General features: G+C 44.3%; 1 protein-coding gene across 2 annotated transcripts; it reads right to left on the reverse strand.

The window, feature by feature from the left end:
* Window positions 1-22,143: 22,143 nt before the first annotated feature.
* On the reverse strand, window positions 22,144-116,732 carry ABHD3 (abhydrolase domain containing 3, phospholipase). 2 transcript variants are annotated; one of them, XM_069731177.1, is made up of 10 exons: window positions 116,482-116,732; window positions 116,227-116,390; window positions 56,224-56,406; window positions 51,718-51,763; window positions 40,995-41,107; window positions 35,027-35,200; window positions 32,401-32,449; window positions 26,135-26,300; window positions 22,915-23,087; window positions 22,306-22,561 (listed from the first exon to the last, which is right to left on the reverse strand). In XM_069731177.1, exons 1-10 carry the CDS (start codon window positions 116,638-116,640, stop codon window positions 22,439-22,441), a joined length of 1,350 nt encoding a protein of 449 aa, XP_069587278.1. In that variant the 5' UTR covers window positions 116,641-116,732; the 3' UTR covers window positions 22,306-22,438. The 2 variants fall into 2 exon arrangements, with proteins under 2 accessions (XP_069587277.1, XP_069587278.1); XM_069731176.1 differs by having other exon boundaries at window positions 22,144-23,087.
* Window positions 116,733-144,179: the final 27,447 nt, after the last annotated feature.

Raw genomic sequence — 144,179 nt, forward strand, 5'->3', positions numbered from 1 at the left:
GTGGGCCTGCTGTCGGTGTACACTGGTTCTATTAAGGCTTGATAATCTCGTCCCTTAGTACCAATGGCTGCTCTACACCATACCAGCATTTCTGTTTTTGGTGGGATTACAATAGACGTTGGATCACTTACCCTCACACTGCCGATTTCTCCACCTGCAACTTCTACCTGTTGCCTTAACATCAATACTTTTATTTCCCTCCGGAGAACTCTCTGCTGGCTGGATTGGGCAGTTTCAGCAATTTGCTGTAAGACAGAAATGACTTCGGAAAAGCAGTTCTCTAACACATTCATTCCTATCAATACAGTTGGTTCACAGTTCCGCCGGTCAACATCAACAACAATTATACCCTGTTTCTTCAGTTCTACTTTACCAATCTTTATGGTCATCTCCCTGAATCCTAGTTTCGGTACCAACTTACCATTACTGGCCCATATATCTAGTTCAACATCAGAGGGCCCTTTATCAATATCTGCATCAGCCCAGTACCTCTTATAAAGGATATACGGTATAGATGAAATCTGGGAACCTGTGTCCAGCAAAGCGTTGAGGGGAATTCCGTCCAGCACGATAGGGATAATGGGTCGTCCTCCGATGTACCTGTCATGCCAGGGTGTTGGGCCTTGAAAGTTCATTCCTGCGAAGCGGCCCGCATTCCCAGGGGATTCCCGTTTAAATCACAATCTCGTGCAAAGTGGCCCGGCTGCTGGCAACGGCGGCAAATGGGCTGTCCATCCGGTTGGTAGCGGTCGCGGGGTCGTCCTCTCCATGTCGGGTATCTCCGGGGTCTCATCCATGGAACATCCTCTCTACAGTTTGCCAACTCCATCTTGTGTCCTCTCATCTCCTGCATGGTTTTAGCCATTGAAGCAACAACATCAGCTAAAGAGTCAAGCTTTTGTTGAAGAGCCTCATTAGTACTGGGCCCCAGGGGCTTAGCAATGGCCCCAGACATAGCTGATGTCACTGGCACTCCCTGTTGTTGAGGTGCCTCTGCCATGGGTTGCGCAGGATCCTGATCCCGAGGTGCCTCTGCCAGCTGGAGACGTATAGCGCTCTCCTTTAATTGGGCAAATGTCAATTCAGGGTTCTTAAAAACAAGCATGCTCACATGCCCCCGGTGAGAAGGGGTGTAGAGTCCCTCAATAAATTGATCTCTTAGTAGTTTATCCGCTCCGGTGTTAAAAATGGGTTCAGCCAGTGTAAGTGATTTAAGGGCTTCCTGCAGGTTTAAGGCAAAGTCTCTCACGCCCTCATTAGCTTTTTGTTTGCAATTAAAGAATCGTATTTTAGCTTTGCTGCTGGCCGTGGTTTCAAATGTAGCTTTTAATCCAGCAAATATGCGTTCAACAGTGCCTTTTAGATCAGCTGCCCATGCTGTGACTTCTCGCTTAGCATGGCCACTTAACTGCATCATCAGGAGACTAACACGCTGAACTTCACCCACAGGGAACATGTCAAAATGGGCCAGCATCTTTTCTCTGAAATCGTCAAGGGTATTAGGCTCACCTTCATACATTGGAAGCCATGGGCCACCCGGGGTATATGGCATCAGCACCGGCATGATGGGCGCCACTCCTTGCACCGCTGTGCTACCGGACTCTCTATTGACACTCTGTCTTTCAGCTGCATTAGCGTTGCCGGGTGCTGCGGCGTCTCCGTGCTGCGACATACTGTGCCCCCTTAGTTAATCCGGACCCTTCCGGTCCTCCGCTTCCGTCGGGATAGTGTAGATTCGTTCCGCTGTGCAGCAGGATCGATTTTCCCCTTGCTCTGATGTCAGAGCGCTCAGCTTGGTGCTGCCCACAATGACACGCCCCCTGCTGCTCCCGCCCGCCGCGCGCTCAGTAATGGCGGATTCTGAAGTTTTTCAGTTAGACTGGGGCTCAGGTAATGGCGTAGCTCAATTAACAGTCTCGTGCCTAACGTTTATGAAGTGATTACCTCAGGGGATGGCGGCCATCTTTACTCCATTATAACCAATGGGGAAAAGTCACTTTCAATAGTTTTCAATGGGGAATGGATTTTTCTTTAATAAAGTCAATTTTCAAGATTTTTCATCCCAGTTTTCACAGTTTTGGGCTCCAATCACGGCACACAATACCCGGTATACGGGCTGGCTAGATCCTGTTCGTGACGCCAATTGTGACGCCCAGGAGACCGGGATACCCAGCACCGGACCAATGGAGTCTGTCTCTTGAGGGGGATGTCACGGGTGGCTTGACCCGGTGCTGTGGCCTCAGGCAATGCACAGTGTAAGGGGTATCATGAGGGGACAGGCACTTACTTGATCAGCAGCAGGTTCTCCCAGCGGTGACGATCCCGATCCTGGATAGATGGCTATTGTCCAAATGAAAGACTGAGGCACTGAAACGTTTAACCAGTTTACTTTAACATAAAAGGATTTACAACCAGTCCTGTCACCGGAGTCTGTATGGGAACTCTGAGTTACTTTGACCCTGCCGGGGTCTTCGCCTCTTATTGTGCGCAATTTCTGTGTGGCCCTGCTGCTGTATGTGAACTGGCTGCCGGCCCAATCTGTCCCCTCCGGGTCCTGGTTCGACGGGCAACCCGAGTCCTTTTATCGGTTTACCCCCTCTGGGAGTACCGCTGAACTCTGTGTCTGTTGCTGCGTCCGGCCCTAGTGAAGCTGATATCACCTCACGTTTTTCCGGTTGCTGTATTATATGTAATGAATACAGCCACGGATCCGGTATCCGTCTTTGCGCCTGTTCTGGGTAGTGATTAATGCTACCCGGTTCTCACAATGTCCTTTTTCTCTATCCCTCTTCTCCTCAGGCCGGTGATTTAGGCCTGGTAACAGTCACAGGGCTGTTAGAGATTCAACTGTATGACCTCTCACTTTCAGCTCCTTAGCCCAACTGCCATTTCTTCTCTCAGACCAGAATGGATCAAGGGGAGTCTCTGGAGCTCCCCCTTCTGGCCGGAGGTGGTAGTGCAGTCTTGCTATTTTAGTATTTGTACTTACTGTCAGTAACTATTTTTGTGGCAAATACCCCTAGGGGTGCCACAATGACGTCATCCAGCTGGGCTCTCACACAGGGAAGCAGGACGCCGGAATGTGCTGCTGCTGCCAGGAGGTGAACTGCTGTGTGTCTGACTCTGTGTGCGGCTGTGCCTGTGTATGTGGTGCGGACGGTGCTTTTGCGGTGCTGTCTGTATGTGGTGCAGTGGTGGGGCTTTACATGCGGGCAGAGTTAGCCTCACCCTGCGGCTAACGCTGCCCGCTATTAAAGAGAAATGGTATTCACGCTTCTCGACGCCCATAGGGGCATGGGGAAGCGTGAATATTCATTTGGCTTTAGCAGAGGGGAAAGGATTCTGTCTCCAGCTGCTGCTAGGCTGGCACAGAGCGGGCCCCCTTGACTCAGGGGCCCCATAGCCAGTGGCTGGGGCCCCGGGAGCAGTGGGGGCCCTTGAAGCATTCGGGGCCCTAGGCAGCTGCTGGCAAGTATGCCAGCAGGTGTCAGTGCCTGGGCCCACCGGAGAATCCTCCGGTTCTCCGGTGGGCCAGTCCGAGCCTGCAGGAGAGAACAGTATATAGGCTCTTTCCAGTCCATTAATTCACTACAACACCTGTTAATGTGTCTGTGACAGGAGCTGTTTGATGCTCTGGAGGTGAAAACTGGGCCCCCTACCTCCTGGGACCCTGTGATATTACACAGGTTGCACCAATGTTATGTCCACCCTTGGCTGAAATAGGTTAAACGTGGATAAGCAAAACCATTCCCATAATGACAAAAAAAAAAACAAAAACAAAAAAAACAAAGTAAAGTTAGTTATCGCACCACTTCAGCGTTTTTTTTATTGCATCGCTGGAGAGGTGCTACCTTTCTAAGTTATCTGCTCCTAGTCTTATACTTACCAGCCGCTGTCTTCAGCTGTTCCCGGCACCACTACAGTTCTGCGCCACCATCTTGTGACCACAAATTCTGACTGACCGGAAGTCAGTGGTAATGGTCACAAGGTCTCAGTCAAGTCTATGAGATCCCTGCCTTGTTCTGGCTCTCACGGACATTCATTGAATTGTCACTTCCAGCTCACCCAGCAAACATTGGAGCAATCCGACAGGTCAGAAACTGGGGCAGCGCTGATAAAAGATGAAGACGGTGGCTGGTAAGTATAAGACAAGGGGAAAGCAACTTAGAACAGCACCACTCCAGCATTGTAATAAGAAAAAATGTGATGCTTTGAAAAAAAAAATGGAATAATGTATACAGGGCAAATATACAGTCATGGTCAAAAGTATTGACACCCTCAGCCTAATACTTGGTTGCACAACCTTTAGCCAAAATAACTGCGACCAACCACTTCCGGTAACCATCAATGAGTTTCTTACAATGCTCTGCTGGAATTTTAGACCATTCTTCTTTGGCAAACTGCTCCAGGTCCCTGATATTTGAAGGATGCCTTCTCCAAACTGCCATTTTTAGATCTCTCCACAGGTGTTCTATGGGATTCAGGTCTGGACTCATTGCTGGCCACCTTAGAAGTCTCCATTGCTTTCTCTCAAACCATTTTCTAGTGCTTTTTGAAGTGTGTTTTGGGTCATTGTCCTGCTGGAAGACCCATGACCTCTGAGGGAGACCCAGCTTTCTCACACTGGGCCCTACATTATGCTGCAAAATTTGTTGGTAGTCTTCAAACTTCATAATGCCATGCACACAGTCAAGTAGTCCAGTGCCAGAGGCAGCAAAGCAACCCCAAAACATCAGGGAACCTCCGCCATGTTTGACTGTAGGGACCGTGTTCTTTTCTTTGAATGCCTTTTTTTTCTCCTGTAAACTCTATGTTGATGCCTTTGCCCAAAAAGCTCTACTTTTGTCTCATCTGACCAGAGAACATTCTTCCAAAACGTTTTAGGCTTTTTCAGGTAAGTTTTGGCAAACTCCAGTCTGTCTTTTTATGTCTCGGGGTAAGAAGTGGGGTCTTCCTGGGTCTCCTACCATACAGTCCCTTTTCATTCAGACGCCAACGGATAGTACGGGTTGACACTACCCTCGGACTGCAGGGCAGCTTGAACTTGTTTGGATGTTAGTCGAGGTTCTTTATCCAACATCCGCACAATCTTGCGTTGAAATCTCTTGTCAATTTTTCTTTTCCGTCCACATCTAGGGAGGTTAGCCACAGTGCCATGGGTTTTAAACTTCTTGATGACACTGCGCACGGTAGACACAGGAACATTCAGGTCTTTGGAGATGGACTTGTAGCCTTGAGATTGCTCATGCTTCCTCATAATTTGGTTTCTCAAGTCCTCAGACAGTTCTTTGGTCTTCTTTCTTTTCTCCATGTTCAATGTGGTACACACAAGGACACAGGACAGCGGTTGAGTGAACTTTAATCCATGTCAACTGGCTGCAAGTGTGATTTAGTTATTGTCAACACCTGTTAGGTGCCACAGGGAAGTTACAGGTGCTGTTAATTACACAAATTAGAGAAGCATCACATGATTTTTCGAACAGTGCCAATACTTTTGTCCACCCCCTTTTTTATGTTTGGTGTGGAATTATATCCAATTTGGCTTTAGGACAATTCTTTTGTGTTTTTTTCATTTAAGACAAATTAAATGAAGATAATAATACCAAAGAATTTGTGTTTGCAATCATTTTCAGTAAGAAAATGAGTAATATTTGACAGAATTGCAGGGGTGTCAATACTTTTGGGCATGACTGTAATAGTAACTATTAGAACTATTATTACTCAGGAAAAATGGCACAGTGATAAATCAGCCCCTTTGTCTCTTTTTAATAACATACTTAAAAATCTGAACATTGAAACCACAGCAAATAATTTTTTACTTTATATTGTAGACGTGAACCACAAAAATACATATACAGAGTTCTGAAAACAAATTTCTTTACAATATACTGACAGGGGCTTTGCAAACTGGGAATATATGACACTACACCAAGAAATTGGAGAATAAGGCCCTGATTCATCAAAAAAAAATTACACCATCAATCTGGCATAAAATGCTTTGAAAAGTCTAAAACTTTTAGCATTTTTATGTCTGTTTCAGCCAGCTCTGCTAAAATGGATGGAGCTGGGACGGGGCCTGGTGTCCCTTGCTCCTCTAATTCTCGATGAGCTGTGACATCCCTGGTTGGATTGAGATTTGTGCGAAGTGCATGGAAGCACATGTCACTTTTAAGATACACCTGATTAATGAATCAGGGACATCTCACTCCTACACGGAGTGAAAAGTGGCGTAAAAAATAGGAGTCTTAATAAATCAAGGCCAAAATTTTAGAGGGCTGGACAATGGTGTCGTTTTGTATCAGTAAATGCAATCCATCAACAAATATATGGTGGTAGCATAAAGTTGGCACAAAGTCCATGATTCTAATGCTGGGACTCTTCTAGAGTTTTGAAAAAAACCCAAAACAAACACATCCTTATCTACTGTTACTCTCAGAACCATATTTATCACTGGATATCTAAAGCAAGTGCCAAGGGCGGCAAAATATAAGGGCGACAACAGTAGTAAACATTTTTTCCTCTTTTCACAATGCAATCACGTTGCATTTCTTATCATTATTTTGTGACATAGCCGTAACAATGACACATTTTTGCAGCATTTTTTTTTAAATTGATCAAGTTATGATGCAGGCAGTAATATTGCATGTTAAGATTAATGCTGCGAGTATCCCTGCTGCCATCAGGATCCTACTTTCTCTGCCCTCTGTATTCTGGGATCACATAGAAGTCATCATGTTCTGGTATCTGAACTATTGGTGTCAAGAACTCACACAATGTGGCAGAAATGGTATTTGTGACTTTTTTGTGATTTTCTAAAAACTGAGCAGGGCTTAGCAAAAGAAGGCATTGCCAACCATTTTGTGAAAAATGTACCAGTGTAAATTGTGGCTGTAATTTATGCCAGGCCATTGATTTAATTTTCTGGGACATAGAGCAAAGATGTGAACATTTTATTAAAAGGTGTGTGGTTTTTTGTAAAGTTTTTGCATTTTACTTTAGTGGACTTTTGGTTCCAGACTGGTTTGGAACACCAGACATAATATATTTATTTTCATAGCAGTTCATGTACATTACATTTTCATTTTCCCTTACTGCCTCTCACGGCTGAGATACGGATGTATCCTTCTATATTTAGAAATTCTCACTTCTTCACTGCATCCTGCATCATCTCTTTTGATCACATGGTGTCAAGTACAATTGTGAGAGCTATTGCAGTAGGTGATATTTACAGCCACTTACAGGAATGTATGTGAAATGGAGCTTTTAACAGTAGTCTTCTATGGTTATATCTGAAGCCAGGGCCGGCTCCAGGTTTTTGTGGGCCCTTGGCGAAAGAGTCTCAATGGGCCCCTTTAACACATACCACGATTCATGACGCACAGATATGTCAGAGAAATATAGGTATAGTACAATACCAAAGATTTCACTTACTTTTTACATTACGTGAGTGATATCTATTGTAAATTCTACAATATCTCGGAAACCAGACAGTATAGTTTTCTATACAGAATAACGAGCCCCATATATTGCTCCATACAGAATAATGAGCCCCATATATTGCTCCATACAGAATAATGAGCCCCATATATTGCTCCATTCAGTATAATGGACCCAATATATTGCTCCATACAGAATAATGGACCCAATATAATGCTACACACAGTATAATGAACCCCATATATTGCTCCATACAGAATGATGGACCCCACATATTGCTCCATGTATAATGGGACTCATATATTGCTCCGTATATATTGGGCCCCATATAATGTTCCAGTAAATGCTGGGCCCCATATAATGCTCCAGTATATGATGGGCCCCATATAATTTTCCAGTATATGCTGGGCCCCATATAATGCTCCAGTATATGATGGGCCACAAAAAATGCTCCAAACATTGAAAAAAAATGAAATACTCACCTCTGCACGTTTGCTGCTTTTCTGTTCCAGACTCCTTAGCATTGCAGTCTTCCTGCTCTGCACAGTGATTATTCAGAGCAGAGGGCACACAGTAATCACGTCATCACGCACTCTGACCCGAAATGTCACAGAGTCAGGAGATGCAGAAGACGCCACAGCGGAGGAACCGGGAGAGGTAAGTATTGAAAGTACCGGGGACCCGAGCAAGTGGGGGGCCCACTTGCAGGCGCTGGCACTGGGCCCCCATGCTCAGGGCCCTGGCACTTGCCTGGGTGCTGATGCCTGCTCTGTCTGAAGCAGACCTACAGTAATGAAAGTAGGGAAGTGGTGATGAAATTTGGTCTCTTTTTAAAAACATTTTTTTTAACATATTTAATCTATTTGTCGAGGTGTGCCCCAAATATGTTTAATTGCTTTTTTACAACTAATAATTTTCCATATTTTTTTAAAGCTATCTGTGTGAAGTTGGCCTTTATTGAAATTAAAAGAGACAGTAAGAGAAGGTATTCAGATTGCAGCTCCCATGGAAGAACCTTTTAAGGCATACAAACGTGTTGGTACCCCATTATGCTAAAGTACCGTATTTTTCAGACTATAAGGCTACTTTCACACATCAGGTTTTTTGTTTCAGGGTAAATCCGGCTCTTTGGAGAAAAACCGGAACCGGAAAAAATAAAAACCGGAACCGGTTTCCCCCATTGACTTGTATTAGCGCCGGATGGCCCAGCGTTTCTTCCGTTTTTTTTCTGGAACATTCGATTCCGGCGTCTGGAAAAAACGTCTACTGTAACGTTTTTTGTCTCTGGCGAAAAAGCCTGAAGCGCCGAATCCGGCGCTTCCGGCTGTTTGCTAGAATGGAAGCCTATGGGAGTCGGAAGGTGGAAAAAGGCGGATCCGGCGGCCTGATCCATTTTTTTAAACTGAGCATGCTCCAATATTTTTTTTTATCCAATAATCTAGATAGGCTAGCCGGATCCGTCAAAAAAATGGATCCGTCGAATCAGTTTTTCACAATCTGCGCCGGATCCAGTTTTTTTAACATTCGCCGGATTTAGCCTGACACAAAAAACCTGATGTGTGAAAGTAGCCTAAGACACACTGTTTTACCCCACACTTGGGAGAAAAATGGGGGAGCATCTTATAGCCCGAATGGCAAGGCTGTGGAGCGAGGACACAGGCAGCAGCAGGGTCGCCGCTACAGGAATCCGGTGGTGGCAGGAGTGGGATGTTGTTGCGGGCCTCCAGCTAGAAGGAGGGGGTATTTTGATGGTGCAAGGCAGGAGTGGAGTCCCTGCTGCGCACACTGACCTCGCTGTGGGCTTTTTGGGAAAATGGCGTTGGTTGTCAGCCCATGTGCAGATTTAGATCTCGTAGAATGGCAGGAGATCTTTTCTTTTCAATGTTCTTTTTATTAAATTAACCAGTTTGAATATACAATAACAAATCATAACAAGTTATAACACAGGAAAGATGTTGAGTCATAACATGCAGATAGCAGCCAGTCATAGAACAAACATATAGAGTTCTGAGAATGGATATATATTAATAACGCTGGGGTTCTGCCCTTTGATCAGTAACTCCATGGTGTCTAGCAATAGAGTAGTGTTAAAGTCTCAACATAGAACTGTTAAAATTTTGATTAAGTCACAGATCACAACTTGTCTTAGTTACAAACTAGAAGTAATTCTAAAATAATACTTAACAATATAAGAGTATAGTAGGATGGAAAAGAGGGGATAAGCGGGTGAGAGAGAAGAGAAGGTGGGATAGGTTAGGGAGTAAGGGGGGAGGGGAGGAGGGGCAACCTCGGACGACCGTCAAATTAAGTCTTCGGATTCTATAGAACGGTGAGCTTTATAAAGGGCCCAAGGGCGCCACATCTCTGTAAATTTTGCTTGTGAGTGGTGTACTGAAGCAACTAATTTGGCCATACGATATAGTTGATCTTTTTCGGTAATAGCTGAGAGTGTGAGGGCATGTTTGTAGACTTCCAGTATTGCGGGATCAGAAGTTTAGCTGCTGCTATGATATTGCCGATAAGAGTAGATGAACAAGCATGCTCGGGTCCAATAGGGAAATTTAAGAGTGTAATTTCGGGTGTCAGTTTGAGTGTTCTCCTCGTGATTTCTTGTATGGTCTTCTCCACTGATGACCAGAAGATTTTTATAATCGAGCATTACCACCATAGATGCATGTAGTCTCCAATCTCTTTCTCCCATTTCCAACACGTGGTTGGGGTATCTGCCTTCCAGGCCCGAATTTGCGTCTGTGATATATACCACCTTGATACTATTTTGTAAGAGTTTTCTTGAGTTTTCACACATCTTGTAGGACCGTGTGAATGCTTATAGATATGTTGCACTTGCGCCTTGGAAAACAAATAGCCCAGATCCTTTTCCCATTTTGTTATGTAGGCTCTTTTTACACAAAGGTTTTCGGTTAAGAGTGAATGGTGAATGGCAGGAGATCAATGTGCTCAACAGAGACTTCGCTCCTGCCTTGCATTGCCAGGACACCACCTCCTCCTAGCCCGGGGCCCACAGCATCGCCTCACTCCTGCGGTCAAATGACGTAAATGTGACACTATTCCTGCCTCCTGTGACCCCACTCTACTGCCACCACCCCCAGGTAAGCTACATTTGGACTGTGAGACGCACCTGCCTGATCCTGATGATAGGTTAAAAATTATTTTTTTCCTTTATCCCTCGACTACAATTAGGGTGCGTCTTATAGTCTGGAAAATCTGGTAAATCACACAGTAGTCACTGAAATAACTTGAAAGTTGTAACTAATAAAAGTAATTTTCAATTTAAAGTTACTGAATATCCACTAATGAAATCGCATATTGCTTTTACGTTGTGGTTCAACAGAAAAATAGGATAAAAAAAACTAATGAAGATGACCTCAGCAAAAATGATGGTACCCTTATCTTGATAGTTTGTTGGCAATCACTGCAAACAAACAATTTCTTAAACTCTCAAGTAAACTTTGACATGTGTTCACATGTATTTTGACCCACTCCTCATGAGCAAACTGCTCCATGTGTCTCAGGTGTGAAGGCACCTCCAGACGGCATGTTTCAGCTCCTTCCACAGATGTTCAATAGCATTTAGATCAGGACTCATACAAGCCACTTCAGAATAGTTCAATGCTTTGCTCTTAACCAGTCATGGATGTTTTTAGCAGTGTTTTTTCAGTCAATATCCTGTTACAAGACCCATGACCTGCGACTCAGACCAAGCTTTCTGGCACTGTGCAGCATATTTCGCTCCAAAATGCCTTGATAGTCTTGAGATTTCATTGTATCCTGCACGTGCACAGATTAAAGTCACCCTGTGCCAGATGCAGCAAAGGAGCCCCAAAAGATTACTGAGTCTCTTCCATTTTTCACAGTAGGTACAATTTTCTTTTCTTTGTATGCTTCATTTTTACATCAATAAAAAGACCTGACGTGTCTTTCCAAAAACCTCCAGGTTTGTCTTAACTGCCCAAAGGACATGCTCCAGGAAGCTTTGTAGCTTGTCAATATGCATTTTGCCAAATTCCAGTTGCTTTCTATGATTTGCTTTAAACAGTGGTTTCTTCCTTGGTCGCCTTCCATGAATTATACTTTGGCCAAGACAGCGATGGATGGTGCAATCTGACACTGATGTAGATCCTTGACCTTGGAGTTCTACACTGTGTGCAGAATTATTAGGCAAGTTGTATTTTGATCACATGATACTTTTTATACATGTTGTCCTACTCCACGCTGTTCAAGCTTGAGAGCCAACTACCAATTAAGTAAATCAGGTGATGTGCATCTCTGTAATGAGGAGGGGTGTTGTCTAATGACATCAAAACCCTATATAAGGTGGGCTTAATTATTAGGCAACTTCCTTTCCTTCGGCAAAATGGGTCAGAAGAGAGATTTGACGGCCTCTGAAAAGTCCAAAATTGTGAGATGTCTTGCAGAGGGATGCAGCAGTCTTGAAATTGCCAAACCTTTGAAGAGTGATCACTGAACAATCAAGCATTTCATGGCAAATAACCAACAGGGTCGCAAGAAGCGTGTTGGGCAAAAAAAAGGCGCACAATAACTGCCCACTAATTAAGGAAAATCAAGCGTAAAGCTGCCAAGATGCCATTTGCCACCAGCTTTGCCATATTTCAGAGCTGCAACGTTACTGGAGCAACAAAAAGCACAAGGTGTGTGAAACTCATGGACATGGCCAAGGTAAGGAAGGCTGAAAAACGAACACCTTTGAACAAGAAACATAAGATAAAACATCAAGACTGGGCCAAGAAATATCTTAAGACTGACTTTTCAAAGGTTTTATGGACTGATGAAATGAGAGTGACTCTTGATGGGCCAGATGGATGGATCAGGAAAGGGCAGAGAGCTCCACTCCGACTCAGACACCAGCAAGGTGGAAGAGGGGTACTGGTATGGGCTGGTATCATCAAGGATGAACTTGTGGGACCTTTTCAGGTTGAGGATGAAGTGAAGCTCAACTCCAAGACTTACTGCCAGTTTCTGGAAGACAACCTCTTCAAGCAGTGGTACAGGAAGAAGTCGGTATAGTTCAAGAAAAACATGATTTTCATGCAGGACAGTGCTCCATCACATGCATCCAACTACTCCACAGCGTGGCTGGCCAGTAAAAGTCCCAAAGAAGAAAAAATAATGACATGGTCCCCTTGTTCACCTGATCTGAACCCCATAGAGAACCTGTGGTCCCTCATAAAATGTGAGATCTACAGGGAGGGAAAACAGTACAACTCTCGGAACAGTGTCTGGGAGGCTGTGGTGGCTGCTGCACGCAATGTTGATCATGGGCGGGAGCCCACGCCAATTTTTTCCGCCATTTAACCCTTCAATTTAATAGCTAGAACGGCCAAATTTTGCATATACACACTACTAACATTAGTAGTGTGGAATATGCAAAAAAAAGGTGATATGAGATGGTTTACTGTATGTAAACCAGGTCTCATATCATGTCGGGTTTTAGGAAGGAGATAGCAAAAGCCGGCAATTGAATTACCGGCTTTAAAGCTATCTAGCACTGTATGAAGTAATAATATATATACATATATGTGTCTACTGACATATATATATATATATAGACAGTATATATGTTTTTTTTTTTTTTTACACATGGATCCCTTGTATAGCCGTATGTTGGTTTTGCAAGCCTGCGAGAAAAACACGCAGTATGGATGCCATACGGATTACATACAGAGGATGCCATGCGCAAAATACGCTGACACACCCTGCCTACGGAGGAGCTACGGACCACTTTTTTGGGGACTTTTCAGCGTATTACGGCCGTAATATACGGACCGTATTGTCTTACGCTGAGTGTGACTCCAGCCTTAGGAACAGAAAAATAGAAAATAACTTTTTAGTTAAAGTACCCATTCATTTCAGTGGATACTTTAAAAAAATTCAATGTGCCTTTATTCTGTCTCCTGATTTTTATTTAAAGAAAAGAACAGACTATGCAGTACTTTTTTTTTTCTCCATATAGAAAAACAGAAAGCAAAGAAAAGGTTGCTGCCCATTGTTTTTATATTTAAGGTAAGAGCATATCGAATATGCAATGGACCTCTGCATGAATTCTGTTTCTCTATTCCTAGAATGAAACAGAGAAATTCAATCCAAAAACACAGGTGTGAACAAAGCCTAATGTCTACTTACATCTGCACAGTACAAGCGAGTAGAAATTTTTACTTGCATTTTCCATATATTGCCCTATATTTAAATTCCTGGAATGTACAGTGTAAGGTATAATGGTATAAAGCGTCATTACTTATGCGTTTTGTATGTTCATGTTGATGGCACAGTGGCCTTGTTTTTCTCCTAAGGTCTATGTGGAAAGTGTATTCTATGTGACGCTCACATGTGCTATGTTATATTTTTCACCATGAAAGAAAAACTGAAATGCTAGTTGAGTTTGGTCATATGTGTATAGAGTTGTATTAGGTAAACGGATTAGGAACCTTGCTAAGGCCACCGAATTGTTCTTTCTCTTAAAGGGCTATTCCACAATTGATAGTTAACCCCCTGTCCATATAGAATAATTTACAGATTTCTGGGAATCCAACTGCTAGAAACTCCATTTTTCCTGAGAATGGGGATCAGGATTTTTAAGAACTGAGATCTGCAGAGCTTTGTCGAAATGGTGCAGAAGTGTGTATACTTGTCCTCTGCTCAATCTGTTTTCTATCAAACTGCCAGACAAAGCTGAGTATACAGCTCGGATATTTCTACTCCCATACACATTCAATGGAATGGAAATTGTTCATTCAAACCTTTGCTGCACTTCAAAGGGGGTATGTAGAGGGATAAAGAGCTCCATTCTTGGAATTTCTGGGAATCCTAGTAGTCTGACCCAAGTACATTTTCTGCTATCCTATTGATAGCGGATAATTTTCAATTGTAGGGATACCTTTTTTAAAGTTACCATACACATGAAAATCAGCAGGACAAGCCATCCACCGAATGTGTATAGTGTTGACTAGAGATGAGCGAACATTGTCGGCTCCCTCCTTGTTTGACAAGCTATAGCGCTTACCGAAGAAGCTGCATCGGGAATCCGAATACCTGGAGCGCTCCCGATAATCAGCTGTTCGGCGCTGCAGCTGCATGTGTCGCGGCTGTGTGACAGTCACAATACACTCATGGACAACCTCTGTGTAGTGACTGTCACACAGCCGCGACACAGGCAGCGCTTAATTCTGGTGCTTAGCCTCGGCTCTTCCTGATTGCCCTGGTGCAGTGGCAATTGGGTTAATATTTTTTGAGGTTCATGTCATCTGAAATCAAGCCCAGGGGTTAGTAATGGAGAAGCGTCTATCAGAAACCCTCTTTACTAACCCCGTTTTTAAAAAATAAAAAGACACACACACAGGAAAATAAGTTTATTTGAATAAAGACTTCCCACACATCCCCTGGTTCACCCATTTATTATTAAAATAGATCCCGGCAGTTGCAAGGTAATCCTTTGTGGTTCCTGTGGTGAAATATGTATATATATATATATATATGTATATATATATATATATATACATATATATATATATATATACTAGATTGTGGCCCGATTCTAACGCATCGGGTATTGTAGAATATTCATGTCCACGTAGTATATGGACAATGATGATTCCAGAATTCGCGTCAGACTGTGCCCGTCGCTGATTGGTCGAGGCAACCTTTATGACATCATCGTCGCCATGGCAACCATTGACATCTACGTCGATACTGTGCCCGTCGCTGATTGGTCGAGGCAACCTTTATGACATCATCGTCGCCATGCTGTGCCCGTCGCTGATTGGTCGAGGCCTGGCGGCCTCGACCAATCAGAGATTTGGGATTTCCAGGACAGACAGACGGAAAAACCCTTAGACAATTATATATATAGATATATATATACTAGATTGTGGCCCGATTCTAACGCATCGGGTATTCTAGAATAGGCATGTCCCCGTAGTATATGGACAATGATGATTCCAGAATTCGCGGCAGACTGTGCCCATCGCTGATTGGTCGAGGCAACCTTTATGACATCATCACCATGGCAACCATTATGACAACATCGTCGCTGTGCCCGTCTCTGATCAGAGAGGCGGGATTTCCAGGACAGACAGACAGACAGAAAGACAGACAGATGGAAAAACTCTTAGGCAATTATATATATAGATGTGTGCAGTGAACTATGTATAGGTTTATTGTGTGACTAGCAATAATGTAACATCTGTCCTGAAGGCTTCAGGTCTCACCCAGGTGTTAATATGTATTTTCCTGAGACAGCAGACTTCTTTCCCCAAATCTCAACAGGGGGTCGTGCTGGGAACCAAGAAGAAAGGGAACATTTGACACCTCCTAGCTCTTTGGAAGAGAGATGTCACTTACAGTCTGACACTATCTGTGGGAAACTTTACAGTAAGAATCAAGAGAAATAATATACTCATTGGGGGCGCGGGCGTGGTCCAATCAAAAACAAGCAATTAGAATATCAACTTGAGGGGCTGGTCTAGAAATCTGACCTCCAGGTTGACTATAAATTTGGCTTGTATACATTCAAAATTGTTCACATGTGAGGGCAGCCTGGGAAGCTGATGTGTTCCACTATCTCCATATTCACCCCCCTCATGGAGCAGAAGCAGACTACAAGTTAGCTATTTCTGTAAGTTTTCTCCTGTTTATTTTGTACTGTTTTCATTGTTGTATGTCTTTTTATTATCATATTTTTATACCTTTTTCTTACTGTAATCACTGAACCTTTTTGTATTAAAGCATAAAACTTTTAACAAGTTGAACCTTGAATGTTCTAAAGAATCCATAGCCTTAAAATATGTGAGCCTTATGAGTGGTAGACAGTATTAGTAATAGTCCGGGACTCATCGCCCATGTATTCGGTGAGTGGTGGCGTGTATGAGCGGGTGTGTGGCCTGGGTCGATGTGTGATTTATGCTCCCATCACAGCATAGGACAGACGTTGAATGCTGGACTGAGAGTGGGGAGATAGATTAACCCTTGCAGGCACAACCCCAAGTCACGTGCTGACGTCCAGGTTGACTCTATAAATTTGGCTTGTATACATTCAAAATTGTTCACATGTGAGGGCAGCCTGGGAAGCTGATGTGTTCCACCAAATCCATTTTGACCCCCCTCATGGAGCAGAAGCAGACTACAAGTTAGCTATTTCTGTAAATTTTCTCCTGTTTATTTTGTTCTTTTTTTTGCATAGTTGTGTCTTTTTATTATCATATTTTTATACCTTTTTCTTACTGTAATCACTGAACCTTTTTGTATTAAAGCATAAAACTTTTAACAAGTTGAACCTTGAATGTTCTAAAGAATCCATAGCCTTAAACTGTGTGAGCCTTATGAGTGGTAGACAGTATTAGTAATAGTCCGGGACTCATCGCCCGTGTGTTCGGTGAGTGGTGGCAGCATGTATGAGTGGGTGTGTGGCTTGGGTCAGTGTGTGATTTATGCTCTCATCACAGCATAGGACAGAGGGTAAATGCTGGACTGAGAGTGGGGAGATAGATTAACCCTTGCAGGCACAACCCCAAGTCATGTGCTGAGAGCAGGTATATGACGAATTAGTGACACCACGAAGAGGGATCTGTGACAGTTCCCATGACGTTCAATGATTCTTTAGTGCAACCTATGGAGTGTCGTTCTGCGAACAGCGCTGCATAGGTTACTCAAGGTCATGTCTCACAGGCGATGATATCAGTAACGTCATTACCCATGAAACATGACTGCGAGTGCCCTATGCAGCCTCGAGAATGACGTTATATTGGTCACTTACGATCACGTCTCACAAGCAATGACATCAGTAAATGAGTAAACCAGAGAATGTGTGGGAGTCTTTATTCAAATAAACTTTTTTCCTGAGTGTGGGTGTAATACAGGGTTAATAGTGGGGGTGTCTGATAGATGCCTCTTCATTACTAACCCCTGGGTTTGATGCCAACTGACATTACACAGATAACATGAGCCTCAAAAACTAAGTGAGTACACTATATACTAAGGCACTGTGTTACATATAATAAGTGAGTACACTACAGGTGCATCTCACAAAATTAGAATATCATCAAAAAGTTAATTTATTTCAGTTCTTTAATACGAAAAGTGAAACCCATTATATTAGTCATTACAAATAGAGTGATGCATTTCAAGTGTTTATTTCTGTTAATGTTGATGATTATGGTTTACAGCCAATAAAAACCCAAAAGTTAATATCTGAGTAAATTAGAATACTTTATAACACCAGCTTGAAAAAATAATTTTAATATCCGAAATGATCGCCTACTGAAATGCATGTTCAGCCTGTCTTCGATAAAAGCGGAATACTTGCAGTATGTGCTTGACACTGAGATGGGTACTAGGTATATCACAATTACATTAGAGCTTGTAAATCAATTTTATCTCCGTAGGGTTGTGCACTTGTGCTATAAGCCACATGTTGTTGCATTTTCATCCAATATAACAATGGCATGTGGCATGGTGGCTCAGTGGATAGCACTGCAGCTTGCAGAGCTGGAGTCCTGGGTTCTGGGGTTGTCCTGTGTTGTCCTTGGACAACATCTGCAAGGAGTTTGTATGTTCTCCCCGTGTTTGCGTGGGTTTCCTCAGGGCACTCTGGTTTCCTCCTACATTCCAAAGACATACTGATAGGGAATTTAGATTGTGAGCCCCATTGAGGACAGAGATGATAATGTGTGCAAAACTGTAAAGCGCTGTGTAATATGTTAGCGCTATATAAAAAAATAAAGAAGAAAAATAAAGAAGAAGAATGTGAACCCCAGGATTTGAGAACTGTAATAGTTGTTTACTGATAGTAAACACTGTGCTGAAAAAAAAACATTCTTATATTCAGAGATGGCTATAAAACCTCTTAAAAATATAAAACTCAAAAGTATGTCTGATGTTAACATATCCAACATAAATAATCAAAGCAAATCAATCTGTAAGTGTGTAGATTACTTGCATATTCCTTAGTACTCCTTCCAAACTGTCATTTCTAATTAGCTCTCTACCTTGGACATGACCTTCTAAAAATGCAACTTGTGCTTTTTATACATAGATAGCATCAGGCTAAACTTTAAAAAAAAATAAAAAATACAGCTCTGCTTTTGAACAGCTCTTCAATTGTGAACTGTTGTTACAAAAAATCTACATGAAAAATCAGGAATTCGGGGAACACCGTGTATTGAATTATTATAACTACTAGATGGTGGCCCGATTCTAACGCATCGGGTATTCTAGAATATGTATGTAGTTTATTTATGAAGTTTTCAGAATAATGCAATTTATACAGAGGATTCGGCCGGCCGGGCGCGACCAATTAGCGAAGCGTGGTTCAAATTCCGCGCCAATTCGCGGCCGGACTGCGCCAGTCACTGATTGTTTGCTGCCGGCCGGGCGTGACTAATTGGTGAAGCCAGGGCCTGCTCCAGGTTTTTGAGAGCCCCGGACGAAAGAGTCTAAGTGGGCCCCCTTCTTTAACACATACCATGAATCATGATGCACAGCTCCCTGAGGAAGCCCACGCGAAACGCCCGTTGGGGCTGCGTAGTCCGAACTTCTGCAAGGATATATTAGGGTGAGACACTATATAATCCTGGTTTTGATGCATATTGTTCTAAAATCTGGGTGTTTATATGGGGCCATGGTTATGGTATTAATGCGTTTTTAAGTAACCCTAAATATGCCTAGTTTTTTTGTGACAGTGTTGTAACATATATAGTGACTGAATTCCCAGTCCTGTTTACATATAAGCATTTGTGTCGGACTTTTGTGTTTGTGTCCTTCACTACTTAACTGGTTGTCCATATAATTCTTTTACAATTTTGTCTATGGCATTTGCTATTTTATTGATATTTAATAAATATTTGATACAAATTTCTGGGTAGTTTGGTACTCCTTTTTTGTTTGTAACAGCAGAGAAATATAGCAAGTAGCATATAACACAGCCCACGTAGTATATGGCACAGCCACGTAGCATATAGCACAGGCCATGTAGTATATAGCACAGGCCACGTAGTATATAACACAGCCCACGTAGCATATAGCACAGCCTACGTAGCATATAACAGCCACGTAGTATATAACACAGCCCACATAGTATATAGCACAGCCACGTAGTATATAGCACAGCCAGTTAGTATATAGCACAGCCCATGTAGTATATAACACAGCCCACGCAGTGTATAACACAGCCCACGTAGTATATAACAGCCCACGTAGTATATAACACAGGCCACGTAGAATATAACAGCCCATGTAGTATATAAAACAGCCACGTAGTATATTGCCCAGCCACATATATTGCACAGGTACGTAATATATAGCACAGCCCACGTAGTATATAACACAGCCACGTAGTATATAGCACAGCCCACGTAGTTTATAGCTCAGCCACGTAGTATATAGCACAGCCCACAAAGTAAATAGCACAGCTCAAGCAGTATATAACACAGCCACGTAGTATATTGCCCAGCCATGTATATTGTACAGCTATGTAGTATATAGCACAGCCCACGTAGTATATAACACAGCCACGTAGTATATAGCACAACCCACGAAGTAAATAGCACAGCTCACGCAGTATATAACACAGCCACATAGTATATTGCCCAGCCACGTAATATATTGCACAGCCACGTAGTATATAGCACAGAGACGTAGTATATAACAGCCCACGCAGTATACAACACAGCCCATGCAGTATATAACAGCCCACATAATATATAGCACAGCTCACATAGTATATAGCAATGTGGGCACCATATCCTTGTTAAAAAAATAATTAAAATAATGGCCCCCGGATCCAGGCAAGGCGTTTAGCGATGCTCCTCGCGACGCTCCGTTCCCAAGAATGCATTGTGGTCTCGCGAGATGATGATGTAGAGTTCTCGCGAGACCGCAATGCATGGCCCGCAGCGTAGCGAGGATCGGGAAAGGCACCGGAAGGTGAGCATATAATGATTTTTTATTTTTTAAAATTATTTTTAACATTAGATCTTTTTACTATTGATGCTACATAGGCAGCATCAATAGTAAAAAGTTGGTCAATAGCAGCGTTAATGGACTGTGTTACTCTGCGGCATTACGCGGTGTAAAGCAGCCATTAACCCTGTGTGAGCGCTGACTGGAGGGGAGTATAGAGGGGGCACTGATGGAGAGTAGGAAGGGGCGAATTCGTGGCTGGACTGTGCCCGTCGCTGATTGGTCGCGGTCTGCCAGCCGCGATGAAACAGCGACGCAGGATTTCCATTACAGACAGAAAGACAGATAGGCAGACGGAAGTGACCCTTAGACAATTATATAGATAGATTTAACAGCCTTCAGTTCAATCTAGAGCCATGATGACTTGATGGATGAACTCCCTGTAGGAAAATCTTGCGCTAGCCTAGATAGGCCCACCCCAGTCTTCTCAGCCGTTATCTTGATTTTATAAAGCCATCAGGTTCCTGTTCTTCCTCTTCACCTTGTTTTTTCTATTCTTCTGACCATGATGTCCTTTTCCAATGATTGCTCTCTTTGTATGAGGTGTCCAAAGTAAGCAAGTTGTAGCTTGGTGATCCTTGCTTCAAATGACATATCTGGCTTGATTTGTTCCAAATTGATTTGTTTGTTCTTCTTGCCATTTATCGTTCACTTTTGCCCCAAAGAAAAGACTAGAGTATGCACGAGCCATGACTTAGTCGCCAGTGAAATGTTCCTCGATCTGAAGACTTTGTCCAGTGACTTCATTGTTGATTTGCCCATAGCTATTCCCCTATTGACTTCCAATGTTATTGTTTCATTTTGAGCTCATCAATGTAAGTTGAAGTCCTTTACAATTTCTGGTTCGTCACCATCCATTTCAAGTGACTCCTGGTCGTACTTGTCAGTTGTTAACATCTTTGTCTTCTTTATATTAAGTAGCAGTCCCATGTTCGAAGATTCCATAATTCATAATAAGTCCTTCATTCAATCTACGCTTGTTGCAGTCAATGTTTGTAATGATTTGAGGCTCTTAAAAAGGGTTGCATGAGATTTAGAAGAGGGGTGTTTTTTCCATTAGAATACAGCACAAACCTTTTACATACACAATAGCCCAAATTCATTAAGACCTGTTTTTTTTAATGCCAGTCTTGATGAGCGTGGTGAAGTCAGACGCTCTTGATTCATTAAAAGGCGCCTCACCACAAATCTTACTCCAGTCAAGTACTGGAGTAAGATTTGTGGCATAAGGAAGCCCACCGCTGGTCATGTATTTGACAAGTTGGGGTAGCCACACCCTGGTCCAGCTTCGCCCACTTTATCGGAGATGGATGAAAATGGAACGGGAATGCCAAAAATTGTATAATTTCCATGCAAATTTCGTGACTTTTAAAAGCCTTTTATACCAGAATTATGGGGTTAAAGCTCAGATGAATTGGGCCATATATCTGCTTTTGCATCTCTGACTTCTTTAAGTAAATGGTGCAATTCCAGACACAACACATGGAGAGTAATGGTGGTGTTTCTAGAAAACCGTTTTTTTGATCACAAATCTTAAATCTTTTCTTCTCCATTATTAACTTGGGCTACATTTATAATTCAGTCATTTTCCTGCTACAACAAAGCACTGCATTTTCTAAGATAACTGTAGCAGCAAAAACTAGGGTCGCGCTGCATTGCGTTTTGCAATTAAGCTGTATTTCACAGTCATTATATTATAAAACAGAGGCCCAGCACGGTTTCTAAAATTACAATTTTTTATTTGAACAGGATAAACTAAAATATATATTTATTTCAAGTGCATTTGAATCAGTTATAAAATAAATATGGTAAAGGAACATGAAAAATCAAATAAAGTTACACATGGTTTTATAGATGTATGAAATAAGTTATTAAGGGTTCTAGCTAATACTGCCACAATCCATGCTTTATCTCACTCTAATGTCTTTGTGCATTTTGTTATTCATTGATGTAGTTTTAGTATTGTTTTGCGCTGTTTTTTTTCCCAGTGCCCTCATGAGCATGCATTACATTATAACATATCAGGATGTGAATATCCGTCACACTGTATTATGGTAATGCTTGCAGTTCTGGGCAGAGAAACTGGTTTATATGATAGCCCTGAGGAATGTATCTTTGTATATAATACAGTTATGTTAAGTGCAATAGAGTATATGCAGAGCGTAATAATAGTTAAGGTCATTCTTGGTAACATAAAAAAATGAAATATAAAATGCTGACATTCCTGTATGAAAGTACTTGCTAGAAAATAATATATATATATTTTTGCTATATGCCGTGATCAAGCTTGCTTGCTTACCGGCTTGCTATAATTGAATGTTAACCCTTGTGCTTCGTTAGAGGTATAGTTTCATGATTCATCAGCAACTAAAGGGTTAACTTGTGCATAAGCTGAACCTATTTTTTTTTCTAGAACCTTCCATTGTAACATGATGATCTTAGAATAAAACAAAACAAAAAAAAAAGTATCACTTTGGAAATCTACATGCTGGGAAGCTCACTTCCATGCTCAAAAACTGCCTGTACAAACTGCTTGAAAATTCGATCCATGTAGGTCTGCTGCCTTGGCCAGATGCCCTCCAGAAACCCTATATGGCCTCCATAGGCTGTAAGCACCAGTGCAACATTTGGGTTTTGTTTGGCACTTTCCACTGGGATTGCTGAAAAAAAAAGAGAAACTCAATCATAAATAGAAAAGAAATCTAGTTTTTAGCTTATTGTTAAAAGTCATGCTGAAATGTGACTTAAAGAGGTGTTCCCACTAACAAATTTAATTTTAATCAATAGATTAATAATTTTCACACCTGGATGTGTTTTTAACAAAATGTTCATGTGGTGCAATATTCTTATAAGTGTGCTCCTGCTTTGTCTAACCGTGCAGGAAAGGAACATGGTCTGATCATACCACATCTCCAGGGCAGGGGAGGACGCAAAAGAGAGTAAACAGACATTACAGCACGGGATCAGTGTCACAAGGAGGTTTCCTCAAACATCTCCAACTGTCATGACAGCATCGGGGTCTGTGGATTCCACAGATTCAGACAATCTTCCATGTGGCTCCATAGATAGATATGATCAGCACAGTTACTCAGCCATCGACTTGTAAATCTGCAGCTCCTAGGAAGGTTAGAAGGAGTTAAATCTTTGCTGAACTTAGCTTGTTGATTGCCCATGTTCACATGCTGCAGGAGAACCAGTCATGTCTTTTTCCCTATTTAAAGGGAACCTGCCACCGGCATCAGGGGCTTATCTATAGCATTCTGTAATGCTGTAGATAAGCCCCCGATGTATCCTGAAAGATGAGAAAAAGAGGTTAGATTATAGTCACCTGGGCGGTCCCACTGTGGTCCGGTCCGATGGGTGTCGCGGTCCGGTCCAGCACCTCCCATCTTGTTACGATGGCGTCCTCTTCTTGTCTTCATGCTGCGGCTCCGGCGCAGGCGTACTTTGTCTGCCCTGTTGAGGGCAGAGCAAAATACTGCGGTGCGCAGGCACCGGGAAAGGTCAGAGAGATCCGGCGCCTGCGCACTGCAGTACCTTGCTCTGCTGGTGGGCTTAGCTCATCTTTGATTTGGGGGGTGACAGGTTCCCTGTAAGCTGACTCCACTAAGCAAGGGATGCCACACCAGCAATAGTTTTCTGTATTCTGGTTTTGGAGAGGTGGACATATTTTGGTTTACTGGTTATTAACAATGTAGTTGTGAGCAGTGTTTGGTTAACCCTTTCCTTTCCCCCCTGGTGTCTTGATATTACTTTGCTGTCTCTCAGACATAACACTTTATGTACCTAGGTGTATTTACCTGAGAGCTTGTTGTGTGACTGTGTTTCTGTTCTGCCCGGTCTGTCTGTTTTGTATTTCCCCATATATGTATCAGACTAGTGCTGCTTAGGGGCATAGTAAGGAACGAGGCTCCGGCATCTGCACCTTCAGGAGTAATCTCAGGAACAGGGATAGCTAGGAATCTCTAATTTTAGAGTCAGACTAGGAGCACACTTGCTATCCCTCAGTCACACCGTAACACACAACTAATTCTTTCTTTGAGGTAAAACATTGCTTAAAAATAGGCAGTGACATGCTTTGCCTCTTGAAAAGAATCAGCTGTGACCCCGTGCTGTCCTGTCTGTATACTCTTTTGCTTCCTCTCCTGCCCAGGAGCTGTGGTATGATCAGACTATGTTCCTGCACAGTCAGACACAGTCATTACACAGTACATAGCAGGGGCACATTTATAAGATTATCGCAGCACAGGAACATTATTTTTTCACAGATCCAACTGTAGAACTTATTTTTATTCCAAGATCTCTTGATTAAAGTGTACTTTGTGTGAAATCCCTTTACGAAATATCAATATTAATAAAAAATAATGAAGGATTATTCCAAAAAAATCTTCCATAGGATAGGGAATAACTTAGTCATTGCCAGGGTTCTGATTTCTGGGACCGCCAGTGAGAACGGTGCTTTACATCCCAGGAATGGGGCTCTGCAAATTTCTATCTTGAATATTGGAGGTGCCCAGGTTTCACCTCCACTCCATTTACTCTCTATGGTTTTGCCGGAAATAGCTGAGTTCTAGACTCAAGTTTTTGTGGCAATTCCATAAACAATGAATGTAGCGGAGGTTCAGCATAGGTATCTTCATCTCAATCAAGATGGGAATCTCCAGAGCCTGGATTTCGGGATAGTGGGGTCTGAACATTGGGGAAAAAGGATTATTTACAATTTTGGGAATACACCTTTTAATAAATAAAAATATGAATAGTTACATTAATCTGTAAAGTCTCATTTCAGTAGTAAATACACAAGTATCAAAGAGATAGTAGTGACATCATATGGATTGCCATTACAATACTATAGGCTATGGCTTACTCCAACTGTTTATGGGCATATACAGTTTGACACCCTACTCACAGGCATTTCTACTGCCTAATCCTAGACCTTGAATGGTGTGAGAAGGTAGATGCACATCAGGCCATACACATGCATCTGCCTGCTACTACTGTGCATTTTATATTATCAGGCAGTATGAAGGTCTGGATGGCAAAAGTACAACACAGTAGATCTAAAGTCACGAAGACTGGACCTTTGCTCTATTGTAGAGTTAGCATACATTTTTGTGAAGAACTAGATATAGTTCTAAAATGTGTTCCAATATTTTCAGACCAGGTCGATGACCTAAATATTCTATTTAGTACCTTCTATGACAAAATGTCCACATTTAAAAGGTCCAACTTTTAGACAGCGGTCACATTCCATTATGCTGCCCGTTCATGTCTGAAGAGGGCTTACATTTTAATTCCTAAAAAAATGGGATTTATATGTAAACCTAAGAAAAATGTGAAAGTTTGGACTTCATTTTACTTTCTTTGGTCTTGTCTTTAGTTTAGATTTCATTTCTACAATGCAGTTAAGAAAATAAAAGCCAAACTACTAATTACTGAAATGTTTTAACCCATGAAACACTACATAAAGAAATGTCATCTATAAAACAATATTGTACTGCAGATGTAGTGGTAAACGTTTAAAACATGTTACGCCAGTTTACTGGACATGCAGCTTCAGGGAGAAAATGTTTTATTCTCTCTGCAGCCGCTTTCTTCCAGTCATTGGGCTGATGCAGTGAGCAGTTACAGACATCACTACATGGAGACCTTCACCTTTTGGTAATTTTCCATTAATGTGTGTGACTGTGTATGGATATAAACTCACCGTGCCCGGGGGAGAAGACATCATCTACAGCATTCAGACATAACACTGGTATCTCAATAGACTTCACCCTGTGACACGGGCTAGCATCTTTATAGTAGTGATCATTTGTTGGATAACCAAACATTACTGAGGTAAATCTTGTGTCAAACTCTCTTATCGACTTAGCCTATGATGTAAAAAAGATCAGAGAAGAGAGAGAAATCGGATATAGCCAAGTCTAAAGGTACCGTCACACATAACGATATCGTTAACGATATCGTTGCTTTTTGTGACGTAGCAACGATATCGTTAAGGAAATTGTTATGTGTGACAGCGACCAACGATCAGGCCCCTGCTGGGAGATCGTTGGTCGCTGAGGAAAGTCCAGAACTTTATTTCGTCGCTGGATCTCCCGCTGACATCGCTGGATCGGCGTGTGTGACACCGATCCAGCAATGTCTTCACTGGTAACCAAGGTAAACATCGGGTTACTAAGCGCAGGGCCGCGCTTAGTAACCCGATGTTTACCCTGGTTACCAGCGTAAACGTTAAAAAAACAAACAGTACATACTTACCTTCAGCTGTCTGTCCCCGGCGCTCTGCTTCTCTGCACTCCTCCTGCATCCTGTGTCAGCGCCAGCCAGCCGGAAAGCACAGCGGTGACGTCACCGCTCTGCTTTTCGGCTGACCGGTGCTGACAGTGCAGAGGAAAGCAGAGCGCCGGAGGACAGACAGCTGAAGGTAAGTATGTTTGTTTTTTTAACGTTTACGCTGGTAACCAGGGTAAACATCGGGTTACTAAGCGCGGCCCTGCGCTTAGTAACCCGATGTTTACCCTGGTTACCGGGGACCTCGGGATCGCTGGTCGCTGGAGAGCTGTCTGTGTGACAGCTCTCCAGCGACCAAACAGCGACGCTGCAGCGATCGACATCGTTGTCGGTATCGCTGCAGCGTCGCTTAGTGTGACGGTACCTTAAGAAGAATAAATGTAAGGTAAAAACGAGGATTTTTCAGCTGATATTGTGTCTAACATCTAGTAGAGATACTGTTATCAATGTAAACCCAGAAGCTAAATTTAATATTGGGCTGTGCATGGAAATGAATGAATCTAAGGTGCATTTATACTGCACGATTATCGCGACCGCACAATTCTAGAAACTCTTAATTCACGATAATCTAAACAAGCTGCCAATCACTTAACGAATGAGCAAAACACTTGTTCGTCAGGTGAAATGATCTTTTGGTATGCCCAAAACATCATCATTCTCGGCAGCACATCATACAGTGTTAACAGAAACTGTGCTGCCGAGAACAATGTTACTCTATACGCAGTGAAAGCTCTATAAAATGCTGCTGGTTGTTTCACGCAGTACATTGTGTGGTGTAAAAGCTCCCTTAGTCTTGGGCTAATCCACCAGAATACCGGTGGACTCATGGAGGCCCCAAGTTCAGAAAATTAGTCTATTTGAAGCTGACATTAGAGACAGTCACTTGCCGCTAAAGTCTGATTATAGTTACTTTCTCTGTCTATATACATTGTGGAAGATAAAATCTATAACTTTGCAGATATTTTATATTGCAAGTGGGGTAAAACAAAAAAGTAAGTCACCATTACCATAGTCTAAAAAAAAGTTTTCATGACTACAGCACTTAATAAACTGCAAGAACGGTACTGACGTGTAGCCATACAGTGCATTTTACAGGTAAGCTTTTTTATGATTGTTTATTATTTCCAGAAGAGCTAGTAGTTTTCATTTTATACAATTTTTGGGTTCACTGAATTATTGATTAACTATTTATTTTTTTAGGTGGGGGAATGTGTAACAGCAATTTTGTAATTATTTTTATGTTTCTTTTCACAAAGTTCACTGTGTAGGATAAATAATGCATTCATTTCATAGTACACATTATTACTGTTGGTGCAATAAAATTGTGTAGTTTTAAAAATAGTACAATTTTTTTTGGTGGGGGGGGAGAGAGAAAGTATTTTTTCCAGAACAAAATAAAGAAGAAAAAAAATGTCGGACTTGAAAATGCAATAAAATACTTTATTTCTATTCCAGGCCATTAAAACAAACCTGTCAGCAAGATTTTGCTAAGTATACTGCAGAGATTGTCTGGTTAGCAGTGTTAAGCTGATTAAAGTGATACCTGTGGTGAAGAAATCTGTCTTGTGGTTCTTGTGTAATCAGTGTTAGAGAAGTTATCAGTTAATGATATGTCCGTGCTCCGGAGCAGAACTGTAGGCAGAGTCTTATCTTCCTGTTCTACGCCCTGAAGCCCAAACAGTCTGTCTCTATGATGAGGAATATGTTTGTGCTTCGGGGCGGCCTGTGGGAAGGTCTTTTCTTGGTTTCTCTGGCCTAGAGCAGGAAGGTAAGACTCTGCCTAGAGTCCCACCCGGGAGCACGGACATATCATTAATAGAGATAGGTGAACTCGAATGGTAAAGTTTGGTGTCTGTACCGAACACCTACTGTTCGGGCACGGACACGGACTTCACCAGGAAGTATGTGAGGGATATTATTGTTTTTTTATTTTTGTTTTATTACAGGCGACTAGGGATTCAGTGGAATTAGGTGTTAGGTGAGTATAACTGTTTTTGTTATTTTTAAATAAAAAATTAAAAGTGTTTTGTTTTATCTATCTATATAATCGTCTAAGGGTCACTTCCGTCTGTTTGTCTGTCTGTCTGTAACAGAAATCAGTGCGGCCGCGAATTCGCCCCTTCCTACTCTCCGTCAGTGCCCCCTCCCTACTGCCCTCCAGTCAGCGCTCACACAAGGTTAATGGCTGTGTTACACCGCGTTATAACGCAGTCCGTTAACGCTGCTATTAACCCTGTGTGACCAACTTTTACTATTGATGCTGCCTATGCAGCATCAATAGTAAAAAGATCTAATGTTAAAAATAATTAAAAAAATAAAAAATCATTATATACTTACCTTCCGGAACCTTTCGCGACGCTCCGGCCCATGCATTGCGGTCTCGCGAGATGATGACGTAGCAGTCTCGCTCGCGAGACTGCTACGTCATCATCTCGCAAGACCGCAATGCATTCTTGGGACCGGAGCGTCGCGAGGAGCATCGCTAAACGCCTCGCCTGGATCCGGGGGCCGCCGGAAGGTGAGTATATAACAATTTTTTATTTTAATTCTTTTTTTAACAGGGATATGGTGCCCACATTGCTATATACTGCGTGGACTGTGTTATATACTGTGTGGGCTGTGCTATATACTACGTTACTGTGCTGTATACTACGTGGCTGTGCTATATACTACATCGCTGTGCTACATACTACATCGCTGTGCTATATACTACGTGGTTATGTTATATACTACGTGACCTGTGTTATATACTGCGTCTCTGTGCTATATACTGTGTGGGCTGTGCTGTATACTACGTAGCTGTGCAATACATTACGTGGCTGGGCAATATACTTCGTGGCTGTGTTATATACTGCGTGAGCTGTGCTATATACTACGTGGGCTGTGCTATATACTACGTGACTGTGTTATATACTACATGGCTGTGTTATATACTACATGGGCTGTGCTATATACTACGCAGCTGTGCAATATACATGGCTGGGCAATATACTACGTGGCTGTGCTATATACTACGTGGCTGTGTTATATACTACGTGGGCTGTGTTATATTCGTTGCCTGTGTTATATACTACGTGGGCTGTGTTATATATTACGTGGGCTGTGCTATATACTACGTGGGCTGTGCTATATACTACGTGGGCTGTGTTATACACTGCGTGGGCTGTGTTATACACTGCATGGGCTGTGCTATATACTACGTGGCTGTGTTGTATACTAAATGGCTGTGTTATATACTACGTGGGCTATGATATATACTACGTGGCCTGTGTTATATACTACGTGGCCTGTGTTATATACTACGTGGCCTGTCTTATATACTACGTGGCCTTTGTTATATACTACGTGGGCTGTGTTATATACTACGTGGGCTGTGTTATATACTACGTGGGCTGTGTTATACACTGCTTGGGCTGTGCTATATACTACGTGGGCTGTGTTATACACTGCGTGGGCTGTGCTATATAATACGTGGCTGTGTTATATACTACATGGCTGTGCTATATACTACGTGGCTGTGTTATATACTGCGAGAGCTGTGTTATATACTACGTGGCTGTGTTAAATACTACGTGGCTGTGTTATATACTGCGTGAGCTGTGTTATATACTAAGTGGGCTGTGCTATATACTACGTACCTGTGCAATATACATGGCTGGGCAATATACTATGTGGCTGTGCTATATACTATGTGGCTGTGCTATATACTGCGTGGGCTGTGTTATACACTGCGTGGGCTGTGCTATATACTACGTGGGCTGTGCTATATACTACGTGGGCTGTGCTATATACTACTTGGTTGTGTTACATACTGCATGAGCTGTGTTATATACTACGTGACCTGTGTTATATACTGCGTCTCTGTGCTATATACTACGTGGGCTGTGCTATATACTACGTAGCTGTGCAATATACTACGTCACCTGTGCTATATGCTACGTGGGCTGTGTGATATGCTACGTGGGCTGTGTTATATGCTACTTGGCTGTGGTGTATCTCTCTGCTGTATCTGTGCATCATGAATCATGGTATGTGTTAAAGAGGGGGGCCCACTGAGACTCTTTTGCCCGGGGCCCTCAAAAACCTGGAGCCGACCCTGGCTTCACTGATTGGTCACGCCCGGCCGCGAACAATCAGCGACAGGCGCAGTCCGGCCGAGAATTGGCGCAGAATTTGAACCACGCTTCGCTAATTGGTCGCGCCCGGCCGGCGGAATCCTGTGTATAAATTGCATTATTCTGAAAACTTCATAAATAAACTGCATACATATTCTAGAATACCCGATGCGTTAGAATCGGGCCACCATCTAGTTTCTAATAAAGGACTTTATTCTTACTATGTCTTACTATGTCTTTATTTACCATATAACTATAGGATTAGAAATGGATAGGTGTCTTATTGATGTCACCGGACAATACAAAGTCGAAATCAACCCCACAAATATAAACTTCACTTGCTACTGCTACAGAGCAAGTGGGAAGAGCCAGGCAAAGTGCCGAAAGTGACAAATCTAATAGATGTAGCAGCACGGGCAGCACGGTGGAACTGCATTAACCCTCGATGACCAGAAAGGAAAAAAGGTCTAAAACTGAGGCAAACCAGATCTGCCACAAATCCAAAATTGGATCGTGACAACAGCGTGGCAAACACTGGATGTTCGGGCCCCCCATTCAAGTGAATGAGGTCCGGTTTGGGTACTGTTCTGTTACCTGAACTCAAACGTTATTTAACTATTTGGCCGAACCCGAACATCCAGGTGTCCGCACATCTCTAATCATTAACTGAAAACGTCTAACACTGATTACACAAGAAGCACAAGTCGGATTTCTTCACCCCAGGTATCATTTTAATCAGTATAACAGTGGCAAACTGACAATGACTGTAGTTCACTTTGCAAAATCCTGATGACAGGTTTGCTTTAAGTCATGTTCACATGTTATGGATTTTGTCAGTGTTTAGGTGCAGATTTTAAAAATGGATGATACCCACCTAAATTGTCATGCTGATTTTTAGCTTAACATTTCATACATTTCCGGTGAATGTGTATGCTATGTACATCCATCAATATCTTTCTTGTACACTGAAGTTGATAACCTATAACATGTCTTTGTTTGGTCACATAGGTAGTACAATGAAAATAGGGAATAAATCTATTTCCTTTATTTCTTGTGCTACAAGTTGAGAAATTCTATCTCATTTTTTTTAGAAATAAAAATCTATCCCTTATATAGCTGAATGATGACTTGCATATAAAAATGTGTTAAAAGTGACATGGATCATAATGAAAAGATTTTTTTCTGTCTTCATATGAAAAGTGGATTATGCTTCCTTATACTTCCAACATTCACGGTTCGAGTATGGGCCGCCATGTACACGCCGACCACAGGTCCAGTGACCTAAACTCAACAGCTTCATAATGTATGCATATGACGATGTCGAGTTGGGGTTAGGAAACCAGCCTAAGATTTTCTTTACATGCATCGATTTTCAGGTGCTGGTGTTTAGTATGGTGTGTAGACACCTGTAATAGTGCTCTAATATAGTGAATCTTTGAGCAGTTAGTTTGATATGGTCGGTGCTTGCTTGTCTGCTCAGACCTGATCAAGTCACAACTATTATATATGAGATCGGATTGTATGACAGTACCGAGTTCACATATAACAAACATACAGTACCTACCTTCATGACATAATCAATGTCAAATTGTTTTTCCAGTACACTGCGGTGCCTATAAAATAACAAATAAATGGATTTCAATAAAACAATATCTATTAAACTACCTAGCGAATTATTAAAATAATATATTATTTGTCTATTGCAAAGTTATAAAATTTTGGAATATACTTCATTACCTTATTTTGCCACCCAAACCCTATAATGCAATGATGTTTTTATCACAGATTCATTCCCCTTTGGAAGATTCCTGCAACTGATGTTCAGCAAAATGCCATACTATATTCAGAGTACAGGAATTCCCCTGTCTGAGTGCATGGTTGGGGGCAGACAGGCTTAGACAGGGAAAGCCCTGTACACAGACTGAAGATGGTGTATGGATTATTGCTGTGAAGAAGAGATTAAATCAGCTTTTAAAGGGACGTGTCATGTGAAAAAACACTATTATCCCAGATATGGGGTTAATCTGAAGGTTGATAGCATTTTTAAGACGTGTAACGCATGGTTACTAGGAGGAAATTAAATTTAATGCTTCCAGCAGCCTCGAGCTTTCAGTCATAGAGGTGCAACACTGCTTCAGTCACCGCCTAGTACATAGTGAGCGGTGGCTGTAACCACACTCCAGCACTGACTGGCAGCAGGCCCTGTACTGATGCACTGCAGAGCTGGCTGTCAGAATGCTACTAACCTGCAGATTAACCCAATATCTGCAGGTTAATTGAGTTTTTTCACAAGACAGGCCCATTTTAAAGAAGCATTAACTGGGTATTGAAACAGAATGGTAGCATATTGTTTGGGAGAGAAGGAGGAAAAATTAAATAATGAATTATATTACAAAAAATCACACTGTTCCAAAGACATAATAGGTAGGGTTATAGGGAATTTAGATTGTGAGCCCCATTGGGGACAGCGATGATAGTGTGTGCAAACTGTAAAGCGCTGCGGAATATGTTAGAACTATATAAAAACAAAGATTATTACTATTATACTGTTGAATTGCCTGGAGAATAATTAAAAACAGAGAAAAAAGCATATAAAAAAGTTTAGTTACTCCTTTAAGTGATTAATAAACAGGGATTGACATATGCCTCATGTGTTGAGCAACCTGCACTGTACAGACCATCCACAATGTGAGCAATATTAGCTCTGTACATGTATTACTGTTTTATTCACATGTTAACATCTGTCAGCCATCAGCACATGATGTGTATCTTTACTATGTACAGTATTCCACCATGTGTTAAGTTATAAAGATTTATATTCTTACGTATTGTACCCATAAGCGTCAAAAACATAACATGGAAGTTAATTATCAACATGCACTTAACATTCATTACAGGGATAGGAAAAATGATGTGATATTACATAATATATAAGCATCAAAAGGGGGTTGTCCAGCAGAGAAAAATTTTGGTGCAAAGAGGTTGGGCGGAAAAAAAAGAAACCATACTCAAACGCACCTGGGCTACACTACCCCCTTTATAGCATCAGGGGTCCTCTGCAGTAAGTAACTGGTCAGGCATACTGGCATTATCTGTGTCCAGAAGGGATTAGGAAATAGAGACCAGCACTGGAATCGCAATCGGTGAGGGTAAGTATCACTTCTTTTATTCTAAGCTCTTTAAAAAGCACATTTCCTCGTTCAGTGCTCCTCTTCATCTACTTGTTTGCCATCTATATTCGATCTCCTATTTCTTAAAATGGAATCTGTCACCAGGTTTTTGCAACCCCAGTATGATGTAGGGGCAAAGTCCCTGATACCAGTCATGTATCAACCAGGCTGCTTGCTGCAGTTTTGGTACAATCCCTGTTTCATGTTTCATCTAGCGTAGATCTACCCTCTCTCTGAATGCTGATCTCTGTATAACCCGCCCACACCACTGATTGGCAGCTTTCTGTGTACACTGTGCATAGGCAGAAACAATCAGTGGTGAAGGCTGGGGATAAAGGGCTCATGAATATGGAGGACTACATGGTAGCAAGCTACTAGTCCTGTAGTGATGATCTCCTGCTGATGTTGGACCACCCCTTTACAGTTCATGTTCACCCCATATATACTATTTAAAGCAAGGACAGCACAAACTGTAAGGACAGACAAAGATTGTATATGGACCCCCAATATCCTATCATAAGGCACCTAATTATTTCTCACTAATAATCCACCAGAAATTGAGAGCTATGACGCTTATTACTTGAAGCCCTTATGTGCAATTCACATAACAAGTTTTCTAACTTAAATAAATACATTTAGGAGATGTATTACTGGCGCACCCTACACACACCATTGAACAGTCTGCAATAATGGAAAAACAACGGCAGGTGTTGAGTTTTATACCAATTTTACGACCTAAATCCATGCAGATTACACTACAGGAGAAAGACACTTCCCATCATCCAAATGCCAAGTGAAGAGTCTGTATAGACATTAACGATAGTGAAATTTCAGATTTTGAAACCTAAGAGTTGTGAATTCAGTCCTGGACCATAACATCAGCTGAAACAGATAAGTAATATGACAAATGCAATGTATTTATTGAGTTACGCAGTGTACACTACATATATCTGCAAGCAGTAAAATGGTGTTAGGAAGTGAACAAAGGAAAGTGAACATCAATTCAATATGGAGGCTGACCTCATAATTGAAGCTTGAAGGCAAGTGGTTAAGTAGTAATTAAAGAGTATCCAGTTGAGAGTTTTCTCTAGGACCGTTGCAGATTCGAATACTTCCCAACCAGCAGAGAATACGGCAGCTCCCCGCAGCGGGGTCTGACGCCCAGTTTTTCCCAAGTAGTTCAGCAGCAACATTCTAGAAATAAATTCAAAAGGGGCCGATTATTTACAGAATAATAAGAGTCGAGAGACAGTAAAAAAAAGATATAGAAATATTAGGTTTAGTCATTGTCATTATCCATCAACAGCAATTCCATAGTTTGGGAAAGAACGTGAGGAACACGTTCCCAAAAACCTGAAGATCATCATCTTTACTCACTGTCTCTCCAGAGCTTCCTCTCAGCTGCTCCCTGCCGGTCTTTGCTGATATGGCTGTAGGGTGAAGTCACGGTGATAGCTTGTGACTGTCCAGCTAAGGCCTGTGCCGAAATAGATGGTGCTAGACTGCTAAGCCAAGTGACTGGCAGAATTCACGTGCTGTTGTCGTGATGTCACAGCTGTAGCCGTGTTGGCAAAGACCGGCACGGAGCAATGGAGGGCCACCACTGGAGCGGCAAAAGACATATAATGATTTTTGTGTTGATTCTCATATCTTTCCATCCATGCTCATTGTGGCCACTGTTGGGCAGATACCTCATGAGTGATACCTTCTATTTTGATCAATCTAATTGTAGAAGTAATTGCCATTTCTTATCCACAGCAAAGAATCATACTGATCTGGGGTGAATATTCACCATCAGCCAAGCACCAAGAGGTAAAGAATTGGAACAAAAAATTAATAGATAGAAGAGCTTATGTGTCTGCAGTCTGTTCCCAATGGTATAACAAGGGTTGGTACCTCCACTGAGGAGGGGGATGTGGTGGGAGTATGGTTACAAAGACACTGGCCAAACCTCTCTGAGAACCCCAGCAACATGATGATTGCTGCTAAATCACATTTTTAATTTTAAGGAAATAAAAATATATTTTAATCCAATTACTGCAAAAATAGAGATATTTTCTTCTGTATTGTAATTCCTCATTCTGCTACAAAGGCCGAGCTCCTGTCCGCATCTGTCAATTACATGATATAATTGTCAGATAACAGGTAGCCTGTATATTCCTGACTTGGATAAGCTTGTGTTCACACCTCTATTTTCCAATTTCATTTCTCCGGTACCATTCTGGTAACAGATAAACCACTTTAGCCCGGAGTCACACTAGACCGTAATACGGCCGAGGGCAATGCGATAAAAAATCGCATAGCACTCGTCTCAATGTTAATCAATGGGGCAGCTCCTATTATTCGTTGTTTTCTCGGCCGTATTCAGGATCCGAGTGAAATCGCAGCATGCTGCGATTGTCAGCGTATCTCGGCCAAGAATCACCAATGAAAGTCTATGGGGGCGAGAAAAATACGCATTACACACGGACCATCAGTGTGACTTGTGAGAAATACGCACCGATGTTCTATAGAAAAGCCGGCAATTCAGCGCGGTGTACAGTAAAATCACACTGACAGAATAGAATAGAATAGGTAGAATAAATGTGTACACGTAGAATAAGTATATATATATTTCATTCAGCGCTAGATAGCAGAAAAGCTGGTAATTCAGTTGCCGGCTTTTCCTATCTCCTTCCCAAACCCAACAGGATATGAGACATGGTTTACATACAGTAAACCATCTCATATCCCTTCTTTTATTACATATTCCTCTTTAGTAATGTAAGAAGTGTCTTTGTGTCAAATTTGGGGTCTCTAGCTATTAAATTAAAGGGTTAAATCCCGAAAAAAATTGGCATGGGCTCCCGCGCAATTTTCTCCGCCTGAGTGGGAAAGCCAGTGACTGAAGGCAGATATTAATAGCCTAGAGAGGGACCGTGGTTATTGCCCCCCCCCCACCCCCTACCCCCGGCTAAAAACATCTGCCCCCAGCCACCCCAGAAAAGGCACATCTGTAAGATGAGCCTATTCTGGCACTTGGCCACTCTCTTCCCACTCCCGTGTAGAGGTGGGACATGGGGTAATGAAGGGTTAATGTCACCTTGCTATTGTAAGGTGACATTAAGCCAGGTTAATAATGGAGAGGCGTCAATTATGACACCTATCCATTATTAATCCAATAGTACGAAATGGTTAATGAAACACACACACATTATTAAAAAGTATTTTAATGAAATAAAAACACATGGTGTTTTAATATTTTATTATACTCTTAATCCACCTGAAGACCCTTCTCACCTGAAATAAAGTTAAAAAAAAACCAAACAACAATATTCCTTACCTTCCGTCCTTACAGTCTTGTCCCACGCTGTAAATCCATCTGAAGGGGTTAAATCATTTTACACCCAGGAGCTCTGCTAATGCAGCTGTGCTCCTGACTGTAAAACTTGGTGAATGAATGGAATGCAGGGGAATGTACTGTAGTTACCTCGAGTCGCGGTGATGCACCCTCTGCTGGATGAACTCATATGAACTCGAGCGTCCGTTTTGCAAGCCGGCAAGAAAATCTCGCTGTACGGATGCCATACGGATGTCACACGGATAATTTGATGCAAGGAAATCGCATCCTTGCACTGCACAGGGATCACTGTTTTGTAAACATTTGTGCGATTCTCGTCCGTGTAAAACGGACCGTATTTTTATACTTTGTGTGTGTCCCCGGCCTTAATGTGGGGAATGGGCTTGAAAATAAAAAAAACTAAGATTACTCACCCCTTCATTCGTCAGTCACATCAGCCCGCTGCTCTGGGCGATCGTTATTCACTTCCCAACTGATCATGAGTGATATACCTGCAAGACAACTGCAACAAAGCAGTTTACAAAAAAAAAGGTGCACACTACTTCAAATATCAAAAATAATGGTTTTGAAATGCCCGAGCTACTTAAAGAACAGGAGGAGATGGCGCCATGATAAGGTGCCCGATTATGATTTTACGATGCAGTTTTTGAGCCCAGGCGGTAACTGCAGGGAAAGCAAATGAAAAGCCAGCGCTTCATGTGTACTTGCTACAGGTCCCAAACTGCATTGCTAAACCTCATTGTGTACAGGTATCCTATTATGATTCCAAAATATGCACAAACTGCTAAGTAGACAGACCCCCTTAGGGCATATGCACATGGTATCTTTGTGACAGGGTCACTGGTGCCGTACGTGAGGAGAGATATGTGTCACAAAGGTTGCATTCCTGCGTGATGTGAAAGCCATAAGTGTTTCCTCCAGCATGATATGTGCTGAGAACAATCCAGTCGCTATATGGGCATGGCTTTTATGGTGGGTAGGTCAGAGATGACGGGACGCCTACCCACCATATCTCCACCTCCAAGGTGTGGCTGGAGGGAGTTAAATGCCCAGCTAGTTTTTTTCTCTGTCAGTGTGTATGGGGGAAAGGAAGCCTCCTGACTGCTGGCTCCTGCGAGAGCTGCCATACGTGTTGTCCCAGAGGAACTGGGCAGGACTGTATGAACTTTTTATTTTCATTTGAGCTGGACAGGCTGTTTTTCTGTTACCAGTTTGGGTTTTTTGGTTTATGATGCAATAAACCACCCAGAGACTTTACAGTAACTACACGTGTGCCTGTGTCTACCTCGAGGAGCAGCTAAGTGAGCCGACTTTCCACATCTTATAGATGCCAGCATACCCACACATTGTCTGAAGCAGAAGAAGCTTCAAGAAAATGATGGCGGTGTTTTAACTGAAGTGTCTTTGTTGCCTTTTTTTGTCATAGTTGCGGCAACGTTGCCTCCGACGTCTTTTATTTTATATATACAACATATGCACAGCAAATTGTTTTGACATTGCGGTGCATATGTTCATTCTTTTTTCCACTTATTGTGCGCTTTCTCAGATGTTTTCCAGGAGGAATCTACCTAAAAAAGAAGCTGTGCACATATACCCTTAGGGTACCGTCACACAGTGGCATTTTGATCGCTACGACGGCACGATTCGTGACGTTCCAGCAATATAGTTACGATCTCGCAGTGTCTGACACGCTCCTGCGATCAGGGACCCCGCTGAGAATCGTACGTCGTAGCAGATCGTTTGAAACTTTCTTTCGTTGTCTAGTGTCCCGCTGTGGCGGCATGATCACATGGTGTAACAAAGGTGTGCACGATATTGTATACGATGTGCACATAGTAACCAATGGCTTCTACATCGCACGTACGTCATGAAATTATCGCTCCAGCGTCTACATTGCAAAGTGTGACAGCAGTCTACGACGCTGGAGCGATATTGTTACGATGCTGGAGCGTCACGGATCGTGCCGTCGTAGCGATCAAAATGCCACTGTTTGACGGTACCCTTATTCTACGTTCCCACAATCAGTGTTTGCTATGTTTTTGACACTGCATAATTTCTGCAAATTAGTTTGTGTTTTTTCATTGCATTTTTGTGTGTTTTTCAACGTGTTTTTGATGCTGCGTTTTTTTGTTTTTGCCTGTTTGGTGCGTCATGATTCAAATAAAGATGCTTTTTTTAAACTTCCTGGTAGTGACATTCTTAGGTGCGGATTAAATGAGTCTTTTATGTGTATACGCTACGTAAACACACTAAAAACACATGTGCATTTTTTACCTGCTGATTTTTCGCATCTAATGCAAGTCTATTGGGAAATACCACACAGAAAACTCAGCGTACCCGCAAGAGAAATTGACATGCAGCGGATTGTAAAAATGCACCACAGGTCAGTTTAAACAGCATAAAAAAGAAGTACAGTGGGTATGAGAGCTGGTACTGCAAGACTCTGCGTTTTTGCCGCAGCAAGTATACTCAGTGTTAAAAACGCAATAAAAGCTCATTGTGGACATGTAGCCTTGTGTTTTTTCCATCAAAATATCGGTACATGCTGAGCAAGTATGCAATCAAGGTATTAGGGTATGTGTCCACGTTCAGGACTGCATCAGGATTTGGTCAGGATTTTATGCAGGTAAAATCCTGACCAAATCTGCACCTGAGGTCACTGGCAGGCCACCTGCGTTGTCCTTGCATTTTTTCTGCAATGTAAGGACATGCTGCGTTCTTAAAAGACGCGCCGCATGTGCGTTTTTGCGGGTATGCCGCATGCGTCTTTTAATGCATAGTGGAGACGGGATTTCATGAAATCCCCTCCACTATGCTGTAACATCTGGACGCTGCGTTTGTGATGCTGCGGCTCAACGCAGCGTAAAAAACGCAGCGTTTCCTGAACGAGGAAACATACCCAGCAATGTACCACCTGGCAGAGTGTAGACTCTCACAGTCAAACAGAGATTGACTAAGAATAGATGTGACTAGCTTTATGCCGGGTTTTCTTTCTTTTCTGAAATACAGAAAAACATGGTAGCAGCCCCTTTCTATATATTTCTAGATTAGCTTTTGCAGTTTGATAGCAATATAATAAAGTGTTATTAATTAACTAAATTCATAAACTGCTTTTTAAATCAATTATCTTTTTTTTTCCATTTTTGGAAGTATTTTATACTAAACTTTTGCAATAATTTATGTTATTCCATTCCGTGATTCACCCTCTGCACGAGATGACCTTCTCAAAGCTTTGCCCAGAAAAGACTGTAATATCTGTGCCATGCTGCCCAGAATAATCAGTGGGGGTGGGGGGATTTAAAGCGGTTTTTGCTCCAAAATCAGCTTTATAGGACAAGAAGAAACCTGTCCCATTGCTGATGCTATCGGAGGATAGCTCACTGCATAGACAACTGCTTGTCCATAGATGTGGGCTGACATTTAATGTGCTGTAGACCCCAAAACAGTAGGAGAATTTGAATTAAAGTACATGCTCTATAGTTTGAACTGTTCTCATTATTTCCCTAATAAGAATACAAATGTGACAGAGAGCAATAAGTAATACTTTTTCTCTGTAGAACTGCTGATCGTATCCATACATGGTGACAAAGATATGAGATTGCATATCTTACAGCAAACAGATTTAGAAGAAATTGTAATGAGTCTTACCCGCCCATGGAAACCCCAGCCGCCATAATTGGAGCTTCTGGGTATACGGCATGCACATGCTGGATGACTGTCTCTAAATCTTCTGTATTAGCAGCACAATATGTCCTTGGTGTCTAAGAAGAACAGTTAGAAGACACTTCAATAAGTCCCTCTGTGATAAAAGTTCTCATAACGGTCATACCGCCAACATTAATGACATTTTAAGCCATAAGAGAAAATACATATACATTTCCATTGCACAGTTTACAATAGATGCATATGTTACATGGTCAAAAGTAAAAAATGAGTTTGTAATACGCAGAGCACCAGAAGTAACTTAGATGACCCTACCTTAAAGAATCACTCCCCGTAAAATTATTATGGGCTCAACCTGTGTGAAAGAATGTGTGGAGACGGTGTATTAATATACTCACAGATCACCGTCTCCAGTTTCCAGCATTGCGCCAGTCCTCTTCAGAGTCACGTGACGGAAGGTCCAACGTTCTGTCTCACACTGGGTTTTATGCATGAGCCAGAAATGGCTTTTACAATGTAAGTACATGGATCGTCAGAACAAGCCTCCATACACTTACATTGTAAAAGCTACTTCTCATTCACACATAAACCCCAGTGTGAGAAGGTAAGTCGTCAGGGTAGTCACATGATAAGGAAGAGGAGCGAAGCAGCGCTGGAAACCGGGGTAGATGGCGATCAGTGAGTATATTAATACACTTACACTACATATACACTACCGTTCAAAAGTTTAGGGTCACCCAGACAATTTTGGGTTTTCTATGAAAACTCATACTTTTATTAATCAAATGAGTTGCCAAATGAATTGAAAATCTAGTCCAGATATTGACAAGGATCGATAAAAAAGATTTTTATTTGAAATAATAATTTTCTCCTTGAAACTTTGCTTTCGTCAAAGAATGCTCCTTTTGCAGCAATTACAGCATTGCAGGCCTTTGGCATTCTAGCAGTTAATTTGCTGAGGTAATCTGGAAAAATTTCACCCCATGCTTCCAGGAGAACCTCCCACGAGTTGGTTTAGCTTGATGGCCACTTTTTGCGTACTATATGGTCAAGCTGCTCTCACAACAGCTCAATGGGGTTGAGATCTGGTGACTGCGCTGACCACTCCATTACAGGTAGAATACCAGCTCCTGCTTCCTCCCTAAATAGTTCTTGCATAATTTGGAGGTGTGCTTTGGGTCATTGTCCTGTTGTAGGATGAAATTGGCTCCAATCAAGCGCTGTCCACAGGGTATGGCATGGTGTTGCAAAATGGAGTGATAGCCTTCCTTATTCAATATCCCTTTTACCTTGTACAAATCTCCCACTTTACCAGCACCAAAGCAACCCCAGACCATCACATTACCTCCACCATGCTTGACAGATGCCGTCAGACACTCTTCCAGCATCTTTTCAGTTGCTCTGCGTCTCACAAATGTTCTTCTGTGTGATCCAAACACCTCAAACTTGGATTCGTCTGTCCATAACACTTTTTTCCAATCTTCCTCTGTCCAATGTCTGTGTTCTTTTGCCCATATTAATCTTTTCTTTTTATTAGCCAGTCTCAGATATGGCTTTTTCTTTGCCACTCTGCCCTGAAGGCCAGCATCCCGGAGTCACCTCTTCACTGTAGACGTAGACACTGGCGTTTTGCCTGTACTATTTAATGAAGCTGCCAGTTGAGGACCTGTGAGGCGTCCATTTCTCAAACTACAGACTCTAATGTACTTGACTTGTTGCTCAGTTGTGCAGCGGGGCCTTCCACTTCTCTTTCTACTCTGGTTAGAGCCTGTTTGTGCTCTCCTCTGAAGGGAGTAGTACACACCGTTGTAGGAAATCTTCCATTTCTTGGCAATTTCTTGCATGGAATAGCCTTCATTTCTAAGAACACGATTAGACTGTTGAGTTTCACATAAAAGTTCTTTTTTTTCTGGCAATTTTGAGAGTTTAATGGAACCAACAAATCTAATGTTCCAGATTCTCAACTAGCTCAAAGGAAGGTCAGGTTTATAGGTTCTCTAATCAGCCAAACTGTTTCCAGCTGTGCTAACATACTTGCACAAGGGTTTTCAAGGGTATTCTAACCATCCATTAGCCTTCTTACACAGCTAGCAAACACAAAGTGCCATAAGAAGACTGGAGTGATGGTTTTTGGAAATGGGCCTCTATACACCTATGAAGATATTGCATTACAAACCAGACACTGTCAGCTAGAATAGTCATTTACCACATTAACAATGTATAGCGTGTACTTCTGAATCATTTAATGTTAGCTTCATTGGAAAAAACTGTGCTTTTCTTTAAAAAATAAGGACATTTCCAAGTGACCCTTAACTTTTGAACATTAGTGTACGTTCACACAGGTTTAGGCCATACAAATGTTAGTGGAAATGCTTCTTTAAGCACCCCAGTAAGTAACCAACTATCCTTCACATTCTTGCTCCGCACCAGAGACCAGTGAGACTTCCAAATGCGACATCATTTATGTGATGGAAAGAACAATCAGCCTTGTCAGATGTATTGGTACCACAACTTCAGCTTTCATACAACTTCATAATGTAAATAGGATCGGTGTTGGTTACATGCTCCAATCGCATTTTCACTTTTGCATTCAAGCAATGAGCCTCCCCTGTATTCATTCTCTTGTCTATGTTTTTTTTATTATTTCCTCCTGGGACTTCTGTTGGAGTAGAGAATCAAGAAAATCACTTGTGCAGTTATATACATGAATTGGATTTAGCTGCAGTACCAGTCACAGGAAAAGAGTGTTGTTGTATCAAGATACAAGCAGCCATGTTTTGTAATTTCATTTGCGAGAATCTGTCGTTAGGATTTCATACCTCAAAGTAACGGCCTGTATTTACATGTGCTTTCGTGCTGATTATATCCATACCTTGATTGTAGAAATCCGTTTTGCGTTTCCGAGAAATACAGTGTTGAAGTCATATGCATATGTGTTGTGGGACATTGCTCTTGTAGCTTTACTGCCATCTTTCCTTATTCCCGCATATCGCCTGTCTCTGACTGACAGGTCACTCTTGTTTCAGTGACCGGCCAGCCCTGACCTGTCACTCCAATAAAGGACGCAGGCGGTGAGAGGAGATTAGAGAAGGAGGGTAGGAGAGCTGTAAGTGCAATGTCCCACGCCGAGGCACTTGCAGCTAATTTGGATATTGTAACGTCTGACCGAGGCCAAAGATTCAAAAGGCTATCTCAGACAGACTTTGCACAAGCAACTCCGTCTGGCAGACTCCAGAGAAATCCCAATACCCTTTAACCCCTGTACAGGGATCTGGTTTTACAACGGGACCCAAAGGAATGCTCCCATGGAAGGGCTGACGTCAAGTGGTAGGATGGTCACCAAGCAGGATCAGAGCTGAGAGATCCATAAGAATAGTTAGAAACAAGCCGGGGGTCAATGCAGGAATACACTAACTAAACAAAACAATAGCAAAAGAAGAACACCTACCAGGGAAACACAAAACTATATGTGGCAGCTTCCAGCAGCAACCTGGAAGGCATAGTAGGGTGTGGTGTTCTCCAATTGGATTGAGCAGGGAGCTGATAACTTCAGCTGGATAGCACACACACCCATGCTGCCAAACTGGATGTCACTACAGGTCCCAGACACTCTAACCTTAGTGGCTGGACAGGGCACGCCTTGCAGAGCTTGTGGTTCTGACCTCTCTATCACTAGCACCACCCACAGACAGATTACAGCGCTGCCTTGGGACAGAAGCAGACGTCGCAGGAGCAGGTTCTGGCGGAGATGTGACAGATATGATTTCAACCCTAGATTTCTCAGAAACAGATTTCGACAATCAATAAATTTATAAAGCATGAAAGTCCCTGTACATACATGCCAATAGTTTGAGGTATAAAATCCTCATGACCGGTCTCTTTAAATGGATTTTCTGGTTTAAAACTACAAGTCTGCAGATTCTCTATGTGACTGCAGACTTGTGAAAACTAGCGTCGCGCATACTGCATGCTGTGAGGATTTTCTGGTGTCAGACAGCAAGTATGCAAAGTGCATATTCCCAGACACAATCATCAGACAACACTGTTTTTCATCCTAACTCAGTACACTTGTATTTAGCAAGGTTGTGCCCATCTAGTCAGAATGTGTCCAGTAGTATGCATATTGCATGACCGCTATTCCCACCGTTAACACAGGAAAATACTCACAGTGCACAATGCACGCAATGTGAGGATTCACAAGTCCACAGTCACATATAGTGACTGCAGACTTGTGATTTTAGACCAGACAACCCATCCTTTAAAGTAACCACAAAAATAATTTCTAAATGTGGCTTTGCTAAATGCCATGTGTGACAGCAGTATAAAAACGACACATTAATACCCAATGTGAACTGTTTTGTTTTTAAAGAAATATACGGACAATAACAGGTTAAACATAGCCTAGTTTTCCTGTCTAGATGTTGTAATATTAATTACACTGAGGATGCTGGACACCAGTCTTGCCGCATGCAAATCTCCAGAGAGCTCCTTGTACTGTCAGGAAACATTCCATCAGAAAACAGAAGCGTTCTCCAAACAGAATCTGTACAAGTCATGAAATATTTCCTTGTGATCCAACATATATTTCACCTCTATATATTTTATCACTGTAATTCACAGCTCCAGTAACTTCAGAGAGAACATCTAAATTTAATAGGGATTAACACCTTGGGTAACAGAACCTTAAACACAGAGCAGGCGCTTAACATACCAAGATATTTAAAGCTGATTACCATATCTGCCCACACTGTGCGGATATTCAGTGAATGGACTTGAGCTGTAATAAGGCTTTCATACAGCTTGTCACAAATGTGCATTGTGGCCCTTTCTAAAGCAATGCGGACAATTTCTTTTATAAGTAGAACAAAGCTTCAGAAGGTTTATGTTGCTTTGTCAGGGAAAACTTGATGGTTAAATTTATGGACTAGATGACTCAGATCTCCTGATCTGTAAACTACAAGTGCTTCTCGCTAAATTAGAATATCATCAAAAAGTTAATTTATTTTAGTTCTTCAACACAAAAAGTGAAACTCATATTATATAGAGTCATTACAGAGTGATCTATTTCATGTGTTTATTTGTTAATGTTGATGATTGTGGCTTACAGCCAACAAAAACCCAAAAGTCATTATCTCAGTAATTTAGAATACTATAAAACAGTCGCTTGAAAAATTATTTTAAAATCCGAAATGTTGGCCTACTAAAATGTATATTCAGTTAATACACTCAGTACTTGATCGGGGCTCCTTTTGCATCAATTACTGCATCAATGCGGTGCGGCATGTGTCATGATCCCAATGGCAGGGGATCACAAAAGGACAAGCACAAAAAACAAAACAAGCTCTAGGGTGATGGAAACTGAGCTGACCGCGATCCTGAACCTCAACACACAACTAGCTGTAGCCGGGGAACGTACCTACGATGATTCCTAGACGTCTCGCGCCAGCCGAAGAACTAACTTTCCCTATTAGAAGAAACACAGACCTCTCTTGCCTCCAGAGAAACACCCCACAGAAATAGCAGCCCCCCACATGTAATGACGGTGAAATGAGAGGAAAGCACATACGTAGTTATGAAAACAGATTCAGCAAAATGAGGCCCGCTAAAGCTAGATAGCAAAAGTGAACTGCGCGGTCAGCGAAAAACCCTACAAAAAAACCATCCTGAAATTACTTGAACTCATGTTCCAACTCATGGAACATGAGGAGTAATATCAGCCCACTAGAGCAACCAGCAAAAAGGAATCACATATCTGCAAGCTGGACTAAGACAAAAATTAAGCAAAACGTGGAACAGGAAAATCAAAAACTTAGCTTGTCCTGAAGAATACAGAAGCGGGAAGCAGAGGTAACAAGACACACTAATTACATTGATAGCCGGCGAGGAAATGACAAGAAAGCCAGGTTAAATAGGAAACTCCCATATCCTGATAGAACAGGTGGACACCAGAGACCGCAGAGAACACAAGTCACCCAGTACCATCTGTAACCACCAGAGGGAGCCCAAAAACAGAATCCACAACAGGCATGGAGGCGATCAGCCTGTGGCACTGCTGAAGTGTTATGGAAGCCCAGGTTGCTTTGATAGCAGCCTTCAGCTCATCTGCATTGTTGGGTCTGGTGTCTCTCATCTTCCTGTTGACAATACCCTATAGATTCTCTATGGGGTTAAAGTCAGGTGAGTTTTCTGGCCAATCAAGCACAATTATACTGTTGTTTATAAATCAGGTATTGGTACTTTTGGCAGTGTGGACAGGTGCCAATTCCTGCTGGAGAATGACATTTCCATCTCCAAAAACCTTGTCAACAGCGGGAGGCATGAAGTGCTCTAAAATTTCTTGGTAGACAGCTGCACTGACTTTGGTCTTCATAAAACACAGTGGACCTGCACCAGCAGATGACATAGCTCCCCAAACCATCACTGATTGTGGAAACTTCCCACTAGACCTCAAGCAGCTTGGACTGTGTGCCTCTCCACTCTTCCTCTAGACTCTGGGACCTTGAGTTCTAAATGAAATGCAAAATTTACTTTCATCTGAAAACACCTTGGACCACTGAGCAACAGTCCAGTTCTTTTTCTCCTTGGTCCAGGTAAGATGCTTCTGGCGTTGTCTATAGGTCATGAGTGGCTCCACTCAACTTTCCATTAATATGTTTGGATACAGCACTGTGTGAACAGGCAGCTTCTTTAGCAATGACCTTTTGTGGCTTACCCTTCTTGTGGAGTGCGTCAATGACTGGCTTCTGGACACCTGTCAAGTCAGCAGCTTTCCCCATGATTGTGGAGCCTTCTGAAACTGACTAAGGGACCTTTTTAAACGCTTAGGAAGCCTTTGCGTGAGTTTACTGTTAATTACGGTATTCTAATTTACGGAGATAATGACTTTTGGATTTTCATTGGCTGTAAGCCATAATCATCAACATTAACAGAAATAAACACTTGAAATAAATCACTCTGTTTGTAATGACTATATAATATATGAGATTTTTGTATTGAAGAACTGAAATAAATTAACTTTTTGATGATATTCTAATTTTGTGAGAAGCACTTGTAGGTATGAGCATCCATCGCATACATACATTTACATCTGATTCTTACATAGCAAGCATAGTGATGTTTCAGAAAATCTAAAAAATTCTGTAAAGTGAAGCTTTTAAATGGGTATTATTATCATATTATTAAATTGCTTAAGTTAGCTACACAACATGAATATAAGCAAGTTTGCAATTGCTTTTTTATCTGCTGTTATTCTGATGCAATGAGAGCTTTTTTCTCACATAATGTACAGCTGGATTCAAAGGAGCTCAACCACCAGAGCCTGGCTGAGTGTGCATAGTAGTTACATTTACAAGAGTTAACTCTTGACACTCCTTAAAGGAGGTATCCGGGACTTTACAAAATATGTACCTAAGTACTAACAGGCAGGTAACTGCAACTTACCTGCCTGATGTGCACTGCGCCGCTCTTCCCTGGCACAGAGCGATCACAGACCACTCCCGCCAGGAATTCAGCTGCCTCTGCAGACGCGATGGGGCGGGACGTTTGGCATTATTCTTACTGACAGCTGGCTCCCCCAGTTAGGCAACGGGGATCCGGCTGTCAATCAGAATGACTTCGGAAGTCACACCCCGTTACGAGTGGAAAAGAAGCCTCAGCTCTGTAGACGTGATGTCAGCAGAGGCTTCTGAATCCCTGGCAGGAGTGGTCTGTGATCGCTCGGTGCTGGGGAAGAGCGGTGCAGTGCACAAAAGGCAGGTAAGTTGCAAATACCTGCCTGTTAGTGCTTAGGTACATTTTATTTTGTAGTTTAAGAGTTCAGTAGAAGAATTAACTCCTTACATCCCTGTCAGTTCTCTCCAGCCCATTGATTTCTATAGAGTAGTTAGCTGATGACCTACCTTTCAGCTCCTATAAAATCACAGCTGCCACTAGAGAGTGTTTACAAGGTTACACCATATTTGTATTATACTGAACACAATCATCAAACAGTTACCAGTAGGCTCATATGCTTCAACTTGTGCAAGCAGAAATAATTGTATCATTTACCTTTAAGTTTATGCATCAGAAAAACATGAAAAGTTACACTTTGAAATCAGCGTTACAACGTTTTGTCGAGTAAAAAAAATAATGGCTCTGCCCTCTTCTGTGGTACCAGCTCTTAGATGTAATTGATATAGGGATGTAAACTGTCCATTACTTTAGTTTTATTAGAGGCTACTTGAAAAGATTATTCATTCTCATTTCTGAGCTGAATGCACTTTTTCTGACTACTGTAAAATAATTTAGTAAAGCGTTAATTAAAATTACAAGATCGTATTTTCAAGCAATGAACACATATCTGAAAAATTACAAACTAAAGAGCAGTATTTCCACTTTTTGCTAATTTCTTTCAGTCTGCGTTTAGTGAAAAGACTGAAGCAAATGCCTAGTACTGTCTGCATACTAAGCTGCTCTGAATAGACTACAGAGAAAAACAAAAAAAGAGAAGAGGGGTCTGCAGTACGATAAGAGCGGGGGTATCTGGATTATGTTTACACCATTATATTGTGTCTCAAACTTTACAGTGGTGAAGAAATTGTATATTAATTCACTTATCCAAAAAAGAACATATAAAAATACAAAAACTTATATAGCTCATTTTGATGGAAAAATGAAAAAGTAATGGCTGTCAGAATAGGGCAGCGCCGGGACAAAAGTGGCCAGTTTTTGCTCTTATTTTATCCCTATTGCTCCCCTGGGTATTTTTTTTCCTTTTATGATCCACTGTACAGTGGTGGAGATATGAGTCTATTTAGTTTAGTTTTCTGGTCTCTACCAAGGGGGTGTGGCTGATTATGCAGATCAGTCTAAAGACACACCTCTTAAGAATCCTGTGAGCAACGCCCACTTCGTAATAAGCATAAAAATGAGCAAAAAGGCGATTTCTTTGGAACCATATGGCAAATGTTAAAAAAATCAAAAAATAGAATACACAGGGGAGCAGTGGGAAAAAAAACATGAGCAAAAACTGAACAACAAATAAAAAGGCCCACATCTCTGGGGCCGTGTGGTGGAGTTAAACAAAAACTGGAATACTTGGCAGCAGTTGGAATAAAACAGCAAACAGTGCTCACATTTGACCAAGTTACAAGTCTAACTAATTTGTTGTACAGAAATGATAGCTCTCAAAGGAGACCTTATGAAATGATCTAACTTTATTTTCTTGGCTCTGAGACATGGGTTATAGTCATTATTACACATTTTATGCCCTGGCAGAGACTCGATTGGCCATAAATAAGCCATAATGCTTTTTGAACTCTTTTGGAATTTGGTGGTAGTTTGCAATAACTTCAAAAATTATACAACGTATCTTATCTATTTAAAAAAACTAAAATGTTTTATGTAATTATAATATCTTCAATAGCCACTTTTTGCTTTGCAGATCTATATTGTTTATCTTATTCAAAACTGTACAAAGCGAATGGTTTGGCCATCTTTCAATGTACGGAAGAGTCAGAGGTTAATCAGAGTTGATTCAGGCCTGTAAGATTGTCAAGATTGTGGTTTCTGCTAAATAAACCGCTGTAGTTTTTTTAAGAGCTACAAATGGATTGCCTCTGTTCACAATACGTTTTTGGCTTCCCTAGAATGTATACATTGGTCATATTCCTGCGACATATGCCACTGGATTATAATCCAGTGGCATATATTTAGCAAATTGGAAAAATAAATTGTAAAGTAAAAAATCTACACCCAATGCTGTATGTCTCTGGTCCGGAATGTGCAGCAGGTTAAGAATTCCTAAAGCATGAAAAAGAAAAGTTATACCAACATATACTGGTTCATCAAATGCCAAAAGGACATATATGGCTGATGCATAGAATGCTATAGATTGCTATGACTGTATAAATACACTCACACAGGTAAGGTACAAACCAGGAGAGACAAACACCTGAACCCAGCAGGTCCCTGTTCAGACTAAGAAAGTTCCTAAACTACCCCTGATTTGCCTTTGCCCCTGCCTGACTGCGGAGGTTGGCACCCTAGGTATACGCAATGGCGGCGAAACTTAACTTAGACTTACCCTGAATGTCCTTAACTGCATGCTCTCTATAAACAATGTGTGAAATACACAAAAATCTGGGAAAAAGGCATAGGACTATGAACGTGTTCACACAGACACTCAGGAAAGAAAGAAGAAAATAAGAAGAACCACATAACAAACGGAATACGTGGAAAACCTGCCAGACCCCAAAAACAAAAGAAAGGAAACAGTACTGAGGAGGAAGACACACAAACAAACTAGGAAAAGCAACAGAGAAAACCAGGTAAAATAATCTCTAGCTGAGGAGCTAGGGAGCTAGATCTCCAAACACCCTATATCTTGAAATATAGCCACAAAAGATTGCATGTGTCAGGAGAGTATAAAAAGCCACTCCCAAGATGTCATAGGAGAAACCAAAGGAGGAAGTGAAAACACCAGCACCAAAGCATAACAGCAAAGCAAAAGAAAGACAAGAGCATTATCAACAGTAGGACAGAGACAACACAGGCTGTGGTCCAACAAAGAGGGAAACTGACCACACAGCCAGAGGTGAGGTTACCGGATCGAGCCCTGGAGTAGAGCCATGACATAGATATGTACAGTGCATGGTTTGGGAGATTACCTAGCAAATATATTAAATGTAAAGTTATATAAAAAAAGAAGACATGATGAGAAAATACTTACCAAGAGATCTTCCCCAGCAACACCTCGATTATTGAAAACAACACACCTAAAAACAACAGAATGTTATGTTAATATACACTAGATGTGGTATATAAAATACAACTGTATGATCACTATCATAAAATAGTACCTGACGGATCTTACAGCCCCTTATGCCTGCAGTGGGTCCTGCAGTCTCTGAAACATCAATTTACTTCTCTTATGGATATGTCTAAAAACCTACCAAATGGACAGTTGTGGCCAAAGGTTTTGATACTGTCATATTTTGTTTTTCACAAACTTTGATGCGTCAGTTTTTATACTGACAATTTGCATTAACTCTAGATTGTTATGAAGAGTGATCAGATGAATTGTAAAGAATTGCCGTAATTCATTGCCATGAAAATGATTGTAATCCCAAAAATCCAATTTCCACTGATTTTCAGCCCTGTCACAAAATGACCTGCTTACATTATTTCAGTGATCTTCCCATTATCTTAGGAAAAAGTGTTAACAAGGATAAAACCACTGATATCACTGCCATGCTGATTGCATTGTACAAGTAGACTGATTGCTTTAAAAAGAGGTTGGTGCTTGAAATCATTTATTATTCTGTCAACTATGGTTACTTCCAGAGAAACACATGCAGTTATCATTGCTTTGCATGGAAAGGGCTTTACAGGCAAGGACTTTGCTACTTGCAAGATTTCAACTAAATTAACATTCCACTAAATGGTTAAGAACTTCAAAGAGAGAGTTTCAATAGCTCTAAAGAAGGCTTAAGTACAGTGAAGAAAGTCTAACAAGTGCCTGGACCACCTTCTAAAGAAGATTCAGTTATGGGATTTGTTCAACGGCAGTACAGAGCTTGCATAGGAATGGCAGCAGGCAGATGTCAGTCTACACTTACAGTGAGGCAAAGCCTTTTGGAGGTTGGTGTAAAAAAGAAATGCAGCAAAGAAGCCACTTTTTCTTCAGGAAAAACCTTAAGGACAGACTACCATTTTAGAAGAATTAATGAGCTTGGACTGCGGAGGACTACAGTAAGGGTATTTTCTCTGAAGACGCCCTCTTCAGACTGTATTAAGTATCTGAAAGTATCATTGTTTGGGGAACAACAATAAAGCATCCTAAGAACATTTTTATGTGGGATGCTTTTCTTCCAAGGGAATGGGCTCCCTCACAATTTTGCCTAAGAACACTGCCGTGGATAAATATTGATATCTAAACAACCTCCAAAAGCAATTTCTCTCAATTATCAGGGAAAAATTTGGCGTGGAACAATGCTTTTTCCAACATGAAGGAGCACAATGTCGCAAGGCAAACATGATAATTAAGTGGCTTGGGTGACAAAACATTGACATTTTTAGTTCCATGGCCAGAAAATGCCTCAAATCTCAATCTCATTGAGAACCTGTGGGCAATATTCAAAAAGTGGGTGGACAAGCAAAAACACACAGACAGTGTAAACTCCAAGCACTTATTAGACAAGAATGGGTGGTCAGTCAGGATTTGGGCCCAGAAGCTGATATCCAGGTGTCAGGGCAAAATGCAAAAGTCTTGAAAAATAAGGGACAACACAGTAAATATGGAGTCTTTACATAAACTTTATGTATTTGCCAAAAAAATTAAAAACAAAGGAGAAGCTTCTAATTGTACTTCAGTAACCATAGAAACATCTGACTAAAAGATAATAAAACACTGAAGCAACAAGTTTTATGAAAACCAAAATTTGTGTCACTCTCAAAGCTTTTGGCCACGACGGCTCAATACAATCCTACAAGCTTTTTCACATTGTAAACTTACTTATTTTTCATGTATGTAATTCCTATGATTATCCTTTCCACGTGTCTATACTATCCTACAAAAGCTTGCTACATTTGATCACATTCTGACATTTGGCACATTAATATTCATAGTTAATGATCACCCTTGGAGCTTGGTGGATCGTAGACTTCTGTGAGGATTTCATTTGAAATTGGACCTAAAAACAAAAATGGTGCTGAGAGGTGGGCATTCATTTACATCAGAAAAACTCATCCATCTGAGTAGAACAGAACCCTGAAATACCAAATAATGAGGCTAAAGTAATACTAAACCTAGAACTGAGGGACATGAGTTCATAGGAGATAATCTCGTTCCCACACTTGTCAGTCTGCAGGACTCGCTACATGTACCTGAAACCTTCTTGAATAAATCCTGCAGAGAACACAGTGGTTAATCTACTGCTGATCTGTTCCATTTTCCTCCAAAGAATGACTGAGTTGACTGTGCTTAGTCAAGAGAGTGCTAATAATATTTTTGACAGGGCATGTGGGGGAGGCTCCTGCTGCAGCAAGTTCTCTTACAGACAGTCATAGCCCAGTGACTAACTGGAGAAAGGACACAAGGGATCTCCTGAGACCGTAGATAAAATGCTATGTTTACTTGTCAATACTGATTGCAATTTGAGACAAGAGGGTGAAAAGAAAAGATGAAATGAAGGTGGAAGAGCTAAAATATTTTTTTGTGCATATTCTATGTTTTATTACCTTTTAAAGGGAACCAGACATGTCAAAAAAATGCTATTAATCTGAAGAAATGCGGTTAATCTTCAGGTTAATAGTATTCTAAATCTTCACTGCCGCCGTACTGAGAGCCTGGATACTGGGAGGAAATGAACTGTATTCCTCCCAGCAGCCTCCGGCTTTCAGTCATAGAGGCCAGTCACCACTTAGTATACAGTGAGCGGTAACTGTTAACGCCAGATCATTACTGATGCATTGCGGAGCCGGCTGTCAGTCAGTGCTAGAACATCGTTACACCTGCCGCTCACTAAGTACTAAGCGGTGACTGAAGCCACACCTAGAGGACTAAAAACCGGGAGGAATAAAGTTCATTTCCACCTAGTAGCTGTCAGTAAGGTAGCTGCACAACTTTAAAACGCTATTAACCTGCAGGTTAACCCCATAGCTACTGGTTACTAGCATGTTTTGACCATGAGAGGGCCCCTTTAAATACTGTATGTGATATACAATATAACTCACTAATTTTAGTGAATATATTTTTTCATTTAATTGAATTATACTTAGTAATTAGTTTTAGTCTTTATAGATGGAGCTCAGACAGCAGAAGATAAACTCAGGTTCTATTCAAATGCATTTGTCTGATCACTTAACAGAAGCACCAGGTGTTCTAACGCGTTTGTGAGATTTTATAAACTCTGTTACTGGTAATTAAAGAAATTGCTGAATATTTAATCAAATAATGTATTGTGAAAAACGCTCTGCCAAGGGGATTTTAGAAGCATCTCCTCCACTTGGAAAGTAACTGGGATGACTGAGCATTATTTTACTGCCATGATTCAGTGCTTAATCTTGTGATGGCGCCAGAAGAAAGGCAAAGTTGAAAGCATCACTGCACCATCTGCTGCGTGGGAGAAATGTTTGTTACGCCAAATTATATTCCCTGTTTTACCTAATAAAAGGAACCTCTTTTAATATACTCTATACACGGTAAATGTGGACAGAAACAAAACTTTGGTGAACTTCGGGTATGGGAACAAATTCAGACATAAATGTAAAAAAAAAAGGTTTATTTTTCTAATGACGTTGAACTAAACAAAGCAGAAAATGCTGATTATACCATATTATAGTATTAACAATGGCATTAGGTGGACAAAACAGTGATGAAAGGTGATATGGTCCGTTCTGGTGAAGAGACCTGCAGCCGGTCTGGACTCGTACCGTGAATATCAGTCTCATAAAACTAAGCCTATGGCTGGGTCAAGGTGCCATGTGTCACAAATTTTTTTTATATCAACAATTAAAAAATGATAAGGCCAAATACAGTATCATATCTTAATAATTACAATAGATCTGTTAAAATTGGATGCTTTATGGATGGTGTCCACATGGCATCCATTTTCTGTATGTACCCAATGAGTTTAATTGCCGTTTCTGATCAGAGTGGGGCACACTGTGATTTCTGGTCCATGTGTAAAAACATTCATGTTCGCTTGTCTCATTAGCCCTAAGTCTCTTGATTTATGATTTTGAGACCAATGAGCATGTTTGTGTAGATGATCACTTTAAAAACATTGATGCACATTGACCAGACATCGTTTGTAGGTTCATGCGGCTCATTAGTGCCAAAACAAGATGCTGACACACGATGGTTTGTGCAATTTCTTAATTGAAACCCCAGATAATTGGAGCAGAGAAGCATAGCCAGGCTGCAAGTCTTTTTAGAACAGTTCTTTAGCTGGGAATAGAGGTAGATTACTATAGTTCATTGAGACATAAGCAATCTTCTATATGTCAGCCTCTCTTCTGTTCTATCTTGGTTAGCTAGACCTTAGAATGTTAAGGGATTTAGGAAGAAATAGTGAAGAATATTTTATTTGACTCCTTGGAAAGCAGCAAACATAATGGCTGCCATGTGTAAGATAAGAGCCCCAGTCTCATCAGATCGACAATGGTCGTCTAGTTCATCTACCAGGTTATTAGGTTGCAGTCTGCATTTACACTTTGCATTATTGAGCATTACCTGTATCCGAGCGCTTCGCTGTGCTTAATCATATGAAGAATATAGGATTCCCGACTTGTTCCTGTGAGGCCGGGCAGTAAAAGGATTGTAGGTCTTGTGCCAGCATCAGGGTAAAGTGTATTATCATCATTACTAAACCAGTCCAGTGAAATCTGTCCTCCATCTGCTGTTCTAATAAGCTCGCTGTAAGGCACAATAGAAAATGTACACTTTAATTAGATTTCTGCTAAGAAGCTGTAATGATAACTACATAGATTTTAGCACACAAAAGGCTGCTTATGAGTAATCTCAGAAAGAAACGTCAGAGCACGTCCAAAAGGGCAGAGAAACAAGCAAAGTGACCAGAGGAACTGAACAGACTTATTTTGGGCTTGTGACATACAGGGGGAAAATAAGTATTTGATAAACAGCCCCGAAACCAGAAATATCCGGAGAAGATCTGTATGGAGGAGTGGGCCAAAATCCCTGCTGCAGTGTGTGCAAATGCGGACAAGAGGAAATGTCACCTCTGTAATTGCAAACAAAGGTTTCTGTGCCAAATATTAAGTTCTGTTGTTCTATTGTATCAAATACTTATTTCATGCAATAAAATGCAAATTAATTATGTAAAAATCATACAATGTGACATTCTGCATTTTTTGTTTCGATTCTGTCTCACAGTTGGTGTACCTACGATAAAAATTACAGACCTCTCTATTCTTTGTAGGAGGGAAAACTTGCAAAATTCGCAGTGTATCAAACACTGTATCGGATTAAGTTCCTAATATTACACATGTTAAACGTTCAAGATCAGGACTTTTTAAACATTTTTTTTTAGAAATACATAAAGGTAAAGTGTCCCCTTTAAAGAAGCCCTACCATCACAGTTTTTATCCTCTTAATATATTTAAATCATCATATTGTATAGCATTGTGTACTTACAATTGCTCATTTTAACTTTCTACCCAACTAATTCTTCTCTTTTTCTGCTCTATGTAGAAACAGGAAATCTCTTTTCTCAGCATGAGACATCCCACTCTTTAACTCCTGACCCAGCTGCTCCGCTTTTCCGCCAGTCAGGGACTATGCAATGAGATACATTTGTAGTCCTAATGTTGACTCATACAGGGAAAATTGACCTCCTGTTTCTACATAGAGCTTAGAAGGATTCAGCTAGGCTGCTTTTAATCACGTGATGTCATAGAACAAATGGTAAAGAGAATTATTAACTCGGTAGGAAGGAAAAAAGATCAATTGTAAGTACACAGTGTTATACAATATGATGACTACAATATATTAAGAGGATAAAAACTTTGATAAAAGTTCTTTAAAAGTGATTGGTATGGAGAATGCTAAAAAAGGCAATATAGGGGGTGACTCGAAAAAGCAGTTCTATACTGGATTGGATACTTATACTGAACACACATATCCCTACAGGGATAAATTCCAATAGTTATATATAATATCCATTTTTTAATGTTCTTTTTCATACTTCTCTTTTTCTATCTACCTAACAGCATTTACGGTACTTGCATTATTTGTTGCATCGAACTCAAGTAGTTAGAGTGTTGACATATCACCTGTGTTTGTGACGTTATTCCTTTTTGTGCGGAAGCCTACATATAGGGCAATTACATTGCAATGATTAAGGACCCGTAATGGGTTACAAACACATAGGAAAATGTATTCCACGGTTATTGTTCTGTGTATCTTTTTTAAGACGAGGAAATTAGCTATGATTTTTACTCTTACATCAGTGATGGATTACAACACTTTCAGCTTCATCTCCAAATTTATTGTATTCGCATGGGAACTGGCCCAGAAATCCATGCACCATCGGGAACACACTCAACAGTCATAAATCTTTGATTAAGTGTTGAGTTGACAACTCTTCTTTTTGGTGATATGCAGTAAAATTAATGCAACTGCCTATGCACCATCTTTGTACAGTACAAATATTGGCATCACTCATTCTCAGTGAAATTAATGCCATCACTCACCCAGGTATAATTCATTCTGAACACGGTGCCACCAATACAATTCATGCCACTCTCCCCTGTACAATTAATGGCATTTATCACACTCAGTAAAATTGAAGAAGTCACACACAATACAATTAATTAATCCACAAAAGTTTTCATAAACGATCAGTAAAAATCTAACTAGCCCTGTGGGGTCGGAGTCCATTTTGGTGGAGTCAGAGTTGGAGTCGGTATAAAATTGACCAACGCTGATTAAAAAAAACTGCTCAAAAAATAAAGGGAACACTAAAATACCACATCCTAGATATCACTGAATGAAATATTTCAGTTGCACATCTTTATTCATTACATAGTTGAATGTGTTGAGAACAATAAAACATAAAAATGATCAATGTAAATCAAAATTAATATCCCACAGAGGTCTGGATTTGGAATGATACTCAAAATCAAAGTGGAAAATCAAATTACAGGCTGGTCCAACTTCAGTGGAAATGCCTCAAGACAAGGAAATGATGTTCTGTTGTGTAATGCCTCCACGTGCCTGCATGACCTCCCTACAATGCCTGGGCATGCTCCTGATGAGGCGGCGGATGGTCTCCTGAGGGATCTCCTCCCAGACCTGGACTAAAGCATCTGCCAACTCCTGGACAGTTTGTGGTGCAACGTGACGTTGGTGGATGGTGCGAGACATGATGTCCCAGATGTGTTCAATCGGAACGGGCTGGCCAGTCCATAGTTTCAATGCCTTCATCTTGCAGGAACTGGTGACACACTCCAGCCACATGAGGTCTGGCATTGTCCTGAATTAGGAGTAACCCAGGGCCACCGCACCAGCATATGGTCTCACAAGGGGTCTGAGGATCTCATCTCGGTACCTAGTGGCAGTCAGGGTACCTCTGGTGACCACATGGAGGGCTGTGCGGCCCTCCAAAGAAATGCCACCCCACACCATTACTGACCCACTGCCAAACCGGTTGTGCTGAAGGATGTTGCAGGCAGATCGCTCTCCACGGCGTCTCCAGACTCTGTCACATGTGCTCAGTGTGAACCTGCTTTCATCTGTGAAGAGCACATTGCGCCAGTGGCGAATTTGCCAATCCTGGTGTTCTGTGGCAAATGCCAAGCGTCCTGCACAGTGTTGGGCTGTGAGCACAACCCCCATCTGTGGACGTTGGGCACTCAGACCATCCTCATGGAGTCGGTTTCTAACCATTTCTGCAGACACATGCACATTTGTGGCCTGCTGGAGATCATTTTGCCGGGCTCTGGCAGTGCTCCTCCTGTTCCTCCTTGCAGAAAGGCTGAGGTAGCGGTCCTGCTGGGTTGTTGCCCTCTTACAGCCCCCTCCACATCTCCTGGTGTACTGGCCTGTCTCCTGGTGGGGCCTCTGGACATTACGCTGACAGACACAGCAAACCTTCTTGCCACAGCTCGCATTGATGTGCCATCCTGGATGAGCTGCACTACCTGAGCCACTTGTGTGGGTTGTAGAGTCCATCTCATGCTACCACGAGTGTGAAAGCACAACCAACATTTAAAAATGACCAAAACGTCAGCCAGAAAGCATTGGTACTGAGATGTGGTCTGTGGTCCCCACCTGCAGGACCACTCCTTTATTGAGTGTGTCTTGATAATTGCCAATAATTTCCATCTGTTGTCTATTCCATTTGCACAACAGCATGTGAAATTGATTGTCAAGCAGTGTTGCTTCCTAAGTGGACAGTTTGATTTCACAGAAGTTTGATTTACTTGGAGTTATAGTCTGTTGTTTAAGTGTTCCCTTTATTTTGTTGAGCAGCGTATAATACATTGGGTGCAGTAGTTCAGCACAGGATGTGCTGTTAATTTTTACATAATAATTCGGTAAAGTTATGAAATATCCTATAAGTGAATGTTCTATTCCTGATCCGAGGATCTCGGCTTTTAGTTGAGATGAATCTGTGCTGCACTTTATGCACATGCTCAGTAGTGACCAGTGCTGTGGGGTCGGAAGTCAGGAGTCAGGTAAATTGAGGAGTCGGAGGTTTGGCTCACCGACTCCACAGCCATTAGTCTAACACTGGGATGCCTGGTAAAGCATTGTGATTTCCTCTTATCACCTGCATGTACAGGAATTCACAGAAATACTGATGTCTGTGTTAAAGCCTATTCACGCACTGCAGGTTTTTTATGATTTTTATTCTGGTTTTTCAAAAACTGTGAGATCTTAATTATATGTGAATAAGTCCTAGTGATGATTTTTATTAGGTAAAACTGAGAGGACATATGTATACACACCCATACAAACACGCAAATACATGTAGTCATATGAACATAGTTAAAAAGCAGCTGCTTCCCCGGTTCTTCCTTTGCAGGCCAGAGAGTCATTCTCTTTACCTGGCTGTCTAGTCACATTTTGGGAGGGAATGATGGAGCTTTGCAGTATAATGCGGTTGTGCCACCTTCACCTTTTGTGATAAAGCTTCTTACGCTGGGAGACTGCCCTGAAACCACTGCACTGTGGCTCATAACTCATATGGTACATGTACTATGGAATGAGAATCACGGCACCACACTGGTGCCAAGATGGAAAATGATAATGCCAGTGGTAATACAGTGGTAGCATAGTGCCTGGGTACAATATCTTGGCTGGCAGCTCTGGCAGTATTAAACAAACCTGACAGCAGATACATGCTACCTGATCCACTGCAGTATGTATAAGGCACTGGCTGTATGAGTTCAGCTACTTATGTGTAACACTGAAACACTGCAGCGTTCCAGAGAAAAATACACTCTAAGGGTATGTGCACACGTTCAGGATTTCTTGCAGAAAATTCCTGAGAATTCCGGACATTTTCTGCAAGAAATCCGCAAGAAAACCGCATGCGTTTTTGCCGCGATTTTGCAGCGTTTTTGACGCGTTTTTTTCCGGACACTTCCCAATGCATTTTGGAGTGGGAAATCCGCAAAAAAAACGGAAAATTAATGAACATGCTGCGTTTTTTGCCGCGATGCGTTTTTTTCGCGGAAAAAAACGCATCATGTGCACAAAACATGCCGAATTCATTCTAAATGATGGGATGCTTATTGTATGCGGTTTTTTAGCGTTTTTATCGGGAAAAACCGCGGAAAAAACCGCAACGTGTGAACACAGCATAAAAGCTGCACAGTAGACTGGTTGGACAGGCGGTGGTTGGACAGGTGGGTTCCCAGAGACTTTTCCCATCTCGCTGTCCTAGAGTAACAGTCCTCTCCCTATACATGCATGCAAGGAGAGAACTGTCACTCAAAGGGAGCAGGCAGGGAGCAGCTGCTGGGACCCCGCCTGTCCAACTAGTCATCCATGCAGTTTGGTCCCCGGGGGCTTATAAAGTATGTTAGCAATTTAGAGTCATTCACACCTGGTAGAGATCATGTAGCCATTGTCTGGTACACGCTGCCCGTGATTCAGGCAGCATGTATCAGCTGTCAGTTTCCCTTTAATACATCTGTCCTGAATGATGACCACAAGCTTCAGGTTCCAACAGCTTAAAAAACTCTTCCTAGTTATTTCTATGAAAAATCCGCTTTAAGGGCTAATACTCACTTGCGCGAGACTCGGATGAGTCTGGCACGGCAATACCCGGCACTGCACCCCGGCACAGAGGAGCGGAGCGTGCGGCTGCACGTATTCCTATGTGGCCGCACGCTCCGATCTGAGTGCCGGGTATTGCCGTGCAACACTCATCCGAGTCTCGCGCAAGTGAGTGTGAGCCCTAACACTCATATCAGCAGTTATTTGTAGTGATTTTTTGCCTAAAGAGGTTTTGAAAATACCTCTGGAAAAAGTGCATGTTCCTGCTTTGAAGTGTAAAATAAGTAGGTTGTAAAGAACCTAAAAAAATGCATCCAAAAGTCTAAAAACCACTTTGAAGAAAAATTCCTCTGATTGATAACTCTCCAAAAACGAGCGCTTCTTGAAACTGTTTCCACTTGAAAAACTGAGTTTTTGCACCTGTCAAAAATGATGTGTGCACATGGTCTTATTTATACTGTAACCTTTATGCGTTTTAATGCTATACTTAGATCATTTCTTAGTAATAATAATATTTAACCTGAGAGCAGCATGATGTAGGGGCAGAGAGCCTGATCTCAGTGATGTATCACTTACTGGACTGCTTGATGTAGTTTTGGCAAAATCCTTTTTTTCTCTGCTGTAGATGTAGCAGTGCTATGAATGTGGAACTGTGTATAACCCCATCTACATCACTCATTGGCAGCTTCCTGTGTCCACTGTACATTGTCAGCAAGCTGCCAATCAGTGGTGGGGGTGAGGTTGCTTAGATTAGCTGGACTGCCTGGCACCAGACACTTCGTCTTGTAGTGATAATCTGCTGCTGATAAAACACTGATTGAAATGAAACAACAGTAAGCTGCTAAGCAAGAGCCGTATCCCAGGAATCAGGGTCTCTGGATCTAAATCATGCAGGTGTGTAGATAAAAACTGGAATGACAATAAGCGGAATATTGTTTTATCAGGATTACAAAAGAAAGAGGAAAATGCTCACAACCCCTTTGTTTGCTAGTAAGCAAAGACGGCTGCTGCAGATCCACCAAACAGATAGAAAGCAAACTTGGAGATGAAAGTGGATGTAAAACTGTTGAGAATCCAATATACAAGAGACCTGATACGTTTTACTTGTCAACGCGTTTCGAGGTAATACTAGCTCTTCATCGGAAACCACAATGGTTTGTCCCGATGAAGAGATATGATCACTCAGAAACGCGTGGACAAATAAAACAATAAAACTGCATCCATACCGCATCTGGTCTCCTCTTGTATATTGGATTCTCAGCAGTCTTCCATCCACTTTCATCTCCAAGTTTGCTTTCTAAATCGTGCTGCTCTCAGATTACACAGCAGCAAACTTGCTGACAGATTCCTTATAAACTGTGGCATCACGTTTAGCGTTTCCGGGCAGTTTTATGCATTTAGGGTTATCCAGAACGCTGTTACATGCTGCACAAATAATGGGGGCATTTTTTTGTACTTACATAGGAAATTGCCTTTATACGTATTAGAAGCTGATATTATTCCCTATACAGTTGTACATGTCATCTTCTTCTGCATCACACAGCTAATAAATGATTCATGTGGACATTTACCAAGCTTAGTCCTCAGCATGCAGAATATCCATGGAGAGCAGCAGCAACTCTGATTCCGGGCTATTATTTATTCACTATCAGTAATGGATGTGCAGCTGCCATCTTCTGCATCACAAAATGTGTTTGGTCATAATCGCCCACCCCTAAAAGGAATGTACACATGAAACTGCATAAAGTGGTCTTCTCATAACCAAATGGTCATGCTAAAGAATTCCTAAAGAATTTATCACCGATCAGTGAGATCTTCAAATATCGAGGCAACATGTTTGCAAAAAAAATTTTTTGGATCCGATTTTCTTCAGTGTTTGATCCGTGTGTCAGTTTTTACCATCAGTGATTTTCACGTATGAATATAAATAAATGACAAAGCTTCTCCTATACAATCCAATGTTAATCATGGACGGCACACTGATGTTATCCATGTGTTGTACGTCATTTTCTTTGACCCATAGACTTGTATGGGAGATTAAAAAAAAAAGACTTCTCTCTGTGATTTTTTGCAGTCACATGGTAAGCAAAAAAACAAACAAAAAACAGACTTGCAAATAGCCCCATAGACTATAGAGGGTTCTTGTTCTATCCGTTAAAACTACGGCTAGACCATGTATGTGAAAAATGGACATCTTATAAGTGTTGGCAGCCTTGAAATTGTTCCAGAAAATGAAGTATGGTATTTCTCCAAGAAAATGTTTGCAATTACACCTGTTTTGTTATACACATGTTTATTTACTTTGTGTGTATTGGAACAACACAATAAAATACAGAGAAAAAAGGGGAAATTGGACATAATTTCATACGAAAACCCCAAAATGGTCCGGACAAAATTGTTAGCAACTTTCCAAAATTGTGGGTAAAGAACTTTGTTTCTAGGATGTGATGCTCGTTCAAATTCACCAGTGGCAAGTAACAGGTGTGGGCAATAGGAAAATCGCACCTGAAACCAGGGAAAAAGGGGAGAAGTTGACTTAATCTTTGCATTGTGTGTCTGTGTGTGCCACACTAAGCATGGAGAACAGAAAGAGGAGAAGAGAACACTTTTGGCCGTGACTGTATGTATGACCACCTTTAGTTGATGAACTTCCAGAAAGTTTAGAATATCTATAATTTGATGGTTTTGTTTAACAAAAAAGCAAACAAAAACCAACCAACCAAACATAATGCCTATAGAACGCTAGATCTACAAATTGCACAAGTTTTATATTGTAAATGGCGTTTCCGATATCACATCCTGTGCTTAATTATGGAATATTCTCTATGGAGGTTTCAGACATTATTTAGGGATTTTAGTTGCTAAATATAATCAGAAAGCTGCAGAAAAATAAAAAATGCGTAACTACAAGAACACTTCACGCATGATAAACTTTAAATATTGGACGCAGGAAAAAAAAAGATTGTGGATTAAACAGAGGGAGAGGGTAAACCCAAGGACAGCAAGTGATTAACTCTTCATTTAACAGGGTAAAAAAAGAGACCGTTAGCCTGGATGTGGTCACAGAAGTCGTGTAGGGCAATATCTGTCTGTCATCTGTAATTATACCTGCAGTCTAATCAGAGGCTTTAGCTGGACATTAGTCTTAGGACCAGAATAAAATCAGACGATAAACTGTGTGTCCAGTTATTTGTACAAACGTTCTGATAATTTGTACCTACTACAAAAAATGGCATAAAATGGCAACTCACAACAACAGAGCTGGTTGACATCAGTAAATCAAGGGCCCTAATCAGCTGATCAAGCCATATACATCTTGTTATAGATGAAAACACACAAAAATCAAAAATTTCACCAGACAGTACTCTGATGTCAGCCATAAAGAAAGAAATATATATATATATATATATATATATATATATATATATATATATATATATATATATATATATATATATATATATATACACACACACACACATGTATATTTCCACTGAGAAATACTGTATGCTGGGGCTTTAACAAACAGGTGCACAGTTGCAGGTGCAGCTTTTATAGAAGACCTGTCACCAAGTCAAAAATGGACAATTTTTCTTATTTTACTCTTGGGCTGCACCTGCAGCCTGAGTATTCTGTTTCATATTTTCTTAATCTGCCATATGGTTCTAGACATAAGGACATTTATATTTAGCGTCCCAATATGCTAATTTTTATGTCTGTTTGTTTTTTAACAAGGGGGCCTTACTCACCGTGTTATTTTGCCAATCAGTCTAAAAAAATGTCCCCAGAGAATCCCCCGAGCAACGCCTCTGTGTAAACACCATAAAAATGAGCATACTGGGTGTATTAAATATAAAAGCGCATATGATTGAAGCCATATGGCGGAATTATTAACAGAGGAGTATCCAGGGGAGCAGAAACAATAAAATAAGAGCAAAAACTGAATTTTGCCCTTGTGACTAGTGTTGAGCGATACCTTCCGATATCGGAAAGTATCGGTATCGGTTTGGATCGGCCGATATTCAAAAAATATCGGATATCGCCGATACCGATACCCGATCCCAATGCAAGTCAATGGGACCAAAATATCGGAATTAAAATAAACCCTTTCTTTCCTTGTAGGTTCATTCTACCTGAAGGAAAACAACTAAGAATAATGTAGGATGTATGGGGGAGGTGGCGGAGACATTAAAGGCAATGAGGATTAGTCCAATCAAATAGAATAGCATGTTTTTTTTTTTTTTTTAAAGACGTTCGGATTGAAAAAGATATTGAGTATGTAAATTTTTTTTATTTTGTCAGATATTGATGTTTCACTATTCCACGCCCTTCCCCTTCTTTTTTTTCTTTTTTTTTTTTTCTTTTCCCACACTTTCATCTTCATCATCATCAGCATCCTTGACATCAACTTCTTCACCTTATTCATCTTCTTCTTCATCTTCTACCTATTTTTTTTTTTTATTACATTCTTCATATTCATTTTCTTCAACTATTATTATTCTTCCTATTCTACATATTCTTTTTATTCCACTGTTATTATTCTTCCTATTCTACTTCTTCATCATATTCTCATTTGTGACAGGCATTCCCGTAGTTGTTATCTATAAAAGTTGGAAGATTACACCTTCCGTTCTGCCAGTCACAAAAGTTACATTTGTCCGCGTTCAGTTTGGCCTGCAGCATCAGGCTTTATCCAGGGGCACCACGAGGAGGAACGGACTCACCCCCATACACTGCTTAGTCTTCTTCTGCATATAATTTAGATAATATCTTTTGCTCTGATATTAAGTCTTATGCTTAATGTTCTTCTGCTCTTTGTTCTGCAGCCTCTTGTTCTTCTGCTTCTCGGTCTTCCATGTTGTCGTCTCCAGGGTCTTCGTCTCCAGTGTCGTCATCTCCGCCGTCGTCGTCTCAGCCGTCGTCGTCTCCGCCGTCGTCGTCGTCGTCATCGGGGTGGTCTTCCGGGTCGTCGTCATCGGGGTGGTCTTCCGGGTTGTCGACGTTAGGGTCTTCAACTTGGAAATGTAGCAGAAGGTACAAGAAGGCTGAGAAAATGCCAAGAACCAGCTGATGGAACTGGAACTCGGATGGCTACCCGAAGGTTCAAGAGCCTATGGAACTACCGAGGACCAGCTGACGTTACTGGAACCCGGTTACTAAGCAGGAGGTACCCGTGCTAAAAAGCACTACCAAGGACCGCCTGACGTTGGCGGAACTCGGATACCCAGAAGGAGGCACCTAAGCCAAAGGCTCTGCCCGGAACCAGATGACGTTACTGGAACCAGGATGGGGAGCAGAAGGTACAAGAGCAAAAGACACTGCCGAGAACCAGCTGACGGTACTGGAACCCGGATGGGTAGCCGAATGTCCAAGAGCCAATGGAACTACCAAGGACCAGCTGACGTTACTGGAACCCGGTTACTAAGCAGGAGGTACCCGTGCCTGAAAGCACTACCAAGGACCACCTGACATTGGTGGAACTTGGATACCCAGAAGGAGGCACCTAAGCCAAAGGCTCTGCCCGGAACCAGCTGACGGTACTGGAACCAGGATGGGGAGCAGAAGGTACAAGAGCAAAAGACACTGCCGAGAACCAGCTGACGGTGCTGGAACCAGGTGGTGGACCCGAAGGCCCACAGGAGAGGAGAGAACAGCTAGGCCGCGAGGCAGCCGCAGTTACCGAACCCCAACAGTCCTACAGGGGGAGCTGGGCCTACTGGCACTACAGAACCAGCCTTGACTACCAGTTCACGCAGCCCACATAGGAAGCTCCTAAACTGGAGGCACCCTGGAGTTGGCTAACTCGACCGCCCCACGACGGGGCAAGCATAGGCGTCTCAGTGAAGTTGACACAACCCGGAAACAGCTGACGGTGCTGAAACCAGGCTTGGCACGAGGGAGTACCTGTGACAAGAACACTGCCGAGAACCAGCTGGCGGTGCTGGAACCCGGATGCGTTGCCCCAGTGTGCAAGAGCCAATGGCACGACCGAGGACCAGCTGACGGTGCTGGAACCCGGTTGCTAAGCTGTAGGTGCCCGCGCTTAAAAGCACTACCAAGGACCGCCTGGCGTTGGCGGAACTCGGATACCCAGGAGGAGGCACCTAAGCCAAAGGCTCGGCCCGGAACCAGCTGACGGTGCTGGAACCAGGTGGTGGACCCCAAGGCCCACAGGAGAGGAGAGAACAGCTAGGCCGCGAGGCAGCCGCAGTTACCGAACCCCAACAGTCCTACAGGGGGAGCTGGGCCTACTGGCACTACAGAACCAGCCTTGACTACCAGTTCACGCAGCCCACATAGGAAGCTCCTAAACTGGAGGCACCCTGGAGTTGGCTAACTCGACCGCCCCACGACGGGGCAAGCATAGGCGTCTCAGTGAAGTTGACACAACCCGGAAACAGCTGACGGTGCTGAAACCAGGCTTGGCACGAGGGAGTACCTGTGACAAGAACACTGCCGAGAACCAGCTGGCGGTGCTGGAACCCGGATGCGTTGCCCCAGTGTGCAAGAGCCAATGGCACGACCGAGGACCAGCTGACGGTGCTGGAACCCGGTTACTAAGCTGTAGGTGCCCGCGCTTAAAAGCACTACCAAGGACCGCCTGGCGTTGGCGGAACTCGGATACCCAGGAGGAGGCACCTAAGCCAAAGGCTCGGCCCGGAACCAGCTGACGGTGCTGGAACCAGGTGGTGGACCCCAAGGCCCACAGGAGAGGAGAGAACAGCTAGGCCGCGAGGCAGCCGCAGTTACCGAACCCCAACAGTCCTACAGGGGGAGCTGGGCCTACTGGCACTACAGAACCAGCCTTGACTACCAGTTCACGCAGCCCACATAGGAAGCTCCTAAACTGGAGGCACCCTGGAGTTGGCTAACTCGACCGCCCCACGACGGGGCAAGCATAGGCGTCTCAGTGAAGTTGACACAACCCGGAAACAGCTGACGGTGCTGAAACCAGGCTTGGCACGAGGGAGTACCTGTGACAAGAACACTGCCGAGAACCAGCTGGCGGTGCTGGAACCCGGATGCGTTGCCCCAGTGTGCAAGAGCCAATGGCACGACCGAGGACCAGCTGACGGTGCTGGAACCCGGTTACTAAGCTGTAGGTGCCCGCGCTTAAAAGCACTACCAAGGACCGCCTGGCGTTGGCGGAACTCGGATACCCAGGAGGAGGCACCTAAGCCAAAGGCTCGGCCCGGAACCAGCTGACGGTGCTGGAACCAGGTGGTGGACCCCAAGGCCCACAGGAGAGGAGAGAACAGCTAGGCCGCGAGGCAGCCGCAGTTACCGAACCCCAACAGTCCTACAGGGGGAGCTGGGCCTACTGGCACTACAGAACCAGCCTTGACTACCAGTTCACGCAGCCCACATAGGAAGCTCCTAAACTGGAGGCACCCTGGAGTTGGCTAACTCGACCGCCCCACGACGGGGCAAGCATAGGCGTCTCAGTGAAGTTGACACAACCCGGAAACAGCTGACGGTGCTGAAACCAGGCTTGGCACGAGGGAGTACCTGTGACAAGAACACTGCCGAGAACCAGCTGGCGGTGCTGGAACCCGGATGCGTTGCCCCAGTGTGCAAGAGCCAATGGCACGACCGAGGACCAGCTGACGGTGCTGGAACCCGGTTACTAAGCTGTAGGTGCCCGCGCTTAAAAGCACTACCAAGGACCGCCTGGCGTTGGCGGAACTCGGATACCCAGGAGGAGGCACCTAAGCCAAAGGCTCGGCCCGGAACCAGCTGACGGTGCTGGAACCAGGTGGTGGACCCCAAGGCCCACAGGAGAGGAGAGAACAGCTAGGCCGCGAGGCAGCCGCAGTTACCGAACCCCAACAGTCCTACAGGGGGAGCTGGGCCTACTGGCACTACAGAACCAGCCTTGACTACCAGTTCACGCAGCCCACATAGGAAGCTCCTAAACTGGAGGCACCCTGGAGTTGGCTAACTCGACCGCCCCACGACGGGGCAAGCATAGGCGTCTCAGTGAAGTTGACACAACCCGGAAACAGCTGACGGTGCTGAAACCAGGCTTGGCACGAGGGAGTACCTGTGACAAGAACACTGCCGAGAACCAGCTGGCGGTGCTGGAACCCGGATGCGTTGCCCCAGTGTGCAAGAGCCAATGGCACGACCGAGGACCAGCTGACGGTGCTGGAACCCGGTTGCTAAGCTGTAGGTGCCCGCGCTTAAAAGCACTACCAAGGACCGCCTGGCGTTGGCGGAACTCGGATACCCAGGAGGAGGCACCTAAGCCAAAGGCTCGGCCCGGAACCAGCTGACGGTGCTGGAACCAGGTGGTGGACCCCAAGGCCCACAGGAGAGGAGAGAACAGCTAGGCCGCGAGGCAGCCGCAGTTACCGAACCCCAACAGTCCTACAGGGGGAGCTGGGCCTACTGGCACTACAGAACCAGCCTTGACTACCAGTTCACGCAGCCCACATAGGAAGCTCCTAAACTGGAGGCACCCTGGAGTTGGCTAACTCGACCGCCCCACGACGGGGCAAGCATAGGCGTCTCAGTGAAGTTGACACAACCCGGAAACAGCTGACGGTGCTGAAACCAGGCTTGGCACGAGGGAGTACCTGTGACAAGAACACTGCCGAGAACCAGCTGGCGGTGCTGGAACCCGGATGCGTTGCCCCAGTGTGCAAGAGCCAATGGCACGACCGAGGACCAGCTGACGGTGCTGGAACCCGGTTACTAAGCTGTAGGTGCCCGCGCTTAAAAGCACTACCAAGGACCGCCTGGCGTTGGCGGAACTCGGATACCCAGGAGGAGGCACCTAAGCCAAAGGCTCGGCCCGGAACCAGCTGACGGTGCTGGAACCAGGTGGTGGACCCCAAGGCCCACAGGAGAGGAGAGAACAGCTAGGCCGCGAGGCAGCCGCAGTTACCGAACCCCAACAGTCCTACAGGGGGAGCTGGGCCTACTGGCACTACAGAACCAGCCTTGACTACCAGTTCACGCAGCCCACATAGGAAGCTCCTAAACTGGAGGCACCCTGGAGTTGGCTAACTCGACCGCCCCACGACGGGGCAAGCATAGGCGTCTCAGTGAAGTTGACACAACCCGGAAACAGCTGACGGTGCTGAAACCAGGCTTGGCACGAGGGAGTACCTGTGACAAGAACACTGCCGAGAACCAGCTGGCGGTGCTGGAACCCGGATGCGTTGCCCCAGTGTGCAAGAGCCAATGGCACGACCGAGGACCAGCTGACGGTGCTGGAACCCGGTTACTAAGCTGTAGGTGCCCGCGCTTAAAAGCACTACCAAGGACCGCCTGGCGTTGGCGGAACTCGGATACCCAGGAGGAGGCACCTAAGCCAAAGGCTCGGCCCGGAACCAGCTGACGGTGCTGGAACCAGGTGGTGGACCCCAAGGCCCACAGGAGAGGAGAGAACAGCTAGGCCGCGAGGCAGCCGCAGTTACCGAACCCCAACAGTCCTACAGGGGGAGCTGGGCCTACTGGCACTACAGAACCAGCCTTGACTACCAGTTCACGCAGCCCACATAGGAAGCTCCTAAACTGGAGGCACCCTGGAGTTGGCTAACTCGACCGCCCCACGACGGGGCAAGCATAGGCGTCTCAGTGAAGTTGACACAACCCGGAAACAGCTGACGGTGCTGAAACCAGGCTTGGCACGAGGGAGTACCTGTGACAAGAACACTGCCGAGAACCAGCTGGCGGTGCTGGAACCCGGATGCGTTGCCCCAGTGTGCAAGAGCCAATGGCACGACCGAGGACCAGCTGACGGTGCTGGAACCCAGTTACTAAGCTGTAGGTGCCCGCGCTTAAAAGCACTACCAAGGACCGCCTGGCGTTGGCGGAACTCGGATACCCAGGAGGAGGCACCTAAGCCAAAGGCTCGGCCCGGAACCAGCTGACGGTGCTGGAACCAGGTGGTGGACCCCAAGGCCCACAGGAGAGGAGAGAACAGCTAGGCCGCGAGGCAGCCGCAGTTACCGAACCCCAACAGTCCTACAGGGGGAGCTGGGCCTACTGGCACTACAGAACCAGCCTTGACTACCAGTTCACGCAGCCCACATAGGAAGCTCCTAAACTGGAGGCACCCTGGAGTTGGCTAACTCGACCGCCCCACGACGGGGCAAGCATAGGCGTCTCAGTGAAGTTGACACAACCCGGAAACAGCTGACGGTGCTGAAACCAGGCTTGGCACGAGGGAGTACCTGTGACAAGAACACTGCCGAGAACCAGCTGGCGGTGCTGGAACCCGGATGCGTTGCCCCAGTGTGCAAGAGCCAATGGCACGACCGAGGACCAGCTGACGGTGCTGGAACCCGGTTACTAAGCTGTAGGTGCCCGCGCTTAAAAGCACTACCAAGGACCGCCTGGCGTTGGCGGAACTCGGATACCCAGGAGGAGGCACCTAAGCCAAAGGCTCGGCCCGGAACCAGCTGACGGTGCTGGAACCAGGTGGTGGACCCCAAGGCCCACAGGAGAGGAGAGAACAGCTAGGCCGCGAGGCAGCCGCAGTTACCGAACCCCAACAGTCCTACAGGGGGAGCTGGGCCTACTGGCACTACAGAACCAGCCTTGACTACCAGTTCACGCAGCCCACATAGGAAGCTCCTAAACTGGAGGCACCCTGGAGTTGGCTAACTCGACCGCCCCACGACGGGGCAAGCATAGGCGTCTCAGTGAAGTTGACACAACCCGGAAACAGCTGACGGTGCTGAAACCAGGCTTGGCACGAGGGAGTACCTGTGACAAGAACACTGCCGAGAACCAGCTGGCGGTGCTGGAACCCGGATGCGTTGCCTTGCCTATTAAAGATTGTCTTCCTAGAGCCCCAACTAGCGGTGTTGGAGCAAAGGGTAAGCAGGGGGAGATGAGTGTAGGCCGAAGCCTGCACTGGAGGCAGCTTTGTGTCTGCGTTGCGTTTGCAGGACACTTTGCCGGCTACACACTGGGGGAACAGCTGGCGTTGCTGAACCCCACTAACACAATGGCGTGTGTTTTTATCTGTGCAGCTAGCACTTGCGGGCAAAAACTAGCGATGTTAGAGCCCGTGTTGAAGCAGGAGGAGGAGGAGAGGAGCAGAGTGTAGGCCGAAGCCTAGTTGAACCAATTTCAAAGGAAACCTTTAACCCCCCCCTCAGGTGTTACAAAGTACAAGAGACACACCTTGTGCAGTATTAATGCTGCACAAGTGAAAGGTTGCTCTATTAATTTGTCTACTTGCACACGCTGAATGAAAGACATACACAATTTACCCCATTCTACAGTCAAACTGTAGTGGATGCGTGACTTGGTTTTTTGATGAGACGCAGCACAGGTGTCCAAAATAACGCCTTGGTGCTTGGCGCAGCTTCCTGAGCGTTGTTATTTGCTGTACAGGAGTCTGCGCTCTTGTGTTATCCCTTGGCAATGCCCTGTTAGCGCTGCCCATCTTATGACCTCATTTCATGTTGGCCGGTGCGGTTAACGATGGCCATAAATCCCAGACCCACAGTGTCTTTTCATAAAGCCACACTGCGGTGCTGGGATTCGTGGCCTTGAGCAGTAAATATTTTGGCCGCTCACACACGTCCTTACACCTGCTTCAGACTGGGCGGCCTCTGCTGATCCCTTCTCGCATGCCGCGGCCATGAGGCTGCACAGTCTGAAGAAGGCGGAAGGAGATGAGTTAAGACAGGCGAAGATATGCACTGCTCGTGCCCATCAATCACACCCTCGCAGTCAAAATAATTAAGACAACGAGGAGCATTTTATTCAGGCAGGGCGGACGAACAGGCGCAAGTAGCCAACCAATGATGTCAGAAGACGGGAAGCGCTACCAAGGGGGGTGCTGCGTATCATTAGAAAGGAAAGTCACACCTCAGGGACAGTGGAATGGTCTCAAAGAGACACATTTTGTACGTGTTGAGTTCCACGTGGGCAAGGAGAAAACATCAGCCACCTTGTACAAATGCAGCAGTACTGCTGTACAAGGTGGCTGTTATACATAGAAACACCTGGGGGTGGGGGCCAGGCTCCCTTCAATTTCAGTTCATGTGCCTGCGTGGCGTTTGCAGGTCACGTTGCAAGCTGCACAGCAGGGGAACAGCTGGCGGTGCTGAACCCCACTAACACATTGGCTGGTGTTTTTCTCTGTGCAGCTAGCATGTCCGGGCAGAAACTGGCGTTGTTTGAGCCCAGGGTCAGCAGGAGGAGGAGAGGAGCAAAGTGTAGGCCGAAGCCTGCACTGGTGGCAGCTTTTGTTCTGTTGTGCCAGCGTGGCTTGTGCTGGACACGTTGCCGACTACACAGCAGGGGAACAGCTGGCGGTGCTGAACCCCACTAACACATTGGCTGGTGTTTTTCTCTGTGCAGCTAGCATTTCCGGGCAAAAACTAGCGGTGTTTGAGCCCAGGGTCAGCAGGAGGAGTAGAGGAGCAGAGTGTAGGCCGAAGCCTAGTTGAACCAATTTCAAAGGTTACCTTTAACCCCCCCCTCAGGTGTTGCAAGGTACAAGAGCCACACCTTGAACAGCATTAATGATGCACAAGTCAAAGGTTGCTCTATTTAATTTTGCTCCTTGCACACGCTGAATTAAACACGTACACTATTTAGCCCATTATACTGTCAAACAGTAGTGGAGGCGTGACTACTAGTCTTTTTAAGGAGACGCAGCACAGGTGTACAAATTTACACCTAGGTGCTGTGCGCAGATTCCTTACCGTTGTTATTTGCAGTACAGGAAACTGCGCTCTTGTGTTATCCCTTGGCAATACCCTGTTAGTGCAGGCCGTCTCATGACCTCATTTCATGTTGGCCGGTGCGGTTAACGATGGCCATAAATCCCAGACCCACAGTGGCTTTTCCTAAAGTCACACTGCGGTGCTGGGATTCGTGGCCTTGTGCAGTAAATATGTTCGCCGCTCACACATGTCCTTACACCTGCTTCAGACTGGGCGGCCTCAGCTGATCCCTTATCGCATGCCGCGGCCATGAGGCCGCACAGTCAGAAGAAGGCGGAAGGAGGGGAGTGAAAACAGGGGAACATATGCACTGCTCGTGCCCATCAATCACACCCTCGCAGTCAAAATATATGAGACAACGGGGGGCGTTGTGTCGGGCAGGGGGGACGCACAGGCACAGCCAGCCAACCAATGATGTCAGGAGACGGGCAGCGCTAACAATGGGGGTGCTGCGTGTCATTAAAAAGGAAAGTCACACCTCAGGGACATTGTAATGGTCTGTAATGAGACACATTTTGTACTTGTTGAGTTCCACGTGTGCAAGGAGAAAAAGTCAGCCACCTTGTACAAATGCAGCAGTACTGCTGTACAAGGTGGCTGTTATACATAGAAACACCTGGGGGGTGGGGGGCAGGCTCCCTTCAATTTCAGTTCATGTGCCTGCGTGGCGTTTGCAGGTCACGTTGCAAGCTACACAGCAGGGGAACAGCTGGCGTTGCTGAACCCCACTGACACATTGACTGGTGTTTTTCTCTGTGCAGATTGCATGTCCGGGCAAAAACTAGCGGTGTTAGAGCCCAGGGTCAGCAGGAGGAGGAGGAGAGGAGCAAAGTGTAGGACGAAGCCTGCACTGGTGGCAGCTTTTGGTCGGTTGTGCCAGCGTGGCTTGTGCTGGACACGATGCCGGCTACACAGCGGGGGAACAGCTGGCGGTGCTGAACCCCACTAACACATTGGCTGGTGTTTTTCTCTGTGCAGCTAGCATGTCCGGGCAGAAACTGGCGTTGTTTGAGCCCAGGGTCAGCAGGAGGAGGAGAGGAGCAAAGTGTAGGCCGAAGCCTGCACTGGTGGCAGCTTTTGTTCTGTTGTGCCAGCGTGGCTTGTGCTGGACACGTTGCCGACTACACAGCAGGGGAACAGCTGGCGGTGCTGAACCCCACTAACACATTGGCTGGTGTTTTTCTCTGTGCAGCTAGCATTTCCGGGCAAAAACTAGCGGTGTTTGAGCCCAGGGTCAGCAGGAGGAGTAGAGGAGCAGAGTGTAGGCCGAAGCCTAGTTGAACCAATTTCAAAGGTTACCTTTAACCCCCCCCTCAGGTGTTGCAAGGTACAAGAGCCACACCTTGTGCATCATTAATGCTGCACAAGTAAAAGGTTGCTCTATTTGTTTTGCTCCTTGCACACGCTGACTAAAACACGTACACTATTTAGCCCATTATACTGTCAAACAGTTGTGGAGGCGTGACTTGTCTTTTTAACGAGACGCAGCACAGGTGTCAAAATTTGCACCTAGGTACTGGGCGCAGATTCCAGAGCGTTGTTATTTGCTGTACAGGAGTCTGCGCTATTGTGATCCCTTGGCCATGCGCTGTGAGCGCTTCCTGTCTTCTGACCTCATTTCATGTCGGCCGTTGCGGTTAGCGATGGACATGAATCCCAGACCCACAGTGTGTTTTTAAAAAATCACACTGCGGTGCTGGGATTCGTGCCCTGGTGCACTAAATATGTTTGCCGCTCACACATGTCCTTACACCTGCTTCAGACTGGGCGGCCTCATCTGATCCCTTATCGCCTGCCGCGGCCATGAGGACACCCAGTCTGAAGAAGGCGGAAGGAGATGAGTGAACACAGGCAAACATATGCACTGCACATGCCCATCAATCACACCCTCGCTGTCCAAAAAAATAAGACACCGAGGGCCGTTGTTTCGAGCAGGGGAGATGCACAGGCGCAGCCAGCTAACCAATGATGTCAAAAGACGGGCAGCGCTAACAAGGGTGGTGCTGCGTGTCATTACAAAGGAAAGTCACACCTCAGGGACATTGTAATGGTCTCTAATGAGACACATTTTGTACGTGTTGAGTTCCACGTGGGCAAGGAGAAAAAGTCAGCCACCTTGTACAAATGCAGCAGTACTGCTGTACAAGGTGGCTGATATACATAGAAACACCTGTGGGTGGGGGGCAGGCTCCCTTCAATTTCAGTTCATGTGCCTGCGTGGCGTTTGCAGGTCACGTTGCAAGCTACACAGCAGGGGAACAGCTGGCGTTGCTGAACCCCACTGACACATTGACTGGTGTTTTTCTCTGTGCAGATTGCATGTCCGGGCAAAAACTAGCGGTGTTAGAGCCCAGGGTCAGCAGGAGGAGGAGGAGAGGAGCAAAGTGTAGGCCGAAGCCTGCACTGGTGGCAGCTTTTGGTCGGTTGTGCCAGCGTGGCTTGTGCTGGACACGATGCCGGCTACACAGCGGGGGAACAGCAGGCGGTGCTGAACCCCACTAACACATTGGCTGGTGTTTTTCTCTGTGCAGATAGCATGTCCGGGCAGAAACTGGCGTTGTTTGAGCCCAGGGTCAGCAGGAGGAGGAGAGGAGCAAAGTGTAGGCCGAAGCCTGCACTGGTGGCAGCTTTTGTTCTGTTGTGCCAGCGTGGCTTGTGCTGGACACGTTGCCGACTACACAGCAGGGGAACAGCTGGCGGTGCTGAACCCCACTAACACATTGGCTGGTGTTTTTCTCTGTGCAGCTAGCATTTCCGGGCAAAAACTAGCGGTGTTTGAGCCCAGGGTCAGCAGGAGGAGTAGAGGAGCAGAGTGTAGGCCGAAGCCTAGTTGAACCAATTTCAAAGGTTACCTTTAACCCCCCCCTCAGGTGTTGCAAGGTACAAGAGCCACACCTTGTGCAGCATTAATGCTGCACAAGTAAAAGGTTGCTCTATTTGTTTTGCTCCTTGCACACGCTGACTAAAACACGTACACTATTTAGCCCATTATACTGTCAAACAGTTGTGGAGGCGTGACTTGTCTTTTTAACGAGACGCAGCACAGGTGTCAAAATTTGCACCTAGGTACTGGGCGCAGATTCCTGAGCGTTGTTATTTGCTGTACAGGAGTCTGCGCTATTGTGATCCCTTGGCCATGCGCTGTGAGCGCTTCCTGTCTTCTGACCTCATTTCATGTCGGCCGTTGCGGTTAGCGATGGACATGAATCCCAGACCCACAGTGTGTTTTCAAAAAAATCACACTGCGTGGCTGGGATTCGTGGCCTTGTGCAGTAAATAGGTTTGCCGCTTACACATGTCCTTACACCTGCTCCAGACTGGGCGGCCTCAGCTGATCCCTTATCGCCTACCACGGCCAGGAGGCCGCACAGTCTGAAGAAGGCGGAAGGAGATGAGTTAAGACAGGCGAACATATGCACTGCTCGTGCCCATAAACCACACCCTCGCTGACAAAATAAATATGACAACGAGGGGCGTTGTTTCTAGCAGGGCGGATGCACAGGCGCAGCCAGCTAACCATGATGACAAAAGACGGGAAACGCTACCAAGGGGGGTGCTGCGTATCATTACAAAGGAAAGTCACACCTCAGGGACAGTGGAATGGTCTCAATGAGACACATTTTGTACGTGTTGAGTTCCACGTGGGCAAGGAGAAAAAGTCAGCCACCTTGTACAAATGCAGCAGTACTGCTGTACAAGGTGGCTGATATACATAGAAACACCTGTGGGTGGGGGGCAGGCTCCCTTCAATTTCAGTTCATGTGCCTGCGTGGCGTTTGCAGGTCACGTTGCAAGCTACACAGCAGGGGAACAGCTGGCGTTGCTGAACCCCACTGACACATTGACTGGTGTTTTTCTCTGTGCAGATTGCATGTCCGGGCAAAAACTAGCGGTGTTAGAGCCCAGGGTCAGCAGGAGGAGGAGGAGAGGAGCAAAGTGTAGGCCGAAGCCTGCACTGGTGGCAGCTTTTGGTCGGTTGTGCCAGCGTGGCTTGTGCTGGACACGATGCCGGCTACACAGCGGGGGAACAGCAGGCGGTGCTGAACCCCACTAACACATTGGCTGGTGTTTTTCTCTGTGCAGCTAGCATGTCCGGGCAGAAACTGGCGTTGTTTGAGCCCAGGGTCAGCAGGAGGAGGAGAGGAGCAAAGTGTAGGCCGAAACCTGCACTGGTGGCAGCTTTTGTTCTGTTGTGCCAGCGTGGCTTGTGCTGGACACGTTGCCGACTACACAGCAGGGGAACAGCTGGCGGTGCTGAACCCCACTAACACATTGGCTGGTGTTTTTCTCTGTGCAGCTAGCATTTCCGGGCAAAAACTAGCGGTGTTTGAGCCCAGGGTCAGCAGGAGGAGTAGAGGAGCAGAGTGTAGGCCGAAGCCTAGTTGAACCAATTTCAAAGGTTACCTTTAACCCCCCCCTCAGGTGTTGCAAGGTACAAGAGCCACACCTTGTGCAGCATTAATGCTGCACAAGTAAAAGGTTGCTCTATTTGTTTTGCTCCTTGCACACGCTGACTAAAACACGTACACTATTTAGCCCATTATACTGTCAAACAGTTGTGGAGGCGTGACTTGTCTTTTTAACGAGACGCAGCACAGGTGTCAAAATTTGCACCTAGGTACTGGGCGCAGATTCCTGAGCGTTGTTATTTGCTGTACAGGAGTCTGCGCTATTGTGATCCCTTGGCCATGCGCTGTGAGCGCTTCCTGTCTTCTGACCTCATTTCATGTCGGCCGTTGCGGTTAGCGATGGACATGAATCCCAGACCCACAGTGTGTTTTCAAAAAATCACACTGCGTGGCTGGGATTCGTGGCCTTGTGCAGTAAATAGGTTTGCCGCTTACACATGTCCTTACACCTGCTCCAGACTGGGCGGCCTCAGCTGATCCCTTATCGCCTACCACGGCCAGGAGGCCGCACAGTCTGAAGAAGGCGGAAGGAGATGAGTTAAGACAGGCGAACATATGCACTGCTCGTGCCCATAAACCACACCCTCGCTGACAAAATAAATATGACAACGAGGGGCGTTGTTTCTAGCAGGGCGGATGCACAGGCGCAGCCAGCTAACCATGATGACAAAAGACGGGAAACGCTACCAAGGGGGGTGCTGCGTATCATTACAAAGGAAAGTCACACCTCAGGGACAGTGGAATGGTCTCAATGAGACACATTTTGTACGTGTTGAGTTCCACGTGGGCAAGGAGAAAAAGTCAGCCACCTTGTACAAATGCAGCAGTACTGCTGTACTAGGTGGCTGTTATACATAGAAACACCTGGGGGGGTGGGGCCAGGTTCCCTTTTAATTTCAGTTCCTGTGCCTGCATGGCGTTTGCAGGTCACGTTGCCGGCTACACAGCAGGGGAACAGCTGGCGTTGCTGAACCCCACTAACACATTGGCTGGTGTTTTTCTCTGTGCAGCTAGCACTTCCGGGCAAAAACTAGCGGTGTTTGAGCCCAGGGTCAGCAGGAGGAGGAGAGGAGCAGAGTGTAGGCCGAAGCCTGCACTGGTGGCAGCTTTTGTTCTGTTGTGCCAGCGTGGCTTGTGCTGGACACGTTGCCGACTACACAGCAGGGGAACAGCTGGCGGTGCTGAACCCCACTGACACATCACCTAGTGTTTTTTTCTGTGTAGACAACACTTCCAGGTGGCAACTGACAGTGTTGAAACCCAGGGAATCAAAGAGGAGCAGAGTGTAGGCCGAAGCCTGCAGTGGAGCAAGTTGAAAGGGAACCTTTAACCCCCCCCCCCCAGGCATTTGTTGCTGAAAGAGCCATCTTGTACAGCAGTAATACTGCACATGGAAAATGGTGGCTCCGAAAATTATGCTCCTTGCAAACGCTGAAGTACACACTCATATAATGTGTCCCCTCACACCGTCAAACCATCCCGGAAGTGGGACTTTCCTTTGTAATGTGACACAGCACAGCCGTCATTCCAACCCCCTTGGTGCCGGGCACCACCTCCTCAACGTTGTTTGGTTCTGTCACGGAGCCCGCACTGTAATGTTATCCCTTGGCCATGCACAGTTAGCGGTGCCCGTCTTCTGACATCATGTAGGTGTCAGGCTGGCAGTGCCTGTGCGTCCAAGCTGCCCGAGATCCAACCTTGCAGTGTCATCTAATGTAGTCCCACTGCGGGCCAGGGATCCATGGGCATGCGCAGTGCATATCATCGCCTCTCACTCACCTCCTTCCTGCTTCTTCAGACTGTGCGGCGTCACGGCCGTGGCATGCTATTAGGGATCAGCTGACGCCGCCTAGTCTGAAGAAGCGTGAAGAAGGGGAGTGAGAGGCTAGTATATGCACTGCGCATGGCCATGGATACCAGGCCCACTGTGGGATCACATTAGACGACACTGCGAGGTGTGATTTCGGGCAGCGTGGACGCACAGGCGCAGCCAGGACGACAACAAATGATGTCAGAGGACGGGCAGCGCAAACTGTGCATGGCCAAGGGATAACATAACAGCGCAGGGTCCATGACGGAATCAAACAACGCTAAGGAGGCAGCGCACGGTGCCAAGGGGGTAGCAATGACGGCTGTGCTGCGTCACATTACAAAGGAAAGTCCCACCTCCGGGACGGTTGGACGGTGTGAGGGGACACATTACATGAGTGTGTAGTTCAGCGTTTGCAAGGAGCATAATTTCAAGAGCGACCTTTCCCTTGTGCAGTATTAGTGCTGCACATGGTGGCTCTTTCAGTAACAAACGCCTAGGGGGGGCGGGGACAGGTCCCCTTACATTTTAGTTGTGCCAGCGTGGCGGTCGCATGACACGTTGCCGGATACACAGCTGGGGATCAGCTGACGTTACTGAACCCCAATAACAGAGGAGCGACTGTTGACTGTGCACACAGCACTTCCAGGCACCAACTGGCGGTGTTAGAGCCCAGGGACAGCAGGAGGAGCAGATTGGAGGTATTGCCGCACACACAGCTGGGGATCAGCTGACGTTACTGAACCCCAATAACAGAGGAGCGACTGTTGACTGTGCACACAGCACTTCCAGGCACCAACTGGCGGTGTTAGAGCCCAGGGACAGCAGGAGGAGCAGAGGAACAGAGTGTAGGCCGAAGCCTGATTGGAGCAAGTTGAAAGGAAACCTTTAACCCCCCCCCCCCAAGACGTTTGTAGCTGAAAGAGCCATGTTGTGCAGCACTAAGGATGCAAAAGGAAAAGGTTGCTCTTTTAATTATGCTCCTTGCAAACACCGAAGTAAACACTAAAAATGTGTCCCTTTATACCGTTAAACCGTTCCGGAGGTGCGAATTTCCTTCGTAATGGGACACAGCACAGCTGTCATTCCTATCCCCTTGATGCCGTGCGCTGCCTCCTCAGCGTTGTTTTAAGCTGCCACGGAGCCTGCGCTGTTCTGTTAGCCCTTGGCCATGCCCAATTAGCGCTGCCTGTCTTCTGACATAATTTGGTGTCAGGCTGTCAGTGCCTGTGCGTCCACGCTGCTCCAGATCCCACCTCGCAGTCTCATCTAACGTAATCCCACTGCGGGCCTTGGAACCATGGGCATGCACAGTGCATAACCTCGACTCTCACTCCCCTCCTTCCCTCTTCTTCAGACTGTGCGGTGTCACGGCCGTGGCATGCTAGGGATCAGCTGACGGCGCACAGTCTAAAGAAGGCGGAGGGAAATGAGCGAGAGCCCGAGGGGAAGATATGCACTGCGCATGCCCATGGATCCCAGGCCCGCAGTGTGACTCAATCAGAAGACACTGCGAGGCGGGATCTCGGGCACCGCGGCCGCACAGGCGCAGCCAGCCTGACACCAAATTATGTCAGAAGACAGGCAGCGCAAATAGGGCATGCCCAAGGGATAACAGAACAGCGCAGGCTCCGTGACAGCTTAAAACAACGCTGAGGAGGCAGCGCATGGCACCAAGGGGGTAGGAATGACGGCTGTGCTGCGTCACATTACGAAGGAAAGTCCCAGCTCCGGGACGGTATAACGGTATCAGTGAACACATTTTATAAGTGTTAAGTTCTGCGTGTGCAAAGAGCTAAAAAAAAAGAGCTACCTTTTCCTTGCGCAGCATTACTGCTGCACAAGATGGCTCTTTCAGTAACAAACGACGGGGGGGGAGGTTCCCTTACATTTAGGTTGTTGTGCCAGCGTGGCGGTCGCAGGACACATTGCCGGCTACACAGCTGGGGATCAGCTGACGTTACTGAAACCCAATAACACTGGGTCGTATGTTTTTACTGTGCAGCCTGCACTTCTGAGCCGCAACTGGCGGTGTTGGAGCCCAGGAATAGCAGTTCAGGTGGTAGAAAGATGAACACAGCAGGAGACCTGGATGACACCCAATTACTTAATCAGGCAGAGGAGTGGCAAATTCCTGCGAGATCCAGGCCTGGTTCATTTTCAGGAAAGTAAGCCGGTCAACGTTATCGGAGGATAGTCGCATGCGACGGTCTGTTAGTACACCACCTGCGGCACTAAAGACACGTTCCGATAAGACACTAGCCGCAGGGCAAGCCAGCACCTCCAATGCATACTGGCTTAGCTCTGGCCATGTATCCAGCTTAGAGACCCAAAACTTGAACGGGGAAGAGCCGTCTGGGAGTACAGTAAGAGGGCAAGCCATGTAGTCTGTCACCATCTGACGGAACCGTTGCCTCCTGCTGACTGGAGCCGCCGGTGATGGTGTAGACATTTGGGGCGGGCACACAAAAGTGTGCCAGAGTTGTGCCATACTGGGCTTGCCTTGGGCAGAGGCACTGCTTCTGCTCCCTCTTTGGGCAGAGCCTCCCCCACTGCCTCGACGCACTGAGCTGCTTTGTAAAGCACTAGCAGCACTCCTCTCAGTTGGACAGGAGAAGATGATGGAATTCACCAGTGTGTCGTGGTACTCCCGCAATTTACGCTCCCGGGTCAACGCAGGGATGAGGTTTTGGACGTTGTCCCGGTAGCGAGGATCGAGGAGGGTGAACACCCAATAATCAGGCATGTTGAGAATGTGGTCGATGCGGCGGTCGTTTCTCAGGCACTGCAGCATGAAATCCACCATGTGCTGCAGAGTGCCAACCGGCCCAGAAACGCTGTCCCCTGCTTGAGACATGATCTCTGCCCGCTCGTCATCACCCCACCCTCGCTGTACACACTGACCACTGGACAATTGTGTCGCTCCCTCCTCTGGACGGAGCTCTTCCTCCTCCATTGACTCCTCCTCATCCTCCTCACAAATTGGCCCCTGCGTACCCCTTTGTGAGGAACCACGTGGCGCTGACTCTCCAGAAGCTGATGGAAAAGGTGACTCCTCATCCTCCACCTCTTCCACCACATCATCCCTTAACCCTTGCAAAGTTTGCTGAAGCAGGCAGATAAGGGGGACAGTCATGCTGACTAGTGCATCATCTGCACTTGCCATCCGCGTGGAATAATCAAAAGGACGCAAAACCTGGCAGACGTCCTTCATAGTGGCCCACTCTGTGGTTGTGAAGTCTGATCGGCGCTGACTGCGAATTCTTTGCGCCTGATGCAGCTGGTACTCCATAACTGCTTGCTGCTGCTCACACAACCGCTCCAACATATGTAACGTGGAATTCCACCGGGTAGGTAGGTCACATATGATGCGGTGTTCCGGAAGGCGGAATCGGCGCTGCAGAGCAGCAATGCGGGATCTGGCCAAGCTGGAACGCCGCAAGTGAGCACACTCTAGGCGGACCTTGTGCAGCAGGGCATCAAGATCCGGATAGTCCCTCAGAAAACTCTGCACAACCAAATTGAGCACATGTGCCAGACATGGGATGTGAGTGAGGTTGCCAAGGGCCAAAGCTGCCACCAGATTTCGGCCATTGTCACACACTACCATGCCTGGCTGGAGATTCGCTGGCAGTAACCACACATCGCTCTCCTGCTTTATGGCATTCCAGAGCTCCTGCGCTGTGTGGCTTCGATGCCCCAATGAAACTAGTTTCAAGACGGCCTGCTGACGTTTGGCCACGACTGTGCTCATGTCGGTCATAGGTAAACGTTCACGGGTCCATGTGGGGGTGGACTGTGACGGATCCTGCAGAGAGGAATCAGAGGAACTGGTGTAAGAGGAGGAGTCGATGCGTACAGACTGGATTCCTGCAATCCTTGGAGTGGGCAGGACACGTCCTGCGCCACTCGCACGATCTGTACCTGGCTCAACAACATTAACCCAATGGGCAGTGAGGGAAACATATCGCCCCTGTCCATGCTGACTGGTCCACGCATCGGTGGTGAGGTGGACCTTGCTACTGACGGCGTTCAGTAGCGCATGTTTTATGTTTGCCTCAACATGCCTGTGCAGGGCAGGGACAGCCTGCCTGCTGAAGTAAAAGCGGCTGGGCACCTTGTACTGTGGGACTGCCAATGCCATCAAGTCACGGAAGCTGTCAGTCTCCACCAGCCTGAACGAGAGCATTTCCAGGGACAACAGTTTGGCAATGCCTGCATTCAGAGCCTGTGCTCGGGGGTGGTTGGCCGAGAATGCCCGCCTTTTCTCCCATGCCTGGACTACCGATGGCTGTAGAGTAGACTGGGAGTGTGAGGATGACTGGGAAGGTGGTGCTGTGGGTGGAATTACACTAGGTCTCTGGGAGGAAGCCAAACCAGCTGTGCGTGAGCTGGAGGAAGAGGCAACACGAGCTGAAGAGGTGGTAGCTGCCGCTGTTGGTTGGCCTACATCTTCAGTGTGTTTCTGTAACTCCACCGCGTGCCTGGTCCGCACATGTTTCCACATATTTGTGGTATTGAGGTTGCTGACATTTTTCCCTCTTTTTACTTTATGATGACACAGCTTGCATTTGACAAAACAAATGTCATCTGCAACTGTGTCAAAAAAGGACCAGGCACTGCAAGTCTTGGGAGCGCCCTTTTTGGCTTTGGAAAGAGACAGGCTCCTAACGGGTGCCAAAGTGGAGGCTACAGGCTCCGCAGTCTTCCCCCTCCCTCTCCCTCTTTGGCCCGTAAGAGGAAGCTCTTCCTCTGAGCTGCTCCCACCACCTTCCTGTTCCTCACGCCACGATGGGTCAAGGACCTCATCATCTCCACTACCCTCTGCCACCAACTGCTCCTCCTGGGTAGTCTCAGCAGCACAGTACGCACGAGAAAGCGGCACCTGAGTTTCATCATCAGATGCGTACTGCGCTGTGGTCACCGGAGGCACTGGCCCACCTGCCTCTTCAGAGTCAGAGAGAAAAAGGTGTTGGGCATCACTGCACACTGCCTCTTCTTCCATTTCTCCAATGCTGCTTGGCTGGCCCCCTGTTTCCAAGCCAAGAGATTCAGAGAACAGAAGTAGAGACGGCTCCTGTCCTGGGCTCTCTGACTGCCTGGCCAATTTGGCAGGTGGTGAAGAGACAGATGGCTGCTCTCCAGTGCTCTGTGCCTGAGAGGATGTGGCACTAACTGAAGTCGATGCCGAGGCGTTAGCTGCCATCCACCCGACAACGGCTTCAATTTGGTCTTCACGCAGCAGCGGTGCACGGCGCTCTCCGACAAAGCTGCGCATGAAGGACTGTTCCCTGCTGAAACTGAGTGACGACGAGTCACCGGCGCCCGCAGCAGGCACAGAATCACCACGTCCTCTCCCTGCTCCTCTCCCTGCTCCGCGCCCACGCCCACGTGCCTTACTCCCTGCCCTCTTCATCTTGGTTGACAGATAAAGATAAGCAGAAAAGTACTAAGGCCTTAGTGTGCTTATTCCTGTAATGCTCCTCCTAACAGGTGTAAGAAACACTAATGTTGTAAATTGTGGACTAAACTTTATTATTTTTCAAATGTGGCCTACACAAGTGTAAGTTGTGTTTGGTGAACTTAACCTTTTTTTTGGTGCAGATCGGGCTACAGAGCTAGTTTAAATCACACGGAGACCGTGCAGACAGCCGTAAACGGCGCTGCAAGGCCAAGAAACCCTCCTCTAGGTTATCCTATATAGTGTTTTTCCACTATTTAGCTGGATACAAGTGGAAAGACACTAATAGGAATTTTTTTTTTCAAATTTTAAACTGGCTGCACTATTTGAAAAAAAGGAAATTGTTTTTCAAGGTATGAGGCAGTAACGCACCCTGAGCTGAATCCAACCGGCTATGGCTGCACACAGACTACAGGGCGAGCTGCGCTCACACAGAGACCGTGCAGACAGCCGTAAATGGCGCTGCAAGGCCCCCAAAAAAACCTCTAGGTTATCCTATGTAGTGTTTTTCCACAATTGAGCTGGAGACTGGTGGAAAGACACTAATAGGAATTTTTTTTTTTTTCAAATTTTAAACAGGCTGCACTATTTGAAAAAAAGGAAAATTTTTCTCAAGGTATGAGCCAGTAACGAACCCTGAGCTGAATCCAACCGGCTATGGCTGCACACAGACTACAGGGCGAGCTGGGCTCACACGGAGACCGTGCAGACAGCCGTAAACGGCGCTGCAAGGCCAAAAAACCCTCCTCTAGGTTATCCTATATAGTGTTTTTCCACTATTTAGCTGGATACGAGTGGAAAGACACTAATAGGAATTTTTTTTTTCAAATTTTAAACAGGCTGCACTATTTGAAAAAAAGGAAAATTTTTCTCAAGGTATGAGCCAGTAACGAACCCTGAGCTGAATCCAACCGGCTATGGCTGCACACAGACTACAGGGCGAGCTGGGCTCACACGGAGACCGTGCAGACAGCCGTAAACGGCGCTGCAAGGCCCAAAAACCCCCCTCTAGGTTATCCTATGTAGTGTTTTTCCACAATAGAGCTGGAGACTGGTGGAAAAACACTAATAGGAAATTTGAGAAAAAATGTGCAGCAGGCTGCACTAAGAGCAAAAAAGAACAACTGTGTGAGGCAGTGTGAACCCCCCCTGAGCTGAATACAACCGGGTATATGGCTGCACACAGACTACAGAGTGAGCTGCACACACACACACACACACACAGAGACCTTGCAGAACGCTGTTAAAACAGCGCTGCAAGGCAAGAGCAAGGTGAACAGTGAAGAACACACAGCGTTTTGCTAAATTAGCCTTTGGAAAGGAAAATAAAGCAATTAGCTAGCTCAACTGGCCCTCAGTTAGAACACAGCGTCCTGTCCCTAACTGAAATCACAGCAGAGTGAGCGCAAAATGGCGGCAGCGCTTTTTTATAGTGCAGAGTGACATCATTTCAGCAGCCAATCCAAGCCTTGCCAGTACTTACATGCCCACCATGCTAAACAGGATGTGCCCACACTTTCATTCATTCCTCATTGGCTGCTGCGTTCAATTTGAATTCTGGGAACTTCCGATTCCGGTATCCGATACGCGGGAAGTATCGGAATTCAGTATCGGAATTCCGATACCGCAAATATCGGCCGATACCCGATACTTGCGGTATCGGAATGCTCAACACTACTTGTGACTGGTGTTTAGGCTGACGATCGGCCCTTTCACAGAAGGTCTATCACAGTTGGTCTAGTAATCATGCAGGGAGTCATATATACACAATGCAATTAAGTGTACGGCTGCCCAGTAACATATACAGAATATAAGGTACTGTGAATATTGAGGTTGTGACACTATAATACTGCAATTAAAATGCCTCCATTGATACTGTGACATTTAGGAGCCCTGCGTTTATTGCCTAGTTTTGCATATTGGAGATGGAAGCTCATGAAACTTCTTTGCTTACTTTTTTCGCATATAATTACAGTAGTGTATTTTTAATGTGAGTGTTCTTCTCATCCTGCTTACAGAAGGGATGTTGAGACTACAGTCAGCCATATTGAATGGAGCAGCAGTCAAAGGCTATAGGATCAAGTGAGGTAGTTGAGTATATAGCCTGACTGCCATTAGTAATCTAACCCTTACCATCAGTGCATTTAAAGGGGTGTTGACCACTGGAATGGTCTGGTGACATGTACATGTAAGGAGATGGACATATTACCCACATTCCCCCCTGAAGAAACAAGTGTTACCATAATATGTACTGTGATGCATAATGTGAATTGTGACTTGTATTAATGTTAGTATTGTGAATTGCTGACAGTAGGGACAGCAAGAATTAATGGTTGGGACTAGCCCAGAGTGGGAGGGGCTAAAGTGAAGGAACAGAGACAGTTCCTATCAGGGAGGCAGATAGGGTCCAGAGGGCATAGAGAAAGGACCTAGGGTGTAATGTGAGCAGTGTCACATTCTTAAATCTCTCTAAAGTTTGTGGAGTCTGAGAGAAAGAGATAGTGTGATCCGGAGCAGTAAAGAGGAAAAGTGATTGAGAGGCAGAGTTATTTTCCGGAGAAGGGTCCTGGGAAAGGATGTTTAGCAGTAAGGTCTAGAGTTTAGAACTGTGAAAGTAACGGGCCTAGACAGGACTGAATAAGCGAGACAAATACAGTGCACTGGGTGGGAGTTCCAGAGTGTCAGCACTAGAGAAGATAAGTACCCTCCATACTGGCACCATAGCAAACCAGCGTCAATGGATACATGCGGCCTGCATGGATGTAGCGTCCTCACAACACAAGTCCATACACCCAGCCAGGGCCCCCAATTTCATGTAACATGTTTTGGTGTAAGAGACGAGCGCCGCGCCCACGGCTACCGCCATGCACCACGTTACAGTCACATGGACCAAAGTGCTTGTCAGTGTGTTCGGAAAGCTGCACTAACGAGAGAAAGTGGACAACCTCTATTAGTATCCGGTCTGTTCTTCCTACTATAAATACAAGTTAACACTGATTTCTAAACCACCTGATATCGGAAATAAGCTGCAGTACCCGGGAGCAGCCTCTAAACAATGGACGGGACGGCTGGGTGTCGCCCATACATTGCTTATATCTGGCAACTATCAGAGATGATAACACATGATAACACATCAATTTGATCATATTTTCATTATATTGATGACCCGTCCATAGATACATAATGAATATGTAAGTCCATGACAACCCCTTTAACTTTCCTAATTCAGACGTTAAAATATGATGGGCATGTACTGCACTGTCATACTCTATATTTACAGATTACCACTAAGATTTTATGTCTTTTTCTCATTAAAAAGTAACTAAACGTTTAGAGCAAAAAAATAATATTTTTAAATCCTTTTATTTGCAGATTAGGGATGGGGAAGTGGCACAAAGTGCTAAAAGTCTGTTGTTTGGACTGGTCAGATTATTACAGTAAATGTAATAAAATGGATTTAATTATTTATTATACAAGTGATGGCAGAATACAAAGCATGATCCGAGTGTTTCTTACTGCACTCCACTGTGCAGACAGACTGTAAAGCTGCCAGTGATCAGTTACTATCCTGTATCACTCTTTAATGATGCACATAGAGATGATCAGTAAAAATGTTTGTACCTGTGCAGGTGAGAAATGATAAGGAAATTATAGTTTTAGTGGTACCCTTTGTAATGAAAGCATACAATAAAAGCAGGAGAAGGGCTGTCTTAAAAGAATAAAGTCAGGGATGAGAGAGCACACTGACACTGCGGGAGCCCCGCTGTGTGTTGTCGGTGTGCGCTCTCCTCGCTGGTTCTTGTCTGTGGCAGCCATTAGGTGCTTTAATGCAGACAGAAGGCAGCGATGAGAGTCCACAATGGCACTACGTGAGCGCAGTTTGGCTCCAGCAATGTGACTGCAGAGGTGCAGAGACACTGACTGAGTTCAGGCGCTGTCAATCAATATGTGACAAAGTGCTCAGTATGTAAATTAACCCCTTTACCCCCCGAGAGTGCTTTGCATGTTAATGACCGGGCCAATTTTTACAATTCTGACCACTGTCAGTTTAGGAGGTAATAACTCTGGAATGCCTCCATGGATCCCGTCCACATGGAGAGAAGTAGAACCGGAGAATAGAAGCCGCGCAGACCACAATAAAGGTATCAGAGTTACACACACACTGTTTTTTAGCCTACGCGTTTCGTGGCCAACAAGCCACTTCATCAGGGCATCAAGATTCATCAGTAAAAACAGGTATATATACCTACAAATACAATCAAAAAAATATATACAAACATGTATACACACCCACCTTCTTACGACATCACTTCTGGTGAGAACGCCCACTTTAAATCAAAAAGTGGATCCACCAGTTAAACCCATTCAAGACGCTATCATATGTTGACCCATAATAAAGGAAAAACAAACAAAGGGCTCATATAAGGTAACAACATCACATAATATGAAGTAAAAAAGTAAAAAAGTAAGGGAAAGAATGGGTTCCCATATACAGATAATTTAACATTCCCATGATGAACTATGGTACAATGTCGCGACAATCTATTAATTATTTGTACCATAGTTCATCATGGGAATGTTAAATTATCTGTTACTCCCATTGATCATGTGCCTGTTAATACACCTAGGAGATTGGAGGTCCTGGGTAAAAAAGAAACATATTGGATATTTAAGTTGGGCTGTCATGATCCCAATGGCAGGGGATCACAAAAAGGACAAGCACAGATACAAACAAGCTCTAGGGCGATGGAACCTGAGCTGACCGCGACCCTGAACCTAACACACAAATAAAAGTAGCTGGGGAACGTGCCTACGATGATCCTAGACGTCTCGCTCCAGCCGAAGATCTAACTTCCCCTATCAGAAGAAACACAGACCTCTCTTGCCTCCAGAGAAATACCCCACAGCAAATAGCAGCCCCCCACATATAATGACGGTGAAATGAGAGGAAAGCACATACGTAGTATGAAAACAGTTTCAGCAAAATGAGGCCCGCTAAAGCTAGATAGCAGAGGATACAAAAGTGAACTGCGCGGTCAGCGAAAAACCCTTCAAAAAACCATCCTGAAATTACTTGAACTCATGTGCCAACTCATGGTACATGAAAAGCAATTTCAGCCCACTAGAGCAACCAGCAGCAGAGAATCACATATCTGCAGGCTGGACTAAAAACCAAATTAAGCAAAACACAAAACAGGAAAATCCAAACTTAGCTTGTCCAGAAGGTTCTAGGAGCAGGGAGCAGAGGTAACAAGACACACTGGATACATTGATAGCCGGCGAGGAAATGCCAGCAAAGCCAGGTTAAATAGGAAACTCCCATATGCTGATGGAACAGGTGGAACCCAGAAACCCAGGAAAGACAAGTCACCCAGTACCATCAGTAACCACCAGAGGGAGCCCAAAAACAGAACTCACAACAGTACCCCCCCCTTGAGGAGGGGTCACCGAACCCTCACGAGAACCACCAGGGCGACCAGGATGAGCCCTATGAAAAGCGCGAACCAAATCATCAGCATGAACATCCGAGGCAACCACCCAAGAATTATCCTCCTGACCATAACCCTTCCACTTGACCAAATACTGGAGTTTCCGTCTGGAAACACGAGAATCCAAGATCTTCTCCACAACATACTCCAATTCTCCCTCCACCAGCACTGGAGCAGGAGGCTCAAGAGAAGGAACAACAGGTACCTCATACTTCCGCAACAACGACCGATGAAACACATTATGAATAGCAAACGATGCCGGGAGATCCAAACGAAACGACACAGGGTTAAGAATTTCCAAGATCCTATAGGGACCGATGAACCGAGGCTTGAACTTAGGAGAAGAGACCTTCATAGGAACAAAACGAGAAGACAACCACACCAAGTCACCAACAAGAAGTCGAGGACCCACGCGGCGACGGCGATTAGCAAACTGCTGAGCCTTCTCCTGGGACAACTTCAAATTGTCCACCACATGACTCCAAATCCGATGCAACCTATCCACCACCATGTCCACTCCAGGACAATCAGAAGGTTCCACCTGACCAGAGGAAAAACGAGGATGAAACCCCGAATTACAAAAGAAAGGAGAAACCAAGGTAGCAGAACTAGCCCGATTATTAAGCGCAAACTCGGCCAGCGGCAAAAAGGTAACCCAGTCATCCTGATCAGCAGAAACAAAACACCTTAAATAAGTTTCCAAGGTCTGATTAGTTCGTTCAGTCTGGCCATTCGTCTGAGGATGGAATGCAGACGAAAAGGACAAATCAATGCCCATCTTAGCACAGAAAGTCCGCCAAAATCTAGACACAAACTGGGATCCCCTGTCAGAAACGATGTTCTCAGGAATCCCATGCAAACGAACCACATTCTGAAAAAACAGAGGGACCAACTCAGGAGGAAGGCAACTTAGGCAAGGGTACCAGATGAACCATTTTAGAAAAGCGATCACACACAACCCAGATGACGGACATTTTTTGAGAGACAGGGAGATCCGAAATAAAGTCCATGGAAATGTGCGTCCAAGGCCTCTTCGGGATAGGCAAAGGTGACAACAATCCACTGGCCCGAGAACAGCAAGGCTTAGCCCGAGCACAAACCTCACAAGACTGCACAAAAGAACGCACATCTCTCGACAAGGAAGGCCACCAAAAAGACCTGGCCACCAAGTCTCTAGTACCAAATATTCCAGGATGACCTGCCAACGCAGAAGAATGGACCTCGGAGATGACTCTACTGGTCCAATTATCCGGAACAAACAGTCTCTCAGGCGGACAACGATCAGGTTTAGCCACCTGAAACTCCTGCAAAGCACGTCGCAAGTCTGGGGAGACAGCAGACAAAAATCACCCCATCCCTAAGGATACCAGAGGGCTCAGAATTTCCAAGGGAGTCAGGCACAAAACTCCTAGAAAGAGCATCCGCCTTCACATTCTTTGAACCTGGCAGGTATGAAACCACAAAATTGAAACGAGAGAAAAACAGTGACCAACGAGCCTGTCTAGGATTCAGACGCCTGGCAGACTCAAGGTAAATCAAATTTTTGTGATCAGTCAAGACCACCACACGATGTCTAGCACCCTCTAGCCAATGACGCCACTCCTCAAATGCCCACTTCATGGCCAAAAGTTCCCAATTACCAACATCATAATTCCGCTCAGCCGGCGAAAACTTTCTAGAAAAAAACGCGCATGGCTTCATCACTGAGCCATCGGAGCTTCTCTGTGACAAAACCGCCCCCGCTCCAATCTCGGAAGCATCAACCTCAACCTGAAAAGGGAGCGAAACATCTGGCTGATGCAACACAGGAGCAGAAGAAAACCGGCGCTTAAGTTCCTGAAAGGCCTCCACAGCCGCAGGAGACCAATCAGCAACATCAGCACCCTTCTTAGTCAAATCCGTCAAAGGCTTAACAACACTAGAAAAATTAGTTATAAAACGACGATAGAAATTAGCAAAGCCCAAGAACTTCTGTAGACTCTTAAGAGATGTAGGCTGCGTCCAGTCACAAATAGCCTGAACCTTGACGGGATCCATCTCAATAGTAGAAGGGGAAAAAATATACCCCAAGAAAGAAATCTTCTGGACTCCAAAGAGACACTTTGAGCCTTTTACAAACAAGGAATTGGCCCGCAGGACCTGAAACACCTTCCTGACCTGCTGAACATGAGACTCCCAGTCATCAGAAAAAAAACAAAATATCATCCAAATACACAATCATAAATTTATCCAGATATTCACGGAAAATATCGTGCATAAAGGACTGGAAGACTGAAGGAGCATTAGAAAGTCCAAAAGGCATTACCAAATACTCAAAATGGCCCTCAGGCGTATTAAATGCGGTTTTCCACTCATCACCTTGCTTTATTCGTATAAGATTATACGCACCCCGAAGATCAATCTTAGTGAACCATTTAGCCCCCTTAATGCGAGCAAACAAATCAGTCAACAATGGCAAAGGATACTGATATTTTACGGTAATCTTATTCAAAAGACGATAATCTATACAAGGCCTCAAGGAACCATCTTTCTTGGCCACGAAAAAAAAACCTGCTCCCAAAGGGGACAAAGATGGACGGATATGTCCCTTTTCCAAGGACTCCTTAACATAATCCCGCATAGCAGTATGCTCTGGCACTGACAGATTGAACAAACGACCTTTAGGAAATTTACTGCCCGGAATTAAATTTATCGCACAATCGCAATCCCTGTGAGGAGGAAGCGAACTGAGCTTAGGCTCCTCAAAAACATCCCGATAGTCAGACAAAAACACAGGAATCTCAGAAGGAGTAGATGAAGCGATAGAAATCGGAGGTGCATCATCATGAACCCCCTGACAACCCCAGCTTAACACAGACACTGATTTCCAGTCAAGGACTGGATTATGAGTTTGTAACCATGGCAGACCAAGTACTAGAACATCATGCAAATTATACAGTACCAGGAAGCGAATCACCTCCTGATGAACGGGAGTCATACGCATGGTCACTTGTGTCCAGTACTGAGGTTTATTCATAGCCAAAGGTGTAGAGTCAATTCCCTTCAAAGGAATAGGGACTTCCAGAGGCTCCAGACTAAACCCACAGCGATTGGCAAATGACCAATCCATAAGACTCAGGGCAGCGCCTGAATCCACATAGGTATCGACGGAAATGGATGATAATGAACAAATCAGAGTCACAGACAGAATGAACTTAGACTGTAAAGTACTAATGGCAACAGACTTATCAACCTTTTTTGTGCGTTTAGAGCATGCTGATATAACATGAGCTGAATCACCACAATAAAAGCACAACCCTTTTTTCCGCCTATACTTTTGCCGTTCACTTCTGGACTGAATTCTATCACATTGCATTATCTCAGGTGACGGTTCAGACGACACCGCCAAATGATGCACAGGTTTGCGCTCCCGTAAACGCCGATCAATCTGAACAGCCATAGTCATAGACTCATTCAGACCAGCAGGCGCAGGGAACCCCACCATAACATCTTTAATGGCCTCAGAAAGGCCATCTCTAAACTTTGCAGCCAGAGCGCACTCATTCCACTGAGTAAGTACCGACCACTTCCGAAATTTTTGACAATAAATTTCTGCTTCATCTTGCCCCTGAGAGAGGGCCAACAAAGCTTTTTCAGCCTGAATCTCTTGGTTAGGTTCCTCATAGAGCAAACCCAATGCCAGAAAAAACGCATCTGCATTAAGCAACGCAGGGTCCCCTGGTGCCAATGCAAATGCCCAATCCTGAGGGTCACCCCGCAGGAAAGATATAATTATCTTGACTTGCTGAGCAGGGTCTCCAGAGGAGCGAGATTTCAAAGAAAGAAACAACTTGCAATTGTTCCTAAAATTCAGAAAACGAGATCTATCTCCAGAAAAAAACTCTGGGACAGGAATTCTAGGTTCAGACATAGGAGCATGTACAACAAAATCCTGTATATTTTGAACCTTAGTGGCAAGATTATTCAGGCTGGAAGCCAAACTCTGGACGTCCATGATAAACAGCTGAGATCAGAGCCATTCAAAGATTAAGAGGAGGAGGAAGTAGCCAGGCTGCAATAAGGCTAGGCAGCAAACTCTGAGGGGAAAAAAAAAAAAAAACTTCCTCAGACTACTTATCCTCCTACTTCAGCCAATACAATTAACACTTTGTGGGCCGGTTATACTGTCATGATCCCAATGGCAGGGGATCACAAAAAGGACAAGCACAGATACAAACAAGCTCTAGGGCGATGGAACCTGAGCTGACCGCGACCCTGAACCTAACACAAATAAAAGTAGCCGGGGAACGTGCCTACGATGATCCTAGACGTCTCGCTCCAGCCGAAGATCTAACTTCCCCTATCAGAAGAAACACAGACCTCTCTTGCCTCCAGAGAAATACCCCACAGCAAATAGCAGCCCCCCACATATAATGACGGTGAAATGAGAGGAAAGCACATACGTAGCATGAAAACAGTTTCAGCAAAATGAGGCCCGCTAAAGCTAGATAGCAGAGGATACAAAAGTGAACTGCGCGGTCAGCGAAAAACCCTTCAAAAAACCATCCTGAAATTACTTGAACTCATGTGCCAACTCATGGTACATGAAAAGCAATTTCAGCCCACTAGAGCAACCAGCAGCAGAGAATCACATATCTGCAGGCTGGACTAAAAACCAAATTAAGCAAAACACAAAACAGGAAAATCCAAACTTAGCTTGTCCAGAAGGTTCTAGGAGCAGGGAGCAGAGGTAACAAGACACACTGGATACATTGATAACCGGCGAGGAAATGCCAGCAAAGCCAGGTTAAATAGGAAACTCCTATATGCTGATGGAACAGGTGGAACCCAGAAACCCAGGAAAGACAAGTCACCCAGTACCATCAGTAACCACCAGAGGGAGCCCAAAAACAGAACTCACAACATTGGGCACCTTAAGCCCTGGTGGATTGAATGAGGTTAGCGACCTCTTCTAGGTACCTATAAGTAATTAATATCATGAGTTTCATCTCACGGAGATTCTTCTGTGATGGATTTTCTTGATTGTAGGAGTTCCTCCGTGTGTCGTCGTGGGGAGAGACTATGGACCTCAGTGCTCCCCATTTTTCATGAACTCCGGTGGTTAACTGGTTTGAGGTGCTGCTTATTCCTTTGTAGTGTTTGTAGACCTCTAGATCATATGGGTTCATATCCGAAAAGAGTTGTGGAAATTGAGTATATGGGAACCCATTCTTTCCCTTACTTTTTTACTTCATATTATGTGATGTTGTTACCTTATATGAGCCCTTTGTTTGTTTTTCCTTTATTATGGGTCAACATATGATAGCGTCTTGAATGGGTTTAACTGGTGGATCCAGGATAAATAGTTGCCCTCACCTAAGACCACCAGGTGGTGTAGTGGTATAAGACGGAGGTTTATTCTCTGGAGGATAGTTTTTAGGTTTCTTCATATGTGAGTTCTGATCCTGGTTGATCTAGATACCAGAAATGTTTATATATATTTGTTTTCATTATTTATTGATTAATATTTGTAGTTCTAAAGATTGATTATTGTGTTTTATGTATTTTAATGTTTTGTAATTAATGTTATGGGTGTATTTATAAATTTTTGATTTAAAGTGGGCGTTCTCACCAGAAGTGATGTCGTAAGAAGGTGGGGTTTATACATGTTTGTATATATTTTTTTGATTGTATTTGTAGGTATATATACCTGTTTTTACTGATGAATCTTGATGCCCTGATGAAGTGGCTTGTTGGCCACGAAACGCGTAGGCTAATAAACAGAGTGTGTGTGTAACTCTGATACCTTTATTGTGGTCTGCACGGCTTCTATTCTCCGGTTCTACTTCTCTCCATGTGGATTTGTTCTGCTTGCCGGGAGCTTGCTGCGACCATACGTGCTGATCCAAGGGAGTTGTGACCTGTCACAACCAGACCAGGTGAGTCTGTTTTGTGGGGGTCCACGTGATTGCGACACCTGAAGGTATTACTCTATGTGCGCTTCTTTTTCTTGTTTTTAGAGATCCATGGATCCCGGTGATTCTGACATTGTTTTCTCGTGACATATTGTACTTCATGTTAGTGGTAACATTTACCGTATTTGACATGACTTGCATTTATTTGTAAGAAAAAAAAGAAACTTTTGAGGCACGGTGCAAAGCTCAGAAGAGAAGAGGCGCCATATTGGAGTTCAGATTTTGCTGGAATGTATTGAGGGTGCCATGTCACATTGGCAGAGCCCCTGAGGTGCCAGAACAGAAACCCCCTATATGTGAAGTCATTTTACAAACTACACTCCCCAATAAACTTCTCTCAGAGAGCAGTGATCATATTAACACCACATGTGCCTCACAGAATTTTATACCACTGAGCGGTGAAGAAAGAATAAATTACATTTTTACCACTAAAATGTTGTTTTAGCCCCAAGTTTTTTATTGTTCTAAGGGCTAATAGGATTTTTTTTTTACAACAAACTGAGGTCCATTTATTCCTGAGTGTGCCAATGCCCTACATACAGTCATGGCCAAAAGTATTGACACCCCTGCAATTCTGTCAGATAATACTCATTTTCTTCCTGAAAATGATTGCAAACACAAATTCTTTGTTATTATTATCTTCATTTAATTTGTCTTAAATGAAAAAACACAAAAATAATTGTCCTAAAGCCAAATTGGATATAATTCCACACCAAACATAAAAAGGGGGTGGACAAAAGTATTGACACTGTTCGAAAAATCATGTGATGCTTCTCTAATTTGTGTAATTAACAGCACCTGTAACTTACCTGTGGCACCTAACAGGTGTTGGCAATAACTAAATCACACTTGCAGCCAGTTGACATGGATTAAAGTTGACTCAACCTCTGTCCTGTGTCCTTGTGTGTACCACATTGAGCATGGAGAAAAGAAAGAAGACCAAAGAACTGTCTGAGGACATGAGAAACCAAATTGTGAGGAAGCATGAACAATCTCAAGGCTACAAGTCCATCTCCAAAGACCTGAATGTTCCTGTGTCTACCGTGCGCAGTGTCATCAAGAAGTTTAAAGCCCATGGCACTGTGGCTAACCTCCCTAGATGTGGACGGAAAAGAAAAATTGACAAGAGATTTCAACGCAAGATTGTGCGGATGTTGGATAAAGAACCTCGACTAACATCCAAACAAGTTCAAGCTGCCCTGCAGTCCGAGGGTACAACAGTGTCAACCCGTACTATCCGTCGGCGTCTGAATGAAAAGGGACTGTATGGTAGGAGACCCAGGAAGACCCCACTTCTTACCCCGAGACATAAAAAAGCCAGGCTGGAGTTTGCCAAAACTTACCTGAAAAAGCCTAAAACATTTTGGAAGAATGTTCTCTGGTCAGGTGAGAGAAAAGTAGAGCTTTTTGGGCAAAGGCATCAACAGAGTTTACAGTCAAACATGGCGGAGGTTCCCTGATTTTTTGGGGTTGGTTTGCTGCCTCTGGCACTGGAGTGCTTGACCGTGTGCATGGCATTATGAAGTCTGAACACTACCAACAAATTTTGCAGCATAATGTAGGGCCCAGTGTGAGAAAGCTGGGTCTCCCTCAGAGGTCATGGGTCTTCCAGCAGGACAATGACCCAAAACACACTTCAAAAAGCACTAGAAAATGGTTTGAGAGAAAGCACTGGAGACTTCTACGGTGGCCAGCAATGAGTTCAGACCTGAATCCCATAGAACACCTGTGGAAAGATCTAAAAATGGCAGTTTGGAGAAGGCACCCTTCAAATATCGCAGTAATATTGGCTAAAGGTTGTGCAACCAATCATTAGGCTGAGTGTGCCAATACTTTTGTCTGGCCCATTTTTGGAGTTTTGTGTGAAATGATCAATGTTTTGCTTTTTGCTTCATTCTCTTTTGTGTTTTTTCATTTAAGACAAATTAAATGAAAATAATAATACCAAATAATTTGTGTTTGTATTATCTGACAGAATTGCAGGGGTGTCAATACTTTTGGCCATGACTGTATAATCGGGAAATATTTTCCAGGCACAGTGCAAAGCTCAGAAGGCACGGAGCGCCAGATTTTACTGTTATGGTTTGCAGGTGCCAGAATCAGCTGACACCCAGCGGCGATCGCCCGCGCACCCCCGTGAGCGCGGTTGATTTCGATGGTCAGTGGGTCAGTGGATAACACTGCAGCCTTGCAGCGCTGGGGTCCTGGGTTCAAATCCCACCAAGGACAACATCTGCAAGGAGTTTGTATGTTCTCCCCATGTTTGCGTGGATTTCCTCCGAGTTCTCCGGTTTCCTCCCACATTCCAAAGACATACTGATAGGGAATTTAGATTGTGAGCTCCATCGGGGACAGCGATGATAGTGTGTTTGACTGTAAAGCGCTGCAGAATATGTTAGAGCTATATAAAAATAAAATATTATTATTATGTAATATTCCGTCCATGGTCAAATTGGCCCAGGTCACATGGACGGAATATTAGGTCTGATGTCAGAAAGGGGTTAAGGAAGTGTAACAGCGCACTCAGCTCCTGGACTCACCATGGGAGCACTGAGTTACCAGTATGAGACATGTAGATCAGGAGAGCAGACTGTCAGTCATTACATGTCTCACACTGGTAACGGCCCCTGTAATTTACAATAATCTCTGGAGGCAGATTCTCAGGGAGATCAGTGTCTAGCCCAGAGATCTTATCAGCTCATTTACATATAACACAGATTTCTTGGGAAAAAAACATCGGATTGCAGATATCAAGGTATCATTTCATTCAGCTTCCTACGACCTACGCCATATAGATGGCCTAGGAGGGATGATCCCAGTGACAGATTCCTTTTAATAAACCTAGCTCATGTCAACTGAAACTCTTAGAGCAGCTGCAATGAGATGGGATGTGCTGCCTAATAGGGATGAGCGGACCTGTGGAAGTTCAGGATGTGGTACCCGACCCAAAATTTATTCCAAAGTTCAGTTCTTGTACCAGATCTATATATGAAGCCGAACCCCATTGAAAACAATGGAGACCTTGAAAATTCTCTTTCGACATCCCCCGGAACTGGGAACATAGTAACGGACTTCTGGGAGAAGTCTGTGTTCGGCATTGAGCACCGACACTAAGGCCAGGATCACATATGCGAGAAATACGTTCGAGTCTCGCATGGTAATACCCGGCATTGCCGCCGTCACTCAGGAGCAAAGCGTGCGGCTCCATGTATTGCTATGCGGCCGACGCTCCTCTCCTGAGTGACGGCGGCAATGCAGGGTATTACCATGCTAGACTCGGACGTATTTCTCGCATGTGTGATCCCGGCCTTACTGTCCGATACAAACCCAGAACTTTTAAGTTCATGTTCGCTTATCTCTACAGCGGAATTACACATGACCTTTATATAGAATGAAAAAAGTTATTAACAAATAGTAAAAATTGCAAAACATAAGTTTGTGCTTTTCCTGCAGTAGGGCTGCTTTCACGCCTCAGTTTTTTGCCGTCAGTCACAATCCGGTGAAATTTAGAAAAAAACAGATCTGGCAAAAGTTGCCGGCGGATCCGTTTTTTTTCTCGTAGTCTTGTATTAACAACAGATTGCGACGGATGGCCTCACGTTTCATCCGTTTTTCGCCGGATCTGTCGAAAATTGGTTTTCCAGCGGCCGGAAAACACAGACATAGTAACGTTTTTTGTGTTGGGTGAAAAAAATGGACGGCGACAGATCCGTCACCATCCGTCGTTTGCTAGAATGGGAGCCTATGGCATCGGATCCGTCAAATAACAGACTCTGGTGACGGATTCCGTTTTATTAACCGAGCATGCTCCAATTTTTTTTTTATCCAATTAGCTGGATCAGCTAGTCGGACCCATCGAAAAAACATTTTTCACAATCTGCGACGGATCCGTTTTTTTCAACATTCGACGGATTGCGACTGATGCCAAAAAACTGATGTGTGAAAGCGGCCTAAGGCTGTGTGCACACGATGCGGATTTAGTGCGGATCCGCAGCGGATTTTTCCACGCAGAAACGCTGCAGTTCCGCAAAGTGATTTACAGTACAATGTAAATCAATAGAAAAAAAAAAGCTGTGCTAATGGTGCGGAAAAATCCGCATGAAAACCGCTGCGGAGCATGCTACTTCTTTTGTGCAGAACTGCAGTGTTTCTGCACCCTTCCATTATAGAAATCCACAGGGGTAAAAAACGCAGAAAATCCGCAACAAAAACGCACAAAATCTGCATAAAAACGCGTCAAATCCGCACCTACGTTTTCTGCCAGGAGATGCGGATTTTGTGCAGAAAATTTTGCACCCCAATCCGCAATGTGTGCACATAGCCTGAGACATCAGTCTTTACGTACCTCAACTGCACCAACAGGAATGGTCATAAAAGACAATTGTATACAGAGAAACAAACTAGTCACTTTAATGGTGTAATAAAAAACTACCAAGTATGACAGTCTCATCGGTCACTGCATTAATAGAGACATTAGTAAAGCAATGGTTTATGAGAGGTTCATGTCACCAAACACTGTACACACTGCTATAAAGGCAGTTGCGGTAATTGCTTACATGATATAGAAATGGTGATCACTGACATAAGCTTCATGGGAAATCGCACATAAGATGCCTCTAAATGGAATTTTGTTGTAAACTTTGCTGCTTTTTAAATGCAGACAGCAGGTTAATATAATAATAATGTTTATTTTTATAGCACCAACATATTCAGCACTTCACAATTCAGATTGAACATGTACACGCAGGATAAGACATTACAGAATAACACAAAGTTCAACGCATACCAAGAGGAGTGAGGACCCTGCTCGCAAGATGATAGTCTATGAGGAAATAGGGGAGACACGAAAAGTAAAAATATAATGCTTCGTCTAAGATCCAGTCATCAATATAATAAATAGGGGGATTCAAATAGCGCTGCATGAACCAGTCACCCTCCAGAATCTGTACAGTACAGATATAAAAAGCTACTAAGTGCGCGATAGAACAGGGCATAGCTACAGTAGATTAGTGAGGTGAGGTGACAGGCTAGTCTAAAGAAATGTATTTTACGGCATGTTTGAAACTGGATACTTGGAATTAACCAGATTTTCTGAGGCAGAGCGTTCCATAAAACTGGTGCAGCACGAGAGAAATCCTGGAGACGAGTATTGCGTGGTTTGGATTATAGAGAACAAGCTATTGAACCCATTATATGCCCGGGTGTTGAGGATTTTTATTGGTAAATTTTTGTGCTATGTTAAAGGGAACGTGTCACCAGAAATAAAGTTGCTAACCTGCAGATATGCAGTTAATCTGGAGGTTAACAGTATTATTATGCTGCCTGGCGCCTCCACACGGCTGAAAGCAGCGGGGAGAAAATTAACTTTATTCCCGCCAGAATTCAGTTTCAGTCATGGGGGTGCCGCTGGTTCAGTCACTGCTGAACAAAGCGGCTGCTGTAACCGCGCCCCTGACTGACACTGGCTCTACATTGATGCCAGCTGCCAGTCAGGGCTGAGGACGCGGTTACAGCCGCAGCTCTGTATACTCAGCGGTGACGGAACAGGCCCTGCCATTGTGACTTAAAAAAACTGTGGAGGGGAGAATAAAGTTAATTCAACAGTGCAATTTATTTCACAGTTGAATAAAATGGGGCCTCAATCAGCTCATGCTGCGACTCTGCCCGACGCATGCGCACTGTTGACGGGGTATTTGAATACTTCATGAAAATTAAAGAGTCTTTCTCGCACTCTTTCCCTTTCTCTCCTCCCCCTCCCGCCAACGAAGCAGCTGCTGCTCCAACCGACGTTGCTCCAATCAATGTCCTCGTATGCGCCGAAGGCTTCAGACAGGACACATCTTCGGTTATATTATAGATGTTAATCTTAGGTCATTAGCGGAATGGAGAAAACACTTAGATTGGTAGACAGAGATGAAGAAGGAGATGTAGGGTGGTGCAGAACTGTGGAGAGCTTTGTGGGTGAGAGTGACAAATTTATATTGGATTCTTAGGGAATGAGAAACCAGTGCAATGGCTGGCACATGGTAGTGGCATCAGTGTAGCAGCTGGAGTGGAATATGACTCTTGCTGCCGCATTCTTGAAAGATGAAGGGAGAATTTAGTAAGTCACCGATGACATGGAATGTTATCACGATTTCAACATAACAGAAACACATTGCATCCAAGATGGTTGTTTATTTTTGTACCGTCTTTTGCTTATGTATTTTTCATGCTGTTTTGAATTGTATAATAAAAATAAAAAACAAACAGGGAGACGATTAGTAGAGCGTTCCAGAAGTCAAGGTGACAATGAATGAGAGCAACAACAAGAGTTTTTGCAGCGTTAAAGGTAAAGAAAGGTTGAATTCTATAGATAACGTACCAGTAGCCAGTCATCAGGAAGTTTGTCAGACCATTAAGCTGTGTCAAAATCCAACATAATTGGTCATTTATAATTCTGTAATTCTCAATGCACATAACAATATTAAATATAATATCCACAGGTGGAGTACAAAAGAGTCCAGGACTGATTCAAAAATTCAATGTCTAAAAGTTCCTGAGCGTGAAGCGCCCAGTGGTACATAGTCTGCGGCTGATCTACATGACTGATGGAACTCGTTGTTCTCAAACATGAGGATCAGCTCTATACGTAAGTGTATGCCTACAGAAGAGCTTGTTCAAAAGAGCGTATTAATTATTTATTTATATAGCACCATTAATTCCATGAGAAAGGGTTTCATACAGAGTTATATGTCCGTCTGTTGTCAGTATGCCAAATGGATAGAATCTGGACATCACACCGACCAGTGCAAGTCAGTGTCATAGTTCACAGGAGTATTCTAACACGCGGACTGATACAACTATTAACATAGAGAATTGTATTTGGCCTTTTATTATTAAATTATTAATGTAAAAAATGGATGTAATACAGATGTCATGCAGATATAAAAAATAGACAAAATGATGGCATACCGATGGCAAATATTCTGGGGGGGTTTTTTTCGGATGAAAACCGTACAATTTTGCATATGCTTATCTGAACCAGACCTTAAAGTAAATTCACAAAGTTTATGACATGCAGCTGATTCTGCTCAAAAATCTATAATGGCTTCAAATAATCTTTCAATAAGCAACGTATTGATTTAAATGGGAAACTCACATTACTGTTCAAGCAGTGATTGTTTTTTTAAAATAAGGTTTTAACCCCTTAATGACCGAGTCAATTTTAACCTTATTGACCTGGCAAAATTTTTGACTTCTGACCAGTGTCACTTCATGTAGTAATAACACTTCAACGGATCCCAGTGATTCTAAGACTGTTTTTTCATGACACCTAAATTTAGTGGTAAATTTAGATCGATGTTTTGCCTTTCTTTATGAAAATATTGGAATTTTGGTGAAAATTTCTCAATTTTTAATCTCTGTATCCTTAAACCAGATAGTCATGCTGTACAAAATTATTAATAAATAACATTTCCCACATGTCTGTTTTACATCTGCATCATTTTTCAAACGTCATTTTTTTGTTAGGATGTTAAAGGGGTTAAAAGTGATGTAGTTATTTTTCATTTTTTCAAGACATTTAAAAAGCCTGTTTCTTTAGGGTATGTTCCCACGGTCAGTAAACACTGTGGATTGGAAGCTGCGTACATCCGCAGCGTTCTATCCGCAGCAGCCAGATGTTACAGCATAGTAGATGGGATTTTGTGAAATCCCGTCTCCACTATGTGTGCAGGGACGCCTCCGGCTTCCCTGCGTATACGCACATGGGGCGTGCCTTTCCAGACCGCAGCATGTCAATTTATCTTGTCGTCCAATGTATAGGATGTGGCGATTACGCACGGTTCAATGAACACATACGGAATCACCGCGTGTACAAAAGTCGGCAGCGCTTTGGGCAGAGCGGATATGTGTTGCGTCCAAAGCGCTGCCGATATCGACCATGGAGCATACCCTTGGGGACCTATTCAGATTTAACCCTGCGGTTCCCTGCCTGACAGCATGTGCGGTTCCCTGCCTGACAGCATGTGCGGTTCCCTGCCTGACAGCATGTGCGGTTCCCTGCCTTACAGCATGTGCGGTTCCCTGCCTGACTGCAGGTGTGGTTCCTTGCCTGACCGCAGGTGCGCTTCCCTGACTGACAGCATGTGCGGTTCTCTGACTGAGCGCATGTGCGGTTCCTTGCCTGACCGCATGTGCGGTTCCCTGACTGACAGCATGTGCGGTTCCCTGACTGACCGCGTGTGCGGTTCCCTGACTGACCGCATGTGTGGTTCCCTGACTGACCGCATGTGTGGTTCCCTGACTGACCGCATGTGTGGTTCCCTGAGTGACAGCATGTGTGGTTCCCTGACTGACAGCATGTGTGGTTCCTTGACTGACAGCATGTGTGGTTCCCTGACTGACAGCTTCTGCGGTTCTCTGCCTGTCCAGTCACACTTGCCAGTGACCCAGTTATTTTTGAAGTTGTTCCTGTCCATCTAGTCTGAACTGGGTTCTTCCTGTGCCTTCCAGTATATCAATTGTGCCCGCCTGCACTGACCTGTCGGCATACCAGCCGTGGCTGCCAGTATCTGCCTGTGAATTAGCTGTGCTAGACAGCATACCTACAGTACCTGACGTTAGTGTCCTCTCCCTTTGAGGGTCATCTGTTACTGCTGAATGCTGCCCTGGAGTGGTACCTGGCAGCTACCTGCCGCACAAGCTTGACCTCACCACTAGAGGCTCCCGTGAAGACCAAGGAAGCTGTTTAGTCATGCTCCCCCAGGGTAAGTCTGGTCCGTGGCACAGTGGGTCCACAATCCATGCTTGCATGAAAAAGTCCAAACACGAGCCTAATAGTCCATATGGCCATGTAGGTCATAGAAAGCTGAATAAAATGAAACCTTGATATCTACCTTGATATCTGTGATCCAGTGTTTTACTCCAGAGAAATCTATGCTTTTCTTACATATAAATGAGCTGTTAAAGTCTCTGGGTCGGACATAGATCTGCCTGAGAATCTGCCTCCAGAGATTATTTTAAATGAACAGGGACATTACTATTGTAAGATGTGCTCTCTGCTCTTCTGATCTACATGTGTAACTCCGGTAACGTCACCTTTCATTTACAATAGTTTCTGGAGGCAGATTCTCAGTAAGATCAGTGTCCGGCCCATAGATCTTAACAGCTCATTTACGTACACTACCGTTCAAAAGTTTAGGGTCACTTAGACATTTCCTTATTTTTGAAAGAAAAGCACAGTTTTTTTCCAATAAAGCTAACATTAAATGATTCAGAAATACACTCTATACATTGTTAATGTGGTAAATAACTATTCTAGCTGCAAATGTCTGGTTTGTAATGCAATATCTTCATGAGTGTAGAGAGGCCCATTTCCAACAACCATCACTCCAGTGTTCTTATGGTACTTTGTATTTGCTAACTGTGTAAGGCCGGTTTCACACGTCTGTGGCTCCGGTACATGAGGTGACAGTTTCCTCACGTACCGGAGACACTGACTCACGTAGACACATTGAAATCAATGTGTCTCTGCACATGTCAGCGTGTTTTCACGGACCGTGTGTCCGTGTGCAAAACACGGAGACATGTCAGTGTTCGTGGGAGCGCACGGATTACACGGACCCATTAAAGTCAATGGGTCAGTGTAAAACACGTACCGCACACGGACGCTGTCCGTGTGCCGTGCAGGAGACAGCGCTACAGTAAGCGCTGTCCCCCCCACGTGGTGCTGAAGCCGCCATTTATATCTTCTCTGCAGCAGCATTTGCTGCAGAGAAGATATGATAAATCCTTTTTTTTTTTGTTTCTCGTGTTTAAAATAAAGATTCCTGTCCCCACCCCCCTCCCACTCCCTGTGTGCCCGCCCGCTGTTATTAAAATACTTACCCGGCTCCCTCGCAGTGTCCTGTCCTCGCCGCAGCTTCTCCTGTATGAGCGGTCACATGGGCCGCCCATTACAGTAATGAATATGCGGCTCCACCTCCCATAGGGGGTAATGGACGGCCAATTCATTTCGCAACTCATTTGATTAATAAAAGTATGAGTTTTCATGGAAAATGCAAAATTGTCTAGGTGACCCTAAACATTTGAAAGGTAGTGTATAAGAAAAACAAAGACTACCCAGTAATAAGACATCAGATTGCAGAGATCAAGGTAACATTTTATTCAGCTATCTGTGAACTACGTGCCCATACAGACGACTTAGGAGGGTTATTCCTAGGGACATATTACCTTTAAAAGTCACCTTGGAGCTCTGTGACCTGTGTAAATGTATCATACTGCGGGGTTAGCTTTTATATGACTGCAGAACACACAGGAGACAACATTTATCAGGGGTACACTATCGTATATTTAAGGCCCATACAACAATTCAATAAATAAAGCTGATAACAGCACAGTGAGATATTGGCTCTTCTTACATGTTTGTGATATAGAACATTGGCTCTGTTACAGCTGGTGCAGGAATGTACACCTTAAGGCTATGTTCACACTGCGTCAACAGCGTTGGTGAACATAGACAGAAGAGGGCCCCTATGCAACAACAGTACAGTCATGGCCAAAAGTGTTGTAATTACATGTTTTGTTATACACGCTTATTTCCTTTGTGTGTACTAATACACCACAAAATAAAGAGAAAAAGTACAAATTGGACATAATCTCACACAAAACCCCCAAAATGGGCATGTCAAATTTGGCATCTTTCCAACATTGTGAGTAAACTACTTTGTTTCAGTCATATGAAGCACGTTCAAACTCACTTGTGATAAGTAACAGGTGTGGGCAATATGAAAATCACACCTGAAACCGGATAAAACAGGGAGATAGAAAAAAGTCCAGCTCACTATAGTGGACATCCTTAGGTGTTCGGAGCAGGGAGAACGCTATGTCAAAGCGTGGAGCAATCAGAACATGAGAAATACAGCTCAACGAACTTGTGAACCAACTCCTTCTTTATTCACCAAAAAGTGCTCAGCAGAGGATAAAATAACATCAGTGTTGACAGTTTCATGATATCCAACATTGATGCGTTTCAGATGGCTACACAATTAATCATGATGTCCACTTTTTGGTGAATAAAGGAGTTTGTTCACAAGTTCGTTGAGCTGGATTTCTCATGTTCTGAAAACAGGGAGATGTTGACTCAATCTTTGCATTGTGTGTCTGTGTGTGCCACACTAAGCATGGAGAACAGAAATGTGTGAGGACTTGAGAACCAAAATTGTTGAAAAATATGAACAATCTCAAGGCTACAAATCCATCTCCAGAGATCTTGATGTTCCTTTCTCAACGGTGTAAAACATAATTAAGAAGTTTACAACCCGTAGCACTGTATAATCTCCCTGGATGTGGACAGCAAAGAAAAATTGATGAAAGGTTGCAATGCAGGATAATCTCAATGGTGGATAAGCAGCCCCAATTAAGTTCCAAAGAAATTCAAGATGTCCTGCATTCTCAGGGTACATCAATGTCAGCTCGAACTATGCATCGACATTTGAATGAAATGGAATGCTGTGGCAGGAGACCCAGGGGGACCCCACTGTTGCCAGAGACATGAATAAGTTAGATTGCAGTTTGCCAAAATCTACATGAGTAAGCCAAAATCCTTCTGGGAAACAGTGTGGTGGTCAGATGACACCAAGGTAGAGCATTTTTGTAACGCACATCATTCTACTGTTTACCAAAAATAGACTAAGGCCTACAAAGAAAAGAACACAGTACCTACAGTCAAATATGGTGGAGGGTCAAAGATGTTTTGGGGTTGTTTTGCTGCTTCTGGCACTGTGTGCCTTGACTGTGTGCAATGCATCGTTAAACGTGAAGATTACTACAAAAATTGGGTCACAATGTAGTGCACAGTGTCAGAAAGCTGGGTTCGTGTCTTAGGCCGGCTTCACACTTGCGAGTTTTACGGACGTAAGAGCGCAGAAACTACGTCCGTAAAACTCGCAAAAAATACGGCACAATTATTCTCTATGCCCCTGCTCCTATCTGCCGTATTTTACTGATCAGTATTATACGGCTTTCTACGGCCGTACAAAATCGCAGCATGCTGCGTTTGTCACCGTACTGCGCAAGAAATACGCCAATGAAAGTCTATGGAAGCGTGAAAAATACGGATTACACACGGACAAGCAGTGTGACTTGCGAGAAATACGCAGCGGTGTTAGAGAGAAAAGCCGGTAATTCAGTGCGGTGTACAGTAAAATCACACTGACAGCTTACAGTAGAATAGGTAGAATAAATGTCTACACATAGAATAGGTATATATATATATATATGTCAGTGAGACACATATATGTATATATATTAATATTTATTCCAGCGCTATACAGCTTGAAAGCCGGTAATTCAATTACCAGCTTTTTCTTTCTCCTTCCTAAAACCCGACATGATTTGAGACATGGTTTACATACAGTAAACCATGTCTTCTCTCCATTTTTTTTGCAGATTCCACACTACTAATGTCAGTAGAGTGTATCTGCAAAATTTGGCCGTTCTAGCTCTTAAAATAAAGGGTTAAATGGCGGAAAAAATTGGCGTGGGCTCCCGCGCAATTTTCTCCGCCAGAGTAGTAAAGCCAGTGACTGAGGGCAGATATTAATAGCCTGGAGAAGGTCCATGGTTATTGGCCCCCCCCTGGCTAAAAATATCTGCCCCCAGCCACCCCAGAAAAGGCACATCTGGAAGATGCGCCTATTCTGGCACTTGGCCACTCTCTTCCCATTCCCGTGTAGCGGTGGGATATGGGGTAATGAAGGGTTAATGCCACCTTGCTATTGTAAGGTGACATTAAGCCTAATTAATAATGGAGAGGCGTCAATTATGACACCTATCCATTATTAATCCAATTGTAGTAAAGGGTTAAATAAAACACAAACACATTATTTAAAATAATTTTAATGAAATAAAAACAATGGTTGTTGGACTATTTTATTCTACGCCCAATCCAGTCACTGAAGACCCTCGTTCTGTGAAAGAAAAAACATAATAAACCAACAATATCCTTACCCTCCGCAGATCTGTAACGTCCAACGATGTAAATCCTTCTGAAGGGGTTAAAACCTTTTGCAGCAAGGAGCTTTGCTAATGCAATGCTACTCCTCGCTGCAAAACCCCGGGGAATGAGTCTAAATATAGATCAATGAGCTATATTTAGCTTCATTTGCGGTGAGGCGCCCTCTGCTGGATGTTCATAGATCGTGGGAACTTTCCTAGAAAGCCTGGGAGCTGGGAGCTTTCTAGGAAAGTTCCCACGATCTATGAACATCCAGCAGAGGGCGCCTCACCGCAAATGAAGCTAACTATAGCTCATTGATCTATATTTAGACTCATTCCCCGGGGTTTTGCAGCGAGGAGTAGCATTGCATTAGCAAAGCTCCTTGCTGCAAAAGGTTTTAACCCCTTCAGAAGGATTTACATCGTTGGACGTTACAGATCTGCGGAGGGTAAGTATATTGTTGGTTTATTATGTATTTTCTTTCACAGAACGAGGGTCTTCAGTGACTGGATTGGGCGTAGAATAAAATACTCCAACAACCATTGTTTTTATTTCATTAAAATAATTTTAAATAATGTGTTTGTGTTTTATTTAACCCTTTACTACAATTGGATTAATAATGGATAGGTGTCATAATTGACGCCTCTCCATTATTAATTTGGCTTAATGTCACCTTACAATAGCAAGGTGGCATTAACCCTTCATTACCCCATATCCCACCGCTACACGGGAATGGGAAGAGAGTGGCCAAGTGCCAGAATAGGCGCATCTTCCAGATGTGCCTTTTCTGGGGTGGCTGGGGGCAGATATTTTTAGCCGGGGGGGGGGGGGCAATAACCATGGACCCTCTCCAGGCTATTAATATCTGCCCTCAGTCACTGGCTTTACTACTCTGGCGGAGAAAATTGCGCGGGAGCCCACGCCAATTTTTTCCGCCATTTAACCCTTTATTTTAAGAGCTAGAACGGCCAAATTTTGCAGATACACACTACTGACATTAGTAGTGTGGAATCTGCAAAAAAAAATGGAGAGAAGACATGGTTTACTGTATGTAAACCATGTCTCAAATCATGTCGGGTTTTAGGAAGGAGAAAGAAAAAGCCGGTAATTGAATTACCGGCTTTCAAGCTGTATAGCGCTGGAAAAAATATTAATATATATACATATATGTGTCTAATGACATATATATATATATATATATATATATATATATATATATATATATATATATATATATATATATATATATATATATATATATATATATATATATATATATATAGACAGTATATATATATATATTTTTTTCTTTTTGGGACACATGGATCATTTCTATAGCGGTATGTTGGTTTTGCAAGCCTGCGAGAAAACCACGCAGTACGGATGCCATACGGATTACATACGGAGGATGCCATGCGCAAAAAACGCTGACACACCCTGCCTACGGAGGAGCTACGGACCACTATTTTCGGGACATTTCAGCGTATTACGGCCGTAATATACGGACCGTATTTTCATACGCTGAGTGTGAAGCCGGCCTTAGGTTATAGGTCTTCCAACAGGACAATGGCCCCAAACATACTTCAAGGAGTACCTCAGTCTCCGCAAGATAAATGTCACCTGTACAATGTGTGGGGCACGGTGATTCCGCACGGTTCAAAGAACACATGCGGAATCACCTGCGTACAAAAGCCGGCAGCGCTATGGACGGAGCGGATATGTGCTGCGTTCTAAGCGCTGCCTAATACTGAACGTGTGGACATACCCCAAAAGTCAAGAAAATGTCTGCAGGATGGATGTCACAGCCCGGCTTCTCTTGCCACAAACACAAATGAAAAGAAAAAAAAATTACTAGGAAAATAATGAAGAAATTAACCACCTCCTGTCATTAGGCTCAGCAGGCGACGATGCATTGGCCCGTTAGAGTCACCCATGGACTAACATGGGATCGGAGCGTTTCATGGATGGATCCGCGGAGAAGCGTCAGTCACAGACTATGTGGAATGCCATGCACAGACTGGAGGCGCAGTGAGAACAGGATATGGACCCCCAGGCGGTAATGGGCCCCCAGGCTTGTATGGGCCCCCAGGCTTATATGGGCCCCCAAGCGGTAATGGGACCCCAGGCTTGTATGGGCCCCCAGGCGGTAATGGGACCCCAGGCTTATATGGGCCCCCAGGCTTATATGGGCCCCCAGGCTTATATGGGCCCCCAGGTGGTAATGGGCCCCCAGGCTTATATGGGCCCCCAGGCTTATATGGGCCCCCAGGTGGTAATGGGCCCCCAGGCTTATATGGGCCCCCAGGCTTATATGGGCCCCAGGCTTATATGGGCCCCCAGGCTTATATGGGCCCCCAGGTGGTAATGGGCCCCCAGGCTTATATGGGCCCCCAGGCTTATATGGGCCCCAGGCTTATATGGGCCCCCAGGCTTATATGGGCCCCCAGGTGGTAATGGGACCCCAGGCTTATATGGGCCCCCAGGCCTATATGGGCCCCAGGCTTATATGGGCCCCCAGGTGGTAATGGGCCCCCAGGCTTATATGGGCCCCCAGGCTTATATGGGCCCCAGGCTTATATGGGCCCCCAGGTGGTAATGGGCCCCCAGGCTTATATGGGCCCCAGGCTTATATGGGCCCCCAGGCGGTAATGGGCCCCCAGGCTTATATGTGCCCCAGGCTTATATGGGCCCCCAGGCTTATATGGGCCCCAGGCTAATATGGGCCCCCAGGCTTATATGGGCCCCCAGGCTTATATGGGCCCCAGGCTTATATGGGCCCCCAGGCGGTAATGGGCCCCCAGGCTTATATGTGCCCCAGGCTTATATGGGCCCCCAGGCTTATATGGGCCCCAGGCTTATATGGGCCCCAGGCTAATATGGGCCCCCAGGCTTATATGGGCCCCCAGGCTTATATGGGCCCCAGGCTTATATGGGCCCCCAGGCGGTAATGGGCCCCCCAGGCTTATATGGGCCCCCAGGCGGTAATGGGCCCCCCAGGCTTATATGGGCCCCAGGCAGTAATGGGCCCCCCAGGCTTATATGGGCCCCCAGGCTTATATGGGCCCCCAGGTGGTAATGGGCCCCCAGGCTTATATGGGCCCCCAGGCGGTAATGGGCCCCCAGGCTTATATGGCCCCAGGCTTATATGGGCCCCCAGGCCTATATGGGCCCCAGGCTTATATGGGCCCCCAGGTGGTAATGGGCCCCCAGGCTTATATGGGCCCCAGGCTTATATGGGCCCCCAGGCTTATATGGGCCCCCAGGTGGTAATGGGACCCCAGGCTTATATGGGCCCCCAGGCTTATATGGGCCCCCAGGTGGTAATGGGACCCCAGGCTTATATGGGCCCCCAGGCCTATATGGGCCCCAGGCTTATATGGGCCCCCAGGTGGTAATGGGCCCCCAGGCTTATATGGGCCCCAGGCTTATATGGGCCCCCAGGCGGTAATGGGCCCCCAGGCTTATATGTGCCCCAGGCTTATATGGGCCCCCAGGCTTATATGGGCCCCAGGCTAATATGGGCCCCCAGGCTTATATGGGCCCCCAGGCTTATATGGGCCCCCAGGCTTATATGGGCCCCAGGCTTATATGGGCCCTCAGGCTTATATGGGCCCCCAGGCTTATATGTGCCCCAGGCTTATATGGGCCCCCAGGCTTATATGGGCCCCAGGCTTATATGGGCCCCCAGGCGGTAATGGGCCCCCCAGGCTTATATGGGCCCCCAGGAGGTAATGGGCCCCCCAGGCTTATATGGGCCCCAGGCAGTAATGGGCCCCCCAGGCTTATATGGGCCCCCAGGCTTATATGGGCCCCCAGGCGGTAATGGGCCCCCAGGCTTATATGGCCCCCAGGCTTATATGGGCCCCCAGGCTTATATGGGCCCCCAGGCGGTAATGGGCCCCCCAGGCTTATATGGGCCCCAGGCAGTAATGGGCCCCCCAGGCTTATATGGGCCCCCAGGCTTATATGGGCCCCCAGGCTTATATGGGCCCCCAGGCGGTAATGGGCCCCCAGGCTTATATGGGCCCCCAGGCGGTAATGGGCCCCCAGGCTTATATGGGCCCCCAGGCGGTAATGGGCCCCCCAGGCAGTAATGGGCCCCCAGGCGGTAATGGGCCCCCAGGCTTATATGGCCCCCAGGCGGTAATGGGCCCCCAGGCTTATATGGGCCCCCAGGCTTATATGGGCCCCCAGGCGGTAAAGGGCCCCCAGGCTTATATGGGCCCCCAGGCGGTAATGGGACCCCAGGCTTATATGGCCCCCAGGCTTATATGGGCCCCCAGGCTTATATGGGCCCCCAGGCGGTAATGGGCCCCCAGGCTTATATGGGCCCCCAGGCGGTAATGGGCCCCCAGGCTTATATGGCCCCCAGGCGGTAATGGGCCCCCAGGCGGTAATGGGACCCCAGGCTTATATGGCCCCCAGGCTTATATGGGCCCCCAGGCTTATATGGGCCCCCAGGCGGTAATGGGCCCCCAGGCTTATATGGGCCCCCAGGCGGTAATGGGCCCCCAGGCTTATATGGGCCCCCAGGCGGTAATGGGACCCCAGGCTTATATGGCCCCCAGGCTTATATGGGCCCCCAGGCTTATATGGGCCCCCAGGCGGTAATGGGCCCCCAGGCTTATATGGGCCCCCAGGCGGTAATGGGCCCCCAGGCTTATATGGGCCCCCAGGCGGTAATGGGCCCCCAGGCTTATATGGGCCCCCAGGCGGTAATGGGCCCCCAGGCTTATATGGCCCCCAGGTGGTAATGGGCCCCCAGGCTTATATGGCCCCCAGGCGGTAATGGGACCCCAGGCTTATATGGCCCCCAGGCTTATATGGGCCCCAGGCTTATATGGGCCCCCAGGCGGTAATGGGCCCCCCAGGCTTATATGGGCCCCCAGGAGGTAATGGGCCCCCCAGGCTTATATGGGCCCCAGGCAGTAATGGGCCCCCAGGCTTATATGGGCCCCCAGGCGGTAATGGGCCCCCCAGGCTTATATGGGCCCCAGGCGGTAATGGGCCCCCCAGGCTTATATGGGCCCCAGGCGGTAATGGGCCCCCCAGGCTTATATGGGCCCCCAGGAGGTAATGGGCCCCCCAGGCTTATATGGGCCCCCAGGAGGTAATGGGCCCCCAGGCTTATATGGGCCCCCAGGCGGTAATGGGCCCCCAGGCTTATATGGGCCCCCAGGCGGTAATGGGCCCCCAGGCTTATATGGCCCCCAGGTGGTAATGGGCCCCCAGGCTTATATGGCCCCCAGGCGGTAATGGGACCCCAGGCTTATATGGCCCCCAGGCTTATATGGGCCCCAGGCTTATATGGGCCCCCAGGCGGTAATGGGCCCCCCAGGCTTATATGGGCCCCCAGGAGGTAATGGGCCCCCCAGGCTTATATGGGCCCCAGGCAGTAATGGGCCCCCCAGGCTTATATGGGCCCCCAGGCGGTAATGGGCCCCCCAGGCTTATATGGGCCCCAGGCAGTAATGGGCCCCCCAGGCTTATATGGGCCCCCAGGAGGTAATGGGCCCCCCAGGCTTATATGGGCCCCAGGCAGTAATGGGCCCCCCAGGCTTATATGGGCCCCCAGGTGGTAATGGGCCCCCAGGCTTATATGGCCCCCAGGCTTATATGGGCCCCTGACACATGGCCTATCTTGCCTCATCCATGACTGTAGTGTGCACACAGCGCAGCCACTCACTTGGTGTAACGCACTAGCGGCTTGACAGTGATGAACGGCCGCAGCAATGTCTGGGCTCTGCCCTCCCAGCACCACGGCGTCGGGTAGTAGGTTTCGGCCACCGCCGGGCAGCGCTGCTTCAGGAAGCGGCAGAAGGCTTCTCCCCCGGTCACCAGCTGCGGCTTCTGCAGACAAGGAGCGATAATGACACGAGCTGGCGGCGGCCACAGGCTGCACAGCGGCGGGATGGCGGGGAGAAGGGCGACATTCTCTTACCTTGGCGATGACACTAAGGTAGTAACAGGCATAGGCTGCGCCAAAGCCCAGCACCAAGGACAAGCCCACCCCGGAGCCGACCAGACCCACCCGCACCTGGCTCTCCAGGTAGAGTGACAGCTCCCGGGTGAGCCCCTGCAGGCTGATGGCGCCCAGCATTGCTCGTCCTCCCGCTGTCACCCTTCAGCCACATGCAAAGGACACCGGGCGCGGAGCAGCACAAGCCGGTGCAGTACTGGATGGGGAGACTAAGCGAGGCTGCACCTCCGACCAATCAGCTGCTGCGAATCCTAGAATCTCCGCCCACTCTCCCGCCGCCTCCAATCAGCGTGGAGTACCGATCCCAGAGTGGGCAATTAGTACCCGGCAGGAGCGGAGGAGCCTCGGACAAAGCAGCAGCATCACCTCGTCCTGTCACAGCTCGCTGACTGCAGCTTTCCACAAGTGTCTGCCCGGCCGGGTGCCAGTCAGGTGCAGCCAGGTGACACGCAGCGTCTCCTGCCAGCACGTTTACCTCAGTCTCTTCTGTATTCAGCCATTAGTACTGAGACAGTGTGCGCCGGTGCAGCGCTTCTGCCTACAGCCAGTTACCCGGCAGCGTCCTGTCCTAGTCAGGGCGCCCTCCGTCTTTACAGCTTCTGCCATGGTTCCTTGCTTCACCTATGTACAGTACGGGGTGGTCACATGCCGGCTCCTCAGGGGTCTAATCTAGGGCTATGTAGAACCCGACAGCTGATGTATAAAGAGAACCCGACAGCTGATGTATAAAGAGAACCCGACAGCTGATAGATAAAGGGAACCTGACAGCTGATGTATAAAGAGAACCCGACAGCTGATGTATAAAGAGAACCCGACAGCTGATAGATAAAGGGAACCCGACAGCTGATGTATAAACGGGTACCCGATAGCTGCTGTATAAAGGGGAACCTGACAGCCGCTGTATGAAGGGAACCCGACAGCTGATGCATAAAGGGGAACCTGACAGCTGATGTATAAAGGGGACCCGACAGCTGCTATATATAAAGCGGAACCCTACAGCTGATGTATAAAGGGGAACCCTACAGCTGATGTATAACGTGGACCCGACAGATGATGTATAAAGGGGATCCTGACAGCTGCTGAATAAAGAGAACCCGACAGCTGATGTATAAAGGGGAACCTGACAGCTGATGTATAAAGGGGAACCTGACAGCTGATGTATGAAGGGAACCTGACAGCTGATGAATGAAGGGAACCTGACAGCTGATGTATAAAGGGGAATCCGACAGCTGATGTATAAAGTCAACCTGACAGATGATGTATGAAAGGGAACCCAACAGCTGATGTATAAAGTCAACCTGACAGCTGATGTATGAAGGGGAACCCGACAGCTGATGTATAAAGGGCATCTGACAGCTGATATATATAGGGAACCCGACAGCTGATGTATAAAGGGAATCTGACAGCTGATATGTAAAGGAAACCCGACAGCTAATGTATAAAGGGAACCTGACAGCTGATGTATAAAGGGAACCCGACAGCTGATGTATAAAGGGATCCTGACAGCTGATATTTAAAGGAACCCGACAGCTGATGTATAAAGGGAACCCAACAGCTGATGTATAAAGGGAACATGACAGCTGATGTATAAAGTGAACCCGACAGCTGAGATGTATAAAGGGCATCTGACAGCTGATGTATAAAGGGAACCTGACAGCTGGTGTATGAAGTGAACCTGACAACTAATGTATAAAGGGAACCTGACAACTAATGTTTAAAGGAAACATGACAGCTGATATATATATAAAGGGAACCTGACAACTAATGTATAAAGGTAACCTGACATAGTAACATAGTTAGTAAGGCCGAAAAAAAGACATTTGTCCATCCAGTTCAGCCTATATTCCATCATAATAAATCCCCAGATCTACGTCCTTCTACAGAACCTAATAATTGTATGATACAATATTGTTCTGCTCCAGGAAGACATCCAGGCCTCTCTTGAACCCCTCGACTGAGTTCGCCATCACCACCTCCTCAGGCAAGCAATTCCAGATTCTCACTGCCCTAACAGTAAAGAATCCTCTTCTATGTTGGTGGAAAAACCTTCTCTCCTCCAGACGCAAAGAATGCCCCCTTGTGCCCGTCACCTTCCTTGGTATAAACAGATCCTCAGCGAGATATTTGTATTGTCCCCTTATATACTTATACATGGTTATTAGATCGCCCCTCAGTCGTCTTTTTTCTAGACTAAATAATCCTAATTTTGCTAATCTATCTGGGTATTGTAGTTCTCCCATCCCCTTTATTAATTTTGTTGCCCTCCTTTGTACTCTCTCTAGTTCCATTATATCCTTCCTGAGCACCGGTGCCCAAAACTGGACACAGTACTCCATGTGCGGTCTAACTAGGGATTTGTACAGAGGCAGTATAATGCTCTCATCATGTGTATCCAGACCTCTTTTAATGCACCCCATGATCCTGTTTGCCTTGGCAGCTGCTGCCTGGCACTGGCTGCTCCAGGTAAGTTTATCATTAACTAGGATCCCCAAGTCCTTCTCCCTGTCAGATTTACCCAGTGGTTTCCCATTCAGTGTGTAATGGTGATATTGATTCCTTCTTCCCATGTGTATAACCTTACATTTATCATTGTTAAACCTCATCTGCCACCTTTCAGCCCAAGTTTCCAACTTATCCAGATCCATCTGTAGCAGAATACTATCTTCTCTTGTATTAACTGCTTTACATAGTTTTGTATCATCTGAAAATATCGATATTTTACTGTGTAAACCTTCTACCAGATCATTAATGAATATGTTGAAGAGAACAGGTCCCAATACTGACCCCTGCGGTACCCCACTGGTCACAGCGACCCAGTTAGAGACTATACCATTTATAACCACCCTCTGCTTTCTATCACTAAGCCAGTTACTAACCCATTTACACACATTTTCCCCCAGACCAAGCATTCTCATTTTGTGTACCAACCTCTTGTGCGGCACGGTATCAAACGCTTTGGAAAAATCGAGATATACCACGTCCAATGACTCACCGTGGTCCAGCCTATAGCTTACCTCTTCATAAAAACTGATTAGATTGGTTTGACAGGAGCGATTTCTCATAAACCCATGCTGATATGGAGTTGAACAGTTATTCTCATTGAGATAATCCAGAATAACATCCCTCAGAAACCCTTCAAATATTTTACCAACAATAGAGGTTAGACTTACTGGCCTATAATTTCCAGTTTCACTTTTAGAGCCCTTTTTGAATATTGGCACCACATTTGCTATGCGCCAGTCCTGCGGAACAGACCCTGTCGCTATAGAGTCCCTAAAAATAAGAAATAATGGTTTATCTATTACATTACTTAGTTCTCTTAGTACTCGTGGGTGTATGCCATCCGGACCCGGAGATTTATCTATTTTAATCTTATTTAGCCGGTTTCGCACCTCTTCTTGGGTTAGATTGGTGACCCTTAATATAGGGTTTTCATTGTTTCTTGGGATTTCACCTAGCATTTCATTTTCCACAGTGAATACCGTGGAGAAGAAGGTGACAGCTGATATAAAGGGAACCCGACCGCTGATGTATAAAGGGGAACCCGACAGCTGATGTATAAAGAGAACCCGACAGCTGATGTATAAAGAGAACCCGACAGCTGATGTGTAAAGGGAACCCGACAGCTGATGTATAAAGGGAACCCGACAGCTGATGTATAAAGAGAACCTGACAGCTGATGTATAAAGGGAACCCGACAGCTGATGTATAAAGAGAACCTGACAGCTGATGTATAAAGGGGAACCTGACAGCTGATGTATAAAGAGAACCCGACAGCTGATGTATAATGAGAACCTGACAGCTGATGTGTAAAGGGAACCCGACAGCTCATGTATAAAGGGAACCTGACAGCTGATGTATAAAGGGAACCCGACAGCTGATGTATAAAGGGAACCTGACAGCTGATGTATAAAGGGGTACCCGATAGCTGCTGTATAAAGGGGAACCTGACAGCCGCTGTATGAAGGGAACCCGACAGCTGATGCATAAAGGGGAACCTGACAGCTGCTGTATAGAGGGGAACCTGACAGCTAATGTATAAAGGGAACCCGACAGCTGCTGTATAAAGGGGAACCCTACAGCTGATGTATAAAGGGGACCCGACAGCTGCTATATAAAGGGGAACCCTAAAGCTGATGTATAAAGGGGACCCGACAGCTGCTATATAAAGGGGAACCCTACAGCTGATGTATAACGTGGACCCGACAGATGATGTATAAAGGGGATCCTGACAGCTGCTGAATAAAGAGAACCCGACAGCTGATGTATAAAGGGGAACCTGACAGCTGATGTATAAAGGGGAACCTGAAAGCTGATGTATGAAGGAAATCTGACAGCTGATGTATGAAGGGAACCTGACAGCTGATGAATGAAGGGAACCTGACAGCTGATATTTAAAGGGAACCTGACAGCTGATATATAAAGGGAACCTGACAGCTGATGTATAAAGTCAACCTGACAGCTGATGTATGAAAGGGAACCCGACAGCTGATGTATAAAGTCAACCTGACAGCTGATGTATGAAGGGGAACCCGACAGCTGATGTATAAAGGGCATCTGACAGCTGATATATATAAGGAACCTGACAGCTGATGTATAAAGGGAATCTGACAGCTGATGTGTAAAGGAAACCCGACAGCTAATGTATAAAGGAAACCTGACAGCTGATGTATAAAGGGAACCCGACAGCTGATGTATAAAGGGATCCTGACAGCTGATATATAAAGGGAACCCGACAGCTGATGTATAAAGGGAACATGACAGCTGCTGTATAAAGTGAACCCGACAGCTGAGATGTATAAAGGGCATCTGACAGCTGATGTATAAAGGGAACCTGACAGCTGGTGTATGAAGTGAACCTGACAACTAATGTATAAAGGGAACCTGACAACTAATGTTTAAAGGAAACCTGACAGCTGATATATATATAAAGGGAACCTGACAACTAATGTATAAAGGGAACTTGACAGCTGATATATAAAGGGAACCCGACAGCTGATGTATAAAGGGAACCCAACAGCTGACGTATAAAGGGAACTGGACAGCTGATATATAAAGGAGAACCCGACAGCTGATGTGTAAAGGGGAACCTGACAGCTGATGTATAAAGGGGAACCTGCCAGCTGATGTATAAAGAGAACCCGACAGCTGATGTATAAAGAGAACCTGACAGCTGATGAATAAAGGGGAACCTGACAGCTGATGTATAAAGAGAACCCGACAGCTAATGTATAAAGAGAACCTGACAGCTGATGTGTAAAGGGAACCCGACAGCTCATGTATAAAGGGAACCCGACAGCTGATGTATAAAGGGAACCCGACAGCTGATGTATAAAGGGAACCTGACAGCTGATGTATAAACGGGTACCCGATAGCTGCTCCTTGGTGACGTGCGGGCGCACCTTCCACCTGATAGGACCCCGGCCAGTGTGTGCTATATGTTGGGACTACACATACCGGCATACATCTGTTGGTGAGCGCATTTCCTGTCCACCTGGCAAGGGGAGGTCTCCATTGATGGATCACAGTTTAAAAGGAGCTTGTTTGGAGTATGATGCCACTCTCCCTGACGAAGGCACAGCGCCGAAACGCGCGTAGGGGCAGTGGCACCATCTCCTGAGCTTCGGTAAGTCCTTGTTACCTGTTGATACCATGCCTAAAGATTGACGTGTGTTTTTTCCTGCGGATGATTAGATCTGGTTAATGATAAACTCTGATACGCCACTGTGGCTTAAAGACATCCTGTGAGGTGTAGTGTTTACTCCAGCTGGAACCCCGTCCCGTATGGCTACATTATATCCTATTGTGATCCATTGGGCTTTGCCTGTTGCTCAGTAGTGGTGCCATTAAGATTTTTGTTTGGCTCATTTCACCTGTGGGTAATACTTTTTATATATATGTCTGTTTTTATTCTAATAAAGATTGTTATACGTGGTTCGTAATACGCTTCAGTCTCTATATGATTTTGTCTATGTTTGCGTAGAACAGGGGCATACGTAAGATTGGTTTGGAGGTCACGTTATGATATAATCACTACTTATTGATTCTTTCCAATCGTGGGAGTACCGTTTGATTCTCATTTATTTGCTGTGTATTTTCACAGAATTTAGTATCCCTAGCACCCATGGATTTTAAAGCCAGGGATAGCGTCTGGCTGGCACAAGTAGCCCAGGTGTTTGGTGAGTCAAATTGCACGGGGTCGGGAGAAAATAATGATTTAAGCACATTACAATTGCAGATCCAGCGACTTATGCATAAAAGGACCAAAATCTGGTGGAACAGAGCGTTCCTTGAAAATTATATTAAAAAGAAGTTTATTCTTTCCTTCTTTTCCAGTTGAAGATGAGAACTTTATCACTAGATGGGAGGATATATGCAGTAAGGGATCATACCAATATATGGAATTATTAATTGAACTCAATAAAAATTCTTTAATCACAATTGAAAAATTGATAGATGAGTTATATACCATATTGAAGAGAGATGGCACTCCAGAGACTATGACTGCATTTAATGTGACTATGACGAAAAAATCGGAGGAGCAAATAAAACTTGCACAGGGGAAAAAGTTGACCAGAGATACTATGGACTTTCAACAAAATCAAGTATATAGATGGCGGAGACAAGGTGCAAAGACACGTCAATATAGATCTACTTCCATATCATCAGTGTCCTCCGTTGGTGAGTCTTCGGACAATTCACAATACTCTTATAGACCAATGAAAACTCGCTTTGGTAGCAACAAACGGAAGGGCAACCATACACTTCCCAATACGAAAAGAGGAGTACATGAACCCTCTAGGAATACACCGAAGGTGATTAACCTTTCCGAACATGCTTTTTCTGATGTTAAACTTGATCTGCTATCTAAAGGCCTAACTTTTTCTCCCAGCAATAGGTTTGATGTATTTACGGCTGTCAAGGACCTCCATGTTTTTGCATGGTCTCTGGTTTTTAAGAAATGGTTCCACAATGAGGAGATGAGACGGATCTTTCCCATGCCAGAAGAACAAGAAGCACTGCAAGTCCTTGAGGAATTAAGTAGAGAACACAACACACCAACTCTAGGTATCGTACCACTAACCATTAAGCAAAAATCCAAAAAATTTCCCCCGTTGTCTCTATGCCCCAATGTTGAAATCTTTGTGCAACTTGTAGCCAAAGATTTCGAAGAAATATCTGGGAGAATATCTAGGGACAACATGACAAAAATTGAACGGATGGGTCTTAAACGTCTCAAAAAACTGGACAACGTAACATTTAAACCCGCCGATAAAGGGGGCAATATTGTAGTGTGGCCAAACAAGATGTATGAGGCTGAAGTTTATCGTTTACTTAGGGTACCAGGATGTTATCAAAAACTTACCTTCAATCCTATGTCGTCTTACAGGGATAGCCTGGGAAAGATTCTACAGAGTGCACTAGATATGGAGATCATCACTCAAGAGATACGTGATATCTTATGGACAAAAGATCCAGTAATCCCTACAATGTATATATTACCAAAACTGCACAAAGACACTAAAAATCCACCAGGAAGGCCGATCATCTCTGGGATTGGAGGCCTGACGGAGAAAATAGGTAAATACATTGATTCATTTTTGAAACCGCTAGTGGAGACAATTCCTTCATTTTTAAAGGACACTTCGGTTTTCTTGTGTAGGGTGGACTCCATACACATTGACGAGGACATGTTGCTTGTCACATGTGATGTGGAGTCCCTCTACACGAGTATCCGACATTGTGATGGACTTCAGGCCATGAGACATTATCTTTCTATGACTACATTTACATCAGATGAAATTAAATTTTTGTTACAGCTGTTAGAATTTCTTCTAACCCACAATTTTTTTACTTTTAACGGGTCCCTCTTCCTGCAGCTCCAGGGAACAGCGATGGGAGCGGCTTGTGCACCATCGTATGCAAATCTGTTCCAGGGGCTGTGGGAGAGGGACCTATTCTCCACAGATCAGTGTTCGTCGATGGACCGGGTCATTCTTTGTACCCGGTACATCGACGACGTTTTCCTGATCTGGCGGGGAACACCAGACACATTGGAAAATTTTTTCCAGGATCTTAATAAGAATGATCAGAACATAAGACTGACATACAAGTACCATACTAGTCAGATCGAGTTCCTTGATGTGATGATCAAGAAGGATAATTTTGGTTTTTTGCAGACGGACATTTTCCGTAAGGATACAGCCGTAAATGCTATCCTCCACGCCACCTCCTCTCATCCGACACACGTAGTGAGATCAATTCATGTCAGCCAATTTTTAAGGATTCGACGAATCTGCTCTACAGACGGTGACTTCGAAAAGCAATCAATCGAAATGAAAAAATGATTTTACGAGCGAGGATATAGTAAACGCTCCATAAAACATGCATACAATAGAGCTAGAAATTCAAACCGCCACGACTTACTGTATTCTAAAACGGATAAACCAAAAATGGATTCCACAAGGATGATAACTCAGTACCATTCGCAGTGGCCAAAAATGTATGAAGTCATGAAAAAACACTGGCCGATCCTAATGGCAGACAAGACCTTGAGGCAATACATACCCCCCGCACCCGCCGTTACAGCAAGACAATGTGACAATCTGTGAGACCATCTGGTGAGAAGTTTTTACATGCCCACCAATCAACCACAGATTTTTAAAGGTAAAAAAGTAATTAAAACTTGGGGGTGCAAGCCATGTGGGAAGTGTATTGCGTGCCCAAACATAGAGGAGGCGAAGGAATTTTTTTCATCTGACGGTAAGAAATTTACCATCATTCACGCTATCAACTGTTCTACTCAGACAGTTATATATTATGCAAAGTGCCCTTGCTCACTGGTGTACGTGGGACTTACAACACGGGCCCTAAAAGTAAGAGTGAGAGAACATGTTCGTGGGATCATGGCGGCTGCCAATGAAAGGGACTTGGAGCAGTTGAAAACGATCCCAAGGCACTTTAAAGAATATCACTCCTGCGATCCGTCAGGGTTAAAAGTAAGGGGGATTGATCATATTAGGACCAACTTTAGAGGTGACAATTTGGGCCGTAGCTTGGCCCAAAAAGAGGCCAAGTGGATTTGGACTCTGAAAACGGTACAGCCAGATGGTCTGAACGAAACCTTAAGTTTTGCTCCCTTTATTTAAACTCCCACTCCGTGCAACGTTTTGTTTTATCTTTGTGGTATCAGTACATATGGTATGCACATGTTTTTATGGTTGTTTTTAAATTTTTGATACTAACATCTGTTACCCTTTCATGCTCTTTAGTTATCAATGGTTATCAATGGAGAGCCAAAGGTACATCTGGTCTATATCTGGCGGCTTGATCTGGGTTCGTCCATCCTGGTCGACTTGAGTGCCACAGCATGAAGAATTAAGGACATCTGAAATATGGAAAAATATTTCCTGTGTATATCAAATGATTTTAAAAGGACTAAGACTATGGACTCCACTGATGGGGTTATAATTATACCCACTGTTTGCATACTCATGTCCATGCATTAATTATGTGCTCTCCATTTGTTGGTTTTATATGGAGATACATTAGGGAAGATTTATTAAATCATCCCTTGCACTGGTTATACAATGCTGTTCATTTTTTATCATGTGTTTTCCATTGTGAGGTATGTATGGAGACTCAACGAGGGAAGTTTATTACACTTATTTATTTTTATTGTTATTATTGCATTTTTATTTTTTTATTTTTTTATTTTTCTTGATTTTTATTTTTCTTGTTTTGTATATGCCATTGGTTATGGTCATTGTAAAAAAGCTAAGTAGTTTTTTGCGTAGTACAAACTCAATAGACATGTTGCTATTGGGTATATATCAGTGCTTTGCTCAATGTCTATTCCCTCTTTGGGTTTTGGGCTTGTGCATTGCCCGTATATGTAATATGGAACACATAACTTTTTGAGTCACGTTGGGATTTATGTTCCCTCGATCGATGTTCTGACCACTCGTGGAAACCACTTATTAGTCTTTATTTTTGACTATGTATCACATGTATTGCAGTTTTATCTCTGCACATTTAATGCACTTTTTTGCAATTTATGCTATGCACTATTAATAATACTTCCCTCTAGCGCTTCCATACATTCTTTTAAAGATTGCCTTTATTATTTATATTGATTATGCATTATGCTGTGCGCTTCTTGGTATACTCACAGCTGAGTTTCCGGAACTGTGCCGTCCCTCTCCCTCCTCTCTTTGCCGGTGCGCATCCGCTCTGAAGTATCGGGAGGCGTGGTTTGTCGCTGCGCGTCATTGGGTGGGCGGGCTGCTTGGCCGGGTCTCCTTCCGTGTGCGGCCGCACGGTTGGCGACCTGTGCCTTGCGCGCCGCCCATCCTTGGTGATGTGCGGGCGCACCTTCCACCTGATAGGACCCCGGCCAGTGTGTGCTATATGTCGGGACTACACATACCGGCATACATCTGTTGGTGAGCGCATTTCCTGTCCACCTGGCAAGGGGAGGTCTCCATTGGTGGATCACAGTTTAAAAGGAGCTTGTTTGGAGTATGATGTCAGTCCCCCTGACGAAGGCACAGCGCCGAAACGCGCGTAGGGGCAGTGGCACCATCTCCTGAGCTTCGGTAAGTCCTCGTTACCTGTTGATACCATGCCTAAAGATTGACGTGTGTTTTTTCCTGCGGATGATTAGATCTGGTTAATGATAAACTCTGATACGCCACTGTGGCTTAAAGACATCCTGTGAGGTGTAGTGTTTACTCCAGCTGGAACCCCGTCCCGTATGGCTACATTATATCCTATTATAATCCATTGGGCTTTGCCTGTTGCTCAGTAGTGGTGCCATTAAGATTTTTGTTTGGCTCATTTCACCTGTGGGTAATACTTTTTATATATATGTCTGTTTTTATTCTAATAAAGATTGTTATACGTGGTTCGTAATACGCTTCAGTCTCTATATGATTTTGTCTATGTTTGCGTAGAACGAGGGCATACGTAAGATTGGTTTGGAGGTCACGTTATGATATAATCACTACTTATTGATTCTTTCCAATCGTGGGAGTACCGTTTGATACCCGATAGCTGCTGTATAAAGGGGAACCTGACAGCCGCTGTATGAAGGGAACCCGACAGCTGATGCATAAAGGGGAACCTGACAGCTGCTGTATAGAGGGGAACCTGACAGCTGATGTATAAAGGGAACCCAACAGCTGCTGTATAAAGGGGAACCCTACAGCTGATGTATAAAGGGGACCCGACAGCTGCTATATATAATGCGGAACCCTACAGCTGATGTATAAAGGGGACCCGACAGCTGCTATATAAAGGGGAACCCTACAGCTGATGTATAACGTGGACCCGACAGATGATGTATAAAGGGGATCCTGACAGCTGCTGAATAAAGAGAACCCGACAGCTGATGTATAAAGGGGAACCTGACAACTGATGTATAAAGGGGAACCTGACAGCTGATGTATGAAGGGAACCTGACAGCTGATGAATGAAGGGAACCTGACAGCTGATATTTAAAGGGAACCTGACAGCTGATATATAAAGGGAACCAGACAGCTGATGTATAAAGTCAACCTGACAGCTGATGTATGAAAGGGAACCCAACAGCTGATGTATAAAGTCAACCTGACAGCTGATGTATGAAGCGGAACCCGACAGCTGATGTATAAAGGGCATCTGACAGCTGATATATATAGGGAACCCGACAGCTGATGTATTAAGGGAATCTGACAGCTGATGTGTAAAGGAAACCCGACAGCTAATGTATAAAGGGAACCTGACAGCTGATGTATAAAGGGAACCCGACAGCTGATGTATAAAGGGATCCTGACAGCTGATATATAAAGGGAACCCGACAGCTGATGTATAAAGGAAACCCAACAGCTGATGTATAAAGGGAACATGACAGCTGGTGTATGAAGTGAACCTGACAACTAATGTTTAAAGGAAACCTGACAGCTGATCTATATATAAAGGGAACCTGACAGCTGATATATAAAGGGGGATGTGAGAGCTGATATATAAAGGAAGCCTGACAGCTGATATATAAAGGGGAATATGGCTGGGAGCATACAGCCAGTGCCTGTTTCTCAGGCAGCATGTATCAGCTGTCAGGTTCCCTTTAAAATGACACGGCTGTGTACATATTTAGTCTTTTGTCACTGTTAATGCTTTAGGTTTTGGAGACTGTTAAGTGGTATAAGAAGTAACATGTTCATTCTTCGAGTGGCTTTCAATAAGATGCAACTCGATAGTTGTAATATAAATTATAGATTAAAGACACCATCAGCAAAACTGCTAGCAAAGCCACATCAGAAAAAGGACCACTGGCTTTTTCCTGAAGCAGCTTTCTGTAGCAAAGTATCAGCAGATCCACCGATGTCTTAAAAATGTCATGTGCACATGCCCTAAGTTACATACGTTGGCTTGGAGCGGTTTGAATCAGCCCCTCATTCTGGGTTGATCCAAACTGCTTCAAGCCAACGAATATACCTTAGGGGGCTTCAATGAAGCATGCGGGCTGATCGGGAGACAAGCCAGCGGAGGAAGAGTGGTGTGTGAAAACACTCCTAATAAATGAGTATACGTGTAAGTTTGTTTAGAGGTATGTTTGTATATACTGTATGTCTTCAAATATAGTACCAGAAACACATGTGCTACTTGCACATTGAACAAGTCTGTAGGAACATGTTCACGCCACCAAGAAGCTTGAAGACACAAAAGAGCACAGTGAGGTCAAAAATACTCTGTTGTAAAAAAAAAATCACAGTAATAAGCAAGTGCTAGTCACATTCACTGAACAAAAAAGCTATGTAACTCCAAAACATCCTAACAGGCCAAGTTACATTACATAGGAACCCTTCTTTGATATCACCTTCACAATTCTTGCATCCATTGAACTTGTGAGTTTTTGGAGAGTTGCTGCTTGTATTTCTTTGCATGAAGCCAGAATTGCCTCCCAGAGCTGCTGTTTTGATGTGAACTGCCTCCCACCTGTTATGATCCGGTGACCTTGGAGCCGCATGGAACTTTCTCTGAGTTGGTGGAAACTGTACTGACTGCAAATCCTGAACTTAACACCGCAACTAGAAGTAGCTGTGGGGTGTGCCTAACAAATCTTAGACACCTCGACACAGCCGGAGGAGTAAATACCCCTATAGATGGAAATAGGAATTCTACCTTGCCTCAGAGCAGAACCCCAAAGGATAGGCAGCCCCCCACAAATATTGACTGTGAGTAGTAGAGGAAAAGACACACGCAGGCAGGAAACAGGATTTAGCAAAAGAGGCCACTCTAGCTAAAATAGGAAAGGATAGGACAGAATACTAAGCGGTCAGTATTAAAACCCTTCCAAAAATATCCACAGCAGAAAATACAAAAAATTCCACCATTTAACTAAAGATGTGGAGCGTATATCTGCAACTCCAGAGAATCCAACAAGACTGAGAAAACACTGACACAATCTAAGCTGGACAAGAGAAAACAAATGAATAGCACAGAATTATTAAGCACACAACATGTGTGCCACAGAAACAAAAACCAGACACTTATCTTTGCTGAATTGGCAGCAAGGCAGGAGGAACCAGACAAAGATCCAAAATCTCCCAGAACCATGGACAACTGGCAAGGACTAATGAATCCTGCACACCTAAATACCCCAGTCCGAACTGCAATCAGCAGATACACCTGGCCAGGACTGCAACTCAGGGACAACTGCATTACCACCTACAACCACTGGAGGGAACCCAAAAGCAGAATTCACAACACCCACCCTCATAGATCTTTTCCTTGATGATACTCCAAAGGTTCTCTTTAGGGTTGAGGTCAGGGGAAGATGGTGGCCACACCATGAGTTTATCTCCTTTTATGCCCATAGCAGCCAATGACTCACAGGTATTCTTTGCAGCATGAGATGGTGCATGGTCACGCATGAAGATGATTTTGCTCATGAAGGCACGTTTCTGCTTTTAATAACATGGAAGAAAGTTGTCAGTCAGAAACTTTATATACTTTGCAGAGGTCATTTTCACACCTTCAGGAACCTTAAACGACCCTACCAGCTGTTTCCCCATGATTCCGGCAAAAAACATGACTCCTCCACCTCCTTGCTGACATCGCAGCCTTGTTGGGTCATGGTGGCCATCCACCAACCATCCACTACTCCATCCATCTGGACCATCCAGGGTTACTCGACACTCACCAGTAAACAAGACTGTTTGAAAATTAGTCCTCATATATGTTTGGGCCCACTGCAACTGTTTCTGCTTGTGAACACTGATTAGGGGTGGCCGAATAGTAGGTTTATGCACCACAGCAAGCCTTTGAAGGATCTTACACCTTGAGGTTCGAGGGACTTCAGAGGCACCAGCAGCTTCAAATAACTGTTTGCTGCTTTGTAATGGTATTTTGGCAGCTGCTCTCTTAATCCGATGAATTTGTCTGACAGAAACCTTCCCCATTATGCCTTTATCTGCATGAACTCTGTCTGTGCTTTCAGTCACAAATCTCTTGACAGTATGATGATCACTCTTAAGTTTTCGTGAAATATCTAATGTTTTCATACCTTGTCCAAGGCATTGCACTATTTAATGCTTTTCAGCAGCAGAGAGATCTTTTTTATTTCCCATATTGCTTGAAACCTGTGGCCTGCTTAATAATATAGAACATCATTTTTAAATAGTTTTCCTTTAATTAGAATCATCTGGAAAACTAACCGTCACACACTGAAAGATGCTTTTTATTGCAAAAAATATTTTTTGCGTTACCACATTTTGAGAGCTATAATTTTTCCATATTTTGGTCCACAGAGTCATGTGAGGTCTTGTTTTTTGTGGGACGAGTTGACGTTTTTATTGGTAACATTTTCGGGCACGTGTCATTTTTTTATCGCTTTTTATTCCGATTTTTGTGAGGCAGAATGACCAAAAACCAGCTATTCATGAATTTCTTTTGGGGGAGGCGTTTATACCGTTCCGCGTTTGGTAAAATTGATAAAGCAGTTTTATTCTTCGGGTCAGTATGATTACAGCGACACCTCATTTATATCATTTTTTTATGATTTGGCGCTTTTATACGATAAAAACTATTTTATAGAAAAAATAATTATTTTTGCATCGCTTTATTCTCAGGACTATAACTTTTTTATTTTTTTGCTGATGATGCTGTATTGCAGCTCGTTTTTTGCGGGACAAGATGACGCTTTCAGCGGTACCATGGTTATTTATATCTGTCTTTTTGATCGAGTGTTATTCCACTTTTTGTTCGGCGGTATGATAATAAAGCGTTGTTTTTTGCCTCGTTTTTTTTTTTTTTCTTACGGTGTTTACTTAAGGGGTTAACTAGTGGGCCAGTTTTATAGGTCGGGCCGTTTCGGACGCGGCGATACTAAATATATGTACTTTTATTGTTTGTGTTTTTTTATTTAAATAAAGAAATGTATTTATGGGAATAATATTTTTTTTTTTTTCATTATTTTGGAATATTTTTTTTTATTTTTTTTACACATTTGAAATTTTTTTTTTTTACTTTTTTACTTTGTCCCGGGGGGGACATCACAGATCGGTGATCTGACAGTGTGCACAGCACTCTGTCAGATCACCGATCTGATAGGAGTGCAGGCTGCTTCACAGTGCCTGCTCTGAGCAGGCTCTGTGAAGCCACCTCCCTCCCTGCAGGACCCGGATCCGTGGCCATCTTGGATCCGGGGCTCGAGCAGGGAGGGAGGTGAGGAGACCCTCGCAGCAACGCGATTACATCGCGTTGCTGCGGGGGGCTCAGGGAAGCCCGCAGGGAGCCCCCTCCCTGCGCGGTGCTTCCCTGCACGGCCGGCACATCGCGATCATCTTTGATCGCGGTGTGCCGGGGGTTAATGTGCCGGGGGCGGTCCGTGACCGCTCCTGGCACATAGTGCCGGATGTCAGCTGCGATAAACAGCTGACACCCGGCCGCGATCGGCGGCGCTCCCCCCATGAGCGCCGCCGATCACGCTGGACGTACTATCCCGTCCATGGTCATAGTGGCCCATCCCACCTCGACGGGATAGTACGTCCCATGTCAGAAAGGGGTTAAGATTGATTTCAGTGATCCATTGAGCCCTGAGACACAATACCATCCACGAGTTTATTTGAAAAACAAAACAATTAAATCTTTATGACACTTAAATCCAATTTGCATAATAATTTGGAACACAGTGTATGTGTCTTCATGTGTATGTGTGCATGCCTTCGTGTCTATGTGTGTGTTTGTATGTTTGGGTGTGTATCTTTTGGTGTGTCTGCGCTTTTCTGCATGTCTATGTGTCAACGTATGTGTGTCTGTGTGTTTGTGCATGTCTGTGTGCTCATCCAAAGATTTATTATAATTGGGGAGAGACGGGGGAGAAATTTGAAGTGACATTATGGGAAGTGTCACGACTCTATTTTTGGGTGTCCCGGGGTTAGGGGTTCCTGCTCTGTCCCTAACTCTGGGGGCTCGTTAGGTCGCCCTGTTACCCGGATTACTTCTGATGGTGAAGATGCTGGGGCTACGTACCTTGCCTTAGCTCCTGAATCCACCCTTAGTCTTTACCCTTCCCCACCCAGGGAAGAGGGCAGTAGTAGTGTACCGTAATACACCAACCAGACTAACAAGGTAATACGAACAAAGGTAACAAAAAACACCAAACATATAAATATACACACACAAATAACAGAGGGATGCACCGGAGGATGGGGTTAAACCAAAGTAGGAGAAGAAATGGAATTATCACACACTCAAAACCTAGCAACAGTCACAGATAAGTCCACCAACCGCCTACTCTAATAACCGCCAACAACAACAATCTTTGACAGCGGAATTTAACTTGCACTTACAGGAAGTGTGTGACTGGCTCTACACATCGGTGACCCCAACACATGATCACGGGTCACCGATAGGTCAGCATGACAACCAGAGGTCTGCAGCAAACTTCTATGGTTGTCATTGCCAGATTGCTATGAGTGCCACCTTGTAGTCGGCGCTCACAGCAAGTGAGCATTTCTGCTACACACAGGTGCTTTGATCATCGCCTTTGTGTAGCAGAGGTGATCAAAGTACTGCAGCTTCTAGTCTCCCATAGAGATTATTGAAGCATGAAAAAAGTAAAAAAAAAGTTTTTAAAAATATAAAAAAAATATGAAAGTTCAAATCAATCCCCTTTCGCCTCATTCAAAATAAAATAATAATAAAAATATACACATAATAGGTATTGATTCCTTCAGAATCACCCGATCTATCAATATAAAAAAAAATTAACCCGATCGCTAAAACGGCGTAACAGCAAAAAAATTAAAAACGCCAAAATTAGGTTTTTTGGTCGCTGCTACATTGCAATAACGGGTGATCAAAAGATTGTATCTACTCCAAAATTGTATCAATAAAAACATCAGCTCGTCACGCACCAGCCACAGATCACAAAAAATGGAGACACTACAGGTCTCGGAATATAGCTCCATTTTTTATCAAAATAAAAAGGAACCTATACATGTTTGGTGTCTGTGAATTCGTAATGACCTGGAGAATCATAATTACAGGTCAGTTTTTGCATTTAGTGAATATGGTTAAAAAAACAACTGCAGAATCATCATTTTTTTTCCGTTTTTCAGAACACGATATGTTAAATCCAATAGTGCCATTCAAACGTACTACTTGTCCCGCAAAAAAAAAAGCCCTCACATGGCTATATTGACCAAAAAATAAAAAAGTTATGGCTCTGGGAAGAAGGGGAGCAAAACGTGACAATTAAAAATGGAAAATGGCCCAGGGGTTACGGGGTTAATATGACATATCAAGGCTATGTCTGCACTTTTTGAGCTGTACAAGCTCTTAGTCCTTACCTTTGTAAGAAGGGTAAAGGTTACATAGAAGATGCTCCAAAAAGGGGCATGTGGAAAAGCACCATGATTGTCCTTAATTATTAACCCTATGTGTCTCGCTGAAGACAAAATTGTATACAGATATGTTACATAGTAACATAGTTATTAGGGTTGAAGGAAGACTTTAAGTCCATCTAGTTCAACCCATAGCCTAACCTAACATGCCCTAACATGTTGATCCAGAGGAAGGCAAAAAAAAAAAAAACATGTGGCAAAGAGTAAGCTCCACATTGGGGAAAAAAATTCCCTCCCGACTCCACATACGGCAATCAGACTAGTTCCCTGGATCTACACCCTATCAAGGAATCTAGTATATATAACCTGTAACATTATACTTTTCAAGAAAGGTATCCGGTCCCCTCTTAAATTTTAGTAATGAATCACTCATTACAACATCATACGGCAGAGAGTTCCATGGTCTCGCAGCTCTGACAGTAAAGAATCCGTGTCTGGGATTATGATTAAACCTTCTTTCTTCCAGACGTAGAGGATGCCCCCTTGTCCCTGTCTCAGGTCTATGATCAAAAAGATCATCAGAAAGGTCTCTGTACTGTCCCCTCATATATTTACATTAAAATAAGATCACCCCTTAGCTTTCGTTTTTCCAAACTAAATAACCCCAAGTGTAATAACCTATCTTGGTATTGCAGACCCCCTAGTCCTCTAATAACCTTGGTCGCTCTTCTCTGCACCCGCTCTAGTTCAACTATGTCTTTCTTATACACCGGAGACCAGAACTGTGCACAGTATTCTAAGTGTGGTCGAACTAGTGACTTGTATAGAGGTAAAATTATCTTCTCCTCATGAGCATCTATGCCTCTTTTAATGCATCCCATTATTTTATTTGCCTTTGTTGCAGATGCCTGACACTGGCCACTAAATGTGAGTTTGTCATCCACCTATACACCCCGGTCTTTTTCTTTGACGGTTTTGCCCAGTGTTTTACAATTCAGCACATAGTTATACATCTTATTACTTCTATCCAAGTTCATGACCTTACATTTATCCCTATTAAAGCTCATTTGCCATTTATCAGCCCAAGCTTCTAGTTTACATAAATCATCCTGTAATATAAAATTGTCCTCCTCTGTATTGATTACCCTGCAGAGTTTAGTGTCATCTGGAAATATTGAAATTCTGCTCTGTATGCCCCCTACAAGGTCTTTAATAAATATGTTAAAAAGAAGAGGGCCCAATACTGACCCCTGTGGTACCCCACTGCTAACCGTGACCCAGTCCGAGTGTGTTCCATTAATAACCACCCTTTGTTTCCTATCCCTGAGCCAGCTCTTAACCCACTTACACATATTTTCCCTTATCCCCATTATTCTCATTTTATGTATCAACCTTTTGTGTGGCACCGTATCAAAAGCTTTTGAAAAGTCCATATACACTACGTCCACTGTGTTCCCTTGGTCCAGTTCGGAACTTACCTCTTCATAGAAATTGATCAGATAAGTCTGACAGGAACGGTCCCTAGAAAACACATGCTGATATTGGGTCATGATGTTATTCCTCTTCAGATACTCCAGTATTGCATCTCTTAGAATGCCCTCCAGGATTTTACCCACAGTAGAGGTTAAGCTTACTGGCTTATAATTTCCGAGTTCAGTTTTTGTCCCTTTTTTAATATTGGCACCACATTTGCTATACGCCAGTCCTGTGGTACAGATAAACTCACTGATGGGAGGGGGCTACCATTATAATGAATTCATGAGGCAGTGATTTCTTCCATATCTACACCGCAGCGATGAGGTATATAGGTAAGACTGGTTTAAGACATTCTATTACCTGTATGCCCATAGTAATAGATCAAAATCATCCAGGGGGCGACAGATTCACTTTGAAGTGCATTTTTTGGAACTTGGAGAAAGTCATCATGCAGAGATTACGCATATGGTGGGATTCAACCACACTCCAAAAGTATGTGAATAAAAGATGATTCCCAGAGTTCACAGGATCAAGGAAACATATACTGTACCAATTAGTGACGACTTCAACAGTGAGTGGAACAATATTCTGAGTAACTGTTCATTTAAATTAATTTCATTAATCATTAAATACAAACAATCTAAACTTCAGGAATTTGGAATCTCTATTTAAAAAATTGCAAGATTCTCTCAATGCTTTTTCCGCTAGTCCAGAATATTATTCTTTGAAAGAGTTTCAAACCACATGATAATGAGGATTCCACCATGTTAGTCAAATGTAAGACATTTAACAGAGGTTTAAAGGACCACAAAGGAAATTCTGTAAATACGTGGAAAAAAAACAAAAACAAATTTTCACCTATATCTATCTTGAAAACGCCATCCTTTAACAACAAAATGCATTTAAATCTGCAGCACGTGTCAGCTTCAGTTCATCTGAGCAAGATTCTAATGAAGGTCCTCTTGATTACACTGACACAAGCTGTTCAGAGACAGATCAGGTGGTCTACAGCAAGAATCGCCGTTTTTCCTGATAATTTCTCAGACAATAATGGACAATCTTCCCACTCATCAAAAAACGACTTGGACACAGAGCAGGTTAAAAACTTCACAAGAAACAATCCCTATCCTATTCGCAGAAAGAAGTAACCACCACCTTTTCTTTCTACACAAGAATTGTCTGATATATTTACTGTTATGAACCTGTCAATTAATATTATATCACTAGATCAAATAGATGTCCTTTCTAAGAGTCTCAATTTTGTCCCTTCTACTAATGTCAACTTGTTCAACACCTTAATGGATTTAAACAAGTTTATTAGACGTCTGACGGTCAAGCGACGTTTTTTTAAATGACCATGCAATGGGTGACAAATGACAATCCTATTTCTGATCATCTCATGGAAAAAAAAAACATTTTAGATCCTACTTTCAAGATCAGTGTTCCCTCAGTATTTTAATTTCAATAAAGTTTTATTTAACCAGTTTAAACTTTACATTGTTTTCATAAAAAGAAAAGAAAGTTATATTATTCCCTTACAGGGGAACTTCAATGAGTTGTAACAATAGTAATAATGCAATTAACATAAGGGGGAACCAGACAAAGACAGGGAAAGGATACAACAATGGGAAATAGACAAATGAAAATTCCACAGCATATAAAGTAGCATTAACTTATCCTTGAAGAGTATATCAATCTAAATGTACCATACTATAGGAAGAATTGTGGAGAGAGGAGTATACCCGATCCAATTGGACATTTGGCTCCAGATCCTTGCAAGGACTCCAAAGTTTGAAAAAGAGATCCCAAGTATCACCTTGCTTCAATACGTTAAAATAGCATAATATTATTCATTCTTTCCTTAACAACTGACATGGATAGCAAAGGTGATTTCCATTTTGCAGCTATATGAATTTTGGTAGCCATAAAGAGAAAGTTTACTAATTTGTGCATACCCTTAAGGAGTAAGGGGTGTCTTGCCCCCAGTAGGAAAACAGCTGGATCCAAACAAATTCTTTTGCCAATCATTTGATCTACTAGGAATTTTAGTTCCCTCAGTATTTTAACTGATTTGAGTGATCAGAATGATGATGTTACCAGTCTTTAATATCCCTAATCCTAGCTTTTACCCGATTCACACTAGGGTACCTGCAATGGACAATTTTCAACACATCATAGAAAGAGAACTTAAGGAATATTTTGCCACACAATGGGAGATGAACTTTAATATTAGCTAGAAACAGAAAGTGACCATTAAACAATTGCGAGATAACTGTAATATAGTACTGCAACCTGCAGACAAAGGAGGCTCAGTTTTTATTCTGGGTAATTTGTTATACCACAAACTTGGTCTTTTAACAGACTCATCCACATAATGCAAGTTAACCTATGATACCACCAATCGTATTGCTACCAGCATGTCCAAGTTACTTGAGGAAGGGGTCATAAAAGGATATATCGCCAAGAAAGAACAAGAATATTTTTTGAACGATACCCCAACGTGTCCCATTTTCCATGCTCTTCCCAAAGTGCACAAGGGTCTTTTTCCTCCACCACTTTGTTCCGTTGTGGCGTACATTAATTCATTGAGAATATATCATCATGGCTGGACAATTTGTTGCAACCTTTTTTTGTTACAGACTGGTAGTCATGTCAAGGACATCAAACAGCTACTACAAATTATGAACAAAATAACGTGGCTTGATCACTACCATTGGGTTAGCCGTGATGTCACTTCACTATATTCCTCATGACATAGCGCTCAGATCCTTGCCATTTCATTTGCTTAAATATAGCCAATTTTCTGAGAGATTACTTGCCTATATTTTATCAGATACTTCATTTATAGTAACTTTTAAAAACTTTTTTCCTTTGATAATGAATATTATTTGCAGGTCCAAGGTTGCCATATGGGCGCTAAATTTTGACTTTTTGTAATTTTTAAAAAGTAAAGGATAAACATATATTTGTGTATATTTTTGCCTAAAATACAAAGGAAATGTGTCGTATCTAACTTTAGGCCTTTTAGAGATCATTTCATCTTCAATTTGCTGAAGTTTTCACAATAACAGTAATTTTTACCAGAATGCCCAAACTTTTTCATGCCACTATATATATGGCATTGTGGGAAAAGACAGCTTTGTATTCATTATCTAATTCCTTCTTAAACATATTGTCTGGTACGGTAGATATATCGACGACTCGTTTATATTCTCCACCAGCTATAGTTCTTGTCAATAGTCTGCCTTTTCCAGCTTTCTCAATGACAATGATATTAACCTGAGATTTACGGTTGAATGCCATACTCACATTACACCCTTTTGGATGTTCTGTTAAAAGGGGACTCTATTAAGAAAGTAATTGATGCTGGCATCTATAGAAAATCGATTAGTGGGAATTCCATTCTGCATATAACTAGTTGACATCCATTCCACATTATAAAAAAATCTTCCAGTTGGTGAATTTGTCAGAACTTGTAGTACTTGTTCTGATGACACAAGTTTTGACATAGATTGTGACATGATCTACAAAAGACTTCTCGAGGCTGTGTGAAACCTTTACTAACTAGAGCACAAACTATTGCAAAATCCAAAACAAGATAATGTCTTTTGTATGGTAACAGAAAAAATAATAACATAGTAACAGTTAGCAAGGCCGAAAAAGACATTTGTCCATCCAGTTCAGCCTATATTCCGTCAGAATAAATCCCCAGATCTACATCCTTCTAAACAACCTAATAACTGTAAGATACAATATTGTTACGCTCCAGGAAGACATCCAGGCCTATCATGTAAAAGCAATTTTTGCTGTGGGCTTCCAAGGTGTAGTTTATATAAAGAAATGAAAAAAATTTTTGTTTTTTCGTCATCAGATTCCAAACACACATACGATATGAAAACATTTATTAATTGCAATACCACACAATGTGGTGTACTCAGTAGAGTGCTGTGTGTGTTGCCTGCAATACATCGGGTGTACTACATGAAAATTAAAAATCAGGATAGCAGAACATACAATATGTGTCACGATCCACTTTTGGATTTGTGGCAGATCTGGTTTCCCTCAGTTTAAAACCTCTTTCCTTTCAGGTTATCAGGGGTTAATGCAGTTTCCCCAGTGGCTTCTGGTGTATTACATTGCTTTGCTGCTAGGTCAGCTGATGTTGGTGGTGACCACTCCCACCATCCTTTAAGACATCACTTGGTGCATCAGCTGACTGTTGGTGTTAGTTCATTCTGCAGCAACCTAGCAGGGAGAAGGAGCTTTCTGGGAGCAGAGTTCTAAAGCTGAGTTTGGGTTTCCTGGTGTCGTTTTCTTGCTGTGCGGTGCTTTACAGCAGAAAGCTAAGTGTGGTGATCTTATTACCCAGTCCCTTTTGGTGTCTGTCTTTCCTTACCTCTTGTTGTATTAGTGCAGCGGTGGGACCAGTGCTCTCACCTGCCAGTTCCCTACTTAGGGATAAGAGCAGGGCAAGTGAGGGACAAGGTATCCTGGTCGGCGACGGGGTGAAAGAACCCATATAGGGACGATAGTAAGATCAGGGCACATCCTCAGCACAGTGCAGGAGGTGTCCAGTCCCCTGTTCCCTACCGACAGGGCCCACTGTTGTAATTGTGTCCCCGGTGTTCCCCTGTTTGTTGTGTTGTTTGTGACCGCCCTATGGTTGGGTCGTTTCATACCGGGTCAGTCACATTGTGACAATATGGTTCCTGACCCCTTGAAAATCAAACGTTTCAGTCTGGTTTATCCAGGCATTTTCATGACATACACCAAGCTGATTGCTCTTCTTTGCTGATCACAGACATAGAGAGTGTTAACAGAACTAGGCGAGGTGGTAACTGGACGCTGATTCTTCTTAAATGTGAAGCTTTTTGGATTTAACATTTGGGCACTAGATCTCAAAATGGTCTTTACCAGGGCTGTGGAGTCAGAGTCATGGAGTCGGTGTCCATTCTTGTGGAGTCGGTATAAAATGGACCAACTCAGACTCCTTAAATGTATAGTAAATTGAGTAAAGCAGTACAATGTAGGATCTGCTGTAAATGTTTTCATAATAATCTGTAAAAGTTATGAAATGTCTTGTAAATGTCTGTTCTGTTCCCGATCTAAGGATCTCGGCTTTTAGTTGAGATGAATCTGTGCTGCACTTTATGCACATGCTCAGTAGTGACCAGTGCTTACAAGTTGTGATACTTTCAAAAGGGGGTGCTACTAGTTACTAACAATGCATGGTGTCAAAACTTTTTGCATCCACCATTTTTCTTTTTTGTAATTTTTAAAATTTTAAAAATTAAAGAAAATACGGTATATATTTTTTTGCACAAAATGCATAAGAAATGTGTCATCTTTAACTTTAGGACTTTTAGAGATCATTTCACCTTCAACTTGCTTAACTGTTCACAAGAACAGTAATTTTGACCAGAGGTGCCCAAACTTTTACATTCACTTACAAGTCAACACAGCAAAGTAGAAAACAACCACTCTCAACGGTTTAAGAATTTTTCAAAACTTGACATTTATTTGTGAAGGAAAATAACGTTATGTCAGGTATGGGGGCCCATGCTACAGGTTTAGGAGATGTTTTGACTCATTTTGGGTCTTTTTCATAAAGTTGCGTTGCTGATGTTTTGACCGTCCCGGGTCTTTATCATAAAGATAAGATCCAAAACCTGTTGCATATGTCTCAATACCTGAAACAACTTTATTTTCCTGGACAAATGAACGTCAAGTTTTGAAAAATCCTGAAACCTTTCAGAGTGAGATTGTTTTCAGTTGTCATATTATTACTTGGAATACCACCCAGTTCAATCAGCATCTCCTGACCACGCCAAGTGTGCACCAAAACATCCTTTGTTAACACATCAAAGTAGTCAGCACCTAGGACAGTCCTACTATACCTTGATTATAATATATTATAGGGTCTAATAGTATGCATTTTAACGCACAGCAAGAATATGTAGCACATTCATTAATATGCAGAACTCGTTTCTTTTTGATACTGTAAAACACTGCCATTGTTAATTTCATGCAGTAGTTCCTATTTTTGCCACCACAGGAAACTGCACAGGATGTAAAATATTATGGTGTGCCTCCGTTGCATCTAATATTTCCACACTGTATTTAAGTGCACCACGACAAGAAGACGGTTCTAGGCAATTTAGTGTGGACACCAGATAAGGAAAATATTACTAACTAGTTGAAGAGCCCGGCGTTGCCTGGGCATAGTAAATATCTGTGGTTAGTTATAGCACGTCACTTCTCTTATTTTCCCATCACGCCTCTCATTTTCCCAATCACATCTTTAATTTTCCCCCTCACATCTCTCATTTTCTCCCTCACACCTCTCATTTTCTCCCTCACTCCTCTCATTCCCGCCTAACACTTGTCAGTTCGACCTCACATCTGTCATTTTCCGATCACTACACTATTTTCCCTCACTCCTCTCATTTTGCACTCACACCTTTTCATTTTCACCTCACACCTCTCATTTTCACCTCAGTATATACATGTTTGTCATCTCCCCTGTATATAGTATATACCTGCTGTGTGTCATCTCCCCTGTATATAGTATATACCTGTATGTCATCTCCTCCTATATATAGTATATACCTGTATGTCATCTCCTCCTATATATAGTATATACCTGTATGTCATCTCCTCCTGTATATAGTATATACCTGTGTGTCATCTCCCCTGTATATAGTATATATCTGTGTGTCATCTCCTCCTGTATATAGTATATACCTGTATGTCATCTTCTATATATAGCATATACCTGTATGTCATCTCCTCCTGTATATAGTATATACCTGTAGGTAATCTGCTCCTGTATATAGTATATACCTGTGTGTCATCTCCTCCTGTATATAGTATATACCTGTATGTCATCTCCTCCTGTATATAGTATGTACCTATATGTCATCTCCTCCTCTATATAGTATATACCTGTGTGTCATCTCTCCTGTATATAGTATATATCTGGGTGTCATCTCCCCTGTATATAGTATATACCTGTGTGATCTCCTGTATTAGACCTCGTTAACACGTTATTTGCTCAGTATTTTTACCTCAGTATTTGTAAGATAAATTGGCAGCCTGATAAATCCCCAGCCAACAGGAAGCCCTCCCCCTGGCAGTATATATTAGCTCACACATACACATAATAGACAGGTCATGTGACTGACAGCTGCCGTATTTCCTATATGGTACATTTGTTGCTCTTGTAGTTTGTCTGCTTATTAATCAGATTTTTATTTTTGAAGGCTAATACCAGACTTGTGTGTGTTTTAGGGCGAGTTTCGTTTGTCAAGTTGTGTATGTTGAGTTGTGTGTGGCGACATGCATGTAGAGACTTTTGTGAGATGAGTTTTGTGTGGCAACATGCGTGTAGCAACTTTTTGTGTGTCGAGTTGCATGTGACAGGTTAGTGTAGCAAGTTGTGTGCAGCAAGTTTTGCGCATGGCGAGTTTTGCGCGTGGTGAGTTTTATGTCTGGTGCCTTTTGAGTATGTGCAAGTTTTGTGTGAGGCAACTTTTGCATGTGTTGCAAATTTTGTGCATGTGGCAATTTTTCCGCATGTGCAAGTTTTGCGTGTGGCGAGTTTTCCATGACGTGAGTTTTGCACTTGTGGCGAGTTTTGCGTGAGCCTATTTTTTGCATGTGGCGAGTTTTGCGCGTGGTGAGTTTTGAGCGGCGACTTTTGTGTTTCGACTTTTATGTGGCGAGGTTGGTGTATGTGTGGTGAAATGTGTGCTGAGGGTGGTATATGTGTTCAAGCACGTGGTAGTGTGTGGCGCATTTTGTGTGTGTGTTCATATCCCCGTGTGTGGTGAGTATCCCATGTCGGGGTCCCACCTTAGCAACTGTACGGTATATACTCTTTGGCGCCATCGCTCTCACTCTTTAAGTCCCCCTTGTTCACATCTGGCAGCTGTCAATTTGCCTCCAACACTTTTCCTTTCACTTTTCCCCATTATGTAGATAGGGGAAAAATAGTTTGGTGAATTGGAAAGCGCGGAGTTAAAATTTCACCTCACAACATAGCCTATGACGCTCTCAGGGTCCAGATGTGTGACTGTGCAAAATTTTGTGGCTGTAGCTGCGACGCCTCCAACACTTTTCATTTCACTTTTTCCCCATTATGTAGATAGGGGCAAAATTGTTTGGTGAATTGGAAAGCGCGGGGTTAAAATTTCACCTCACAACGTAGCCTATGACGCTCTCAGGGTCCAGACGTGTGACTGTGCAAAATTTTGTTTCTGTAGCTGCGACGCCTCCAACACTTTTCCTTTCACTTTTTTCCCCATTATGTAGATAGGGGCAAAATTGTTTGGTGAATTGGAAAGCGCGGGG

The sequence above is a fragment of the Ranitomeya imitator genome, chromosome 6 (assembly GCF_032444005.1).
Source record: "Ranitomeya imitator isolate aRanImi1 chromosome 6, aRanImi1.pri, whole genome shotgun sequence".
NCBI lineage: Eukaryota > Metazoa > Chordata > Amphibia > Anura > Dendrobatidae > Ranitomeya > Ranitomeya imitator.

Excerpts from the sequence above, each read along its gene's own strand:
- ABHD3 (XM_069731177.1), bottom strand. The coding sequence starts at position 116,640 with ATGCTGGGCGCCATCAGCCTGCAGGGGCTCACCCGGGAGCTGTCACTC. Across the intron at positions 116,391-116,481 it reads ACCTTAGTGTCATCGCCAAG|AAGCCGCAGCTGGTGACCGG; the intron begins GTAAGAGAATGT and ends CCTTGTCTGCAG. Across the intron at positions 56,407-116,226 it reads CCGCTAGTGCGTTACACCAA|CGAGCTTATTAGAACAGCAG; the intron begins GTGAGTGGCTGC and ends TGTGCCTTACAG.